This window comes from Actinia tenebrosa, unplaced genomic scaffold (assembly GCF_029948245.1).
Source record: "Actinia tenebrosa isolate PJP-AT-01 unplaced genomic scaffold, QUT_ActTen_1.0 PGA_scaffold10__47_contigs__length_13832649, whole genome shotgun sequence".
Taxonomy (NCBI): domain Eukaryota; kingdom Metazoa; phylum Cnidaria; class Anthozoa; order Actiniaria; family Actiniidae; genus Actinia; species Actinia tenebrosa.
In genome coordinates, this window is record NW_028292570.1 from 4,315,718 (window position 1) to 4,441,835 (window position 126,118).

Here is a 126,118-nt window from a genome sequence, read left to right on the forward strand (position 1 = left end):
ATTATACACCGTGAAAAGATGAAAAAACTTACTGACGTTTCGGACGCTAGTCCTTTACTCCGACGAAGGACTGGCGTCCGAAACGTCAGTAAGTTTTTTCATCTTTTCACGGTGTATAATTTACCTGTTCATCATTACTGTTTCATTAGAAACACCGACGCAGCTCACACTAGTTTTTAGCTAGTTATATCTTGTTAAAACAAGCCTATAGTAGGTTCTTGCTGATGAAACAAAACAAAAAATATTAAGAAACACTTTTAGAATTTGGATTATTTCGATCGCACGGCATTGACCTAGAACTAGACAATATTTAGAAAAGAACCATGTCTCTAAGCATGGAATCAAAGGCCCACTGTCAAAAAATGTACGCTCTTGCTGATGATTTCTTTTCGTCTTGGCATGGGTCGCGTCCAATGATCGTGAAAATTACCACAAGAGAGTTTTGAAAAAGATAAGCCTTGACGTCATACTGCTTTGAACAGTACGAAACCCTTGCAAAATACTCGTCTCACACGGAGTTTTCGATTCGATAAATCCACCGTCCCCCTTGCTCTCTGTCAGTATGGCTCTCCGCTTAAAGTCACCAACAAATCTTTTGTCAGATTTTCTTTGTGTAAACATTAGGTGATCTTGACAGCGATATTCATTTTCATCAATGCAGTCAGTAATCTGAGTGAGATAAAACTTCGTGGGAGCACAGTGGATCGTGCAGAGAATAGTACAGCGATGGCTGCGAAGAACGGCGGGACGCACTCTTAAGCCCAACAAAAACACGTGGTAAGGTTATTAATAATTTATACTTTAATATTGTGTTCGTGAGTTCGTAAGAGACTGTGTAGCCAAGCTAATAAACAAGCTGAGACGGAAACAGATCGTCATTCGGGTAAGTAATTGAAAATAGCGAGAATTGCGCCTTTTTTCTTTTCTTCTGCCCATTTCCAGAGTCAGAGAGCTCCGGAGCAAAATTGATTAGGCAATTTAGAAAATTGGTAGTGAAATTAGTGAGCTTTGTTGATTTTGCCGATCCTTTTATCCTCTTAAATATATAGCGTGAACAGCTGTAGTGTAGTAATGATATTTTGAGTATTTACGCTTATATTCTATGGACAAATGCAAAAGTATGGGCACGCAGGGAAAAAAGAGTAAATCAAAAAACGAACCAGGCAGAGTAGCTTAATTAAATAACATGCATAAGATAACTTACAAAACAAACTCATTTATTCATTCATCGACACGTTTACTTTCTTTCCTGTCATTCATCTTATTTTTCATTCACGAGGTATTTTCTTTTTTCCCATCCATACATTTAGCGAATCGATCAGAACTAATAGTCTTGCTTTAACAACAACAAGCATTACGTAAGGTGCTGTCAGATGACTGAGGTAAGCTGATTTGGAATGGCGTAAAGTGAGGTGAGGTGAGGTGAGGTGAGGTGAGGTGAGGTGAGGTGAGGTGAGGTGAGGTGAGGTGAGGTGAGGTGAGGTGAGGTGAGGTGAGGTGAGGTGAGGTGAGGTGAGGTGAGGTGAGGTGAGGTGAGGTGAGGTGAGGTGAGGAGGTGAGGTGAGGTGAGGGGAGGGGAGGGGAGGGGAGGGGAAGGGAGGGGAGGGGAGGTGAGGTTAAGAGGTGACGTTAAGTCAAGGTATTATAATGTGTAGTAACCTCATCTGGGATTGGATGAGTTGAGGTAATCTGGGTTGGGGTGGGGTGGGGTGGGGTGGGGTGGAATGAGTTAAGGTGAGACCAGATGGTGAGTCGAGGTGAGGCCAAGGAAGATTAGGTGGTGATTTGAAGTAAGGTTAGGTGCCAATTAAAGCAAACCAAGGCTGAATAAACATAGGAAAGCAAGCTAGCAAGAAAGATAAACGAATCAAAAAGAGAAAGAAGAAAGGAAGGAAGGAAGGAATTAAACAAAGAAAAAAGAGAATAACAAACAAACAAATAGAAAACAGTAGGTAAAAATTACGAAATCCTTATCAATATCAATCAAAAAGGTTAGATTAAGTGCTTTCTAATTTAGCAAAGGTTCCTACTGCGTCCATATGCATCTTTTATTCAAGCGATTCAAGATGTTTTGTACACCTGCTTGCTAAGTGTTATGTTATTTTCACCTCTCCTTTACGACCCGGTTCTAGATACTTATGAGAAGTGGTTTGTTTTCTATCACGAGAAAATAACAATTCCAGCTTTTTTTTCTGATCACAATAATGTGCGTGCTTCCGCGGTCAACCCATTTATCGCTTTTATTCCTTAGCCAATCATTTAAAGATCTTTAGCCAGTTTGAGGGAAAAAGGGAGCAAGTTTGCGAGAAGTCATTCTCGCTTTCCTGACTAGCTAATAAACTAAATATCTAATGATTAACAAATAAAACAGCTTTTTCCGTGCTCCGTTCAGTGATAAAGCACGCAGGAAGCGCCATAATCACTAAAGAAGTGTGAGAAGTACTGGCCTACTGCTCGTGCTTCTCCTTACACTTCTTTCGTGCTTACACCACTTTCTGTGTGCTTTATTACTGAACGGAGCACGGAAAAAGCTGTTGTATTTGTTTTATTATACAGTAATTAATTCTATTTCGGTATTGAATTTATTTATGCAAAAAGAAAGACGGTTGCAGGATCTAGCAACACTTCGCGCGCGCAAAAGGCGTCAGCACTGAGATCCGTTCACTAATAAAGCACAGTTTTTGACCAATCAGCGCGCGCGTACTATACTAACTATACAATAACTAATAACGCATGGAAAGATAATTTGGGTTGCCAAAGATAACACGCCATATTTTAATTTATAGTTTGGCAGGGTGTTGATGTTTCGAAAGCGCTTTGATACTTGATTAACCACTTGAGATAATCAATTGCACTTTAACGCATGATTAAGTTTACGTCTCGTCTTAACTAGTTAACTGTTATATTAATCGATATTGGTGTTGTGGAAAACAATAATTGAGTATGAATAATTGATATGAAAAAGTGTATGCAATTGATGAGAATTAAATTATTGGGAAGCAAGTACAAAATTAAACCTTAGCCAAGTAAGAAAAAAAAGAAAAACCTTAGTTGTCCATACGTCCTTCCTTCCTACTTTTCAACAGTCCTTCTGCTAGTAAGAAGATTTTGCTAGAGATAAAAAATGCGTTGTGTTCTGAATAAATTGATTATATTAGTACATATAGTAAAAAGTATAGATCAAAAAGTGCACGCAGGAAAACAATTCGTTTATCATAATATCACTCTTTTTTCTTTCTTCCTTCCACAACCTTCTGGAACTGTATAAATAAATGTTACGAAAGCAATGGGATACATTTTTATCTATATTGAATTATTCTACTTTCTTATGAAAGTTATGCAGTTATCAGTGAAACCGTTGGGGAGACATAAGAATAAGAGCATTCATCTTTTTTTATCAGGATCCGATTTCACAATTGTAGCTAGATAAACCTAAATATTAACAATTGGGAATGAAAACTCGCAGACTTTATATTTACTTACATAATTTTATAAATCCATGCGGTTCATTTTTGAAGTACTGAGGGACAAAAGGTAGTGGAGTGGAGTCTTGTCTTTTGTTATGAAGCAGATATTTTTGTCTTAGGTACTGGTGTATTAAAGCCGGTAAAAGTTGCTAGAACGTTAAAAAAAAAATTTGATTAAGGAGTAGCCGAACAAACAAACAAACAAACAAATAAAACTCAAATAAGATCATGCATGAAAACTGAATCTTTTTCTTTTTATACATCTAGTTAAAGGAATTTAAACGGCGTTAAAAAAAACCCAGATTAGTGGAAACCAAAATTCAAAAAAAGAACAGAAGCAACGCAAAACTGAAGCAAAAACCGGAAAGGAAGGTGAAAAAGGAAGCAAGGAAAGAATGAAATAGAAAATAAAGAAGGAAGGAAGCATGCAAGCAACGAAGGAAGCGAGGACAGGAAGAAAAAAGAAGGAAGGAATAGAAGGAGATAAACAAGCTTATGCCAAATTAACAAATTATACGAAGGAAGGAAGAAAGGAAGGAAGCAAGGAAGCAAGCAAGGAAGGAAGGAAGGAAGGAAGGAAGCAAGCAAGCAAGCAAGGAAGGAAGGAAGGAAGGAAGGAAGGAAGGAAGCAAGCAAGGAAGGAAGGAAGGAAGGAAGGAAGCAAGGAAGGAAGGAAGGTAGGAAGCAAGGAAGCAAGGAAGCAAGGAAAGAAGGAAGGAAGGAAGGAAGCAAGGAAGGAAACAAGGAAGGAAGGAAGGAAGCACGCAAGCAACGAAGGAAGCAAGGAAAGGAAGAAAAAACAAGGAAGGAAGCGAAGGAGATAAACAAACTTAACAAATAGAAAATAAGCAAGCAAGCAAGCAAGCAAGCAAGCATGCACAACGAAGAAAGCAAGGAAATAAAGAAGAAAGAAGAAAGGAAGCGAAGAAGATAAACAAACTACTTAAATCAAAATAACAAATTATACGAAGGAAGCAAGGAAGGAAGGAAGCAAGGAAGGAAGCATGCAAGCAACGAAGGAATCAAGGAAAGAAAGAAAAAAGAAGAAAGGAAGCGAAGAAGATAAACAAAGTTAAGTCAAAATAACAAATTAAGGTAATTAGGAAGCAAGGAAAGGAAGAAATAGAAAATAAGGAAGCAAGCATGCATGCAAGCAACGAAGGAATCAAGGAAAGAAAGAAAAAAGAAGAAAGGAAGCGAAGGAGATAAACAAACTTAAGTCAAATAACAAATTATACGAAGGAAGCAAGGAAAGAAAAGAAAAAAAAAAAAAAAAAAAAAAAAAAAAAAAAAAAAAAGGAGAAGAAGGACGGAAGCGAATAAGATAAGCAAACTTAAGCCAAAATAACAAATTAAGAGAAACAAAAAAGAAATCTTGTGATTTAGCGAACAAATAAGGAAGACCAGAAATGAGCGAAGAAGTGACATCACGAGACCTAAAAATCTTTTTAAGGACCAAATGAGAGATGAAGAGATGAAGAAGAAGCGATCGGCAAGTAGGGAAATATTTTAAGGCTACTCGTGACTATATATGCTTTATAAAACAATATGTTATGCTCAGAAAATCAATTCGTAAAGGAATAAATATTATGAAATTATTCTAGTCAAAAAAGTCAAACAAGAAAATGAAAATTCTACCGAATTCGGAATAAATACGAATTACGTTCAAGAAAAATCCTTGAATAAAGAAAAATAAAAGTAAACTTTGGTTGCCAGGTTTTCTTTTTGCATGGCTTTTGTCATTTATTGTGAATAACTCTCACTGATTAAATCTTCGCTTGCCTATGCAACATATGGCAAAGTTCTCACCAACGACTCATATTATGACTTCTCCTCACAATCCCAGAATGGGTTATTTATCTCGTAAAAAGTACAAGCACCGAGATATTAGGGGGTCATAAGGCTTTAAACAGTAAGGAAACAATAAACTTGGTTTTTCAAATGACTGTTTTTTCACACGAGTCAGAAAGGCGGATGTTGGAAGTGCGTTTTTGAAATGAGTGGCGGCCCAGTGTTTCTAGTTTCACACGTTGGTGTTTAAGAAACCGCAAGCAATAGGCCGTTAGGATTTATTATTCTGAGAAAAAGAAGTACCCGTGTTGAGATTTATTGTTTATTAAGCTATTTTTAACTCGGAAGAAAAAGGAATAAAGCATTGTTGCCAAGGGGCTTAGAAAGTAAAGTTGAAATGCAAATGGTCTGAAAATTGAGCTGCAAACTTCGAGAAGTCTATAATTCCAAAGTTTACACACCGAACCGTAGTTATCAAACCTAGCTTCTGTAAAAAAAAATCAAATGAGCAATCAGGGCAGAGGGTTTAAAAGCAAAAGGTAAACTTGTACTTCGTCATATGTATATATTATGAGTACGCATTAAATTTTTTTGTAATTTGTTTTTCGCTTTAAAAATCTTCTAGAAGTTTCCATTAGCAACTGTTAAAATTCTTTCGGCTTTCCTCTCTCCGCTCTTTTCATAAAATACTTTAAAAATTGCTTCTGTTTCCAAGAACTTTGTGAAAAAGGAAATAATATTTGGGATATTTTTTTGTTGAACCATGATTAATTCATTCGTTAGGTACTTTTTGCTTTGTTCTCTCGAAAAGGTAAAGTCGGTATAAACAAATCTTAATTTGTTAAAAAGTACACTGATTTACAAACAAGTGTTCGATATTGAGGTGAATCGGTGTGATCTCAGTATACTAAGGAATACATGAAATACTTGAAGCTTTTTATAACCAAGTTTTATCGGCACCCTGAAACAGCCTCTGTGCATGCTGATCGATGTCAGGACACGGCTACGCCATGATCGAATTGGAACCGTAGAACCCGGAGAAAAGGCCAGTCTCGTACATCAAACTAGGAAATAGTTTTCAAGTTTGATGCTGAGCGATACAAAAAATCAAAAGCAGATAAGTAAACTATAGAAAGTTGTATTCTTATTTTCTCATAAGACATCAGTGAAAAAAAGTAATTAAATGTTCCGGTCTATTTCGTACTAAATAAGATGATGGTTTCAAAAACCCATTCTATAAATGTCGTTTGCCTCTTTATTTTATCAAGAAGGTAATGCAATAAAAGTCTGAAATATTTTTCTAATCCGAGTTTCTATGATTCATCGGCACTTTTTTACTTTCTAGCATTTGTTTTTGAGGGATTACGAAATAGGAACTAGATTTATCAGTTATAGGAGATTGTTATAACCAAACATTGATAATATCGATATCCCAGCTGCAAAACAAGTCTGGGCTGATAAAAATCAGTGCAAGGCTGACTCTCCCGAAGAAGAAAATCCTCGAATCAATCGAATTCAACTCTGCTCTCATATCTTGAAAAGAAAGAAAAAAGCTGTATGCTTAAAAAAATCTGGACTCAAAAACACTTCACATGCTTTCAGCAAGGACAAGTTCTATCGTCTATTACACTTTTAAATATTGACGAAAACTTCTTTGGTACTAACGACTGGTACGAAAACCGGAGAATCCTTTGGACTCTGTGTTTGGTATATTTGTTTTCATCTATCTGGCATGATAAGGATTCCATTCTCTCGTTGCCACATCACTTCTCTTCTCCATCAACTGTTCTTTTTAGATTGTTTTATTCATCAACACGATTTAGTTTCCAAGCTTCGTTTTAAAAGTGCAGTTCTTTTACTAAAAAATCCTTTATTCTGCAAGTCATTGTTAAGCTATCCAGAAGGTTGTGCAATATTTTTAAAATATTTTCATCATTAAAAAGTCAAGTTTCCATTAATTTTTTTATTCGCTTATTCGCTGTATAGAGTCTGAAATTTCTAAGAAACGTTGCTTGTCTTTAACTGAAAATATTTCCTTTCTTTGTCAACTTTAATTTCCATTAAATTTATGTTATCATTCAAAGGTTATACTAAATGTACTTCCTATACGGACAATTATTTTACCAATATCTTTAGGTTGATTCACGAACCGACTATTTGCAAGTAAAAAAAAAAAACTGAAATTGTTAAATCATTTAATCCATATCTAATTTATCGTGCTAATTTTTTCCATCGTTAGGATTAAATAACAAGTGAGAAACTTATGCCAATAAACAGCACAAAATATATTCTTTTTTCTACATGAAATGCTAGAAAATGCCATTCAGTTCCAAAGATTTTCATGTCAAAGTTTTGTACACAAATATTACGAAATATATTTTTGTGTGGTTGATAGGGATGTACACGTTTTCGTTTGATTATCAAGTGCAGAAGCATATTACTTATATACTTGTGTTTTCCTTTTTGGAAGAATGCTAATTCAAAGAGTTTAATAAGTATTTGCTTAGATATTTCGCAGGGATACTAAAAAAATTTGTGTAACTTTAATGTGTTTTCGTTTTATTGTCAAATGCAGAAGCTTGCACTGGCCTTTGATTTAACTTCTCGTGCGAGTAAAAGTACGAGTGGTGTTAATGTTAATGTTAGCATATGATAGAAATAAGCTAATTATAAAATTAGACTTACAAGGTGTTTACCATGTCGCTATATTTGTCATTGATACAAATGATTTAATAAGTTAATCAGTAAAAAAATAAAGTCAACAAAAAGATAAATAAAATGTTTAAAAAACCGTATATCATGTGTTGTATTATCTATAAACGATCAATTCTCTAGATTTGCTTGCAAAACAAGAATCCTCTACTCACTCTTGCCAATATTTTGTGTAGGAGCATTTCATTTTCAAAAATGCATTACAGCTTAAAATAAATATGGGTGCTTCTCGACAGAATGTAGTTCATTTTGGGTTACTTACTTTAGTTCATTGGGATAAAATATATGTAATATTTTCTCTTGCCAGCATTTTGTATCGGTCGGTACTGATTGTGAAGGCAAATTTGTCAATATTACGCATATAATTCTCGTCGAAAACGGAAATACAATTGTGGGTTTTATAAGTTACAAAGAACTGCTTTGAATGTGAACAATCTCGTTTCTTTCCCTTGCCAAAGAAGTTGCAGTCATCTGGCTAGTATTTGGTGTAACTGGGACTATCTACTAATAATAAATGTATTCCCAAACAAACTGCGTTGTCGTTACATGATTTCTCCCCAAAAAATGAAGCTTTATGATTCAAAAAGTTAACATTGGGTTTTGTAATCGGTATATACCGTGGGACGAAGTCTGTTCAAAGTTTCATGGCTCCTTTCTGGAAAATAACATATTTTTCAGCTTACCCCAAAAATTCGTCCCTTACATTTGTGGTCAAAAACTGAATCTTTATAATTCAATAAGTTAACATTGGGGTTTATAATCTGTTTATACCGTGGGATGAAATCTGTTGAAAGCTTCCATTCATGTCCCCTTCCCATGAAAATTAAATATCTTTCATCCTTTTGCCCTTGTGAAACAGGAATATTATGCTAGGCATTTCGACTAATGCCGGTTTTTTGTAACACTATATAGTGAAAATCCTAATCCCTATGTACCTTTGACCAAATCCACAGGCTTAAGCGTGGGTTCAGGAAATGGCTTTGTGCTCTTTGTAATTAACAGCCCTGAATAAAGACTTCTAGTCTTATAGACTCTTTCCTTTCCTGTGATCCGGAAGATCCAGTTTAATAAACTCAGTCTTGGGGTGTGTTTATTAAGATAATATTCCGGAAAGGCAATCCTGCAATTTGGTATAACGTTGTTTCCTGAGTCTTAATACGTTTATTTTTTTATTAGTTGTTAAATTAGGTAAAGAAGCGAAAAACGATTCTAGAGATTAAAGTAGGTCATCATTGTGGGATTGACACGATAGGCTAGTCGAACGCCTCCGTGTACTTTATTGTCCTTTTTCTCTACACCACCTACACTCATTATGAGCCAATGACACCTAGACTACAGTACGAATACACTACTTCTAAAATTCATCATAACAAGATTTTCCTTCGGAGAGATCCAATACTGACTTATTTTTCGAATGAAATGTCGTCTTTTTTTTTCTTTCTTTTTTTAGTTTTCTTTTTTCTTTTTTTGGGGGGGGGGGGGGGGGGAATAAACGTGAACTTGACGCTTCAGGCTTGCATGATTACATGAAAAATCACGATAAATACCAGCTGGGACAAGAATGATAAACGCAATTCAGGAAACATAAATAAAAATGTGAAAATCGAGTTAAAGGAAACTCAGAATATCAGACAAATTGCAGAAAAGCAATACAAAAAGACAAAGTCATACATCAATTAGGATTCTCTCTATTTTACAAGAAAAATAAAACCCTTTGGAAATGGTTGATGGTAATTGAAGTTCTGACCTTTAGAGCCGGTTAGGGCGAACTATTGGCAGTACTAGTGGGACGTCCCGCCAAATCAGCGCGCGACGTGTAGTGTTTTAATATGGGCGGTTGGTATAAAGTAGACCAACGTAGGTAACAATGGCAATAAGGATGTACACATACGAACAACAATAACAAGAAGACTAACATTAACAACTACTATAAGAGTTCATTATCTGACCTTATAATGCTGGGCAGTGTTTAGACAAAGAGGACAGGACGGTTCTTTATCTGCTTGAATATTGGCGTGCCACGCAACTCGGTACTTGTGCTGCGCTGATTTTGTCCATCATTGTGCTTTGAAGTTCAGAATCATGACACAAACTGACAAAAATAGAATATAATATATAAAAAAGAAAGAAAAGAAAAAAAGATAAAAGAAAAGAAAAGAAAAGGAAAAAATCCAAGGGATTAATCCATTAATAAATTTCTTAAATAGGAACTGAATTAGGATGTTTATTTTTAAAGTTGGCCTGTGTTTTTTTCCCTTCAAAATACGAATTTTATGGACGACGAAGATTTACAAAAAGAACTACAACATCTTCAACGCCTGCTCTCCAACGAAAAGTCCAAAAGTCTCATGGTTAGAGGTTTTCCAACTCCTCCAGAAATACAAATAAAAACATTTAAAAAAATCAATAGTAAGGATTTTTTTGATCTTCAGATTAAATTTGCGGTCTGTTGGTCAAATACTATGGAAATATTTCTTGGATTCAAAGGACGTTCAATAGAGTGTCACGATTCAACTCTCTAGTTAGTTTTCGAGATTATGAGGCACGCAAATGTACTTTTTTGCACGGATGGGTTTTTGAGTTTAACCTCTAGTTAAATCTACACTCGAATATCTTTGTCCCAGTTGTCAAACGAAATTTCACCAAGTTCAGCAATTGCGAGGGCGAAGGTATTCTCCAAAAGAAACCGTTTCTCGAACTGATTTCCACAAAAAATTCTCAAGCATATCGAAATAAGAAAATGTTTACGACATTGTCAGTTGCTGGATAGTAGTTAAGTTGAAAATTTTATTCAAAAGTATGGGTCGTCAATATTTTTGTTACACTGTTTCAGGTCGGAGTTTTGGCCTCGTTGAATGCCTGTGCTTCAAAAGCCGAAGACAAACTGCTCGCTTGGTTCTTCAGGCTTCGACCGGTCTTGGCACGACAATTTGCTCAGTCTCCACGCCTGGTCTGTCCTTAATACATTTGAAAGGATATATTGTTTTTTAGTACTTTACCAAGTGGATTGATTTTATTTGTTTAGAAATGCGAGTGTTTCAGTTGATTGTGAGGACCGCCCCGATCATGTTCAACGCCGCCATTTAGTTCTGAAAACCTGTTGAGCTCAGTTGAGCCGCATTTCTCTGGCAAAATAAATCTGATGCTTGCTGCTATTTTCATTTCCTGTATTCTTTAAACTTAAACTCGCTACAAGTTATTCCCAAATATTTATTTTCATAATGCCTGACAATTTTGAGTGAGCAACATGCAACTTATCCCTTCACGCCTTCAAAAGTAAACAGGATTTCAAAGTAACTGAACAAGATTTGAGTGCAGAAATCTTAGTTCACTGAAAAACTTGGATTATGTATGAGGTTGGATTTTGCGCAGAATTTACTTCAAAGCACCATTTAGTCCGTTAAAAGCAAATGATATATATCTAGCTTAATTGCCTATGTAACTAAAGTGTTTTTGTTGTAGGTGGTTGATACATATAATATAGTGGATGGAATCAAAATGTTTTCGATCGAACGAAAACTTGTGACGATCGATGCTGCGCGATAGACGCATTCCGATCTTTATTGCCAACATATAAGCCAAAGACTAGCTTGAAAATGATATTACAAATTAAGAAACTGCTCAGACTTGAGTGCTGTACAATATCATTTAGTATATTTGCCAAATCTCGTCGTATCAGGAAAGCTAGGTGTCAATAATCATGTGCAAAAACAGAAAGATTGTCCATTATTTTTAAGATTGCGTCTGCTAAGTGTATGGAGCTAAGCTTTGCCTAGCCTGACCAAAAAAGACAAAAAAATTATATGAATAAAGCCCATTTATTAAACATCAAATACCACACCCAAGCTACATTGGTCGAACTAACTCTACTAAATAATTAAGAAGCTTGGGTCTTAATTAGGAACTCGCACGGTAATAGTTTAGTCTCGTACTATCAGATGGAGAACGACAGACATGAATAGACAAGTGACGAAGATGACTTTTCTGTCAAAATATATCGACGACAAGCATGGATAGATGACAATAAATACACATCAGTAAAAGTTTTATATTAATAAATTTTATTTGAATTAGTGAAGAGCCAATGATTTGAACATATGAACGTCGAGTAGTTCCGCGTTATCTCAGTTTTTAATGACTTCAGATAAAACTATATTAATTCTTTTATCGCACTAGATTTATCTATCTAATTTAATATCAGTTTGCTACGTAAAGCAGACCATGAAATGAAACCGATTTTTATAAACACCAAGAAACGAAACGAATTTCAGTTAAACGCATTCAAATGCTTGGACAATTGACAATCAGATTTTTTTTAAACCCAGAGTCTAGGCAATGCCAATTGCGTCCACAAGAATGTGGACCACTTATCAAATTTTACTAATGTCCCCGAGATATTTCCGTCGAAGCTGTTAAAGAAATACTTGTACTTTCTAAAGAGACCCTCTCCGAGGAGACAGTTCTCTTCAGGGGTTCTCAATCAAATCAATTTTCTTTACGCATGGCATTCTAAAATACGATTTCAAACAAGTCAAGCAAAACAAAGTAAACTCTGTGTCATAAAATTAGTTACCATATAGGTGTATCAATATTTACAAATACTTTGCAAGGGAAATCTTATTATCTAGGTGTCAAATAAACACCTTAGATAATTTAGGAAATCCTTTAGGTTGAGGTAGTATCTTACTGACCATTTTGACTGCCGTGTGGCTGTTGTGATTAAGAATTCGATGATGTGTTGGTTACATGTCTCTAGCTGGTTGTAAGCAGTGTGAGTTCTTGGTATGGGAGCTTCAAAGTCAGTTCTCGGCAAGACTACTTTTAGAACTGTAGTAGTTTTTTTTTTGTAGAACTGCTTATCATCAATGTCAATAAACCCTAACGAGCTTTTTAGATGTACATAACAATACTCTCAAAAATGTAGAACGACATTCGTGAAGAACGAACGTCAAGTACTCTAGGCTTAAAGCGAGTGTTCCAAACTTTAACCTATTTCTACATTCCGCATCACAATTCTTGAATTAATGGTAATTTAAGTCTTTAATTCAGTTGCAAGAGAACCAGATAGGGCTTCTCTCTCTAGTTTCATTTGTTCCTGTAGAATTCTGAGTACTGTTGGAGGAGTTTGCTCCAAGTTGAATATTAGACGGAGGAGAGGAAGGATTTTGGGAGTCATGATTTGAGTTGTTCGTCCCTGTCTCTGTTAGGAGAGGAGGTGATGGTGATAAGCCGTGTAGTTTCATGTGCTTACGTAGTGACGAAGGATGAGTATAGCTTTTATTACACCCTTGATATTTGCAGTAATAAGGCTTGTCAGATGTATGGACGTGCGAATGCTTTTTACGATCGCTTGAGTTTGCGAAGCGCCGATCACATCCAGGGTGTTCACAAATAAACGGTTTCTCTCCCGTGTGAGTTCGTTTGTGTATTTTCAAGTTTTCCGAGCGAGCAAATAGTTTTCCACAACCGGGAAAGGGGCAAGGGAATGGCTTTTCTCCTGTGTGGACTCGTATGTGGTTGACAAGTTTGTACTTGGCCTTGAAAGGATGACCATTCCGCGTGCAATTTCGCCAGTGACAGACATGTAATGGCGAATCGTTCTGGCTAATATGTTCGTCGTTTATATGTCGGACAATGTCGTGCATGATGCTGAACTGCTTGCCACATATCTTGCCTTTGCCATAGTTTTGTGGGTCGATCCATTCACAGTTCATAATCTTAGGACTTACAAATGATGAATACATGTTCTGGTGATGAGTTAGTTGACGGTGATTGTCGTAGACGAATGAGGATTGTGAGTAAAGATCCACTCTAGGGAATCCAATTTCGTTGGTAGTGCGAAAAGGGCCATAAGGTCTTTGTTGTGATTCGAGATCTGGTGGCACTGCCATTTGAGGATACATCCAGCTTCGTCCATGAGTTTTCATCTCTGGTTTGGGCTGATGCAAGGCGATTGGATTGAAATTGGTTGGACATTGTGGATAGCGAGAACCACCGTTAGAGATTGAGTCGTACATGCTATGCCCAAGTGGAATCCCTGACGGCGAGACAAGAGGGTATTCGTGGTTTGAAGATGAGCAAGACGTTCGAATTGGACTCGCATGCGACTGGAATGAGTACGGTGGCCCTTCGCTGCCTAACATTGACTTCGAGTTGTAAATAGTTTCCGGGAGGCGATGAGGTAGATGAAGACCTCTCGCAAGCATGCTTTGATTTGCTTCGGGAAAAGGACTTAAGGTGAACGACGGTTCCTTACTAGGATCAATAGCTAGCGCTCGTTCGATACCCTGATGTGACATCGTTCCTCCCTGGCTGTACATGGATATATTGTCCATGCTTGATGTTCTTTAAATCTCTAGTTCTCGGGGTCGTTGCGAGCGTCAAGTGACTATCTTCGACGTTCAACTCGCTTTATAACCGCGCTTCTATTCACAGACCTGCCCGCTTACAACGATCAAACGAATCGCCGGGGTTTGTCGCTGAATGGGATGCATCTGGGCTGTTCTCTCGAATCTCAGCTTGATACCACTAAACTCTATCTATTGGTTATTCTGCTATATGTTTTGGCAACAGGCTGTCCATGCGATCACTCAATAACTCAGGCTAGCTAATATATCACACATATGGCTCATGGCATCGAAAGCCATTTATCCCTAGACACCCGCGCTATGATGCTTATCCACCTGAGCCACAGCAAACACGTTTGCTTATCCATGACCTTGAAAATAGGGATACTTTACTTTGGAAATAATACTAAGAAATGATCGGTACTTGGAGTCTTTGTTCTTTTGCTGTTTTTTTTAACGGGAAATGTCATGGTGATCGAAGCTCTTGGATACTAGCATGTGGTGCATTATCCACATTGACACCTGATCTCAGGGGGCACTACGGCCTTTATTTGTAGACGCTGCATGGATCTGTAGAATACCAATAGAAGAGCTCACTCAATTATCTACTTACCTACGTTCATATACCATTTTGGTTGCTCAAATTGTAGCCTAATCAAGAGAAGGTCGGTGTTTCTGGCCACTTTTACCCCCTAATTTTTTTTCAATCCTTAAAACCTCAAAATTTCTTGTCTTCTTTTCCAAAAGTTGTATTAAGGAGAGTAAACAATATCATACTGATTCTCAGGCTTAATTACTCTATTTGATCGTGCCTTTTCAGCTTCTCACTGGTACTCCAAGGCGTCTACTTGCCAGGCCTGTATGGAAATAGCAAATTTGCCCTTTGTAAAGCGTGATGACAGCAACTTAATGTTCGTATTATGTCGACTCCGCCTCTTTTGAAGAAACTAATTTTCATTGGGGTCACGGAACGATACACGCTCCTTTAAATAGGATGGATCTACGCTCTGATAAGTTATAAAACAATTGCCCCTAAAAAGCATAGGACATAGATCAACCATCAACCAAATTTTTATGTAGGTCGCACTTAGAATCTAATTTTTTATAGGTAAACATCAAAGTTGTCGCACGGCTTCGGAAGCGAATTTCTAGGACAATAAAAGCTAATTATCCTTAACTACTATCTCTCGCTCTTGAAATACTTCACAAAACAGACATATCATTTATATCGTATGAAGTGCCTATAATTCGTTCATAATCATTTTCTTAATGGACACTTAAAAACTGATAGGTTTACCTAGCTTTTACTTCAAGTCTTTTATAAACAGACTTAATAAAATAAGTGTTGTCACTATAGTAACATATTTGATTACTATTGTTCTATTAATATTATTATGACTATTTGATCAAGAAATGACTTCTTTCAACACGTAATACTAATAAACTTTACTCTGAGGTAAATACTGAATAAAATGAATGAATAAACAGATATACCTTGATAAATCCAGAGGTTGTTTCAGGGTTTGATTGATCGGCGACTGAACACTGAGAAACGCAAGCACAAGCACAGGGATCAACGTTTTTCATCCTCGGCTTGGACCGGATTTCTTTTAGAGTTTGATTTGAGTCTTATGCTGGCGCTTGTGCTTATACTTATGCTTGCGTTGCTAGTGAAAATCAGGCTTTAGCCATGTCCTGACTCTTATTAATCCAGAAGTTGTTTATTGATAAAATTTAGAAGTATTTGTTATACATTTATTGGGATATTTCTACCTACCGCTACAAAGCCTGCTGCTGAAAAAGCAAGAATATAGAATGAACTTCAAGACGTTTATAAAATCAACACTGACATAACATTTTATTACTGCACGACAAAAAGACTTATTTACTCGAAATATTCGATGTCATAAAAGAACTGTGGCGCGGGTAGTATACAGATACGTTATGTCAACAAGGGCAAATATTGTGTTTGATATAGTCGTCGCAATCGCCAACATTGTGACTTGATAATCATCATCATCAATTCCCACCATTACCACCTTCTTCAAGCTATAAACATTTCGTCAGGTATCCGGTTCAAAAGTCGAATGTTTAGGAACTTTATAGTCATTACTCCGCGGTCTTCTTTGACTTATTTTGATTTCGGCACAAAAGGCTTGAAAAAGGCATCGAGTTTTCAGGCGTTGATCACTTAGAACAGCCCCCCATGTCAGGAAACGCTAACTCATTTGCGAACTGTGACAATTATTATGATCTTCTCTCGTGTTTTATTCTATCTTTTTGTTCCTTCAGTTTGGAATATCTGGCCAAGGGGACAGTGTAGTAATTATATTTATCGAGATAGAGCTAGCTAGAAAAAAATATTCCACTTGCAGCCTGAATCCAACTAATACTAAGTCTTTTTCCACTTTCGTTTCGCTCGAGAAACGAGCGACAGAATTTTACCCCTGGGTTCCCGAGGATGTTCCATTTTGATCCGTTTGGAATTTGAAAGGAATGCTGTAATGTTATCGAGCTAGAGCTAGGTAAATCACACATAAATAGTAGATGCATGTAATTTTATTCCTCTTCCAGCGTGACTGATTCAAAGACTTTCTCAGTATGCTCCCAGTAAAAGAATACTGGTGATGTTTAGATGAACAGGTACCTCTCTTGAGGTCAAGGATTACTTCAAGTGCCGCTTCACATTTCTTGTTTCTCAAGAGATCGACTAAATTCTCGAGTGATTTCCAACTAGCCTGGCATTAAAATGATACGTGGGATGAAAAATATGATGGGCGGACGTTTACGTTTCCTTAAGTATACAAAAACTACAAGCCTTTACAAGCTAGCGCCTGAAGATAAAGGCGTGTGAATTCAGTTTGAATTTATCTTTTTTCTTTTCATTGAGCGGGTTTTCTTATGTCCTATTCTATTTCAATGACAAGTTCATTTTGTCGAAATTAAGTTGGAGGATGCTAAAGTGGACCGCAAACTTCAATTTTATAATTCAATCCCTTGACGCTGGTCAGGACTTTTCCTGTATACAATTAATTTATTTTCCGACGTTGAACTAAAGACCTTTTTCCATAGAAATATCGGCAAAACGTATTTCGTGAGTTCATTCAACGAAACCAAAGCAATTTTGTGCGGATTCAAAGTGCACAAAGCGATGAAAGAACACGAACTTCGAGTTGGTCGCTACAGCACTACCTCATATGAATAAAACGCTAAACAAGTTTTATATCAACCGATTGTCCATACAAAAGGGTGAATAAACGCGCCTTTTGAAGAACCAAGACTGCGAATACTATAGTTAAGATATTTATGAGATGGGCATAAAAATATTTAACCATTTTAATTTTGAATGGTCATTTTGTAAGTGCTGCTCATTTAAATACGTCACATAAAAGGAAATCAAATTTCAAAATAGCGTTTTCTTAAGCCGAAAGGAATCGGCCTTTTTATCGCCAATGAAAAGCACCGAAGGTGACAAAAAGAAAAGCACCTTGGGATAAGCTGTTAGTGAATTTCTTCTCCTCTGTTCTCTTCTGTTCTCTTCTGTTCTGTTCTGTTCTCTTCTGTTCTGTTCTGTTCTCTTCTGTTCTCTTCTGTTCTCTTCTGTTCTCTTCTGTTCTCTTCTGTTCTCTTCTGTTCTCTTCTGTTCTCTTCTGTTCTCTTCTGTTCTCTTCTGTTCTCTTCTGTTCTTCTGTTCTTCTGTTCTCTTCTGTTCTGTTCTGTTCTGTTCTGTTCTGTTCTGTTCTGTTCTGTTCTGTTCTCTTCTCTTCTCTTCTGTTCTGTTCTGTTCTGTTCTGTTCTGTTCTGTTCTGTTCTGTTCTGTTCTGTTCTGTTCTGTTCTGTTCTGTTCTGTTCTGTTCTGTTCTGTTCTGTTCTGTTCTGTTCTGTTCTCTTCTCTTCTCTTCTCTTCTCTTCTCTTCTCTTCTCTTAGCTTTAAAAGGTACAGCTGCTGAACAGCATCGTTGCGTGTCAGAAAACAATATTGTCAGATACAAGAGTCTGTAGTGCAGGGCACTTTAGTGGTGAAACTGTTTAAATGAAAAGGAAACATTGTCGTGTAGTAGCAGTGTGAATGGCACTCAAAAGAGAAGCTTTGAAAATGCATCTGTGCATATGGAAATGTGGAAATGTGCATGGATAACCATGGATGAAAGAAAAAATCGTGTTTTTACAGAGTTTCTGTTTGAATGACGCCAGTACTTCCTAAAGGCCGTTGAAATTTCGAAATCTCACAAATGAATATGCTTAAAAAATTCTCGACTAAAAAACTTTTTTTTTGTTAATGAATTTTGGCATACAACTTTTAAATTAATTATTCACTTCACATGGCTCACTTTCACTAACAAGGTTACAAAAGCTTTGTTTAATTAATTTATAACCCATATATTTTTCTTGCATACCCGCATTTCATAATATTATCGTAATAATATGCAATTTACCATTGTGTGTGTTAGGACCACCGGGGAATAAATAAATAAATAAATAAATAAATAAATAAATAAATAAATAAATAAATAAATAAATAAATAAATAAATAAATAAATAAATAAATAAATAAATAAATAAATAAATAAATAAATAAATAAATAAATAAATAAATAAATAAATAAATAAATAAATAAATAAATAAATAAATAAATAAATAAATAAATAAATAAATAAATAAATAAATAAATAAATAAATAAATAAAATAAATAATAATAATAATAATGATGGTAATAATAAATATTGGAAGACACGCCCGAGAGCATGGTCCCTTGAGAGACAGCCAATTCAAAGTCTGGAAAAAGTGCAAAGACGGATTTGACTTCATTAATAAGATGTTGCTGATCAAACAACTCAAACATAGTTTGAATGTACAATCAGATTCCATACGTGCCAAACTGATTATGTTATTATATGTCTATTTTATATCTATTGTTATTATTTCTATATATATATTACTTTTCTAGTTCGTTTTTGACTTGATAATAACGTTGTGCAACGTCGAAACGTCGTCACATTAACATGTTTTTATCGTTCAATTTTATCATAAAATGTTTAAATAAGAAGTCACTTATTAATAATAAATAATAACTTTCAAAACTTTTCAGGTTTTCCAAATTGATGAAGTTGAAGCTTTTAGTTTAAAAACATCATTGAGATTTTAATATTATTTTTTCCGAGTTAAAATGTTTTATTCATCTAGCTATCGATATTTACTTTTCCCAATTTTTTGTCTGATTATGCATTATTATATATCTATTTTATATCTATTGTTATTTATTCTATATATATTTTACTTTTCTAGTTCATTTTTGACTTGATAATGACGTTGTGCAACGTCGAAACGTCGTCACATTTAGTTACCTTCGCCGTGAAAAAAAGGGAAAAGAAACTACTTATCAAGCTCAAACGGATACCAAGAAATGTTGAAATTCGAAATTTCAATCTTAACACCCTAAGGCCCCGTCCACACTATGCCGGATAAATTTGAATCCGAATTTTTATTCATTCGGTCAGGCTTACCATCCACACTAGTCACGGCGAATCCAGAACAATTCTTCACCGAAAACGATTTTTTTCGAATACGGTCTCCAGAGTGGAACAATTTGAAAACGCCTGCTAGCCGTATTAGTGTGGACGGAAAGCTTTTTTTTCGGTTTCGGTGTGAAAATTCGGATTCAAATTTATCCGGCATAGTGTGGACGGGGCCTAAATGATACCAAATCGCTGATTTTTACACCTATTATCTCTTAAAGACGAGCAAAACCGCTTAGCTGTTGATGATCTTATGATTATCTCAAAATCCGCAAAAGGGCTGAACAAACTTCAGTATTGTAAGTGTAAATATAACAGAATCAAAAGTTCGCTCATTTTTAATAACAATGGCAAAACCATGAATAAACTGTATATTCCATTTCATCGATGTTAAGCTGGAAAACGTAAATACAAACATCTTGGTCTCTATAAAAAAATGCGAGTCACGTGGAAATTTCAATCTAGCAAAACAAGAGATGAAGAAAAGCGCGTTAAGAGCTGGCTTCAAATCAAAGGAAAGAGATGGGAAATGAATTTATCAGAGACCCTAAAATAACTATAAAATTGTTTGGTTGTCTAGTCGGCCCAATCCTGCTTTACGGTAGCGAAGTCTGAGGCATAGACATAAACGAGGCGCTAAATAATGACCCCATTGAATCGGCCTATGTTAAGTTTTGTAAGACGCTTTTAGGAGTCAATAGAAAAGCAAGTTGCCTGTAGAAGCGAACTTGGCTGATTCCATCTAAGAGCAAGTGCTAAATTTCGAAGCTTTGACGATTCTGGTTAAAGCTCATCTGCCCACGAGAGAATAAACTGTCTCGTAAATCGTTCGAAGAAATTAAGAATAACGATCAGATAAGGCCTTTTTGAGCAAGAGGTTAAAAGCCCCCTTTTCTCTTTAAGCTCCGTTTACACTGGCGATTTTTGCGGCGATTTTTGATGCGATTTTTGTGGCAATTTTCGGAAATATGGGATCTTTTGTCTCAACCTTCAAAAGAGACATTCGTCTAGGAAATCTTGGTATCCCGAAAAAAACTTTACAAGTAAATTCTTTACCATTATTCATAATGGACAAAATCGGAAAAAAATCGCAGCAAAAACCGCTGCAAAAATCGCTAGTGTAAACGGGGCTTTCATGAGGCTTAGGAGAAGTATGGGAAAGACAACGTGATCCTGACATTAATCGTAAGTCAACTGAAAGCTTGTTGAAACAAAGAATAAGAGATGTAGAATTCCAGACTAGGTTGGGTAATGTACACAATGATTCAAAAAAGAAACCCCAGCACAAGAACAAATTAAGGACTTATCGCATATATATATATATATATATATATATATATACAATATATTTCTCCTAACACTTCTCACGTGTTCTGCCAATCCCCGCGTGCTGCACACCGCACGCGCGCGCGTTTTTTATTTCTTATATATATATTTTTGGGCAAAAAGCATGGACTATAGCGTTTGCTTGTGCTATGATGAAATGTAAGATTTCTGCTTAGAGTCAGGTCTTATCCATATGCTAAGGATCTTTGCTTTTTCATTTTATATACTAAATGCGCTATTGAAAATTCGGTAAGATATATTTTCGAAAGTCAAAAGGAATTTAAAGATATTACGGTTTACTTTCAAAGAGAAGCTATGGTTTTAAAGAAGTGCCCTGACTGTGGCCAAAATCTCGGGATTGCTTGCAAAACATGTTCTTGTGGACATGTATTTATTAGTAAGAAGCTACTGCAATCGACGGAACAAGAGAAAGAAGGAAATGATGATTAAGAGACAACTACAGGAGAATGCAAAGATGATCGAGTGGTTGTCGAACATGGCAGCCATGATGATGAGAACAACCAAGCGACTGACACCGACTACGAGGAGTTGATATCTTTCAGGGAGGCACAAATCACAATTAATGACAGATTAGATGTTACTTTAGCTGATGTTATTGCAGATCAAGACGATCTTAAGAAAGATTCCCGTTCTTTCTTTGACAAAATAATGGGTGAGATCACAAGCCTGAAAGTTGTGATGGATGATAAACTCGCAGAAGTGACCGAAAGTCTTGAAAGGAAGTTTGAAAAAATAGTAAAAGAGCAAGGCAAAAGAATCAACACTCTTGAGACTCAGGTAAAGATTCTGGAAACAAAAATAAAGGGGTTAGAAGAGAATAAAGAATCAGATTCATCGGAGTCTGAAGATGATGAAAGCGAGTCGGACTCTCAAGACTCAGTGATCAATGTCTCAACAATATCCACTCAAAACAGATTTGATCCTTTACAAAACCATCCACCAGAAAATGACTACAACCAACAAGAGAGAGAGAATACCTGTACTCCTACAGGAAATAACAAGCAACAGTCAGAAGCAGATGATGAGTCAAATATCCTTATTATGTCGGATTCTATGATGAAAGGAATAATTGAAAAAAAACTTTCAGTAAAAAATCACATCAAAAAAGAATATGTTCGAGGAGGCACTGCGGAGATGATAAATTTTATTGCCAATTTTGAAAGTGAACGACAATATAATCAAATAGTGGTGCACACCGGCACAAATGACATCTTCAAAAAATCGCTGGACGAAATAAATAAAAACATTGAAGAAATTGTACAGAAATGTAAATCAAGGTGGCCTAACGCTAAGATAATCCTCTCGGGGATCATCTTCCACAGATACAACAATACAAAGAATGATATAATCGACACAGTGAACAGCGCAACACAAAGGCTTTGCCAAAGCGAAGGAAATCATGCTGTACAATATATGAACAATGACCATATTGCTACATTAAAGGATGGATCGATAGACCAAGAAGTTTACTATGATAATCTACATCTAAACTCAGAAAAAGGGATGAGAAAATTAGCCGCAAATTTAAAGAAATATTTGAACTTAAATAGAAGAATAAAAGACGACAGAAAAGTGCCAAGAAGACAAATAAGAAACGAAAACTACCAGCGCTTCAAAGGACCATCATACTACCGCAATACAAGGAGCCAGTATGGCCAACATTGGCCCAAGTCAACTTTCTCTGAATATGGTAACAGATCAACTCATGAAGGACTCTGGAAGGCATTGCAGCCCTTAGCAAACTGGATAAGTACATTTAATTAATATATTTTATTTAGATTCTTTGAGTGATATATTTTCTCCCACTATATACATACATATATATAGCGGACTAGACATTACCGTTATATAATTATATAATATATATAGCAACTAAAGATAGTCAAATACAACAGTTTCTGTTATACATATGACCATCCCATTACGGTTGGGTTTTTGGAATATTCACGGGTACAAAAGTAGAGAATTTGGCAATAAATTAAAATTACAAGAAGTCAAAAATGACATTGACAAATATGATATATATGGGATAGCAGAAACTCACTCAGATCCTGAAAGTGATCTAGAAATGGCCTCATTTAAATGTTACACAAAATGTAGACCTAAGTCTAAATACAAAAAGCATGGAGGCATATCACTATATGTGAGATCTGAAATTACTAAAGGTGTTACACTAATTAACACAAATAACGACAATGTTATTTGGTGTAAATTAGATAAAAAATACTTCAACAACATCTACATAGGTACAATCTATTTTAGTCCAACATCTTATGAAAATTCAAAAGGAGAAGATTACTTATCGGATTTAGAAAATGATGTTGTTAGGCTATCCAGCAAAGGAGATATAATAATTCAAGGCGATTTTAATGCCAGAACTGGCAATTTACAAGAATTTATTATAGATGATGAAGATAGTCAAATTTTCTGTGAGTCTTTACCCGAGGATTATGTATCTGACATTTCAAACGTGAGACAATCTTCAGATAACAGTGTCACGGATTCTAGAGGTACATCTTTGATAGAATTCTGTACCGAAAATAACTTTAGAATACTAAATGGTCGAACAACTGGAGATAGCAGAGGAAAGCGAACCTGTTATCAATACAATGGCAGTAGCCTCGTTGATTATGTCATTGCCAGTCAAAATTTATTACAAGGCATTCGTTATTTTAAAGTACATGATCTTAAACCACACCTTTCAGACCACTGCCAACTATCATATAACATAAATATTAGGCGACCCAGAGATACCCAACCTGAAGCACATAACATAGATTGTATTTCAGGTACACACCAGAAATTAACCTCAAATGATCAAGCAACATCAAAAATTCCTCAATTACTTAAACAAGACTATGCTGCAAAGCTGGAGAATATTTTCTCAGAGGATATCATAGATGAAACAAATATAAATTCACGTGTGAAAAAATTTACCAATGTTATTCAGGAACTAAGTATTAAAGCAGGTTTTCGATATTCCAAAACTATTGAAGAATCAAGGAAGGTAAACCCTTGGTTTGACAAAGAATGTCAAACTGAAAAGAAATCTTTATTACGAATCGGTAGATCCATTTGTAACGATCCAAACAACCAAAACTTACGAAGAAATTTAAGAACAAGGAAAAAGAATTTTAGAAAAATATGCAGAAATAAAAAGCGTGCATATTACGAAGCGAAAATTAAAGAATTAGACTTTAAGGACCCCAAAAAAGTATGGAAGCAATTAAAAACAGCTTTTAATTTAAAAGGTGCAAAACTTCAATCGAAACGAAAAGAGGTAAAGATTGATCAATTTTACAATATGTTCAAGGAACAAAATTCAAATAAAAATGATTTGCTTACTGATTCAGTATCTGAAAATATAGACGAAGAGGATAACACTGATCTCAATTCTAACATAAGTCAAGATGAAATAGCCAATGCTATTTCTTCTTTAAAGAATAATAAGTCCCCAGGTAGAGATAATATATTAAATGAATTATTGAAAGCCGGAAAAGAACAGTTACTTAAACCACTAGAAAAACTGTTTAACGCAGTTCTTCACTCAGGCGTCTTTCCGAAGGAATGGAGGTATGGTCTCATTATACCAATATATAAAAAAGGTGACGCAGGTTTGGCAGAAAATTATAGAGGGATAACCCTCTTATCATCTCTTGGAAAACTTTTTACGCAGATACTTAATAAAAGATTGGTAGATTACCTTGAAACTAATAATATTCTTACAACTGAGCAGGCAGGTTTTAGAAAAAACCACAGTACAGTTGATAACATATTAGTCCTCAAATCAATGATCGATAAATATGTCAAAACCAGAAAAAAAGGAAGTAGATTACTGTTCTCGTGCTTCGTAGATTTCAAAAAAGCATTTGACTCCATTTCAAGAAAAATTCTATTCGAAAAAATAAGTAAAGTTGGGGTAAAAGGAAGTTTCTTCTCGGTCCTTGTTTCTATGTATACAAATGATGAATCAGCTGTGAAAGTAGAAGATAAAATAACGCATACCTTTAAATGCTACACTGGGGTAAAACAAGGTTGTATGTTATCCCCTACCTTATTTAACATATTTTTGCATGATCTACCAGAAGTATTTGACGACGAAGAGTCAGATCTTACTGAAGTTAATAACTCATTAGTTAAATGTCTTCTTTATGCAGACGATCTAGTTCTGCTATCAACAACGCAAAAAGGGCTTCAACACCAATTAAAGAAATTGAAACACTTCTGTAATATTTCGCAAACAGCTGTAAATCTTGATAAAACAAAAATTATCGTCTTCAATAATAATGGCAAACGGATGAATAAGTATAAATTCTACTTCAATAGCAAAAGACTTGAAAACGTGAAAACATATAAATATCTTGGTTTGTTATTCTCCTCTATAGGTACGTTTTCCATCGCTCAAGAAGAACTTAAGAAAATAGCTCTCAAAGCCTTGTTTAAGCTCCGTAAGGATATGGGCGATCACTTCAGAACAGATATAGATCTCACAATACGACTTTTCAATAGCTTAATCAAGCCAATCTTGTTATATGGTAGCGAGGTCTGGGGTGTGGAAACAAAGAAAAATTTAAATATAGATCCACTAGAAAAAGTGCAAATAAAATTTGGTAAAATGCTTTTAGGAGTAAGTAAAAAAGCGTCTAATAACGCATGCCGAGCAGAATTAGGGCTCTTCCCAATAAGAGTTTACGCAAAATTAAGGGCAATCAAATTTTGGATAAAATACATGAATCGTGCTGATACTGATAAATCAAAACTCTCAGATCAGACAATAGCTGATAGTTTCTTACAGAGTTCGAACAATTCGAGATGGACAGAGAAAATAAAATTAGCCCTTGATAAGTTAGGTCTAAGCTATTTATGGCAGCAAAATACAAGTGAAAGAATGACTGACTACCAATTAACTAAGCTGATGAAAAGCATTAGACAAAGAATTGAAGATCAAGAATTTCAAATTTGGCTTGCAGACATACATAACGATTCGGGAAGAAAAGATTCACAGAAAAATAAATTAAGAACATATAGAACATTTAAAATAGATTATAAGCGAGAGGAATACTTAAGAGAGGTAACTAATATTAAACACAGAATAAGTCTGACCAAACTAAGAATAAGTGATCATTGTTTACAAATTGAAATAGGTAGATATACAAGACCATATACCAAACCAGAAGAAAGAGTGTGTCAGATATGCCAAATTGAAGTAGAGAGTGAATTACACTTCCTACTAACATGCCCAAATTACTATAATGAAAGAAAATATCTTGTTGATAAGATTGAAAATATAACACAATTACGAATAGAAAATTGGTTAAAAAACGAAGAAAAATTTGCTTTTATTATAAATCCAAAGAAATCAATACAAAAAATAGTAGCAAAATATATATATGATTGTTTCAGCAAAAGAAATAACAGTATTTCAATGAATATCTAGTTAATGTAAAGAATAGAACCACCGTTATATTAAGATGTGCCTAAGTATTCCTCATCTGCACATATTACATTTTCTTCTTTTTCTAATAATTTGATATAACTTATGAAATATTGTAAATGTATTGTAAATTTATATTTGTGTGATTGTAATGTATTAATAGTTATTAGCATTAAGTCTTAAATATTTGTAACAGATATATAGACGCTAATAATGTAAATAAACTAAAAAAAAAAAAAAAAAATATATATATATATATATATATATATATTCCTATATATTCCTATTGCTATTACTAATATTACTATTCGTTTTGACGACAGTTTATCAGTCTTTATGAAGGCCTAAAAATTATTACAAAATAAATAATATTATTCTAATAACCAATTATTCAAGAAAAAATTCGATCACTTTAAAGAGCAAACAAGCAACTCTACTTACATAAGTTCGTAGCTCTTCAACTAAACAGGCGACCATAGGTAGCGCTCATCGTGCATGAAGGTGCGCACTGCCAAAGCTTGCGTCCTACATGAGATATACAGACAATATTAATGCTAGAAAATCATTTTTATTTCACTGTCGTGAGCTTTTCTTTATATTCAAAAGCAGTCAATCTTCGTTCATTTTTAACTAGAGAAAACACAGATGCTTTTCTTAATTGATTCGTGAATTGGTGAATGTTTTTATTCTTCCAGCTTTACGCTTTTAAGTTGTTTTTTTTAAAAAAAAACTTGATCAAGTGTGAGTAGCATTTTTTAATGTTAAATCGCTCGACATTAATTAGACAATAAAGTGCGGTTCTTTCGCGGAGCATAAAATAAAATAAAATAAAATAAAATAAAATAAAATAAAATAAAATAAAATAAAATAAAATAAAATAAAATAAAATAAAATAAAATAAAATAAAATAAAATAAAATAAAATAAAATAAAATAAAATAAAATAAAATAAAATAAAATAAAATAAAATAAAATAAAATAAAATAAAATAAAATAAAATAAAATAAAATAAAATAAAATAAAACAGTAAAACAAAATATATGAGATGAGATGAGATGAGATGAGATGAGATGAGATGAGATGAGATGAGATGAGATGAGATGAAAGAAAAGAAAAGAAATATAAATTTAGATATCTTACCAAGTGACTTAGGCACTAGCCTCTTCAGTCCTTTAACCACTTCTTTAATGAGGTTAAAAGGTAAAGGAGATAATCTGCAAACTGGTGGCTTTAACGATAACTTATTTAAAACAAAACCACTAAAGTTTGAAATTTTTTAATAAATGTAAGAGAAATAAGTGCTAAAAGTGTAAATTCAAACGAGCCTTTTTCCGTTGTCTTGTTGTTAACAATCAATTGATCGAAAGATAGTTTGTTTATTGAGCTAAAGTCAGTTGTATCTTATTTTTCAAACTTTCCTATCACTGCGAATTTCAAGTGCCCTTAAGTAGCAAGTCGGTGTGCGGACCGCAGGAGTCCCTTAACAGCGAGAGCGAAACCACTTAGAAGGTAGACAACTGACTCTCAGATCGTAGGAGGAGGCCAGAATTAAAACTAATTAATATATAAACTAATATTGGTTTTAGAGCGGGAGTTCTGGACTGCTTACGGGCATGTTGAAAAGTTAAAATCAAATACACCATTTTATCAACGATATAACGACAACATATATGGGAAAAAAACAACAAACAAACAAACAAAAAAAACAAAAAACAAAACAAAACAAAAAAAACAAAAAAATAAAATAAAATGAAATAAAATAAAATAAAATAAAATAAAATAAAATAAAATAAAATAAAATAAAATAAAATAAAATAAAATAAAATAAAATAAAATAAAATAAAATAAAATAAAATAATAAAAAACAAACAAATAAAAGCAAAATAAAAATAAAAATAAAGTTATGAATGCTCTGGAATATCATCCTCGAATATTTACCTTATTAAAAACTTACCAAAAGAGGAAAAAATATATTAATAGTGCTTTTTAGAAGCGGTTTCGGCCTTAACGATAATTTTGAATGAATGGAAGAGTATTAAGTGTGGTTCTCACAAGAAACGCAAGTAGACTGACGCGACTCCAAGTTATCATTATGAAAAGAATGGACGCCTTCACTAGGTCACAAGGTCCTACCTCCCTTTAAACGATCGTTGTGTAAAGATGAACATGATAATGATGATGGTGATGATGATGATGATGATAGTGATGATGATGATAAAGATAATGATGATAAACTTATACAAGTATGGAGATAAATAGAACGCGCACTGGCCAATGAATGCGCGTGTAATACAAACTGGTTATGATAAAAAAGTGTAAACAGCACATTTTGCATGACTGCATGTGCACTGTGATTGGTCAAGTATGTGCGTGTCTTGTTCGAATGCATGAGTAGTGTACTCGTGCACTGCGAGTGGCCAAGTCTGTGCCGTGTCTTGCTCGAATGCATCTCCTTGCGTCCGGCTACTTACTCGTAGATTGAATTGGATTTTAAGTTTTGTTTGGAGAGGTAAAAAACCGGAAGAAAACCTCCAATCACGAGAAAGACCTAAGAAGACACCAGGAATCGAACCCCAGATCCCAGAGGTAAGAAAAACCCTCCAATCACGAGAAAGACCTAACAAAAGACCAGGAATCGAACCCCAGATCCCAGAGGTAAGAAAAACCCTCCAATCACGAGAAAGACCTAACAAAAGACCAGGAATCGAACCCCAGATCCCAGAGGTAAGAAAAACCCTCCAATCACGAGAAAGCCTAAGAAGACACCAGGAATCGAGCCCCAGATCCCAGAGGTAAGAAAAACCCTCCAATCACGAGAAAGACCTAAGAAGACACCAGGAATCGAACCCCAGATCCCAGAGGTAAGAAAAACCCTCCAATCACGAGAAAGACCTAACAAAAGACCAGGAATCGAACCCCAGATCCCAGAGGTAAGAAAAACCCTCCAATCACGAGAAAGACCTAATAAGAGACCAGGAATCGAGCCCCAGATCCCCAGAAAAACCTAACATATGCCTCTTTTGATCCTCAAATCTCTCGCTCCTCGAATACAAGACCCCTTACGAATGAGAATAAGCCCAAGACTTTTAACTGGGATTTTAAGGTACTATAAGTAAAAAGTAGTTACGAAAGGTTTAAAAAAGTTTAAAAGTTTTCTTCAAGCTTTTAGTTTTATCTATTAAATTTTATTAAATTTTGTCCTCGAGGTAGTTGGAATTTTTACGATATTACTTTACATCTAAATAAAGTATAAATACTATACACTTACCAAATAGGACGTTTGCATATTGACGTCATTATACTCCTTCTACCATAATGCTTCCTGAATTTTCTTTCGTATTTAAATTTGTTTTCCCTTATGAGAAGTGTTATTAAAAGTGTGCAAGGGAGTCTGGTAGTAGATTATGTGGTCATCGACATCACCAACATCATCGTCATCATCATCATCACCAACATCATCATCAACATCATCATCACCAACATCATCGTCGTCGTCATTTTAGGAACCTTCTGTAAACCCCTGATTGTGATGATGGTATCCTCATTAAAAATGTGTGCGTACGTGCGTGCTCTCTCATAAAGCACGCGCTCCCAACCAATCAGAATGCAAGATTTTTAACATTTATTTTATAATTAATATCATTAGATATTCTTGGATATTGAAATGACTTATTTCATATCGCCTACATATCCGCTATTGTAAAAGATTTATATTTATTCATTATGGTTAAAGTTTTATATGTCATAAGAGACTAAAGTCGCCTTCGCTAAATATACTGGACGATACTATGCCTAGATATTTTTTATATCCAATGTTTTAAACGTGTTTTTAAATTATTGTTGTAAGAATAAAAAAAGTGGCAGGCTGCGATTACTGGTTTTGTAAATTAGATATATACTAGCCTACAACACTTTGATCAGTCCAACATGGATGATGTTCACTATCGGTAGTTTGTCACCATTCCAAAGGATTAATGCCGTGGCATATATTCTAAGTAACGGTCGCTTGAAGTAGTTTAAGCGATTGCTATCACATTTACAGGGGTAAAAGTGGTGGCCGTAATGGATGACCATGTTGGATGATCCTGTAACTATATCGGTAGTTTGTAACCATTCCCAAGGGTTAATGCAGTGGCATCTATTCTAACGGTCGCTTGTAGTAGTTTAAGCGGTTGAAATCACATTTGCAGGGGTAAAAGCGGTGGCCATGTTGGATGATCCTGTAACTATTTCGGTAGTTTGTAACCATTCCCAAGGGTCAATGCCGTGGCACCTATGTTAAGGCAGTTTAAACGTTTGCTATCACATTTACAGGGGTTAAAAGTGGTTGTCATGTTGATACATAAACTATATTTATGGGAAAACACGTGGTCCTCCCAACCAAATATCATACTTGTATCCTATATCATATCTGCCATGACTACTTTTTCATCATTATTGCTGCATCATATTAAAGCTGGGGCTAAATGCATACACAAGTACTTCACTAGCTGCATAAATTACTTGCATACACCAAGACCAGTTTCTTAAAACAGCTTTTTTCTCAGGCAGCCTAATCTCTTGTTCTGTTGCGTTGTAGTAATTGAATGTTAACGGTAATATTTCGTAGCATAGCTTGTAGTAAAGCTCGTTGTATCTGTGATGTTTTGCTGATTTTGAAGCCAGTTTGGTGCATTTTTATCAAAATAATAATAATAAAAATAATGAAATAGTATTTATATAGCGCATCCTGAGAGCCTCGATGCGCTTTACAGTAAGATAACTATTACCTGTAAAATAAAATTATATCTGTTATATATATAGATAAAAGATAAAAGATACAAAAAGCTATGAAGAAAAGTCGTTATTCATCTTAAAAGTACTAACTTTATATGCTACGAAATATTACCGTTAACATTCAAATACTACAACACCATAGAACAAGAGATTGGGCTGCCTGTGCTTTTTTCAGAGGAAGGATGGTAGGTATGGTAACCACAGGGATCCCTGCGCAAAGACACAAACGCTGTTGCGAAATAACATACATTTTCCTACAATTGTACTACCTACGTTTCATTCCTACTTCACTACTGTAATAACTCCATCAAACTCATGTTTTCGGGCAGGAATGTAGGCTGTCCTTGGGCAAGACCCTGCGCGGTCATTTGCGCTTGTGTTACTTGGCCTGGTGCCATCTGTGGCTGTGACTGGACCATTTGAGCTGACGTCATTTGTACCTGATGAGAAACGAGCGCGGTTGAGTGGAAAAGCAAAATAAAGAAAAAGGCTAAACTAAACCAACAAGCCAAACAAACAAGCAAACAAGCAGACAAATAAACACAAGCAAACAGACAAACAAGCAAACGAATAAACAAACAATGATAAGCAAACAAAAAATAAGCAAATAAACAAACAAACAATCAAACAAAAAGTATCGTATTTTATCGTTGTCATAAGAGATTTTTTGCGTACACCCAACACATGGTCCAATCCGCTAGTTTTAAATTCTGTTACTTAAAGGGCCACTTGGACGAAAATCGTTCCAAAATTAAAACTCTTTCATTCGAGCTGGAACTTTGCTGAAATAATCTTGAACACATTTAGAACCACTCACTGAAATATCTTTCTAATATTCGAAAGGGAAGGGCCAAAATTTTACGATTTATTTTCGTCCGCCATTAATTTCTTTGTGTCACGGCCAACGAGTCATTATGTACAGCAGTTTTACGCTGTGACGTCATTTACTCAACACCGTCATGTTAGCGTCGTTTTGACCATACATTTCTTGTTAAATCACCTGAAGTTTATTTGATGTTTTAAACGCGTTATCGTGAAAAGAATCTCTAAACAGACTTTTTTTAAACCTTTGATACCTCTTCAAATATAATGGAAACTCCTTTGGACGCTCGCTTTGTCAATCCTGAAGAGTTAGAACCATAAGTTATAATGTATGAAGATGAAGCCGAACTAGAAGAAGAAGAATTGCTTGGGAAGAGGTTTTCATAAAAATTCCTTACGTTCATTTCATTATTTGTATTTGCTACATACTGTCCATGATATAAAGATCTTAAATTTGAAGTTTCAATGTAATCTAATAGTGATTGATGTTATGAATTCTGCGTTGTGATATAAAGATTTGTGACAATATACTTAGATCTATGTGCCGAATAATTTAAAATGTGAGCTCGTAATTCTCCTAGCTGGTTTACTACAGGACGGTTATTATTTGCTTCAAAATGTTTATTATGCATTGAATAGGTACAAACATACGATTATCTAATATTATCTTTGTAAAAGAACATGTCAAAGGTTTCTTATTTATTACTCGCGCGACAGCGGCGTCTGTCACTCAGCTCGTAGATTTTTCTTTCATTGTGTCGGATGTCTCGCGGACCCAAATTGTGGGGTTGCTCTTTGCCCTTGTATGTAAATATACCTTGAAAAGTTGTTATCCTTAAAATGATTCGAATAAATCCCGAATATCTCAGTCACTTCGCGCGATGGAACCGCTAGAATCTCGTCCATGCGTCCTACTTTGTTGTGATTCTTGGCGTGCCGAGATGTATTGAAATTTTCGAATTATGATCGACAGTATTATTGAAAGTAAAAAATTTCAGCGCCTAGACATTGTTTGGTCATATAGTAGTTAGGAAACCGAATGAAACATTATATATTTTCTGAATAAACCAAATAAACCGAGTTTTACGAACATTGCACATACATTACCCACCAATGTTTTGGTTTGGGTTGAGTAAATGACGTCATAAGTACTCGTGCCAGTCTTCTTGAGCCGAATTCTGTGAGTCAAAGAAATTAATGGCGGACGAAAATAAATCGTAAAATTTTGGCCCTTTCCTTTCGAATATTAGAAAGATATTCCAGTGGGTGGTTCTTAATGTATTCAAGATTATTTCAGCAAAGTTCCAGCTCGAATGAAAGAGTTTTAATTTTGGAACGATTTTCGTCCAAGTGGCCCTTTAAAGTGACTGCCTACTTTTGGAAATTGATTTAAGCTTTTTTTTAAACTTCGATTTTCCGAATTGAAATTTAATGCTGATCCCAAATCTGGAAAGAAAAATAGGGTGTCCCGAGCTCGTTTTCGAGATAATCAGCATTTAATGGAAGCCTACGCACGAGCTTTTGGAGTAAAAATTGTGCCCCCGGAAGGGATTAGAAAAAAATTAAGATTAATAAGATAATAGTTATGCACGAACGATGGCTAGTCAATCCTTCTACAATAATACATGGATATTTTCGACAAAAAGACAGAGAGATACATTGATTTGTCATATTTTGTAGTTTCGGTGCTCTTAAAAAATCTCATAAAGTCGAACAAAAATCCCTAAAAAAATCTATTTTTTCACGTGTTCCTGATTTAAACTTTTTCTAAAATGTTGATATAACCTTGATTTTTAGGAGTTTTTTCGAATGAGCTATCAAAAAATATAGAGTCCCGTGCAAAATGTGAGGGTTTTGCCCTGTTGAAGCTCAAAACGCGTATTCTTCTTCAATAAAATCTTGTAGATTTTTCAGCGGTTTTTGAGCGCGCGCTCATCGTGGGCTCAAATCGAACGTTCAAAAGTAGGCAGCCACCTTAAGGTAGCAATAATTTCATGTAAAATATTCATGTGCTCCATTGAAGGTCCTTGTGGATTCTTTACTTTATCTTTGGTATTTGTGGACATTTTGATACTGAAATGAGGCTAACCCTGGGTAAATGAGCCCTATCGAGTAACAGTGGTATTTTGCGAATTCAAAACAGACCTGCTTTTTTTCTCTCTCCCTTTTTAACCACGAATAAGCGCATTAGATCATATATTTTAATGAATTTTTGCGCCATATAAGTAATCAATATTAATGAATTATTAATACAAGAAACTGCCTGAATCATTAATACTTCATTTTACAGTTGTTGTTGCCGCTCATAATAAAAAGTATAGTTTTGGTTAGCCTACGTTTCATCCGGCCTTTTTTTTCGAAGAAGTCCACGGTATTTACGAAGAACATTCCGGATGTGACGCAGGCTAAGTTTTGGTGTGCGCGGAAACTCCAGCCTTGATTTGAATGTGTGTAAATACAGTAGCTCTTATTAACCGAGTGCGAGGTCCGTACCGTAAGTTATGGACCGCAAATTGATCAATCATAGCGCATGAAATTACATTACCATATAACAAAAATGAGTATTCTCGCTGTCACAGTTACCTGAGGTATTTGTCCAACTTGCGCCAGTTGCTGCTGAGACTGACGCTGTTGTTGCAGTTGTAAAAGCTGTCGTTGTCGTAACTGCCACTGCTGTTGTGTCATGGTGGGTTGCTGGCCTGTGCTCTGCGCCGATGTCTGGTTCTGAACATGTTGTAAAAGGTGGCGAAGCTGTGAAGGAACCTGTGCAGCAGCCGCCTGTGTTGGTTGGGTGAGCTGTTGCTGATTAGGGACTTGGAACTGCTGCTGTTGCTGTTGCTGTTGCTGCTGTTGTTGTTGTTGTGCCTGTTGTTGAGCTTGTTGTTGCTGTTGAGCTTGCGCTTGTTGTTGGGCTTGTTGTTGGGCTTGTTGCAGTTGCTGGGGAAAAAGAGGTGAAACAAATTTAACCTTCAATGATTAGTTTAGTTTAGTTTAATGAATACGTCACAAAATTAAAGAAATAATAATACTAAGACAAATACAAATAATAATTCAGAAAGAAAAGATACGGAGTGTGACAGGGGAAAGAAACAGAAGTTACGTACGTCTCAATTTCAATCTAGCCCCCTATAGATAATACATACATTAAAAATAATAATTAAAAATATCATAAATATATACACCTGATTGCAAGAAAGCCATCATGGTCATAAAACTTCCCCAGGCCCCTTTACTAAGGATGAATCGATATGAATAGACGACTTGCACTAAGAGGTCACGTGATCAAATCGGCCATTGTGGCTGGCATTCTACAGGGTTTTAGCTATGCGAGAACGTAAAAAAAGATGGCGGATTCGGGTAGTTTTTTTGGTGACAAAAGGTAAGTTAGCGCACTAAATAACTATAAAAATCCCCTTTTCTTGCAAGAAATATACTCTTAGTACATATCTAAAGTAGATTTTTGCTATTAACTCGCCAAAAAGAGAAAAAATATGGTATTGTTTGCGCTACGATGTGAAGACCTACGAAGTGTTTAGTCTTGTTTTGCCGACTTCATGACCTCAAAATAACGACTTCTTGTCGGAACTTTTCAAGTATATTTCAACTTCATTCTTGAAAACTGCATTTTTCTTGCAAGAAATATACTTTTAATAGATATTCTAAGTAGAATTTTGCTATTCATTCGCCAGGAAGAGGAAAAATATTGTATGTTTTGAGGTCATGAAGCCAGCAAAACGATACTAAAACACTTCGTAGATCTTCACATCCTATTGCAAAAATACCATATTTTTTCTCTTCTAGGCTAGTTAATAGCAAAAATCTACTTTAGATATCTACTAAGAATATATTTCTTGCAAGAAAAGGGGATTTTTATAGTTATTTAGTGCGCTAATTTACCTTTTGTCACCAAAAAAACTACCCGAATCCGCCATCTTTTTGTACATTCTGGCATAGCTAAAATCCTGTAGAATGCCAGCCACAATGGCCGATTTGATCACGTGACCTCTTAGTGCAAGTCGTCTATTGCACAGCAAAGCAAAGTCAATAGAAACACTAGCACTTTGCTAGTTGCTAGTGCCAATTTCGAGCCCTCTGAGGGTACTAAGGCAAATATTATCTGTAGCGTTACGAGCGATTAAAATGTGCGAAAAAACATGGAAAATGAAGTTGAGAAGGCCTTGGTTGGCATTTTCGTGCAAGATCTTTAGCTCCATTACTAATATACAGTAAGCTATTCTCCTACGCAGCCGCTATATCGACCCCTTGCCAATGTCGTACCCAGAGCCTGCGTTTCTTCTGGCCTAAAGCGAAGAACAAGGGTTCTGGCATAATCCATTTTTCGGCGCATGCGCAGTTTTCAGGAAGTGAAGTATAATCAATGAAAATCATGCATTAAAACAGAGTTCTGTGTTTACTTCCGATCAAACTAAAAATAGAAATCGGGAATATATTTTTTTATTTTTGGCAAGTCTTTTAACGTTTGCGCGCTCATCCGAAAGTCCAAGAAATCCTGGTCTCAAAAAATGGAGTTATGCTAGAGCCCTCGTTCTTCGCCGCAGGCCATAAGAAACGCAAGCTCTGGGTACGAGATTGACCCCTTACATGTGACGTCAAAGCTGCTCAGTTTGGAGGAGAAAAAAAAAAGAATTTTAATCTCCTGAGGATTGAAAACCTGTTATGTCCTCCAAAATGAGCATTCCGAAGTACTACAAGGGCCTATTAGTTTCGTCAAGCAACGCTCACTCTCCTTAGTAGCGGACTACTTAGAGGAGTGAGTCAGATTTGTGTGACGACGGGAATAGTAGCTGTGTATGAGACGAAATATAAACATGATGTTTCAAATGAAATGAATGTCCATTATGTATACATGAGTTCTTAGGAATGAAGACTTTCGCAAAGTCATCCACCCCATGTGATGCTGACTCGCTGCGCTTGGCAAATTCTCGCTTCGCTGAAATAAAATACTAATATAATAATGGGGTTCTTATATAGCGCATTTTCATGTCTCAATGCGCTTTACATTGCAATGGAGGACTTAACGGGCTGCATATGCTAATGCGAAGACAAGAAAGGTCGACTTGGGGAAAGTCTATCAGAAATGTAAAGGAAAGGTATGGCTCGTTTTCTGGCTTTTATGCCTAGGGTCTAGGGGGGGAGGGGGGGGGGGGGGGAATATATATATATATATATATATAACATATATAATCTCAATCTAGTGCGTTTACCACTCCTGGGTTGACAATTGATAAGGCAGCCGGTAGATCGAATGAGAATTTAGAAGTTGATTTTTGAGGAGGGAGAGAAAACCGGACAACCCGGAGGAAAACCCTCGAAGCACAGGAGAGAACCAACAAACAACTCTACTCAAATACGACACCCAGACCGCCACCCGTGCTTCCCGAAAAGCACAAAACAAACTTTGAGACAAATAAACAAAAGAAATAGATGAACCTTTACCTGTAGTTTTTGTCTGGCAAATAAATAGTTCTGTTGTTGTTGTTGCTGCTGCTGCTGTTGTTGTTGTTGTTGATAAGCGGCCTGTAAACGCTGGGAATAAATTATAATAATAATTTTTAAAAAACCAGATGTAATTAATATTGGAAATTTTTATCTTTGATATTCTTATACCTAGATTGACGTTGGACCATACAGATTGGGTTACCATTTTTGTTGCCAAGCTTTCTTTTTAACTTTAATTTTTTCGAATACTCCAAAATACTTTTTTTTGTGATAAAAGGTAAGTAAGCACTAAAAAACGATAAAATTCCTATTATGAAACTCAAATTGACTCATCAACCTTTAAAATTAATTTTATATTTTCCTTAGCTTTCGACCGACACGGTCATCCTCAGAGGAACTAAAATACGTTACAATATTGTAACGTATTTTAGTTCCTCTGAGGATGACCGTGTCGGTCGAAAGCTAAGGAAAATATAAAATTATTTTTGAAGCTTGATGACTCAATTTAAGTTTCATAATATGAATCCAACCTACAAAAACCTTTACGACTTAGATAAAATTCCTATTTTTCTCGCAAAAAAAATATTCATAGTAGATATCTAAAGTAGATTTTTGCTATTAACTAGCCAACGTTCATCGCTAAAAAAACTACCCGAATCCGCCATCTTTTTTTACATTCTCACATAGCTAAAATCCTATAGAATGTCAGCCACAATGGCGGATTTGATCACGTGTCCTCTTAGTGCAAGTCACCGAATAAGGGAATAATATATAAGGGAATACTTTCTTTACTCACAATGTTTTGTTCTTGATCAAGAGGCATCGTTGGTAATGTCGTTGTCATGGTTCCGCCAACAGTTCCAGTGGTAAATGCCATGCTTGTTTGAGTGCTAGGAGTAATGCCGTCCATTGATTGAGCTTGAGAAGGTACAGCTGTTTGCAGCATGGTGCTCACCCCTGATGACATGAGAGACTGTTCGTCTACCTGTGTGTTAGGTAGGCTGACTTGGGTTGGCTGAAGTCCTGGGTTGGATTGGCCAAACTGTTAAAATCGGATTTAAAAAAACATATCATTATACAATTAAGTGTGGCTGATTTTTGTATGGGGCCTGTGTTCTGTTGGTCAGAACTTAGCTCATAGGGGTAAGAGTGGACAGATCTATAGTTAGACCATCAACCCAAAGTAGCTCGCTCGCTCGTTCTTTCTTTCATTCTTTCTTTCTTCCTTCCTCCCTTCTATAGGACATCCGTCCGTCCGTTTATCTGTCCGTCCGTCCATCCGACCGACCGACCTTCCTTCCTTTTCTTTCTTGCTATACTTTTCCCCTCGATTGAACTATTAATCGTATTTCAAGTTATCATTAATTCTTAACCTGTTGCAATGCGTTTGGAAATTGCTGTGACTGTTGCTGCTGCTGGTGCTGCAATTGTTGCTGTCGAAGTTGCATCATTTGCTGCCGTTGAAGCTGAAACTATTCAAATGATAAAAAGAATTGGAATAAAGCACCATAGAAATATTATGATAACGAGTAAGGAACAAGGTCAAAACTTTATCATATAACATGCACTTTGCAACATCTTCTTGTTAGTCTCCAGAATAAAAAAAACGCATGCAGTTTTTCCCTACTGTAGCAAACACCCCTCCCCCTCCCCAAAACCTGCGATGTGATATTTGGATATGAAAATGGTGAATAGCTATTTTATCCCTTATAGCACTAGAAAGAGCAGCATACCAAAGAATATACAATTGCTTTCCTAAATATCAATTCTACCTTTTTAATCTGGTCTTGTCGATACTTCTGCAGTACAGTCTGAAATATACAGGAAAAAAATGAGAGTTGAAATCACGTGAAATGTTTGTACAAATTACACCTAATTACAAGAACATTGTCAAATGAAAATAGCAACAAACAAAAGTAAATAAATAAAACAAAATAAAATAAACAAGTACTGTAGATACAGCAGATATGATCTTGAAATAAATACGAAATTCATTGAACAGTCAGTTTGCAGTGATAGAGACATGTGAATAATTGTCCAAGGTGTTTTCCTATTCCTAGCGACAAAAGCACTAACCAGTTATTTTTTGACAACCCAAATATTTTAGAATCAAGACAACATTAAAGAGTTTTAACCTTAAAGGTTTATTACCCTGGACAGGTTTTGATGTTTCTCACACAACCTTTACAGCGCAAAGAGCAAAAGTACAGGGGTGGATCCAGGATTTTGTTTAGGGAGGGGTGCTGCGCACAAAGTTAACCCAGGGAAGGGTGCACCCCTTAGAATCAAAGGGAAAAAACAGTAAAGGTTATCTTCGAAGTAGGGGCACAAAGTCGAACCAGGGAGGGGTACGCACCCCCTGCACCCCTCCCTGGATCCGCCCCTGAAGTATGAACGTATTTAATGTCTTCGCATACCTCTATGCACTAACTTTCGTATGTTAAGCCAACACATTTTGATGTGAAGCTGCTGGTTTTACCAAAACAGGCTTGTAAAAGCTCGTTTGGTAGCCAAAAGCCTGTGCGTAGAAGTATGTGAGTATGTTAAATGTGTAAGTTTAGAACTCTATAATGTTGTGCTAATTCTAAAATTGCTATCTTCTCTGCTGTTACATCAACCCAAATATGTATGGGCTAACTAACAGAGAAAGACTGTGATTGGGTATGTTTGTATGGAGAAACGGACCACTAAAGGATTACATACCCTTATTCCATTGACAAAATTTCCCTAAGGGGAAAAAAGAGGAAAAATATCAATGAATAACAAAAAAACTAAGCAAATAAATAAATAAACTTAACCAACAAATGAACAAAAGAAAGCGGTACCAAAATAAAATTAAATGGATGAATAAATGAATTGAAATTAAAAATAAATAAGTAAATAAACTTTTTTTTTTCGATCGCGATAATTGCTCATTATTACGACCATCAGGTGGTCTTACCTGATCATGAGGAATGAGCCCTACAAAGGCTTTCTTCTTTGGACTGTAGATTAGGAGGAGGACCTTGATATCACATCCAGGAACCGGTGTAAAATGCACACATCCAGCCTGTTGTTCAGAGACTGGGTTAGTAAATCTTTACTGCAAGGTCTAAACTACGTCCAAAATAGGGACCTGTTTTTTGTTTTTTGTTTTATTTAGGTGGTGGGCATTTGTTCGACTGGTCGAACTCTACCTAGCCTGTGTACAGCTACTTACCACCCCCCCCCCCCCCCCGGGCCCCCCAAAGGAAAAAAAAAAACAGGGAGGGAGCTCTCTCCCCATTTTTCCCATGATGGAGGGGTGGGAAGGGGCTGTAAACAGGCTAGGTAGAGTTGAACCAGTTAAACCAGTTATAAATGGATATATGATGGTTATGAAGAAACAATTCCTCAGGAAGCCTGAAAAATAACGAATTCGCACTTACGAATTTCACACCATTAAGAGCCATTACTCGATAAAGAGCCCTGAGGGACTCAGGATCTGTAGCAGGAAAATGAAATGCCACTGTCTTACAGTTTTGAAGGAGATGGCCTAAAGTTGACTGGAAGAAAGAATGAACGAAAGAAAATATAAGTACAATAATGTACGTACAGCACAAAGTTGGGGATTTTGGTTTAAAAGAAGTTGCACTACCCAAGGGTCTTTCATCATGAATATTCTTGTGGCCCTGCTTATTTTAAGGAATTTCATGTAGCAACTCATTAGCAACTAAGATGGAATAAGAATCATGGATGGATCGAAGGGTTGGTAGATCGGTGGGTGGATGACGAACAGCTGGATGGATAGGTTGGTGAGTGGGTGGATGGATGGATGGAGTGAAGGATATGGATGGAGGGATGGATATGGATGAATGGATGAATAGATGAAAGGATGGATGATGGATGGATGGGTGAGAGGATGGATGGATGGGTAAGAGGATGGATGGGTAAGAGGATGGATGGGTAAGAGGATGGATGGATGGGTGAGAGGATGGATGGGTGAGAGGATGGATGGGTGAGAGGATGGATGGATGGATGGGTGAGAGGATGGATGGATGGGTAAGAGGATGGATGGGTAAGAGGATGGATGAAAGGATGGATGGATGACAGGATGGATGGGTGAAAGGATGGATGGATGGGTGAGAGGATAGATGGATGGGTGAGAGGATGGATGGATGGGCGAGAGGATGGATGGATGGGTGAGAGGATGGATGGATGGGTGAGAGGATGGATGGATGGGTGAGAGGATAGATGGATGGGTGAGAGGATGGATGGATGGGTGAGAGGATGGATGGATGGATGGATGGGTGAAAGGATGGATGGATGGGTGAGAGGATGGATGGATGGATGGATGGGTGAAAGGATGGATGGATGGGTGAGAGGATGGATGGATGGGTGAGAGGATGGATGGATGGGTGAGAGGATGGATGGATGGGTGAGAGGATGGATGGATGGGTGAGAGGATAGATGGATGGGTAAGAGGATGGGAGTGTGGGTGGTTTGAGACATACCAGTAATTGCTGTGGAATCAGTTGCATGATTAGTTTCGCTGGCCACTTATCAGTCTTCCTGAAGGTGAAACAGAAGGCTTACATCAACTAAAGAATTTTATACCTTAACCCCTGGGATTTCCAGTCATCACATTCCGATACAAGCAATTATTTAATCAAGTTTTACAAATAAACAATACTTCAAATGTGTAAGTCATTGCCTATTTCCTTACAATGCGTATCCAGGTGCAACAGATATGTGACAAGCAAGAGAGCGAGTAATCCTTTGTTGCTGCTGATTAGGGTCGGTTTTCACCTGGGGAAAAAAAAAAGAGGTAGACAAAAGTAATTGATAAACGAAAGAAAAAGGCACTAAGTGAAAGAAAAATCAAGGAAGAACCACAGAGATCGCATAGAGGGGGGTCGACAGCCACCCCAACATTATATTGAATAAACATCCACTAATATCCCATTCACTCCAAGACTTAAACATGTTTTAAAGTGGTTTAACTAAACAGGTTTGGAAAAGTATCTATGAACACTGCACAATATTTGGTGAAATAATGCATGTACACTGTAAACTATCCTTTGTCTTGCTCTGACAATATTTTAGAAAGTTTCATGATATTGTAAGTTTCTAGTTTCTCTTTTTTTTTTCCTATGAAAACATAGTTTAACTAAACACATTTAGGTGTGAATGGTTTCTAAAGTCTTCTCCTCACTTATTTCCATCTTTAGAAGCCCCCCCCCTTTCACACACGCACACACACTTTAGGGTGCTTCTTATTCCTTGTAGGGACAAACCAGGTAAAAAGTAAATGGGTGGGTTAGTTATTGAACAATTGTATCTTACTGTTTCAATCCACTCCAATGTTCCCTTCCATTCCTGAACCAAGACACAAGCAAGGTCAAAATGTAAACAACTCATTTCATTAATAAAATGGTTAGTTGTTATTTGAACCATGGTAACTTACTGTTTCACTCCATTCCAATGTTCCAGTCCATGCCAGTGCCCTTGTTATATTCCCTTGATGCATTTGCTCTGGTGCATGTATTCCAGGCCTGTTCCCAACTACATGAAAAGATAAACAATTAAAACTCATTTTAGGATAAGTTATATATTTTACAACAACCACTCCCCATATGGGGCTCTTCCGTGAGGTTCCCTCCACACGCAATACCACTACATTCTATATTTTACAACATACAACGCTCAACTCACATGTTGCTCGTTATGGGGGGAAGAAACCGGAGACCCCGGAGAAAACCCTCGTGGCAAGGGAGAGAACGATACATCAAACAAACTCAACTCACATACAATCCAGTCTGAGCCAGGGCTTGAACCTGGACCACAGTGGTGAGAGGTGGGCGGTAAACCACTACGCCACCCATGCCACCTAAGTTGGTAATAAATCCAAGGATAGGTCCAGGGTCAAGGGGAGGGGGGTTGGGGGTTGGGTGTCTAGCCACACCTTATGGAGTCTTTATTAAGGGTCAAGGATATTATTTTACTGTATTCACTAAGGTTCTGGGTCATTCCCTAGTCATTCCCTATAGACTTTTAAGTAAAGATGGATTCTTTGTTTGAAGTGTATCCATTTTCACACATTTTCTTATGCACAACTGTTAAACTAAGAATCGATACTCTTTGGAATGACACGAGGTATGAAACGGGAAATCATTATGACCAAGATATGCTGGAAATTAATTTTTCCGAATTTAATTCCAAGGGCTTTCGCCCGGAATAACCTCATTCCCAAGCACTATAACTTATCTATATTTCTATATCTTCATGTATTTCATTAGTGCCATGCGGTCCACATATTCTCATCTTTGCATCATAATTACCGCTACCTACCATCTATTTCACCCCGGCCTGCTCTCAGTCTGACCTCTAGCTCAGCTGGTAGAGCATCGATAGTACAATTCCGAAGGTCGTGGGTTCGATTCCCAGGGAGGTCGGAAATTAATTTTTCCGAATTTAATTCCAAGGGCTTTCGCCCGGAATAACCTTGTTCCCAAGCACTATAACTTATCTATATTTCTATATCTTCATGTATTTCATTAGTGCCATGCGGTCCACATATTCTCATCTATGCCCAAGATAGAAAGGTCTATTTAGATTATGATTAATCAAAGCAAAAATTGCCATGGATATCCATGTGTGGGAGTATATAAATTAGAGGAATCTAAGCTCTTTTTGGGACTAATTATAGGCTGATCTTTATTTACGTTTATTCCTCATTAGCATAAAAAACATTTCAAGCTACATGACTTACAAAGAAATGTATGGTCGTGTGGCACAACATACATTTCTTTGTAATTTATTCTGTTTTCAAAAAAAAATGTACTCCCAAAATTTTAAACATATTACTCTCAAATTTTCAGTAGTTACTAAATAAGACATTCTCTTTCAATTTCTGGAGTCGGTTTGCTTGTAGCTTGAAAAATGTTTTTTGCTAATGAGAAAAAAACGTACATAAATATTGGCCTATAGAGTTTCTATTAATAGTACTTACTACTGTTTTGAAATTTGTTGACGGCTTCATTTTGTGTGACAACTCCTGAATTCTGAAAATCAAAATGTTTGAAACCCACTGTGATCAGGCAGTGCGGCCTTTATGGACAAAGTTGGTCCACAATATTTTTCAATAATGAAAAGGGAACAAAGAACTTAAAGTGTATATCAAGGAAAAAAATTTATTTTCAAAAAAATCACTTATATGTGAACAGTGCAGTATTATGGTTGCAGTATTTGATTGTATGTGGCCTTCTCTTCTCAGAGATATATACATTTGAAATATCAATGTGCAAATGATCGAGATGACATAAATTCAATACATTTTGCAGCGTAATTTACGACAAGTGTTCTAAAGAGAAATAACCTAAAAGTGTACAAAGCCATATATTTCAATTATAAGGATGATTTGCAAATGGGAAAAAAAGCAGTACTTGCCACGACAGCATTTTTGTATAATAAATTAGTCTTGAATTTACGTCATCTCATTTGCATATTGATATTATTTAAATGTAAATATCTCCTAAAAAAAGATGTTACATACAAAGATACTGCAACCATACTACTACACTATTCACATATTAAAAATGCCTTGATATACACTTTCAAAAGTTTAAAATACAAGAAATGTAAGAATTTCCACTGACAGTTGTTCAAGGAAGAAAAGAAGATCATTCCGTAGCTCAGTCATTTTTAAGTCATTTAAAAAAAATGTCAAACCTGAGGTGTTGCAGTTGGTACAGCAGGCGTCATTGCGATAGTAGAAGGCATTGTAGGGACGTTCGCAATAAAATTGGGAGGAAAATTTGGCATCTGCTTATTGATGACCATGGGTTGGCTGACTGGAACAGGAACCTTAGAAACATAGGGGTTGTCCTGTGCCGACCCTGCCTGAGGTGATTTTTGAGCCCTTGATTGGGCCTTTGTTTTACGTGTAGTTGGCTCTGCAGCAGAACCATCTGGAAGGAGAAAAAAAAAAAGTTCCTATTTATATCCAACATTTTTTATATTTAATAATAATAATAATTAATAATAATAATTAATAACTTAATGTACTTGTATCACGCATATTACATGTTCATATGCTCATACGCGCACTTACAATACTAAAATCTTATAAATACTGTATGCTATAGTAAAGAAAACGATAAATAAAAATTAATCGATAAAAGCAAAAAAAAATTATTCAATAAAACCAATGAAACTATAATACTATATTATACATATAAATACAAATTTTCAATGAAGTCTATTTAAAAAGCTATTAGTTAAAAAGGTACTATGTCTTAACTGCCATCTTAAACTTGTTCAATGACTTGTTCAACTTGTTCATTTGCCATGATAATGCTTTGCCTTTAAATATATCGCCATGATAATGCTTTACCAATCAATATCTTGCCATGATAATGCTTTGCCTTTAAATATATCTTGCCATGATAATGCTTTGCCTTTAAATATATCGCCATGATAATGCTTTGCTTTTCAATATCTTGCCATGATAATGCTTTGCTTTTCAATATCTTGCCATGATAATGCTTTGCTTTTCAATATCTTGCCATGATAATACTTTACCAATCAATATCTCACCTGTTGCTGTGCGTCTTGGGCTTCCCATCTGTCCAGCAGGGCTGTTAACTGCTGCAGGAGACCCTTTATTACCCAACCCTGTCTGTTTGGGTGGTGTTGTGTCTGATTCCTTTTTAACAGCTGACTGACCAACTCCTGCTGCACCTAACAACCAATTTATTTATGTTTTTAGTTTAAAAAGTTTCACAGTAAATCACCATACTTTACAGAGCAATAAACCTCTGGATCTGTGGGGGATAGGGATGTTTTTAGTAAAGGCACAAGGGCGGATCCAGCCAAAATTTTAGGGGGGGCTAATTGAGTTTAGGAGGGCTAATTGTGAGTTTCTTCCGTCAACACAACGGAAAACAATAAAAAAAAGCATCTACTTCTTCAGTTTTGTTTTGCTTTTTTTCCTGCTGAAGGGGGATTGAGCCCCCCTTTGCCCCCTCTTGGACCCGCCCTTGAGGCATTTTAAGTAAATCACCATACTTATGTATAACAAAGCAATAGACCTGTGGGGGATAGGGATAGGGGAAGGAGGTTGAGGGGTTGGGGATAGTGATGGGGCAAGGGTTTATTTGGAGGGGGAGGGGGGTGAGTTCTCCCAGACCTTGAAAACCTTTCAAATTACCCTGTTCAACTTTTCAAGTTAGTTGGGGCTCCCTGTGATATCCCTTTATTCCTAAGTTGAGATGATCCTCATTATCAATCATAACATATCTTACAATTAACCCCATATTTACCTTTAGCTTGAGGAGATGTTTTGGTAACAGCACCAGCTGTTCCTGGCAACACCAGACCTCTAAGGCATACCATGTGATGTGGATCTTTAGAGAAGTCTTTGGCCATTGCACCTCTACTGTCATCACGCATTGACTAGCAACATGAAAAAAATAAGCACTCAATGATTGCATGTGGCTACGGCAAATTATGTTTGCATGTATGAAATTGAACTGGTCTGGAGGGATATAGATTTGTTTTCCTGAGAGTCTCCACGTTTCCTGAGAGGAAGCCAAGCTTTGTTATATAGCAATCGAGAAATATTGATAATTCATTTTATGAAATAAGAACTTTATTGAATTAGCAAGCATTTTAAATGCATGAGAACTGATCTTACGAATACAACTCACATACGATCTATCTCGTTTCCAAAAAGCAATTTTAGCCACTTTTTCTAATATTTTTTCTCAATGAAAGTCTGTATTTCTTCTGTAGGAACACTGAAAATTTGTTTTTTTGCTTTGAGCTCCATTTGTACTAAAATAATTCCAGCATAATACCTATCTACTCCTGCGATGTTGTTTGTGAGTTGCGCAAAATATCATGCAACCAGCTTTTTTCACATTCTGATCACTTGCACTGGTTTATTTTCACCATTCAATTCACATGTATTACATGTAGGCTTCCTGTGGTGTTATGGACTTCCTTACGGACTTCCTTACACAACTCAATGACATACATGGCTTCGCCTCTACAAGGCAGTAGCCACAAAAAATCTTAGGTAAAATCATCTTAACTGTGAAGCATTTAATTACTTTTACTGTAGTGTATACCCACCACTTCAAAGACCTTCTGCAGAGCTGGAAGTTTCCTAGGTGATATGATTGACAGGTTGATGTTGTCCTGGAAACAGCATATGAAATATTATATTAAATCCTTGAAACTTTACCACATAAGGGGCTAATTTAAATATTCTCAAAGTCAGTTCCTTCTATGTAATTATTGTCTCGTTCTCTTGTAATGATGTCAACGAGGGTTTTCTCAGGGTTCTCCCGTTTCTTCCGTCAGTAAAAATATAACAATATGTGAGTTGAGTGTTGTTTGTTGTAGATATAGAAAGTAGTGAAAGTGTGTGCGGATAGAAATGTCACAGAAGAACCAGGGCCTCACGTACTGGGAGTGCTTGTTTTACAGTATAACATAAGTTCATACATGAGTTTATAAAAACCAGGAACCCAGAAAAAAAATCTTAATTTAGAGACAAACTTTAGGTGATAAAATTAATAATGAAGAATGTATTATTATTGTTTCAACATATCAACAACCTTTATATAGTAATCATAGATGAAATATGATAACTGAGCTTTCAGACTCAATACCATCATCAGGGTACAGCTATACAATGTAAAATTGAACGACTTCAACTGTTTATAACGTGTACAAATAAACGAGGGCACGCAAACTAGCAACTACAACAAAAAAATAGTGCAAGGAAAATATAGGGAGAAAAAATTGTAGCCAAGAATGAATAAATAAAAGAATGTATTCTTGCTTACCTTTGCCATGAATTCAGCTAGTTGTTCTACAGTCTTGTTTTGATAATTCAAACATTCTCTTGTTGGTTGTGGATATGGAGGGGAATTGCTAACAACAATGCAACTTCTTTTGACATTGGAACTGGAAAAAATTAATAATTAGGATTGATTATATATTAATCTTCAAAAAATATATTTAAGTAAGATAATACAGTAATTCTGCATTTATTCTAGCAAGTAACATTTAATAATGTGCTTTTCTAAGGGCACTTTCCATTAAGCTCAACCGATTGGTACAAGTGGCCAGTTCTCAAATGGTATGCATCAGTTCTTAGAACTGGACCAACAGGTCCAGAACCAGTTATAAGAGCTGACATATACCATTTGTGAACTAGCCACTTAGTATAGATAGACCAAGGGGTTCAGCATGGAATAAGGAAATTCCTAAGAAGTTTTCTCAGAATCATGATCTCTCCTTTAATTTGTTTCCAATTTTTTTTCTGGAAATTTTTACAGATTTCTTCCTGCATATGCAAAGCAACAGTGTTATGTAGTTTGGGCTACCTGTGGTGGTCACGTGATTGCGGTGTGTGACCACATGGCGGGGAGCAACGTATGTAAAACGTTTTAGTTATAATAAAATAAGTTGGATAACACCACGATTACTGTTGAACCCTTAAACATAACATTGGCGACGAGGAGCGGAGTAATCGATTGGTAGAAATGAACGATAAAGCGACGGCAAGTGCCGAAAATCAACCTGGAATAAGCAGTCTTGGCCCAGCAATGGCGAGTTGTTTTGGAAGAATGAACGAGTTCAATCCCGACAACGAAGATTGGTTGACGTATGTGGAGCGGTTGGAAATGTTTTTCATAGTCAATAATGTCCCAGAGGGCAAAAAAGTCGCAAGTTTAGTTACCTTAATGGGAGGTAAGATGTATTCGTTGTTAAAGAATTTAACAGCCCCAACCAAGCCAACCGAGAAGTCCTATAAAGAAATAGTGGAAATCATGGCGAGACACTTGACGCCCAAACCCATTGTCACTGCTGAGAGGTATAAGTTTCACAAGTATGAGCAAGAGGAAGGCCAGTCTGTAAGAGATTTTCTAGCTAAGATTCAGAAACTAGCAGAAACTTGTGCTTTTGGAGCGTTTCGTGACGAAGCCCTGCGAGACAAGTTAGTTTGTGGTCTGAGAGACAGGTCCATCAAAAGGAAATTGCTGGGCGAAGAAGAGTTACCTCTCAAGAAAGCCATAGAAATTGCTGTGGGAATGGAATTGGCAAATAAAGAAATGAATCAATTTCGCACTGAATCATCCCCAGTAAATTATATCCAAAGGGAAGAGTGTTTTAGATGTGGAAGAAGTAACCATTCCCCAGAGAAATGCGTTTTCAAAGATGCAGAATGTCATGCCTGCAAAAGAAAGGGGCACATTAAGCCAAAATGCCCTGAAAAAGGCAAGAAGGGAACAAGAGTCAAAACACAAGATCTGAGGAAGCCAGTGGAGTTGAAAAAGAAGAAGAAAAAAAATTCTAGGATCAAGTTGGTTGGCCACCAAGAACAAAGTAGTGAGTCTAGTGAGTCTGAAAGTGGTGATAGTGACCAATATAATCCCGATGAACGGCCCATGTGGAACCTCAGTCTAGATAAAACCAGAAAACCTGATGCAATTATGGTCCCAATTACTATCAATGACACTCCCTGCGAGCTAGAATTAGACACGGGAGCTGCAGCCACTGTAATACCAGAGAAGATGTGGAAAGATCAGTTCGGAGCAAAACCACTACAGAGATCAGCTGTTATTTTAAAAAGCTACTCAGGTCATATCATACCAGTAGTAGGGGAGACCCTAGTTCATGTCAAGTATTCTGGTCAAGAAGCTGATTTGCCAGTAATCATTACTAGAGGTAAGGGAACAGCATTAATGGGGAGAGACTGGCTGGCAAAAGTGAGATTAAACTGGGAAGAGATAAGTAATATCTATCGAGTCAATTGTCCAAAGCCTACATTAGCTGATTTAAAGAAACAGTACCCAACCTTGTTTGATGGGAAACTGGGCACCATCAAAGGAGTTACTGCCAAACTCCAATTGAAAGAAAAGGCAACACCTCAATATTTCAAGCCACGCCCCGTACCCTATGCTCTCAAGGATAAGGCGGCTGAAGAGCTAAGTCGGTTAGAAAAAGAGGGAGTTCTGAAGAAAGTTGAAAGTTCTGACTGGGCTACACCAATAGTACCAGTATTGAAACCTGATGGTTCAGTCAGAATTTGTGGAGACTTTAAGGTAACATTAAACCCATACCTGGATGTACCTGAATACCCAATGCCTACCCCTGAAGAACTGTTTACTAAGTTGAATGGGGGTGAGCTTTTCACCAAGCTAGACCTCAGTAATGCCTATCAGCAGGTTCTTTTACATGAAGAATCACAGCCCTATGTGACAATCACTACTCACTTAGGACTGTACCGATACACAAGGCTTCCTTTTGGCGTAGCAGCGGCACCGGCATTATTTCAACAGATCACGGATAAGCTACTAGATGGTTTGAGTCACACTGGAGGGATCCTAGATGACTTGATAGTCACAGGAGAGAACACTCCCCAGCATACAAAAAATTTGCATGCAGCTCTGAAAAGAATGGAATCACGTGGAGTGAAACTGAAGACATCCAAGTGTAGTATCATGCAGCCCAAGATCGAGTATTTTGCTTTCGTAGTTGACAGAGAGGGAATCCACCCCTCGCCAGAAAAGGTACGAGCGGTGCAGAGGGTGCCAGAACCTAAGAACAAAACTGAACTGCAATCTTTTTTAGGATTAGTTAATTATTACAGAAAGTTTATTCCTAACATGTCCTCGCTGTCAGCCCCACTCAACCAGCTGTTGGCTAAGGATGTTCCCTGGGTTTGGAGTGAGGAATGCCTGCAAGCTTTTCAAGCCTTAAAGGACACGTTAACGTCATCCAAAGTGTTAGTCCATTACAACCCAGCACTGGAAGTACAATTAGCAGCAGATGCCTCTCCTTTTGGCCTAGGGGCGGTGATTTCTCATGTCAGTCAAGAAGGTGTGGAACGTCCAATTGCTTACGCCTCTAGAGCATTAACATCAGCAGAAAGGAACTATTCAGTGATAGAGAAGGAAGCCTTGGCCATAATCTTTGGCATAAGGAAGTTCCAACAGTTCTTGTATGGGCGTAGGTTCACACTTGTGACCGACCACCAACCCCTCACATTATTGTTCGGTCCAAAAAAGGGAATCCCAGCTATTGCAGCATCAAGATTACAGCGATGGGCGATACAACTGTCAGCCTATCAATATGATATCAAGTATAGGTCCTCCAAGAAGAATGCAAACGCCGATGCATTGTCAAGGCTGCCAGAAACAGAGTCAACCGAACTGGATTTCGAATTCGATGAAGCTGGAGCAGTCAACAAAGTACAGATTGAAAGAGTACCAATTGATGTCAACCTCCTACGCACAGAAACAGCTAGGGATCCTCTACTATCCCGAGTCCTGTATTGGACATTGCATGGATGGCCAGAGAAACATGAAGTGCCAGACAATCTGAAAAGTTATTTCACCAAGATAGAGGAGCTCAGTGTAGAAGATGGATGCCTGTTGCGCGGGACACGGGTGGTGATACCAGCAAAATGCAGAGATCGGGTGTTAGCTGAATTACACTTGAACCACCCAGGAATTGTACGCATGAAAGCTTTGGCCCGGATACATGTTTGGTGGCCAGGCCTAGAAACAGACATTGAACAGCTAGTTCGAAGTTGTGAGCAGTGTCAAAGCTCAAATAGTAGGGCACCAACTACCGCAGATAATCCCTGGATATGGCCCCATAAACCCTGGCAGCGACTTCACATTGATTATTGTGGTCCATTTCTTGGGGAGTCCTTCCTGATTGTGATTGATGCTAAAAGTAAATGGTTAGAGGTCCTACGTATGTCTAGCACTACTGCTGAAGCAACCATTGCTGCAATGCGTATGGTGTTTGCAACACATGGTTTACCTGAAGAACTAGTTTCAGACAACGGTCCACAGTTTATTGCTCAAGAATTCGAGGAGTTTCTGAAATGTAACAAGATCAAACACATCTTAAGTGCCCCATACCATCCCGCCTCTAATGGGGAAGCGGAAAGAGCGGTTCGAACTTTTAAACAAGCAATGAAAACTGTTAGAAAGGAGCCAGGAACACTAAATCAGAAGATAGCCTCTTTTCTTTTGAGTTACCGAACCACACCCCACACGGCTACTGGATATACCCCAGCTGAACTGCTAATGGGTAGGCGTATACGCACTAGACTAGATGTGCTACACCCTGACATGGCAAAGAAGGTTGCAAGGCCACAAAAAGGGCTTTGCAGTACAACACCAAAAAGACATTTTAGTGTTGGAGATCCAGTTTTAGTTCAAGATTACCGATCTAATACTAAGGAATCCTGGAGTCAAGGCGTTGTTCTGACCAAGCTAGGCCCAGTAACCTATCAAGTCCAAGTGGGAGAGTTCATTTGGAAACGCCACATTGACCAACTTAAAGAATTTACAGAAAATGTGTGGCCACCCAGGAGAGAAGAGTTCCCGGAGACGTTGGGAAACTCTTTGTCACCTGTACCTCAAAGGGATGTCAACCCATCTGTACCACAGGGGTATGTAAACTCACCAACACAACAGCTGCCAGTACCCCAAAGAGATAGAGCTCTGCCAATCCCACCTATACCAGTCCAACCTGAAGCGAAAGGGCAGACCCTCCAAGAAACCCCCTCAGAGGTGATATCAACAAGAGATGCAGCAGGGAAACCAAGTCCTAAACCACCTTCATCAGGTCGACGTTACCCACTACGAGCGAGGAAACCACCTCAGCGTTTGATCACAGAGTCATAGGAACATTTGACATTATGATTTAATTTGTTTATATTATTGGAACAGTTGTTGATTGTTTAGAACATTGACTTTCATAAGGAAGGAAGGAGTGTTATGTAGTTTGGGCTACCTGTGGTGGTCACGTGATTGCGGTGTGTGACCACATGGCGGGGAGCAACGTATGTAAAACGTTTTAGTTATAATAAAATAAGTTGGATAACACCACAATTACTGTTGAACCCTTAAACATAACAAACAGGTTTATCAGACTAATAATCTATGAGTTCAGATGGGATCCCTGTGGTACGGCACATGTATGATACTGCCAAACAACTAAAAATTAACTCACAATTTGAGTGATTTTGGATTGCCAGTAGTCTGAGAAGGCCCCCCAAAAAATTAAAATTGACAAATGAAATAATAAATAATAATAATAATAAGTTGTGCGTGTGTGTTTATTTATTTTATTTTCTTATCATTTATTTATTTTTTTCCTGTGGTATGGGTTGTGTAGCGGCAGCCACAGGCGCCAAGCCAATTTCACAGCCTACCACAGTTTGTGGTTTTTCTTTTTGTTTAAAGCACCTAGAGCAGATTTGGATAGGCGCTATAAAAATATTTATTATTATTATTATTATTATGATGATGATGATGATGAATATGAATGCTATTATCTTGGTCCTTACTATTTTATATTGAAACCAATATTTTGAGAGAGAATACACCAAATTGGAATATGGCAACCAATTTGAATTTAAACATTGTTATTGACAGACTTGCCTTGGGTTCATGTGGAAAATTATGTAATTCAAGCATATCGACAGGTATGAAAGGCTAGTCTATTAAAAACAATAGATATAGTTATTTCAATAATTGATTGCCATTAACTTTGATTCAATGTATCATCACTGGATAAATTGAATTCAGGTAAGCTAGCTTGCTCCTGAGTGAACAGCCCAGAGATTCCAAGTTTTATGATTATACAATAAAATGCAGTCAGAAAGAAACTAAATATTGAAATTAATACAGCCAAATTAAATGTAAATGTCAAGAGAACGAGTACCAGAGAAAGTGGAAAAATTTAGGATAAGCTCTAGAAAGTAGTTAAAATGATGGAGGTCCATATTAGACAGCATACATGCATTGTACCTTTGTCTGTGATTCTTCATGTCATCAAAGGCCTAACACAAATGCAATATTACAATGTTAGAAATAAATAGTCAAAAGCACTAGTCTGTATATCTCAAAGCACTACTTCTCAAAGCACTGTACATACAGCTGTACAGTACATGTACTTCTCAGACATTTCAGCTTGTTGTGAAAGTTGTTTTTTCCTTGTCGTCAATCAATAATAATCAGTCAGTACCTTTTAAATTTGTGATAGGTGGCAGCACTTGAAAACTAGCAACTACTGAGTTTGCATAAATATTTAGAAATGATCGCAGTAAGATAACCAATGCTCATAACTCCGATTGCTTTTAAAGATGGATTCATCTACAGTAATATAGCACTATACTGTGGTTGATAAATATAAATTTGCACTGGCCGGCAATAAGTTGTGCTATCAAACAAAATGGAACAATATAATACCTGTAAAGCAAAACCTAAACCTTCAGCAAGTAAGCTGCCCTCTTGTCCTCCACCTCCGCTGAACCTAAAACAGCAAAAACATGCAGACATGAACGGCAGGACTAAAGATGATTTTAATGGCTATAGTCAACTGCAGACAAAGTCACACCAAAATAGACAATTTCTGAGATGCTTTGGTGACAACCAAGTTCAATAATTGTTTTATGTATCATTTATATCATTCTGTTTTCTTTCATGATTTGGTTGTCTTTGCTATCTATCAAACATACCAAGTCACAGGAAGCGAGCCATGTTGATAAACAAGGGCGGATCCAGCCAAAATTTTAGGGGGGGGCTAATTGAGTTTAGGGGGGGCTAATTGAGTTTCTTCCGTCAACACAACAGAAAACAATATAAAAAAGCATTGTTTTTTTCTGCTGAAGGGGGGGCTTCAGCCCCCCTTTGCCCCCCTGGATCTGCTATTGATAAATGAAACATTACTGCATTATGAGCACACTATTATACAGTAAGCAGCAAAATGGTTTTGCACCATAATACACATGAGCAGATTATTATTTGTATGCAGTTGTTTGCAGTTATCTCTGCCAATCAAAACGACAGAAAAAATATTTGAATGATAAATGAAATAATAATTTACACCACAGGTAGAAGAATGTATTCAGCACTTTCCATACAATCTGTTCATAGGTCAAACACATTTAAAGCATTTAACGCATTAAGAGGCTACAAGATTCAAATATGAATATTTCTTCCTAACTACCTTGTAGCCTCAACTGAATGCTTTGTATTTGACCAGTGAACCAATGTACATTGTATGGAACATGGTGATACATGACACATACCTTATGTCATCAATTGACTTTACAAAGTCATGAACATTTCTGGTATATTTTACAAGTTGTACAGCATCTTCAAAGTGAGAACCCTTGGTGCCATAGATTATGAGACAATACTGATTCTGTCCGTACTGGTAAAGAGAGACAATAAATTATCCACACAATATTTAAATTTTAGAGTTTCTGATGGGATTTGGACCCACAACCTTTCATATTGTCCACTCATTTACAGTATGACTACATGTATTTAGCAGTTTAGCCACGGTTTGGGGCTCTGATGGGCCAGCTCGGACAGAGTGCAAGGGTTTCTATATGCAATGCACATATATATTTCTATATGTTTGAAAATTCATTGTAAAGCATTATAGAGTGTAATATATAACGCTATAGAAATTCATTGAATAATTATCATCATTATTATTATTATTATTATCATTATTATATACTGTAACCGGAGCCAGTTACACCAGTGAAACAAGATTAGACAAGCAAACCAATTAATATGCAAAATGAAAATGGTCATGAAAACAATGCATTCAAACTTGGGGTGGTGGAGCAGAAACGTAGACTGCATGGAAATAATATTTTTGACCCTGATGTTTAACGTGTAAACAACTAGATAGCCATCGTCACTTTCTCTTGGGAATAAAAAGATATGTCAAAAGGCTATTGTTTTCTGCTGCTTTTTGATTGGCTCCACTACTCAAATTTGGAGCACATTGTTTTTATTACATGATTTTATTCTCAATGTATAAGTGGCCCTGGTTATAGTAGTCCCACTGTAATATATTTTCAAAAGAACACTCGATGGATCGATCTTGTCAACTAGTCAAATACCATAAGCCTAGCTAGCTGTCTTTATTTCCTATGTCGCACAATTTATTTCATTTATAATTTTTCCCTACCATCAGTTATGATTTCTTTTCTGTGCATAATTGACCTTTGGTGCTTTTCAAGCCCTGGTGCACAACGTTTATAACCTTATTGCTGCTACATGTGTTTATTATATTATAAACTAACCTCATCACCAAAAAAACAGGAGCTTTCTTGCAAGGGACCACCATTCAAAATCCTAACACCAGTGAGCAACAAAAATTTTATTAAAGATGATATAATAGAGTGCAAACAATATAACCGTGACACATTAGTAATACTAAATAGCACAATTTCATGCAAATTCCATTGTTCTCTATTTTTTAATTAGCACTATTGTTGCCGAGCGTAGAGTAGCTGGTACAGCTATTACTTTGTGTATGCTAGTTATACATAGCTTTCAAGTGGTACATATGCCATGGAATATCCCATGCGCTACTTGTATAATTTAATGTGTAGATTCAATGCACAGAACATGATGGGAAGGAAGAGTGAATTACTAACAAATATACAACAGCTTTCCCGCATTCTGATTGGCTGTATTTAGTAAAAACCTATCAAATTATGCACTCTAAATGCGTGGCTGAGCTACTAGGTCTATCAGTGATAGACCACTAGTAGCGAAAAGTTTCAGTTTCTGAAAACTAAAACAATATGAAAGATAAATTATTTCAACCTAATTTCAAAATTGTTGGCATCCAGTTAATAAGACCAACAAGTAGGTTTACTCTAAATCAATTAGGCCTCTCGCCCTCATGGTCGCTACAAGTCAATAGCCCAATCAGCCTTCAGCCTAATGGGTCTAATTGTTTAATATACTAACAAAAACCTCTAGCAAAATATATGTATACATTTATTGTAGTTTAATAGGTCTAGAAATTTGGTAGCAATTATTTTTCAGAAATTTCCAATCTACAAATTTCCCATCTGATTTAATAGATGACTTCCTCAAGTGATATTCTTTATTGAAGCCTCAATAGACTTTGAAACAACAGTCATAATTTAAACTAGTGAATTCTCACTTTCTTAATATTATTGTCTTATACGCATTATGTGTATTTTAGCCTTTCAAAACTAGTTTCGTTAGCCAAACTGAAGAGGTTGTATCAACGAAACTAGTTTTTTAAAGGCTAGAATACGCATAATGCGTATAAGACAGTAAGTTTACTTGTCTGTGGTTAATCTGTGTCAAGTAATACTGAAAAAATTGTTTTAATCTGAATATAATGACAAGTCTCAATTTTTTAAAATAACTTACTTATCTAAGTTTTTTTCGCGCGTAAACCACAGTATCAATATAAGTATTCAAAAAATTATGCGTTTTCGACTGAAAATTCCAAACAATATATGTGTGTTCAATCTATGAAAACGAGAATATTCGAGATTCTGATCCCCCTTTCTTTTACAGAAAATTATTTTACTTAAATTCAATCTTATTTATTCCCAATTCTAAGAATCCTACGACATTTTTCTTAATATCTCAGCTTTATTGTTGTACGAGTTCAGCTTATCGTTTACCCTAAAGCCTTATTATATCGCTACAAATAGAACAAATAAACGTCTGATAAGTAAACTTCAACATAATGAAACTATACCTTCAACGTTATGCTCTAAAAAGACAACAAAAAACCGAAACAAATAAGAAATACGAGCAGAATTTAGACTGAATTTCGAGCAGAAAACGTAAACGAATTTCAACAAACGAAGCCTTCAAAATAAAAACAGGCTTTGTTTTACTTCGGAAGATAACTGTGAAATAAACTATATAAATGTTGTACTTACTCTATGACTGGGTCAAGATAGTCTTTACGGAGGATTTCGAAGTAAGGAAGGAGGTTGGCGGTCCCTTCGACTAAAATAACAACTTCATTTTCGATAGAGAACCCGCCATTTGATTCACCGACCACCATTTTTGACTCTGTTCTCGTCGACGAGTGATCTTAAAGGAAGTTTTTAGCCTTCGCCCATTATAAGGGCTGAATAATTCGGGAATTGCCCAATTGCACCAAAAATAGAAACCGTAGTCAGCAATAACTCTCTCCGCTCTCAATAAAAAGCGGAAGATTAAATAATGTGTGACCCACGGGAGAGGAGTGGGGATGAATTGTCTGGTAATTTGCATAAATGGCAGACATGCGTAAAAATGCCTGACTCGTCCCAAGCCTTCTGAAATGTTTCATAAACACTCGATTTTTTTCAAATTTTTTTCCCCTATTTTTAAATCCAGTGTTGTTAAATCGAAACATATTGTTCTTATAAAATAAATACAGCTAAAATATTAACCACAAATTTAACATAAATTATTCAAAAAAAATGCTGACACATGGGAATCACGTGACTTCCTGCTTGGGCTAAGGGGAACTTGCTGTAAAATTATTTGATTTAATTTTTTTTCCTTTTTTTTTTCTTTTTCTTTTTCTTTTCCTTTTTTTCTTTTTTTCTTTTTTCTTTTTTTTTTTCTTTTCTTTTCTTTTTTTTTTTTTTTCTTTTTTTTTTCTTTTCTTTTCTTTTCTTCTTTTTTTGATATCAGAGAGAGGAAGACATTAAAATCAAGCTTCTAATACATATTGTTGTCAGCTTGCTGGAAAAAAAAATTTTTCCCGCCATCGGCTAAGGTCACGTTCGATACTTTTTTCGTGCTCCATACCGAATCACCATGCATTGAACTACGAAATTTAAGGATTGATATATATAAGTTTTAAGCCATAGCCATTTCGCGGCTGAGGAAAAAATTGGGTCTAGTTGGCAATGCAGTGCCAATAAAAAGCTATGGGAAGAACCTGACAGGAAATAGCTTCACTTAGCAGGTTACCCAATGGTTATTCACTTGGCTACAATGCACTCTTATTTTTTCTTTTTCTTCTAAAGAGCCTACTCTCTATATTACCGCAATCACTGTCTGCATGGGTTACGACAAGTCCCCTCTCAGGCTTAACTCAACTTCTACTTTAACGCGCTTTTCATTTTCCCGAAATGTATAACAAAACTGATATTGTCGTTCGCGGGATCCCTATGGATTTAAACGTTGTGAAGGCCAGGTCTAAGCAAAATCAAGATGGTGGAAAATTTCAAGTTTACTTCTCTATAATTACTGGAAGTTTTGATATTTATTATCGACATGTTAAGGCTTTAAATGGAGGAAAAATTATTAAAAAGTAATCTGTGCTCACTTCCCAATAAGGTAAGCTTATCAAATATATGCATTGGTGGAGTTGTAAATTAACAGGATAGAGGACGGAGTTGAGTCTTGCAGTAAGCTTGTCCTCTTGTTGGCGTTTTTTAAAAGTATCTTATATTATAGCCTGAAGAAAAATGCAAAGAGAAAAATGATAAGGTTTGAAGCTTTATTCCTTGACTTTCTTTGCTTAATAAACTTCCTTGGATTGCTTGAACGCGATTGGGAACTCAGTTTAAACAAATAAAGATAAGCACTCTACTTCTAACTAAAATGAAGCAACTAGTTTTCTGTCGTATGAGACAATCATTGAATTTTATTCAACAGCAGAAATTTATGCTTAAGCTAGAGCCCTGGTTCATATCCGTCGTTTTATTGCTTGATACAATATCTCTGGTTACCTGAACTAAGTTTAAATACCTCTATTCCATGGTGGCCCATGCGTAAGGGACATACAGCAAGTTAGACGCGTTGCTGCAAATGAGAAACAAGTTGCTGCAAATTAGAAACGAGTTGCTTCATCACATTAAATGAATTACTGCTTTTGTAGACAAGAAGAAGAATAGAATGGAGTTGGCATGCATGTTTGACGAGTTGCTACATTGTTAAACCATAAGCGCGCGCAGTTTGCCGATTGAGACTGAGTGTCGACTGTGTTCTAGAGGAGCTTGGTTTAATCCTCGACACAATTTCTCGATTAAAACGAGGTCTATTACATATAATCGATTTATATATAAAGTATTCTATCTTTGTAAATAAACTTTAAGTGACTGTCCTCTGCTTAACATGTTTGTCTTTCCTCGACACAGAACTACGAAGCAAGGACTGTTTTTGTGGCACTTAAAATATAGGCGCTCATACAGCGCATTTGGCTATACTGCATTACAATAGAATTGAGTAAAATCAGATACTAGAGTTACAATCCTTTGCATTGAAAGAATTAACATATCAAACAATGTGTTAAGAAATGGTTGGCAGTTTTGAAGAGCCAAGTCCTTAACTTTTGAGAAGCCTAAAATGCGCGAAAAACCTCGAAATTTCGTTTATTTAGTCAGTTAAATAACTTCAAAGACGTTTTTTCATTTAAAAAGTATCCACTATAGGGATGTAAAAAGATAGTCTTTTATCTTCATTCCGTCTTTGAAAAAAATCCATGTCAAAATCACCTTGACTATAAAAATGGTCGTATTAATAAAATAATGGGGTACTTCTATAGCGCATTTCAAATATCTCATTGCGCTTTACATTTACAACCAGTGGAGGACTTTACGGGCTGCGTATTTAACGGGACAATGCATGTAAAAACACTAGAAAAACAAAAATATTTAATTCCACATCGAATCAGCGCGTATAAGCATTGCGATTAGTGAAATGTTTCGTAATGAGTCAGCAGCGCATTACATTGGTCACCACTAACTACATTAAAATTAATTTTAAAACACTGTAAATTAAAACCTACTGCTTTGGTCAAAATATAGTCATTGGCAATTCTACTCATAAAATTTGTCACCTAAGATCGGAATTTTAGCCTTTTAAGCCATTTCAAAGTATACTAATTTCTTTTTTATAGTAATTTTTTCCACAAACCGTAGAAAAACGGCCGCAATAAGATTTTAGCTCCTAAATTATTTAAAACGATAATTGCGCGAGACCAATTTTGGTTTTCTGAAAAGTCAACAGAAAAGTATTAAAAATTTACCGTTTTCAAATTATTTATGCCAATGAGTTAACTCGCTGTACGCAGACTACGATTATAAACACCGTTAAAATACGTCGAGAAAGATGAGAGTTTACTTGGTATCTTTAACCAAAGTCTTTGCTTTGTTTTTGTGGTATGCCTTAGTCGCACGGACCAAAGGTAGGGATTTGTTTTGCTTGAAAGTATGCTAAAATCTCAAGGAGAGAGAGAGGCAAAATTCCATTAAGATAGTTTTTGTTAAAGTGAATTATGCTAACTGCTAAACAAAATACGAACGACTGAGGTTGTTCCTAGCAACTGATTTTTCAAAAAGGAAAATGAAAAGAAAAAAAGAAAAGAAAAGAAAAAAAAAAGAAAAAAAGAGAAAAAAAAGAAAGAAAGAAAGAAAAAAAGAATAAAGAAAAAGAAAAAGAAAGAAAGAAAACGGAGAAAATCAAATCTCATGGGATTCTATCCCGCAGTTCTCGCATTCATTCGCTACCATTTTTGGCGCACTTCCTTTCAACTTCAAAATCGCAAATACACAAGAATTAAAGTTAACTTTTTCAGAAATTCAAATTTACAGTTCAATCATTCTTTAGAATTCAAATTTTACGATTCAAAAAACGAAATGGATGCAAGGATAGCAGGAAAATACAAGAGAAATACCATAAATGAATTCAATCGAGAAAACTGAATTTTTTCCAATATATCTAATAATTACATTTAAACGCGATTTGTGGACGAGAATCGTACGATTTTTCGGTAGACCTGAATTGACTGACGATTCACCAGCAATTCATAGTAGGCGCAGTGTAGTTGACGCCATGAAAGTGTTTCCGTAACTTGGAATAATTTTTTAAAATAATTTTGGAGATTAACAAAAATATAGAAAATAAACACTGTACAAGCGATAAAATTCAGTAAGAATGAAAAGTTTTAAATTCAGTTTAACAATGAAATGTTTTAAGAGGAATGAAAACGCACGGGAAATCACAGTATATACCTATTTGGTCTGTTAGTCAGCAGTGAAACGACATGTTTGGATCAAAGAAACTTGTTCTATTTCTTAAAATATACCTATGTCGAATATAGTTGTCATCACCAAAGGTGATAGTCGATAGGCAATAGGCGAAAAGCAATAGGAGATAGGTCATTCCAAGATCCAAGAATAGATGGAATGACTTGTGTTTCTGCTTCTTATTCTCGTCAGGAACATGGACCTTAATGTTGAGACTGATTCAATGTTCTTTGTATTCAACGAAACCATTTCCATGTAGAATGACCTATTCCATATCGCCTTTGGCGACGACAACCTTTTTGAAACTGGTGTACATAAGTTTGTATCTGGGGATAGAATTCAGATAAAAGAAAATCGCTAAAAAAGACAAAAGTGACCAAACACGTGACAATTAAAAAGTAATTAAGGCAATTTCCATTTTGGACTTAAAAAACCTTGCGTCTGCATTCCTAAAAGCATAGTTAAGGCACTGGCAACCTTAATTTCAACCTTAATTAAGTCCAAGACTCGAACCCGAAACATACTCGTTCCCAGTCGCTTCTCTTGTCTTGTTGATCTCACCGCGCTGTGGTTGATGGGAAGGATTTAGTGACACCGCGCGAAAAAAAAAAAAAAAAAGCGTGGAAAAAATGTAAAAAAAGTGAAAAAAGTTGTAGGCCGGGTACGAGTCTGAACCCGAAACTCCAGAGGTGAGAGTTAATACCGCTACGCCACTTTGCATCTTGGTCTACCAATTATTGATTATTAATATTTTACACGCAGCCAAAGGATGCAAGATCGTGAATTTTCTTCCCGTTAAAGCTGACAGCTATCTTGCCAACCACGTGATCGAGACCTTCGCCTGTAAAACAAAGTCCACGTGTCAAGTGAAGTGCTACGTCAGCGATTCCTGTATGTCGTACAACTATCACGAGCAAAATGCCGTTTGCGACATCAATGATTCTGATCAAATTAAACACCCTAATGACCTTATAAGGAAGACTGGTAATATTCATGTTAGCACAAAGGTAAGTAAATACAGGGAACCCACTTAAGATTAAAGTAATAAGGGATCGGTCATTATTTGTCACCTAGGGTGGGGAGGGGCAAATTTTTATGTGACATCATATAAAGATTAACTGATCTCCCTTTTTTATAATCCTCTCTCGCTAGTGGCTTGCTCTTTTAGTGTTTCATTCCCTCTACTATTTCCATCTTCCTTCCTTCCTTCCTTCCTTCCTTCCTTCCTTCCTTCCTTCTTTCTTTCTTTCTTCCTTTCATTCTTTTTGGTTCTTCAAACAGAACGCATGTCAGAGCAAGCCGTGTCCTGACAACGGTACTTGTCAAGCAATCTTCATCGGAGAAGGATCAGGATTCAACTGCTTGTGCCCAAGTGGCTTTACTGGACCAAGTTGTAACGAAGAAGGTTAATAATAATGTTATTATTATTATGGTGCCATTTCATCCTTTCTCCTGTGTCCTAGATAACTTAGCCATTACAAAAACAAAACCACTCTGGACTGATCAACAACATCTGAGCCGATTAAAGTCAGAACACGACGACTATAACTCACAGATCAAACCCTGAAAGAACCCGCTCTCGGCTGATCTAATTAATTCAGGGCACGACTAACTCACAGATTGAACCTTGAAATTGAACCTCTGGGCTGATCTAAGTCAGGGCACGGCTAACCCACAGATCAAATCCCGAAATAGCCTCCGGAGAATCCGGAATGAAAAATCTTCGAAACAATGAACTTTTTGGATTGAATAAAAACAATAAGACAGACACACAGACACACAGACACACAGACACACAGACACACAGACACACAGACACACAGACACACAGACACACAGACACACAGACACAACAGACACACAGACACACAGACACACAGACACACAGACACACAGACACACAGACACACAGACACACAGACACACAGACACACAGACACACAGACACACAGACACACAGACACACAGACACACAGACACACAGACACACAGACACACAGACACACAGACACACAGACACACAGACACACAGACACACAGACACACAGACACACAGACACACAGACACACAGACACACAGACAACACACAGACACACAGACACACAGACACACAGACACACAGACACACAGACACACAGACACACAGACACACAGACACACAGACACACAGACACACAGACACACAGACACACAGACACACAGACACACACAGAGAGAGAGAGAGAGAGAGAGATGTCTTTTATTTAATCTCGGGAAATTTCATCAATGTACAAATTGGTTTTCATGAAAACCGAGTTCATAGGTAATATATATAAAAAATTAATAATAACGTTAAGAATATATAGACAGATTTATGAAATACATTCTCATCTACCCCCCAAAAATATTATAGTAATTAAAGTGTTAAGGACCAACAGACGAAAGATTCCTCTTAAAATATTTTAAATTATTGGACAGTCTGACACTTTGGGGTAACGAGTTCCACACTTTTGCACCGTCATAAGAGAGAGCTCTTTTTAAAAACTCAGTGCTGGGTTTCGGTAACTTTAAGCACTTCTCTCTACCACGAAAATCGTAGGTATTTTCTTGAAAATAAAAGAGTTCCCTTACAGATTTTGGTGCAAGTGCATTTAAAGTCTTAAACATCATTATTGCTTTATGCTCCTTTCTTCTTCTTTGTAAGCTTTTCCAGCCTAAAGAAGTTAAAATATCACTAGATCTGACATCGTAGCTGCTTTTTGTTATTATTCTTGCAGCTCTATTTTGCATTTTTTGCAATCTTTCAGCAGACGTTACTGGTAAATTATCCCATACCACGTCACAATAGTCAAACCAAGATAAAACGAGAGCCTCATATATGGTAATAGCTGTCTCCAAGGGGATGTAATCGCGGACTCGTCTTATGCCACTCAATCCAGAGGATATTTTTTTACAAATGTAATCAATATGAGCAACCCAAGACACCCGTTCGTCAATCACAACACCCAGAGTTTTTGCTGTAGAGACTCTAGTAATTGGTTTGCTATTTAAATATATGTGTGGTTCGGAGGTAATTTTTTTCAATTTATCGTCAGAAGCAATAAACATGTGCTCTGTTTTAGCTGAATTTAAGCTAAGTTTGTTAGCTTTCAACCAGTTATGAATATTGGAAATATCAGCGTTCACCTCGTCAAATAGAGTCTTTTGTGATGTGCCACAAGTGGTGAGACTTGTGTCATCAGCATACATTCTAGCATTTGAAAATTTGACACTATTTGGCAGATCGTTTATGTAAATAATAAATAATAATGGCCCAAGGATTGAGCCTTGAGGGATGCCGCAATCGAGTGTTCTAGAGCTAGATAAGGTATGGTTTATGTAGCATCTCTGACTACGATCTGTGAGGTAAGATTTGAACCACTTTATCGACTCTTCTGCAATCCCATAATAGTATAATTTGTGGAGAAGTATGGAGTGATTTACTGTGTCAAAAGCTTTTTTAAAATCTAGGAAAGTGACACAGTTCAATTTACCTTCATCCATATTGGTAAGCCACTCCGTTGTGGCTTCTAGGAGTGCAGTAGTAGTCGAATGAAGCGGTCTAAATCCCGACTGCTTTTGAGAAAGTAAATTATTTGAGTTTAGATACTCATATAACTGGTTAAAAACTATTCTCTCGAAAATCTTAGCAATAGTAGGTAAGACCGAAATGGGACGGTAATTATTCAAATCATCTTTGTCATTAGCTTTATGAATTGGCGTAACTTTCGCAAGTTTCAAGCCGTTAGGAAAAATCCCTTTATCAACTGATTGATTGAATAGCTTCACTAGTGATTGACTTATTACTGGTGAAGCAATCTTGATGAAATGAGATGGTATACCGTCAAGACCTGTCGCTTTTTTAACGTCAATAGAATTAATGATTTTCATAAGTTCATCAACTGATGTGTGTCGTAAGGTGAATGTTGAGCCAATTCTAATTAGATAATCATTATAAGCAGTCGGTCCATCGGGAATTAAACAAGCTAATTTAGTCCCAATTTCAGAAAAATGACAATTGAATACCTCAGCTATTTCCTTCGAGTCACACATCGATGTATCACCTGTTTTGATAGATGTTACATAAGAGCCAGATTTAGTCCTTCGTGAGAGGACTTCATTAATAGCTTTCCAGACCTCCTTTGAGTTTTTTGAATTTTGTGCAAAATGATTTTCATAATATGACTTCTTGGCTCTTTTTATCTCGTTGTTGACGCGATTTCTAATAGACTTATAATCACTCCAGTCGTCCCTCGAATTCGTTTGAGTAGCTTTTTGTTTCATTTTATCTCTATCGTACATAGCTTTCCTCAAATCAGTTGTCATCCAGGGAGACTTCTTGTTTCTTATTCGTTTTGTTTTGATCGGAGCGTGCGAGTCAAGAACAGAGAGAAATAACTCTTTCCATCTGTCCCACATGTCATCCGGGCTTTCCTTATTATCCAAACAATCCCAAGGGAGTGTTGCTAAATCCATAAGAAACTTGTCGGAGTCAAAGTTTTTAGCCGATCTAAATGAGATCTTACAGTGATTGTTGTTTGTCGGAATTGCTATTTTCCGTATTGTATAAACCAGACTATGGTCACTGATACCAATGTGAACCACTCCACTTCGGACTACCCTATCTGGGCTATTCGTTAAGATCACATCAATGAGGGTTTTACTTTTTTCAGTGACTCTAGTTGGTTCTGTGATTAACTGCGTAAGTTGAAACAATTCAGCAGTCGTATTCAAATAGCGGGTTTGCTGATTAATATTAGTAGATAATAAATCACAGTTTAAATCCCCTAGGATATAAATTTCCTTAAACTCAGAATCTATTTTTGTTAACACATTTTCAAATATATTGAAAAATGAGCGTGTATCATAGTTAGGAGGCCTATAACAGGCTAAAACGGCAAAAGACTTGCTATTTGGCTTCATGATTTCAAAACACAGGGACTCTACTTTATCATCAGTTAAGTCACTACGGTTTTTCCCATTTACGCCCTTTTTCAAGTATAAACAAACTCCCCCTCCATTGCGGTTTCTATCAGACCTATGGATGTCATAGCCTTCGATGCTCACCATTGAACTTGGGATTGATGGATCGAGCCTTGACTCATTTATGCAAAGAAGATCAAAATTTTGCTGAATGACCCATGATCTCAGTTCATCTATATGAGCTACAAGACTAGTTATATTTAAAGAGGCCATTTTAAAACCTCTAACATTAGGAATAGAATGAGGTCTATTATCACCGTCAGACTTATCAATATTAGTATTTGAGACAATACTAGAGGAATGAATAGAGGAATCTGTTTCGTCTAGTGGTTCCTTACCTTTTAATCATGCTTTAGATTTAAGATATTTATTGAAATCTTGCGCAAGGATTCCTATTCCTGCACGATTTAAATGCAGTCCTTTGGTGTTAAGTCCTTTCTCTGTTACATTATGAGAAATATAGTCCCATTCCCGTTCGTTGCAGAAGGCTCTAAGCGATTTGTTCACATCCTTTCTTGCTGTTTCAAGGAGACTCGAGTCTTGGCGAATGATTAATTCAGATATCGCTATTTCACAAGACGGCAGCTGTTTTTCCACAGATTCGCAGATTCCAACTATCCTCTCTGCAATGGCCTTAGATTCATCAGACTTAAGATTATTTGTACCAATATGTACAATAAGATTATTAGGTTTCCTTCTGATTATTGGCTTTATATAGTCCTCCATATCCTCCACTGTGGCCCCTGGGAAGGGTTTTATATTAACTCTGTTTGTCTTGCTTGACATTTTCCAACCTTCGAGCTTCGATATTATAGAATCTCCAATTATAACTGTACTAGTTTTGTTTCTGTCCTGAAGCGAATGGTCCTGGTTATTAGTAGGTAGCTTGTTCTCAGCTTTGTTCTTTGGTGTTGTCTTTTGTTGCTTGGCCTTTTTTTGTTTCCTTTGTACCTTTTTCCAGTTACAATGAGATTCATTCATTGTGTCACTCATACTACTCTCCGGGGTCGTAAGATCAACTACAGTAGCTTGTTTAGTTTCCGTATGATCATTGTTCTTGCATTGATCATTGTTCTTACATTGATCGTTTTCTTTCGTAACTAGCCTCAACGCTGTTAGTAAGCTGGCTTTTTCGTCTTGTAATTTGCATACTTGCTGTTTTTGAATTTTAATTTCCTCCTGAAGATTACAGATAATTTTACGAGAATCATCGTTTTCCTTCTTCATTTGTTGGATATCAAAGTTCTCTCCGTTTTGGAAAGTGTCTTTCAATAAACTTATTTCTTTACGCAAGTCAGTCAGTAAACCGAATAATAATGAGGCAATTTCAGAATCAGTCGGTTGTGAAGGCTCAACTCTTTTTTCTGCAGGACCATCATTCTTGCTTGGAAGAAGTTCATGAAACTTATTCCTAAGGCATTCTTGATTTGGCCCAAAGATTTTCAGTCTAAGTGATGATGTGTAGAATCTTACGGAGCATTCCTTGTCATCGGTACTCACTTTATACGTTATTGCGTTGTGAGCTTTGTCTTCTTTAAAGACGCCATTACTGCCTTCTTGGACATCGAACATAAAATCCACCAAAGATTTAAGTTTTTGTTGCGTACCACGCCAAGTGAAATCGTTATCCTTTTCATCATAACTTAAATACTCAATAAGATTTGCCATTTGGAGACAAAGATTCGATAAAAGCTTTATAAAATGTTGAAGATTACGGAGCGGTTACGAACACGTCTGCATAGACTGAACAGACAGACAGACAGCCAAGACACACAGACACACAGACACACAGACACACAGACACACAGACACACAGACACACAGACACACAGACACACAGACACACAGACACACAGACACACAGACACACAGACACACAGACACACAGACACACAGACACACAGACACACAGACACACAGACACACAGACACACAGACACACAGACACACAGACACACAGACACACAGACACACAGACACACAGACACACAGACACACAGACACAGACACACAGACACACAGACACACAGACACACAGACACACAGACACACAGACACACAGACACACAGACACACAGACACACAGACACACAGACAGACAGACAGACGGACAGACAGACGGACAGACAAACGGACAGACAGAAAGAAAGTAAGACAGACAGTATCTGAATTTCTTAATATCTGTTTGTTCTGTTTACAGTGATACTAGTAGCAACAGCGTGCGAGGGTGGTGTCTTGAGCATGTCGTGCCCAAATGGGAACCTTCTTCGTATTAAATGGGCCCTTTATGGTCGCTCTTCCAAAGACGTCTGCCTTCATCGTCTTATGAAAGTGCCCTGTGGAGACGAAGCCAGTTCGCTAATCAAGGTGAAAGAGCTGTGTGAAGGGAAGCAGTCCTGTTCTTTTACTGTTGGTTTTGGCACCTTTGGCATTGACCCATGCCCGGGCTTCTACAAGTACACTGAAGTAAAATATGCATGCCAATCATTGTAAACTATCATAAGAACTTTCTTAGGGATGAGGTTACAGCAATGCTTGTGGGTGCATTTTACTGGTTTATCTACACAGTTATTGGGCGATATTTTTGATTGATAATATAGTCTATAAAATCTTTTTTTTTTAATCTGAACAAATCCTATCTAGTCAATCAGACTTAGACTCTCCCGCTGACTGAAGAAATGATTTTTGGATTCCTGAACCAAGCTTTTCTATGGTTAAAAATACACTTTTCCACATATAGATTGTTTCGTTTACGAAAATACTTTGGAACAAAGGAACACAATAGAATAATAGGATTCTTTTATCTCGACCTTAAGCACGCTTTTTGAATAAATAAGTATAAGTATATATGTAGGGAAACGCCTTAATGTAAATTCATTCAGTCAAGTAACACCGGCTACCGGGTAAGTTATACCGTTGCTAGATTTGTCGCTTTTTTCTTTATACAGTAACGTTTTGTATCACAATTATATCTAGATTTCGAACAAGTAAAAGTAAAAGAAGATATTGTTAGATGATTAAATGATTAAAGCTCTGAAACCACGTAGCCGTCAAGTAAATTCGTTTATCTTAAAACATAGAAAACGTTTAGAAATTGGCTGGGAACAAGCAATATATGTAATCCTTTTTGTGAATTTATGAGATGTTTGCTCTCAGAAATCAGATAGAGTTAAATTTGAAGAGGTTGTTATTAAGTTTACATTTTCATTCTGAGTGCTGATGCTATGATAAAAGGAGAAAAGGAGAAGAGCAAGAAGAAAAAGAAGCCAAAAAGAATGAGAACAAGAACAAGATGATGATGATGATGATGATGATGTTGATAATGAGATAGACGGATTACGATGATGGTTCGAGAGTAGAGTGTCGGTTTTATCCCATGTTATGAGAGTAAGGTGTCTGTGTTATCCCATGGTACAAGAGTAGGGCGTCTGTGTTATTCCATGGTACAAAAGTAAGGTGTACCTGTATTATCCCATGGTACAAGAGTAGGGTGTCTGTGTTATTCCATGGTACAAGAGTAGGGTGTCTGTGTTATCCCATGGTACAAGAGTAGGGTGTCAGTTAATATCCAATGGTACAAGAGTAAGGTGTACCTGTGTTATCCCATGGTTCAAGAGTAGGGTGTCTGTGTTATCCCATGGTACAAGAGTAGGGTGTCTGTGTTATCCAATTGTACTAGAGTAGGGTGTATGTGTTATCCCATGGTACAACAGTATGGTGTCTGTGTTATCCCATGGTACAAGAGTAGGGTGTCAGTGTTATTCCATGGTACAAGAGTAGGGTGTCTGTGTTATTCCATGATACAAGAGTAGGGTGTCTGTGTTATCCCATGGTACAAGAGTAGGGTGTCTGTGTTATCCAATGGTACAAGAGTAGGGTGTCTGTGTTATCCCATGATACAAGAGTAGGGTGTCTGTGTTATCCCATGAAACAAGAGTAGGGTGTCTGTGTTATTCCATGGTACAAGATTAGGGTGTCTGTGTTATTCCATGATACAAGAGTAGGGTGTCAGTGTTATCCCATGATACAAGAGTAGGGTGTCTGTGTTATCCCATGATACAAGAGTAGGGTGTCTGTGTTATCCCATGATACAAGAGTAGGGTGTCTGTGTTATCCCATGGTACAAGAGTAGAGTGTCTGTGTTATTCCATGATACAAGAGTAGGGTGTCTGTGTTATCCCATGGTACAAGAGTAGGGTGTCTGTGTTATCGCATGGCCATGGAACATCGCTAGAGACAATATACTAAGTCATGTGTTTTAATGTGTGCTTTTATTTCAATTAAGTTTTATTTTTAAATTAAGAGAACCTTCGAAATGTTGGCATTGGAAAAAAGTATTTCTGCTATTTTCTCACCCCATTTTCCCGGTAAAGAACGTACTGAGTTTTGTATATTTGTGGCAGTCAAAGACAATAATATGTAGGTGCATATAGACACACAGGTGTGTTTTTTTCATTATGGTAGGTGACGAATTAAGAGCTGAGTTTTGTATATTTGTGATAGCCAAAGAGTATAATATGTAGATGCATATAGACACACAGTTACATAAATGTGTGTCATCATGGGTAGTGTTGAATCTAGTTTATAAATATTATAGTTTAAGAGAGCCATGTGATTATACAGCTATTTTAAAAAGGGATTGTGAAGATTTGGTTACATGATGTATGTTTTATGGCCAAGCTTGAAATTTGATGCGGATTTATTTTACATGTAAATATTCTCAACACAGCAAATATGCGGGAAAGAGTAGCAGAGTTTTTAAAGTTTGGGAGAATTCCAAATTATTGTGACCGTTCGCTGACTGGATTTACAATCGCCCATAGTGCATGCGCATTTGGGGCTTGGTATTCAACATGCAATATCCAACAATGATGCAACAAAACCTTCACCAAACTTTTTTGAAATAGCAATATATTTGATATATAGCAAGCAATTAAATAAAGTATGCGTAATGTTAGATAGATGAGGCAGTAAGCCGTGTGGGATGGGCTCGGAAATCAAATAAGAACATGCGTAATAGGTAAATTACGAGCCTTAGTTGAAACGACTGAAGAAGAGTGTCATACATTGTGAAAGGCTTGTATGGCACTGATAGATGTGTTTATCGTCACAGTGAATAAACGATCTAAGTGAACGCTTGAAAGACTTGAAAAAATGATTTCAAGCTTCAACGGGAATCGAACCCATGACCTCCGCGATGCCGGTGCGATGCTCTACCAACTGAGCTATGAAGCCAATCCTGTTGGCGAGCGGTCATTTATGTTGGGTTGGCACTCTTCTTTAGTCGTTTCATCTAAGACCCGTAATTTACCTATTACGCGTGAGCGTAATGTTATTTTTTGGTCTCTACTTGATTCGCCCATAACAAAACGATCAAGAGACTGGCTCCGAGATTGAAAAACTAATCTAGTTAAGCTTGGGAGCGAGCCTACGTAGGCAAAAATATACGATGCATTCCACCTAATACAATATGTAGAACGGCAATAGAATGCAATATCATTACATCAAATAAGTGCTATGTGGGCTCTCCCATGCAATTAAGGCGGTTCCAAGGAAAATTAGAGTGAAGACATTAAACCAGTGAAACAAAATTTAATAGTAAAGATGTAATAGTCAAATAGACACAAAAGAAAACAAGGGAATTAGCGACTACTAAAGTGTATCAGTCTAACATCTATTTCACTGGTTAAATGACTTCACTCTACGCCAATCAGTATGAAAGAACAACATACAACAAGGACCAAGTTTATGATGTTGTTGGACGGCGTCGAAAACAAACTCGGATGTAAACCAAATCTAATGTCAAGTTCATTCAAGAGCTGCCTTGAATGTACACAAATTTAATGAGAAGTTCATTCAAGAACTGCCACGTTCAAAGGTAATAAGTTTTTTTCCATTTTATTCTAGATCTAGAGATTCGAAAAGCAGGAATATGAACATGATATATAGCTTAACAAGTTTTAGAAATCAATCGCACACTACTCGCTGAAAGTCGTGAGTTTTCAAAATATTCTTTCTTTCTTTGTATTTTTTTTAAAGGTCTTAAGATTACATTTTGTCAATATTTTGTAAATGCCTTTTAGTTAAAAACATTCACATAGTATCTCAATTTTCGGTTAAATATTTTTGAAGACAATTCATTCTGATCTCTAGTTGAATCCACGCATTTTTGATTTATTTCGACCATAGTCCTAAACAGTACTGTATACAGTTTTCTAACTTATAATATTTGTGATTGGTGTCAATTATTGGCTGTCATTACATCGTCAAACAATCAATGAAATACATTGTAAGGCACTGTTATCACGTGATCTTGACAACGTTGACCCCCCCGAAACGGGATATGGTTGTGCCTAACTACATTACTTACAGTGTAGTGGAGGCGGTTCAATTAAATAGTAGGCGCTTGCTTCAATAGAGTTTTTAAGCCTAGTTTCGCTGGTAACCGATTATGAAGGATATATGTAATCAAGACAAGCAGGAGAAAGAAAATGCATCTCTAGTGAGAATCAACCATCTTTAGTTCTTATTTAAGTTCACATGCGCTGCCGAATTCAGCATCGAATGTTCAAAAGTAAGCACGAAGCGGCGGATTGAAAGAAGCAATTACAAGGGATGCGTGGGATATTCTATGTGCTACGAGAAGTAAAGCATTCTACGGCTTATATATGTTTTATATTCCGGTCACCAATAGCAAACTGTCCAAAATGTATGGGGAAAAGTTTGATATTGCAAAGCAAATTTCATATTTCATCCTTTCCGAATCAAATATTATACCAAAAACAAGAATAGTGATGTTCGACTGAGATTAATGATACTAATTTTCTTATCCCTAGCTGTGACAGCAGTGTTGATCGATCGAGTGTTATAATCAGCGCACAGATATTTGCCAAGTGTCATTCACATCGGGTGGCACTGCATTACTAGTGTCATCCGGAACTTCATTGTCGCAGGAATAATAATCTTCAAATTCGAAACCGTGTTTTCGACTTGTGTGACAAACCATATTAGCCATTCTATATGGACCCATACAGCACGATGTTCCCCACTCATCGTTCGAAGTATCACCCCATTCACTGCATTTTTTGCTAAGAATCGACGTGTCATCAGGCAGTCTATCGAACGAACCACAAGCAGCAGGGCGTACTGAAGCTACACCTGGTTCTGTAAAGAAGCTTATTACAGCTTGTCCAGCGTTGTTCTTCTTCGTCATTATGCTCACTACTCGACCCACGGATTTCTTGTGACAATAGAAATGAATCTGGTGGAATCCCATCTTGTCCTTGATATCCAACATGGCGGCTCCCGAAGCCTTAACTTTTACATCTGTTCTGTTGTATTCTTTGATGACCTCATAGGTGGATGACTTGAGAACAGGCAATGCAGTGTTGCTTGGCTGGACTAACTTCGAGACCACAGTCCATCCACCTGAAAAAATATTTTAAAAACAATGAATATGCATGTATAATAAACCTATATATGTTATATGCCGTACTTATTTCTCAGTTTTCAACGTTTAAGGTGACTTCATACATGACCATTTTAGCAAACAGTAATCACAATTTAACATAATTTAACATTGGTTCAACATAAGGGATGGTTCAGTTGTTAATACTATGAGGTGGAGCGGGGAGGGGCTGGTGGGAATTGGGGGGAGGGGCACGTAAAAAATATGACGTTGAAAAGGGGGCCACCTCAAATATAATTAGGCTAAGTTGAAAATTTATTCAAAAAACTTTACTCACAATTCACAATTCACATTCCCGTAAAACGTGAACAGTCCTTTATGTTGAACCGATGTTAAATCCTGTAAAACATGAAGGGTCCCTAAAGGATCCCCCCCTAATGGTCCGTCCCTTCCGAGTGGAATTAAGATGCTTTGTCCATTTCAAGCGAGGGAAAATTCTCTCTGATTTGTTGAGAAGGAATTTCATTTCACTCAGCTCGTGCTAACTTTGATTGACGGCAGCCGAAACTAGAAACGCGTGAAGCCCTCGAGGTCGGGTAATTTTGAAAATGGGTGTAAAATGATTCTCAAAAATTCTAAACCAGAATAGAATATGAAGACAATAAAGCTAACTTTTATGATAAAAAAAATATTTTTGCTCCTTTTAGTTGCAATTTACTCTGAACCACTACTATTTTACGATCATAGCCTGTTATCCCTTGTCTCTAAAACACCCAACTTTGAACTCACCCCCATCTGTTGTCATGTCACAGTAAGCTTGTATTGGGCTCCCTGTGTTGGCTGGGTCTAACCAGTACTCGCCTGTCCCAGCTGAAGCGCCGCTGTTCAATACATCTAGACAAGACTTGGCAGGTTTGTCTTTTGTTCCTTTCTTTAATACTAAAAATCAAAAAAATAGCACTTAGAATAAAAATTAAAATATAGGGGCTACCTGTAGATCTCCCGAATGACAGTGTCAACGTACCGGGCCAACTCACAGATCAACTCACAGATCGAATCCTGAAACAACCTCTGGGCTGATCTGCTAAGTCATGGCATGGCTAACTCACAGATCGAACCCTGAAACAACCTCTGGGCTGATCTGCTAAGTCATGGCATGGCTAACTCACAGATCGAACCCTGAAACAACCTCTAGGCTGATCTAAGTCAGGGCATGGCTAACTCACAGATCGAACCCTGAAACAACCTCTAGGCTGATCTAAGTCAGGGCATGGCTAACTGTACCCAGAGTTTAGAAGCGAACGCGCTATCACACTATCTTGTCATATCTTACTTATTCTTCCAGAAGGGTTGATGGAATAGATACTGTTATGTCTTTCTATAAAATATCGTGGTGTAGACTCCTTGGTCTGTGTGTTCAGATCACATGTACTGGTTGACATGAGAAAGTTTAGGCTCATACAAGTCATGTCTGCTTCACAGGCCAGCAGACATGTCGCGTAGCTTGCGGTGCTGAAGGACTTGTAAGCGGAATTTTTCAACGCGTAGCCGTTGGAGTTTTCTTCTGGATAATAATCGCTCGAGAAGAAGTGCTGCTGGGAACTGATTTGCACCTCCATGACTATGACAGTAACGAGGAGTACAAAAGCCACAATCTGTGAAGAAAATTAAATCCGCGGATCACAAAACTGTGCTATGAAATTAAAACCCAACCACGTCCTACTTCTATTGCTTGAATTTCGATGGAAAACCTAAATTTAATCTTGATTTAAAGTTTGGGGGGGAGGGGGGGGGGAGGGGGGAGGGGGGAGGGGGGGGGGGGAGGCATCGATATATACTGGAGAGAGCGGGGCTGAATTCAAAACGCGGGACAGGTTTTACATTAATTTTTCTTTCGGCTCCAAGTGACGATGGCGAGACAAAACTATGCGAATGCATTAACAGTGATCATACTTTTGCGAGTCTTGCTTTAATTCCATGATATTCAACATCTCCGTTTTTATTCCCAGAAACTTTGCTTCAAAACAATAAAAATAGGGCGTGGTTGGTTTTTAAAGCAGCAAAAAATGGTGCACTTTAAGGAAAGACAACATGTTCTTGGAGCGTGCACTGGGTTGCCTATTTATCCTTTTTATGCACACTTAAATCGTTTTTTAACATCCAAACCAGTGACGTGGAATGAGACTTGATAAGTAAAATGATTCATGCAAAACTATACAGATGCGGTGGCGGAGAAACAGCATTGTGTTACTGACGTGACTACTCTCCATCTTCAATAACGGACAAGTATTATGACCCTGTAAGACAAACCCTATATCTGACGAGATCAATATATTCATTTCAGGAACTGTGCCTGGCCAAATAAGCGACATAAATTCGTTTAGAAATGTGTTGAAATGGTTATTTGTTTTTCGCTTTCTGACGTTCTCGATCTCTCCATTATCGATTATATTCTTGAAAGAAAGTGTTTTTTTTAAGTATCCAAACCAGTGAAGTGAAATGAAACTCGGCTAATAAAAGGATTCAAAACTTAGCGAAAAGTATTTTACGGCCAAAGTTACCAGAGTTGATAAAAAAAGAAAGAAAGAAAGAAAGAAAAGAAAAGAAAACACACCTAACTGAGACAGAAAAGTGGAATTAATTTTGAAGTTTATGAGCTGGCCTTCAACAAGTCAAATGAAGCGCGTTTCGAATAACTTTAATGTTTATCTTACCACAAACATATTTTTTAGTTTTCCTCTGTGAAAAAAAAAAAAGAAAAAAAAGAAAAAAAAGCTTTTCTCTTGACTTAAATACTACAGAAATTGCCAGAGATTTTAAAACTTAAGGTTTTATCTGGTTAATTATTAAAGTCAGTGAGGAAAGTTCGATTCCTCAAGCATATGGATGTATGACATTAATAATGGATGCAGGTCAAAACGGAAGATCTTAAATGGCATTTATATCTATGACAATGAAAGCGTTTAACAAATTAAATTCTTAACCTTTTAGTTGGAACTTATAACACTGATTTAAGAAATCTTGTGGTACTTTTTTTCTTTTGAAAACAGATTTAGAATTAAAATTTATTTTTGGCAACGCAGAATGTTTTGAGAGATCGAGAAGGAATTTTCTCAAAGAAACTTGTAATATCCGTAAAACAAACAAAAATTAAGAGAAAAAAATAGAAAAAAGGAAAGAAAGAGAAAGCTCCAGAACTTAGTTAAAGTATGATCACATTATAATTAAGATTATAATTGAAGCATTTTACTGGCTTTAGTTAATAAAACTAGCTTTGTGTTGCGTAGTTAAGTATTACGGTGGAATAATGGGATATGCAACTATTAGACTTGGTACCGAACGCGTCTATTTTTCCAAATTTAATACTGAAAATACGCTAAAGAAAGGAAGGAAGGAAGGAACGATGGAAGGAAGGAAGGAACGATAGAAGGAAGGAAGGAAGGAAGGAAGGAAGGAAGGAAGGAAGGAAGGAAGGAACGATGGAAGGAAGGAAAAAAGAAAGAAAGAAAGAAAGAAAGAAAAACATGGAGAAGACAAAAACAGCATATGTACAAACTTACATCGTTTAGAGAAGGCTTCAATTCCATCGTTCGTTCTAACAGCGTGCTTTGAAAACTTGTCACAAATCGTAGAATCGCTGTCTTCGTTAAATCCGAAATAGCACAGAATGTTAGTTCTCAGACATGATAACCAGCACTTTCTTAAAGTATGACGATGACATTTACTGGCACATTATTAATGAAGGAAGCATTTCATTGGCTTACATTGTTAGTAAAGAAGATTAGCGTTGTGATGCCTTGTTGAGTACACTGTTGGATTAATACGATATGTCACAAATAAAATTACTGTAGAACAATAAGTCTACATTTTTTTTCCAATTGAATGAAAAATCGCGCTAATTAGCCTGCTTTCAAGACAGAAACTAAAAACGTCTGGTAAAGAGTATAGTTTATTCGGCCTAAGATAGCTACGTTTTTACTGTACTAGCGTCTTCTTACTTATGATTAAAATATATATATATATATTGTGTAAGAAACGTTTAAGCAACTAAATTAAAGTTTAAAAAATCAGTCAGAGGAGGTTTAGAATAAGCTATAAATATCATAATAACTTCAAGTAAAGCACCACCGAATTCTTTCCTCTACAGGGGTCATAAAGACGCAAAAACATGCATATGGAATGAGAAAATTCATCAATCAGGAAAGATTCAAAATCAGCTGTAGTAAATACTCTCTCAAACACACTCTCTTGGAGGGATAAAAATAAAAACGATAGATTTCAAAAACTTTGGAACTCTCAAGAAAAATATAAATATAAAATAGCTCTAAACATGGAATGACAATGTGAGCTGATAAAGGGAAAAAAAACATACCTAAGATAGAAAAGTGGATTCAGTTTTAAAGTTTATAAGCTCTTCGATAAGTCAAATGAAGCGCACTGCGAAAATAACTTGAATCTTACCACAAAAATTCTTTTTCTCTGTGACAAAAAAAAGCTTTTTTCCTGACTTAAATACAACAGAAATTGCCGGATATTTTAAAAATTTAGGAGCGGGATAAAACAATTTTAAATCGTCTGTGTTATCCCATGGTACAGGAGTAGGGTGTCTGTGCTATCCCATGGTACAAGAGTAGGGTATCTGTTTTATCCAATGGTACAGGAGTAGGGTGTCTGTGTTATCCCATGGTACAAGAGTAGGGTCTCTGTGTTATCCCATGGTACAAGAGTAGGGTGTCTGTGTTATCCCATGGTGAGAGTAGGGTGTTTGTGTTATCCCATGGTGAGAGTAGGGTGTCTGTGTTATCCCATGGTACAAGAGTAGGGTGTCTGTGTTATCCAATGGTACAAGAGTAGGGTGTCTGTGTTATCCCATGGTACAAGAGTAGGGTGTCAGTTAATATCCCATGGTACAAGAGTAGGGTGTCTGTGTTATCCCATGGTACAAGAGTAGGGTGTCTGTGTTATCGCATGGTATAAGAGTAGAGTGTCTGTGTTATCCCATGGTCCAAAGTAGGGTGTCTGTGTTATCCCATGGTACAAGAGTAGGGTGTCTGTGTTATCCCATGGTACAAGAGTAGGGTGTCTGTGTTATCCCATGGTACAAGAGTAGGGTGTCTGTGTTATCCCATGGTACAAGAGTAGGGTGTCAGTTAATATCCCATGGTACAAGTTTAGTGTGTCTGTGTTATCCCGTGGTACAAGAGTAGAGTGTCTGTGTTATCCCATGGTACAAGTTTAGTGTGTCTGTGTTATCCCATGGTACAAGAGTAGGGTATCTGTGTTATCCCATGCTACAAGAGTAGGGTGTCTGTGTTATCCCATGGTACAAGAGTAGGGTGTCTGTGTTATCCCATGGTACAAGAGTAGGGTGTCAGTTAATATCCCATGGAACATCGCTTGAAATAACGTACTAGGTTAAGTGGTTTAAATTGTGCGTTTATTTTAACTACGTTTTTTTTTTAAATCAAGTTTGACTTTCCACATATTGCTTAAGTAGACTTTGAATTAGAATTGTTCTTGTATCCTTCTTAATTAACTGTCTACAATCCTACCTTATTCGAAGTAGTTTTTAACAATAGAATTAATAATTTTCTTAGTTTCTTTAATTTCCTTATTGCCCTTTCTCCTTGTAATTTTAGCGACCCTGAAAAGTGGGGCCTCGAAATAGCTCATTGGTCATATATAGCCGAGAGCCTTCAAATGTTGGAATTGAAAAAACAACAGCATCTTAAAAATCCCCCCCCCCGGTTTAAAATCCCTAGCTCCAACAGCAGTGCTTTTTTTGGATTCAGAAAATACCCCTTTTCCCCAGTTGATTGCAGACTCATCAGTGTCTAAATATTCACATAAACCAACTGAGTAAAGTAAAGAATGCACAACTTCAAAAATGCAAACATTTTGAAATTCCACGGACCTTGACTGGAACACTGGAACACAGTGGAACACAAACTGGAACACTACGACATTCGTCTGCGTAAAATTGAGCCTAAGGTAGCCTGCGTGCAACACGACATTAGCTGACTTTTCTCCCGTATATTCGAATATTTTAAATGTGTTAGTACATGTGTTCCACTCAATTTCCGTGGCTTTGAATGTAGATAGAAAAAGTGTAAAAAAAACCCTTCACCATTTTTTCCCCCAAATAGCAATATATGATAAATTTTATATATAACTTGCAGTTAATAGATGGGCATAATGGTTTTTAGTTTCAAGAAACCATGTTCACAAACAAAACGAGCAAGTGATTGAATCCGAGTTTGAAAACCTGATCTACTAAGAGACCTTTTTTTGAATGAGTCGATGGTGTTCCTTGATCACCGTTCATTTACTCAGGGCTAGACTCATTTCAGCTTCAAAAATATTCACAAATTCCAACGGAAAAATAAAGAATACACAACCTCAACGATACAAAAGCTTCGAAATTCTGCGGAACATGACTGAAACTAGCACGAAATTGATACGAAATCGAAGCTAACCCTGAACTGGAGTACCAAGGCCCCGTCCACACTATGCCGGAGAAATTTGAGTCCGCAACAAAAAAAACGTTTTCCGTCCATACATGAAAACGGAGAAAATGTTTCGCGTCCACACTAGTCCGATCCGAGGCAGCAAAACGCTGTATTGCACATCTGAGCATGCGCATCGAAGCTGAATTTGAGCCCGCGGTGAATTTTAAGCCTTTCCGCCATGTTCCCATGACAATCATAACGTCATCGTATTCGAAAAGTTCCGGTTACGAAATGTTCTCCGTCCACACTAATACGGCTAGCCGGCGTTTTCAAATTGTTCCACTCTGTATAGACCATATTCGAAAAGTTCCATTTTCGGCGAAGAATTGTTCCGGATTCGCCCGTACTAGTGTGGACGGAAGGCCTAACCGGATAAATAAAATTGCAGATTCAAATTTGTCCGGCGTAGTGTGGACGGGGCCTAAGATTCCTCAAAAAAATTCATAATGTTTGACAGTGTAGGAAACAAACTCGGATGTAAATAAATTTAAGTCAAGTTCATTCAAGAACTGCCACGTTCAGAGAAAATAATTTGAAGTCTATTGCCACTTTATTCTAAAGATTCGAAAAGCATGAAACCGATAGTTTAACAAGTTTTAGGTAGAATTCATTCGAAATTTTTTTGAGAAAAAAACAACATGCACACGCGCTGATTGAAACTCGCGTGTTTTCAAAACACTATTTTTAGAGCTTGATTAATTAAGGGTCTTAAGATTGCACCAAGAGAAGATGAACTAAGAGAAGGAATCCCCGTGCCCCATCATGTGCACATTTTGATGCTATTTTTAGAATCATTGATGCTATTTTTAACTCGTTACCATGCCCGCGTGATAATCATGCTTCCTTTAATGCCTCGTTTTAGGACACGAAAAGCGACAAAAACACAGGCTTTTGTTTACTGCAAGACTAGAAGCCGCCTACCCTCAAAAAATCAACCAATCAAGTTCTTCGCTCAAAATATCTCCAAGCTAAAAATAGCATCAAACTGTGCAGATGATGGTTACAAGGCTACATAGGTAGGATTCCTTCTCTTAGTTCATATTCTCTTGATTGCACTTTGTAAATGTTTTATAAATGCATTTTCGTTAAAAACATTCAGTATAGTAGTTCAATTTTCGGCCAAATATTTTTTGGAGACAATTCATTTATATTTCTCGTTGAATCTACGTATATATCACCGGGTATTTTCTTATGTGGGATAGAAAAGTTATACAATGCTTTCCCGCTGCACGCCATGAAATATCCCACTAGTCAGTTGTATTTTTTGGTACACACTCGTTTACAATACTAGAAATTACAAGGGATGCGCGCGTGGGATATATCAATGGTATACCACGAAAACCATTGTATAACTTATATACCGGTCACCAATATAGTAAATATCCAAAATGTATGGGCACAGGTAGCCCAAGCTTGGTTTCTGTGGTGTCTTGTTATAAAGAAATGTATGGGGATTCATCAAAAATTTCAATAAAATCATCTAAACGTGAAATAAAGCCTCGAAATTTTACCCGATCATTGAGAAATAGCACTTCTTTCTCTCTGCCTGGTTATTTTTTAAATTTAGCCCGTTTTAAGGACCCATACATTTCCTTATAACAGGATACCACAGAAACCAAGCTTGGGCTACCTGTGGTATGGGGGTAAATTTGATATTGCAAAGCACATTTCATGTTTCATCTTTTCCGAATCAAAAACTATACCAAAAACAATAATAGTGATATTTGACTGAGATTTAAAATGATATATTAGTGACAGTAGTGTTGATCGATCGAGTGTTATAATCAGCGCACAGATATTCGCCACGTGTCATTCACATCGGGTGGCACTGCATTACTAGAGCCATCCGGAACTTTATTGTCGCACGAATAATAAACGACAAATTCGAAACCGTGTGATCGACTTGTGTGACAAGCCATAGCAGGTAGTCTCATGGAACCCATACAGCATGATGCTCCCCACTCATTGGCCGGAGTATCACCCCATTCACTGCATTTTCCGCTAAGGATTGACGTGTCGTCAGGCAGTATATCAAACGAACCACAAGCAGCAGGGCGTACTGAGGCTACATCTGGGTTGGTAAAGAAACTTACTACAGCTTGGCCAGCTGTGTTGTTTCTGGTCATGATGCTCACTACTCTACCGACAGATACCTTGCGACAATAGAAATGAATCTGGTTGAATCCCATCTTGTTCTTGATATCCAACATGGCGGTTCCCATAGGCATGACGTTCACGTCTGTTCTGTTGTATTCTTTAATGACCTCATAGGTTGATGGCTGGTGCAAAGGCAATTTAGTGTTGCTTGGCTGAACTAACTTCGTGACCACAGTCCATCCACCTGAAAAAATATATGTATAAACAGGGTTCGTGCTATATTCTCGTTACAAAATTCAAGGACTTTTTAAGTACCTTTCAAGCACAAAAATTCGATTTTCAAGGACAAAGGTTTTTAGATTAGAACGTGGTTTTAAACATTGATTCAATTCAAGTGCAGCTAATTCAGCCGGTGCCACTAGCTTAGATAAAAAACGAGCATGACATGCAAGCAACCAGTAAACAAGCAACCAGAAACTCTTCAATCAATTTTAATCGTTATTTATTTCAAAAGGTAAGTTAGAAATAAATTTAAGTTTGCATTAAATTCAAGGAGTATTCCAGGAGTTTTGGCGTTTCCCCCTATTTTCAAGGGCTTTTCAAGCGCCCTTAAAAAAGTGTTTTCAATAGACCTTATTCGTAGTGTGACAATGTTTTCCCAATTCAGCGTGACAAACCTAGCTGGGGGAATGAAGAGCTATCGTTTTGAAACTCGTCGGGATATCATCGTTATACCTTTCGTATCCTTTGGGATACTCATGAATTTTTCGAAGACTAAAAACAAAAGAAAATAAATCCCTTGGAGGTTCGTCACGCTGAATTGGGAAAACATTGTCACACCACGAATAAGGTCTATTCAAGGACTTTTCAAGGATTTCAAGGAGTAGCAAGAACCCTGTATAAATAAATTAGTATTTATCGGGTGCGGAATTAATCTGTTTATGCTTTATGTTTTCATTTCAACGTCTTTTTAAGAAATATTTTTTAACAACAGAATTTAACAATGGTTCAACACAAAGAAAGAAAAAAGAGGGTCATCATTGAGTCCCGAGTTCATTTTTTCAATATTATTATCTTGACAAGTTAATTCATTCCCGAAAAATGGCGGTTTCACATAGAACAATCATTCATAGCTTGAAAGACTAAAAATGCTATGAACTTAATGATTTTCTTAGAACAAATACTTTAATTTTAGGAGACACTATGACATATTAAATTCTCAAAAACATTTTATTCCAACCGGTGGGCTCAGTTGGTTGAGCATCGGACTTTCGTGCGTGATGTCAGGGTCTTAAAATAGAAGATAGTGCTGCCTTTGTAATTACATCTGCAAATGGTTAGACTTTCAAGCCCGCGCTTTCAAGTGGCTCGGATGACCACTTTAAATGGCGGTCCCGTCTCTCCACTCTCCATCATTACTAACCAATATCGGAGGGATGTAAAAGAACCACTGAGGACGTAAAGAAACCCTGGCAGTGGCCACCCTGGCAGTGGCCACCCTGGCAGTGACCACCCTCAGTGCCTACACTTCATACTAACCATCTCATTTTTTGTAAGTTGCATAAAAGGCAATCAGATATTCACACTCAATGTAAAGCGCCTTTGATAAAATCTACATAGAAAGGGCGCTATATAATAAATCACAAATACATCTATATCATTATGTTATCATTATCATGTTTCGAGAGTATCTACTTTCTTTCTCAAAAAGTAAAATAAACTAAAACAAATGTTTTAAACAAAATGTATATGAGACTTTAGATTCTGTAGCTTTTGAGACCAAGCGTTTTGTTCAAAGAACCGCTGTGCTACCATGACAAACTTTATTCACACAGCAACGAATCGAACTAGTCGTACGGTTTGTTCAAGGAAATATAACTTTTGAAAATTTTTCTTCCTAAATATAATCTAGAAATAGAGTGTTTTAACGCAGTCCCTAGTGATTTAACTGACAATAGAGATAACAGCCATAATGTTGCACCTAACCAAAGAAAGACGCGAATCATGCCAAGTTATTGTCCAAGGTACACCCGATATGGCGTCTGTGACATCATGTGAAAACGCTCTATATTCGAAAACAAAAACATTCTAAAGCTTTCAATTTTTTAACTTACAACTACTTCTATGCACGCAAGTAGCCAATTCTCACTAAGAAATTGCTATTTTATAATCATAGTTTGTTATACCTTATCTCTAAAACACCCAACTTTGAACTCACCCCCATTTGTTGTCATGTCACAGTAAGCTTGTATTGGGCTCCCTGTGCTGGCTGGGTCTAACCAGTACTCGCCTGTCCCAGCTGAAGCGCCGCTGTTCAATACATCTAGACAAGACTTGGCAGGCTTGCCTTTTGTTCCTTTCCTTAATACTAAAAATGAAGAAGGAGAAGGAGAAGGAGAAGGAGAAGGAGAAGGAGAAGGAGAAGGAGAAGGAGAATATGCCACCTGTCTGTGGAATTCAACTCGACAACAGTGTCAAGAGGCTTTTTTTTTAACGAACCCTAAAACAACATTTGGGCTCGTGATCTAAGTCAGGGCATGGCTAACTCATGATCACAGATCTAACCCTGAAACAACTTCTGGGCTGATCTTAGTCAGGGCATGGCTGACTCACAGATTGAGCCCTGAAACAACCCTCTGGGCTGATCTAAGTCAAGGCATGGCTAACTCACAGATTGAGCCCTGAAACAACCTCTGGGCTGATCTAAGTCAGGGCATGGCTAACTCCGGCACAGATCGAACCCTGAAACAACCTCTGGGCAGATCTATAAGTCAGGGCATGGCTAACTCACAGCTGAAATCCTTCAGGAAACAACCTCTGGGCTGATCATACTCAAGGCATGGCTAATTCACATATCACTGACCCTGAAACAACCTCAGGGCATGGCTATAAGCTGCAATAGCCTTGAAATGAAATTGTAACTGTACTCGGCAGAGGTGGGAAGTTAACGCGCTATCACTATCGTGTCATTAATATCTTACTTGTTCTTCCAGAAGGGTTGATAGAATAGATGCTGTTATGTCTCTGTATAAAATATCCTGGTGTAGATTCCTTGGTCTGTGTGTTCAGATCACATGTACTGGTTGACATGAGAAAGTTTAGGCTCATACAAGTCATGTCTGTTTCACAGGCCAGCAGACATGTAGCGAAGCTTGCGGTGCTGAAGGACTTGTAAACGGAATTTATCAGCGCGTAGCCGTCGGAGTTTTCTATTGGATAATAATCGCTCGAGAAGAAGTGCTGCTGGGAACTGATATGGAACTCCATTACCATAACAGTAATGAGAAGTATAAGAGCCACAATCTGTGGAAGAAATTAAATGGTCACAAAACTGGTATTAAACTGTTATAGGGACTTTAAGATTTGCAAAATCTGCGACGAAAGTGTAAATAACTTCACTTCGGTGTTTCGCTACTTTGAAGGCTGTGTTTCCTAAGGACGAGTTGACTTACTGATAATGTTTTCAGTGGAAACTCCAATGAACACAGAATACCAAAGAGAACTAAATTATTTACCGTCGAAGATTTTTCAAATCTTAAAAAAGTCCCAATTTATCTAATTTAAAACTGAGTCACCGCGATGTAAAATTTAACGAGCTCGAGAATTGAAAAAAACAAAAACAAAACAATCTGACAAGAAATCGTCTCACGAAACTGATATTCATCTATAATTTGAAACTACTGAATCACCGTGGAAAATTGAACGAGAATTACGAGAAACCAAATCTGTGAAGAAAGTAAATCATCCCAAAATTGGTAATCATCAAAAGTTTCTGTAATTATCTAATTTGAACTTGACAATTACGTTGTACAAAAGAAATGTAATCTTAAACCGATCCTATTTAATTTAGATCGAGAAAGAAAAGAGATAGAGAAAAGAAAAAAAGAAAAAAGAAAGAAGAGTGAAAAATGAAGGATGAAAAAAAGAATGAAACTTCGAGTTATTGTAACCACCACCCCCTCCTCCCCAAAAAAGGAGAAAAAGATTTTAAAATGGCATACAAACACAGCGAATAGTATATACACCAACTTACATTACTCAAGGAAAATTTCAATTCCATCGTTCGTTCTGAAATCGGGTTTTGTAAGTGCCAGATTATAGCAGAAACGCCTCAGCTTTGTTGATTCCAGAGTTGGTCAGAATGTTTGTTCTCAAACATAAGTTCCCGAACTTTGTTAAAGGATGATCACTTAATAATTAACATTCTGAATGACAATTTAATTGGCTTAGCAAACAATAGCGTAGGGTTGTCAAGTATTCCGGTGAAATAATAGGATATGGCACAATAAGACTTCGTAGGATACAGTCTATTTTTTCCCCCATGGATTAAAAATTCAGCTAATGAAGCTAGGTCTAGTTCATTTCTACGGTAACTAATAAGTTTTTACTGTACTATTTTCAGTTTATTTTTCATGGTATCCATAATAAATACAGCCAACTCCCGCATTGCGGACACCCTAAGGTAGATGAATATTACGGATAGGAGCAAAATCCCGGGCGAAAAATTTGAAAAAATAATCGTAATTTCAAAGCTCTCGCTGCTACGTATTCTCACCATTACGGTGGATTTCACTGACACCTTGTGCAGTCCCAAGAAGTAATTTTAATTGTACAACTATTAATTAGTCCTTTCCTTTCCTTTCCTTTCCTTTCCTTTCCTTTCCTTTCCTTTCCTATAATTTAGTCAGCTTCCGGATTCTATAGGGGTTTTACCAAATTTAATTAACCAGAGGTTGAACTTTTTTTTTTTTCTCCTGAAAACCTTATTGACGAAAGTATTTTACGCGTTTATAAAATATTCGTTTGTAATTGGTTCCGATCATACCCTTTACGACAGACTGTTTGCTAAATTTTTCTGGAACTTTCTTTTCGGATTTTAACTTTTCTTACAAACTTAATAAACTACGTACTATTTTTTTTAAAGAATTAGGCCCCCAGCGCGTTCCAAATTAATTGCAAATATGACGACGTCTGTATAACAAAAGTTTATCAGTCTCCGTTTCTTTCTCTCTCTTTTTTTTTTTTTTTTTTTTTGTTTTTGTTTCTTTCTCTGTTTCTTTTTGTTTGTTTCAGTTGTTCGTTTGTTTGTTTGTTTGTTTCTCTTTTTCTATCAGTCTCTTTATTTCTTTCTTTCTTTCGGCTAGACAGTCAAAGATTTAGATGAAACTAGATGCAATAGATGTAAAATTAAGCAAAGTTTCGCCATAAACTAGTTTATTTTCTTATTTTCATGTCGCGAATTCGTTGAAAAAAATTATTCCACTAGTCTTCATTCAGGTCTTAATAAAATAGATTATTTTTTGAAGCAAATCCTCAAGAATTGTGGCCGATTCATTCGACTTGTGTTCGATGTCGGATTAGCCAAGCTTCGTTCAAACATGACTGGCTGATTTAAATTTCTTCAAGACTTTATTGGAATTATCTATACATTTTTTATTTTTTTTTCGCTATATGTTATATTTCGTTTCCCAATGAATTTATTCTTGATTATTCTTAATCAGATTATTCTTTTTGATCGAAGAATTTTTTTTGTTTTTGTTTTGAGTAAATCCGACTGCGTTCGGCATGCACTTCAAGAATTATCTTTCTTGTCCTTATAAGTCTTTGTTCAGTTCGTTCTCATCAAATAAAAAATTAAATATTTTCATTTATTACAGTATTCTGTGAACTTAAAAGAGACGAAGGCTATTCGCCGAGTCTCTTTTAAGTTTACAGATTTTAAGAATACTACATACAGTCAATTCAAAAAATGTTGTCGTCGACCAACTCAAGCCTACGCGACTGGACCGAAAGGAACTCTGGGTAGTAATCATTGAAGTCGAGTTGACTCCATAATTTTATCTGACTAGTTATGCCTGGTTTACAGCACGAACCTTCGTAGGCGAGCGGGAAGTGTGTTGAAGGAGACGTTTTTTTAATGCTTTCATATTTTCGAAATTGTGAACTGAATCATAACTACTTTGTTTTTCTTTCCCTAAACCCAAAGACATGCATTTGATGGATTGTTTCTCGCCATTATTATCTTATTACTAGCGGGAACAATCAACCAGAACAAATATTTTTTAAATATTTGTTCTGAATTGATTGTTCCCACTTCAGTGATTTTTACCCATATCCCTTTCGGTCCAGTCGCGTAGGCTTGAGCCGGTCGACGACAACGTTTTTTGAATTGACTGTACGTAGGGCCTATATGTCACGAGCGTGTTCGCAGAGAAAAGACGAAATTCAGGATATACAATATACAAACATTTTATCATCAAAACTTTCGCTATTGATGGGTTGCAAGCGTTCCCAAGAGAGTTAAAAGACAAAAACATGGGGGCCATTGTGGTACCGTTAGCAATGATGCTAATGAGAATTAATCTTTTGTTAAATGGTACCAACATGGCCGAGATGACGTAACGTGCAAACGAAGAATTGTGATTTTACGTCCGCTAGACCGGTGAATATTGTCTCATTATCACTTCACAGCGCTCAGAACTCTATATTTCGATATTGATTTTACGTCATTATCACTTCACAGCGCTCAGAACTCTATATTTTGATATTGATTTTACGTCGTTATCACTTCACAGCGCTCAGAACTCTATCAAGTCTAAAAACAAATTTATTATCAATATCTATATATAGAGGATATTACACGCTGTCGCGAAGATATGAAGTTTATCTTCGAGTGGTGAAGTATTTTTCAACGCGAGAAGATAAACTTCATATCTTCAAGCCAACAAATCTAAAAAGAAAAACTAAGCAAGTTAATCAAAACAGGTTCCGGAAAACATCGCAAGTGATGTCCTCGATATCCTCACTAGTAAAGACAGGAAAATATGTTATTCAGGTCCCGGATGTACTTTGTACGAAAAATACGAGTGGTGTATTTCCCAGTAAAGCCCCATTTACACTGGCGATTTTTGCTGCGATTTTTGCTGCGATTTTTGTGGCAATTTTCGGGAATATGATATCTTTTGTCTCATCCTTCAAAAGAGACATTCGTCTAGGAAAATCTTGGTATCCTGAAATAAACTTTACAAGTAAATTCTTTACCATTATTTATTATGGACAAAATCGTAAAAAAAATGCAGCAAAAATTGCCGCAAAAACGCTAGTGTAAACGGGGCTTAAAACACTCATGTTTATATGATAAATAGAGGATATTTCGTTTTTTCGCTTCCTTTCTATCCCTCGCTTTAGAATAATAATAAACGAATTATGGGATGCAGCCTTAAAGTTGGCAGAAATGTAGGCAATTTTGCGTTCTATTCAAACATGAACATTTTAAAAATGAATTGCATGCAAAATTTAAGATTTGGGCGTAGCCACACATTATTTTTTTGGTACTCGTCACTTTTAAAAGAACCGACTATCTTTCGTGACTGTTTATCTTACCAAACTTCCTCTTGCAATTCAATATGTATTCATGAACACCCAATTAAGAGAGGATGTCAGCAAAAATCGAACATACGCCGGCAACAGTCGAAAAATCGAATTTGCTCATATTTTAGTATTAGGAAGACCTTGATGCGATATAAACCGTGGTATACTTCATTTGCCAAAATATCGCTTTATTTCCGAGAAAAACGAGGAAAACCAATTTGTGCATAATTGACCCTCTGAGAGAGCCAAAATATCATCCAACTTCGAGTGCCTCGCGTGCCTTTGCAAAAATGTGTATGGACTTGATTGTTGAAAAACTTTTTTTAACATTGTCTTGGCTTTAAATCTGGGAAATGTTATTATTTTCCAATAAATTTATGTTGGCGAAAAATTTTTTATTACCAAGTTACTTTGACACGTCATCAAATATAAAGAACTTTCAAAAAATATTTAAACCATGTGCTATATAAAATAAAAGGTCGATATTTAGAAATTGAGAAGTTAAAACAATGTTCTAATCGTGAGTAAAGTGATTGTTTTGGGTATTTTGATCTGCGACGAGTAATAAGGGTTTAAAGTTGGAGAAAATTGCTCTACTTTACGAATACGTTTAATGGTGACTGTTCTAAAAATCGTTTATCAGCCAGCGATATACGGATTTTACTTTCATATTTTATTTTTTTAAAGCGTAATGATTGATAATGACTGTATATTAATATCCTTTATGGTCCAATAAAGCCTACTTCTAAAGAAGCTAGAACGTATAAGGATATTTTCAGGAGAATTCGTCTTTGTCAATACGAACGTGACATGTAAAGGTGTGACGCGGTAGCATCAAAGGCCACACCCACTTCTTTTAGAATGCCGCGCGTTCACGAACTTTGGGTAACGCAACGCTGTTGTTGTTAGTAAAAGCACTTGACTCTGAAAAAATGCTCCTTTATTGTGGATAATTTTAATTTTATTAATCCATCTTTTCAAACTATGTAGTTTTATAGTATTTCAAGCTAGTAGTTTGCATTTTTTTAAATATTTTGCTCTTTAAGGAAATATTTTAAATTTATTTGATCGTACCAAACGGCCGCTTTTTCTTCGAAATTTCTCCAATTTTAAATCTCCATTACTCGTCGCAGAACAAAATACCCAAAACAATCACTTTACTCACGATTAGAACATTGTTTTAACTTCTCAAATTCTAAATATCGACCTTTTATTTTATATAGCACATGGTTTAAATATTTTTTGAAAGTTCTTTATATTTGATGACTTATCAAAGTAACTTGGTAATAAAAAATTTTTCGCCAACATAGATTTATTGGAAAATAATAAAATTTCACAGATTTAAAGCCAAGACAATGTTAAAAAAAGTTTTTCAATACTCAAGTCCATACATATTTTTGTCAAGGCACGCGAGGCACTCGAAGTTGGATGATATTTTGGCTCTCTCAGAGGGTCAATTATGCACAAATTGGTTTTCCTCGTTTTTCTCGGAAATAAAGCCATATTTCTAAAAACGAAGCATACCACGATTTGTTTTGGCTATATGTCTACCTTATACTTGAATATAAGCGAAATCGATTTTTTGACTGTTGCCAGAAAATTTCGATTTTGTTTGATTTTTGCTGACATCTACTCTTAAACCTCGTCAGAAGTGTTTGCATAAACTACTGCGTGACCACTGAGCTAGACAGAATATTTAGCTCACAGCGTCTATAGCAACTATACAGAAAATAACACAACTCACTAACACTCGTTTGTATCCAGTTGTTGGTGCAAGAAAAATCGGTAAAGCTGTTCCATACATCGGTTGCAAGCGAACACCTGTGGTAGAACCGTACGATGTCGCTTCTGGAAAAACATTATGGAGAATGGATGTTGTCGAGTTGGTATGATAATATCCCCGGTCCAAACCGCTTGCTCGAGGTATCGACTTCAAACGATGAAGAAACGGTATACCAACTAGTGCTCAACTGGGTGCAAAGGTTGCTGACTCCAGGACTAGATCCTTCGCGACTACAGGGAATAATAGAGTCACTGGTCAACTCTCACTGGCAGTCGGCTAAAAGAATGGGTTGTCTGGGAGTACAGTTCACCTACATCAATGGATTCTACCATCGCTTTATTTGGAGAGTGGCTTAACTCGACCCTGATCAGCTTTTCTCTGTTTGGACTTTAACTTACCCGCCGAAAATTCCCGCGAAATCAAAGACACTCGGCGAAATTTACTAAAGGTGATTTTATATTCCTGATTGCCGGACAGTACAGACTTGTATAATTATATTTCATGTGTTGTTCAGTTCATTTTTTTTAGATATTTTTACTTACATGCAACATTGTAACAATTAATAATTATTTAGTAAAACGTCAGAAACTGATATCTAAAATTTCGAAATATTCGTAGCTTACAGTAACGTTTGTTAAATTGAAAATGATTTTGATTTATAAATCTCAACGAGAACTGATGTAAAAATTCTTTGTATTTGATATTCATATCGCTTTTCATAAGCAGATCCGGTCAAATCATGAGACTTTCATTTTCTAGATAAAACTAAATACTTACGAATATCAGTTTCGTTTGATCTTCTAGAAGTTATTGCAAAATTCATCACACAGATTTGAAATTTGAAAAATCTCTCTGGGACTTTTTTGGGTTAATCTGGAAGCTTATGCCAGAGATTTCTTTCGCGTATCGGTTGCAACACTTCGTTTTTCAAACTTCAAATTGATTTACATTCACCAGGTAAGGTGGATAATTTAAGTTGGTCCTCCGTAGCACATCATCTCATACTAGCTGTCGCATGACAAAGAAAAAACTTGAAGTTTGAAAACCTTAGAATCGTAAGGAATTTTGAGGGTTTTTTATTTCTACGACGGCGTCTCTGTTAAAATTTACAGTCGTTTATGTATAAAGCACGTTGCTATAATTGTGGTTACTAAGGAATGCACTCATCTTTCTTAAAGATAGCGTTGGTTGCTGTTTGATGTTGATCTTTCTTTGTCTTATCATTAAACTAATTAACCCAGCAAGCTATACTCATGTTGTTATTTTCCAAGTATAAAACATAAAATGGTCATACCATCAAAATATGAAAAGTAGATTGGTTTAGCAAATTAGAAAATGAAGGTTGTCATGTAAAAAAAAAAAAAGCAAATGAAAATATAAATTTAGGAATAAGTAGCAATGTAACCTTCATTCTTGCAGTTTATAATCTTTTTCCAATACTCAGCCGTAAAAAAAGGAAGATTTTCTGAGCAATCTGCAATGCAAGGTCGTACGAATTTTTTAAAATTTTTATTCAAAAATATTGGATAATTAATTCCTATTTGGAGTTTTATTCTTTGTTTTTTTTTTTTTTTTTTTTTTTTTTTTTTTTGGGAAACAAATAAAATAGATGACTGAAAGATGCTAAGAACTGCTAGGGATCCGGCGATGTAGACTATATCTCTTTCATAATCACTGCTGCCTTTTAAGAGTTATAAAACCAATACTACAAGCACTCGTGCAAGTCAAAACAAGTGTGTGTGTGTGAGATTAGCTACACTTGCTCACTCGTCACTGACCAGCGTATAAACGAAGCATATTACGAAGTGTTTGTAATTAATTCTCTGGCTTTCAGTATGAGATACGGCAATGAAACACAATAAAATATAAATATTTCCCGTTGCTGTTCGTTTTTTGTTCCTCCCTACCCATATTATCTATATTTCTATCTTTCCGTTTCTTTCATTTTTTTTCCTGTTGATGGAAAGTCACGATCAGCTGTGTGGTTAATCGTAGCATATTTAGATTAACAGATGGAATCAGCGGCTTGGTAAATATTCCCTGATATACACTTCGCCTTCGGCAAGCAATTGTTAGATGTAAATGATGCGAGGAAGCGATGACAATCTGTGGTTTTACCACTTGGTGTGTGGATTCAAGTCTGTGGTTAAACGCATGATAATAATATCGTGCATTGTTCTTGGATAAATACACTGGAAGTTGAGCAGTAAACACTGTAGGTCGCATTCAAATAGGGAAACTGGTTATAGAGAGAAACTACTGCTATTGGCTGTCACATGTCGAATAAAGGGGTGAAAATTGGTGAGCAGTAAACATCGTACCCTGGTCCCAGAGGCTCGACGATTTTTCTCGCAGCTCGCTCGCCATTTCACGGCTCAAAATACGTGGCCGGGAGAAAAATCGTCGTGCCTCTGGGACCAGGGTATAAACATCGTAGGTCGCACTAAAATATTGAAAATTTATAGAAAAAAAGAAGAAAAAAAAATCGACAACTATTATTTACTGTCACGGATCGAATGGATAAGAGTTAAAAGTTGGTGGGACTAGGTTTACATAAAACCTTTCCTCTGATCTCGTAACCATGGCAACTGTATGTTAAATGTTTCCAAATCACTTGGATGATTAGTACCGTAAATTTCATTCGCATACCGGTCAGTGGCGTAGGACGTAGCGAGAGGGTGGGGGTACAGGGGCCAGTGAAATCCCAAAAATGTTTGGAAATTAGAACGAAGGCATTTAACCCGTGAAATAAAAAATACTAGTCAACGTGTAATAGTCAAATAGACACAAAAGAAAACAATGGAATTAGGGTCTACTAATGTGTATTAGTCTAATATCTATTGCACGGGTTTAATGACTTCACTCTAATAGCCGAAATATACAACAAAAAGTAAAATACTCGATGATAAATCGGAAAAGAAGGCCACAAGTTCATCAGTTTTACCCTCATGAAATAAAGTTGGTTATTATTATCAAAACAAAAAACTTTAAATGTTTGAATTTCCTTATAAAGATTGAATAAAAATGTTTGTTGCTTTTTCTTAACTTTTTTATTCTCAGTGCTCCCCATCCCCTCCCCTCCTCCAATTCCTGGGACCTCTCTATGCCCCTTATACTGGTATAAATAATAAATTATGCATCAACATAATCATTATTATTTATTTAAAAAATAATAATAATTACAACCATAATGAAAGCAAAATATACAAGAAATACCTAGGTAGATATGGAAAGGTAAGTGATAGTGCTAAACCTAAGAAACCCAACAATGTTTAAACCATTGCTTTTAGAATATTCTGGTGTGAAGGGAATACCAAGAAGTTGTATGTTAAAGGGATGATAGGGAGGCACAAACAGGAATTTTGCTAACTTTGAAATGCATTATACTTGCTCAATTTCTTTTGCGGCATAATACAATGCATTCAACAATTAGTATATGTAATAGGACTCCATGCTGTCCAATAAGAAATAATTGGACGACGAAAATTCCAAGGACTGACAAAATTGGATGAGGCCGTAGGCCAAGTCCAATTTGGCAGTCAGAGGAATTTTTTGAGTCTAATTATTTCTTGATTGGGGAGCATGAAATCCCATTACCTATTAATTACATAGCTGCCTAATTAATCCCATATCGACAAGACCTGTCCAATTAAGAAAATAATTGGACAGTTACCTATATGGGATGAATGAAAAGCTGTACAATTAAAATGATTAACGTATTGAAGTGGGGTTATGAGTTACAACAATAGGTACTAAGGTTTAATAGCAGGGATATAAGAGCATAGTTTTAGTGCGCTTGCACGTATATTTGTCAAACTTCAGGGTTACAGTATATTTATCATTTGCTATTGGCTAGCTATTGATGGGCTGCAAGCATTCCCAAGGGAATTAAGAGACAAAAACATAGCGGCTATTGTGGTGCCATTAACAATGGATGCTAATGAGAAATCTTTCGTTAAATGGTACCAACATGGCCGTGATGACGTTAACATGCAATCAAAGAAATAAGTGTAATGACCCCCTGCCTAATAGCTCCCCTGACCATTCAATCCTGCACAATATGTACACCTATATTCTTAATGTCATTCAAAGCCATTCTCAGTGTCGACACACAACGCTCATTCCCCACTAAAATTGGGAGTGGGTGTTGCGTGACAACACTAAGAACGGCAGCAGGGAAGCCGACTCCTATTATATATATTCTGTACCAATTTAGATCCTTTTACTTTAAATCTACATTATTTTTATTGGATATATTTATTTACATTTCAGCAATGTGTTATTCTTTCTACAAGGATATGACCCCATTGAACTGCACAACTGGTGACCTATTATCATCTTTTATCAAATATATAAAAAAATTTGGAATGATAAGGTTGAGGATGATAATGTAAATTATCAAGATGTGAAGGCTGTGTTATAATGTGCTGAAGCCTTATTACATGTATTTAACATTAAAATTGTCAGTGATTTTTCATTCTGATGAAGGCTACAGTATCACTAGTTATAGCCGAAAAGTCATGTTTTTTATCAAATCTATGATTTGATTTCCGAAATCCTACATTCCATACTGTATTATGGCAAAACGCGAAAGCCTCAAAGATACCAATGTTATATTGTATACTTAAAATTAGGGTTTATTTCCCTTCTGCGAAAATAGTGCGCCATGTTTCAATGGACTATGAATGTGACCTCGAATAAAATTGACACCATGGATAAGCAAATGAATGCAAAAAAACCTATTAAGTGCACAGATTATTAAAAATACACATTATGAACAAGTTCAAATGCCATTGAGGATTGGTTAATATATATTCTCCGCAAATCAGAGCCAGGCTAGATAGTGAGTATACTGTATGGCATTGCGGTTATCAAGACCTTGGCTTTTCTCTTCAGCTGTCTTTGGCAGATACTGTAACCAGCTTCAGGCTTGATAAGTTGATGATATCTTACTCAATGTCTTTCAGTTATTGTGTAAGGGGCCCTCATCTTATGAACTATTGAATCCCCTTCCTCCCTCAACCCCTCCCCCCTAAGGTTACCTGTCACATATTATGTTCCTTTTTGAAATTCTCTAAGTCATGGTCAGACAGACCACTAATCTTCAGTAGTTCTCTAAGCCCCTTGTTTTCCATTTCCAGAGCTGCTAACCTCTCTTCTTCAGCTTGTACAGCAGTGTCATCTATGGATATTGCTTTGGACATTACTGCTGCCATCTCACTAATCTGTTCTGCTTTTGCTTGTAATTCCTAAAATCAGAAATAACCAGAGTCAAAAAATCTTCAATTTTTCTTGTCAAACTTACAACTTTTTGTTGTTCAAACTCAAGACAGAAGTTCATGATAAAAATGCAGAAATGCCAGAATGAATTGGATTTTTTGAGTTGACTCTTTGTGGAGGAAGAAAAACAAGAAAACCTGAAAAAAATCAAAATCCTCAAAGCACAGGAAAGGTCTAACAAACTCTGTGAATTACTGTACATATGACACTGAGCCCAGGAATCAAACCTGAATCACAATAGTGAGAAGTGGCATATTACATGTAGCAACACACCACACATGTAGCAATGCGTAGTCAGGTACTTTGTAGGTTTGGGGAGGGGGAAAGAGGAGGAAGGGGAGGAGAATTTGGGAGGAGGGATTGCCCCAAAACGCTGTTACATGTATGAAGGCTAGAGCTATGCTTCTCATTTAACATTAACTGTGAAATTTCTGAGGCATTGCACACAACAGAGTTTTAAAAAATGATACATAAGATTGAAATGATGTGTTGTTCTCTCCTATGCTACAAGGGTTTTCTCTGCGTTCTCCGGTTTCCTCCCTCCGTAAAAATCAACATGTGAGTTGAGCGTTGTGTGCATAGAATATTGAATTTAGTGGTAGAGTGAGTGAGTGAAAAGTGTCCCCAATTAGTGGGAGAGGGCTAGAACCACTAGACACTTTACTAAAAATGACTTATTTTATTTATTTTAAGCAAACCTTGTAGTTATTTAATGCCATAGAGCAATCTGACTCAATCTCTTTGGTTTTCACTAGATTCAGAACCTGGAAAGAAAGTTTGAACAATCAATCCTTTGCTACAAAAAATAAATGATTCATAATATATATATCACCTTTTTATACATGCATATAACATACGCTCGTACTGGTATGAGTGGGTACCATACTATTTATAATCAAAAGTGCTTAATTGGTTATGAATCAAGAGGTCTTCAGATAACTGCCTGTAAGCTGCTGGTCATGATGACCAGCCAAATTAGTTTGAGCTTAGCAATACCTTGTTTCTGGCTTAACGTTACAGGTCAAAATGATTGGCAAGGCGATGAAAGATTTAACTTAGTAACAAGTTGCAATTCTGGGCAGACATTCTTTAAGTGAGAAGTATGTACATATTTAATGTGGTTTTAAACACTGAGGGTGGTCACTTCCAAGGTTTCTTTAAATCATCAGTTGGTAGTCCTTTTGGCATTGGTTAGAAATGTCATGAAGGATACGTTGGGGAGGAGAGATCAGCTAGGGACTGGCAGTCTGGGGAGGCTAGTTGAGCACCAGTACTAAAGAGTTTTTGGGCACTCACCCCTTTTTTTAGGGTTCTGTATGGTGCTTCAAATCCCCACACTCACATTTTCCACTTCATTCCACCAACACTGTGGAGTGCGGAGAAACAGGGCTGCCATTGAAAGTGGTTTTCTCAGACACTTAAAAGTCTAAGCATTAATTTTGTAGATGTCAATCAAAAGTAAAGTTCTCACCTGGTTTCTATATTTAGCCATTATTAATTCCAAGGCAGACTGATATTCAGCAAGAGAGGTCTGGAGTTCGATGTTTTCCTGCTGTAATTCACGTATCCTTGCATTTTCTTCCTGACTTCCAAGAATGAGTGTGCTTCGAGGCCTGTGATTGGCTACTTCATTTAATTCTGTTACTTCTTCTCTTAACTAGACAATTATGAAGAAGGAAAAACATTACTGCTACATTAAAAATTAACTCATGTTGATTTTTACTGAGAGAGAAAAACCTTGCAGCATAGGAGAGAAAATCAATCAATCAAACTAAACTCGCATATGGGTAGCATGGGTGGCATTCGCTGCTAAAGCGTTGTCTTTCAGCCGCTGTGAGTCCAAAGAGTCGGGTCACTGGTTCGAGTCCTGCGGTCGCCACATGTGAATTGAGTTTGTTTGATGTGTTGTTCTCTCCTATGCTACAAGGGTTTTCTCCGGGTTCTCCGGTTTCCTCCCTACATAAAAATCAACATGTGAGTTTAGCATTAAGCTTTGAGTGCATATTAGGAGGCAGCATGGTTGAGTGGTCATAGCGTTGGTCTCGCAATCCGGCGGCACTGGGTTCGAGTCACGCTGAGGCCACTACCTGAGACTGTATTTGACCTGATCTCTGATTAGTTCAAACTCAGTTTCTTGAGCATGCTTGTAAATAGCCAACTGGTTTGCCTCCTTGCCAGTTGGGATTCTTAAAAACACATGTTTCTTTAACAGTAATGATAAAAAGGTAAATTATACACCGTGAAAAGACAAAAAAACTTACTGATGTTTCAGACGATAGTCCTTTGCTGGACTAGTCACACTAGTTTTTAGTTAGTTATCTCTTCTTATGTTTCCTTGATTATTTCTTCATTTCTTTATTTTGTGTCACCAATTAGTGTATTACTATCATACTAAATTATACTGACACTTTAATAAAGTTCATTATTTTTATTATTACACATTAAATTTGCAGAAGTGCTATAACAACTAGACACTTAAAAATACAGTAAGTCCAGCTTAAATTTTTTTCAAAAATGAGAAAAATCCACAACTTGTCTGGACCTATCGATCTAAACCTAAACCCTGACTCATGCTTTGGAGATCTAGAATAAAATGGGGAAAGCCATTGAGGGAAAAAGGAATTCCTGTGTTTATATGTAGAACGATCGACACATTTTTGGGGATGTATCAGCACTGTTTGTCGACAGACAAAGAAGATATGCTGTAAACCAGTTTTCTTTTGGTCTTATAATATATAAATTCAAAGGGTCAAATTTAAAAGCTACAATTTTGATTGAAAATTATAAGACCTCGTTGCTTTTGATAGCACTTAACCCTTGAGAGAGAATAAATTCCAATAAAGAAGCCAAATATATGAAGAGGGAGCATTATTTTTAATCTTAAACAGTGAAAAAGTTGTTGTGCTGAAGCTTACTTGCTTGAATGCCTCCATTTTCATGTTTAAAGTATTGGCATCTTTAATAAGACTATCAGCAATGGTTTCTTGGTCTCTTAGATTCTTCACCAGCCGCTTAGCATCTAGTAATAACTGTTCCATGTCGTACCTACGTGTTTCGTACTTATTAAGATGAGTCTCTGTTGATATGAATTAAGCGAAGAAAAACTTGTGTTTCAATCCGCCATTTTGCCGTGTCAAAATACTTTACTTCAGGTAGCTGCTGACCAATAGCACCAAGTAATTCAGTACTACTGTATTTATAATAAAAATACTACCTGTTTATTTACAGGTGTCAGGATGGCCGAGCGGTCTAAGGCGCTGCGTTCAGGTCGCAGTCTACATCTGTAGGCGTGGGTTCGAATCCCACTTCTGACATACTTTTTTTAATTTCTCCTTCTTTATTTATTTATTCTTTTATTTTGTAAATTCCTCGACTTCAACTCAAAGTTTTTTAAATTCTAGAGAACTTAATTTTCATGTTAGGTTCAAATTTATTAAAAATATTTTTTAATGTTTTTTTTAAGAAAAGTGGAGAGGGGTACTTCACGACTAATCAAAGATTGCCTTGATCTAGAAAGTTTTTATTTCGATCTAGGAACATCTAATACTTAGCTCATAAAGCCTCATGCCAAAGAACTGCCAAAGGCATTGCTGGTGACTTCAAATATTGGTTTCCCTGTGGTGGTTTTGGCGAGAAAATACGCGAGCGTCATCTATAATTTCTGCAGTCTGCAGTAGCCATTGATGGATCGGGTTGTGGTTTTTTGTGGCGTGATTTCGAGAGTTTTCTCTACTACTTTTGAATGAAAATCGCCGTGAAAAAGCTTTAAGTGAAGTAGGTCTTATCTAAAAGTGTTTATCAGTAGCAAAAGCTTCCGTAAATTTTATTTTCATCAACTTTGTGGGGCTTGTATTCGTGTTCAAGGAGGTAAGTTTAAGGCTTGATTAGCAGTCTTTTTAAAACGGCGAGAACATTTGTTGAATTGATTTTTAAAAACACTCCTCTCTAACGCTATTAATATATATATGGTTAGAGGTCATTTTTAATATTATTTGAATAGGTTCTTATCAGTTTAGTTTGCGTTGCCTCTTGTTTTCATTCGCTCACTCGTTCGCTTCGCTCATGTTCACTCGCACAGATAACATCTCAAAGCTCGAAGTTGTTTCCAGTGGCGGATCTAGGGGGGGGGGGATTGGGGGTTGCAAACCCCCCTATGAGAGCCATCGTGATATTTCATTTATTATCTTTGGTTTTTTTTTTCATGACAAAAAGAACGGCATCGCGAGTTTTATTAAAACAGGGGTGCCGAACACATTTCGCTGGGGTTTTTTTTCTATACGCCGTGTGTAGGACCTTGAAACAACCATGCTCGCCTGCTGCAAATAATTGTCTCCCTAACCCTTTGGTCTGCTATATCTCTCCACCACCTCAATCAATGCTACAACCCCACCCTTGAAAAAATCCTGGATCCGCCCCTGATTTCCTTATTTCCACGAGGCCATGTAATATCGTCTACATATGTGTTTAATATTTCAGGTTAATTTATTCAATCATTTTTGCAGTGCTGCTTGGACTGATAAATATCTATAAAACTATTAGTACTTTTACAAGCATAAAAATCCTTTTCATGCGCTCCTAAAAGCACTGAATTTAGTCTCTGCGGCCATCTTGAATTATGCCGGATGCCGAGGCGGCAAAAATTAGAAAATTCTTATAAATTATTACAGAGGGAGGGGTTCCTCTTTATAAAATAATCGAAAGTCTTAGTGTTTCACATCCGAGTTGTTCCAGCAACTACCAGCAAATTCAATTGCTTTTTAGATGTGCTTCTTATTGAAAAGCAAAAAGTCATATAAAAAGACTCCCTAACAGCTATCTATATATTTTCCAGTAGTTATCCCTTCGGCATCCCATATAAAACGTCTTAATTCAAAATGGCCGCCGTAGCGTAATGGCCACGGTTAAAAGGCGTGTATTGCTGGTGACTCCACGTATGACTTTATCTGATTAAATCCATCTAAAATACAATACTTTTATCTCCTTTTCTACATAACGTTACTAAAATGTCTGAAGTGAATTTGTACAAGTGAGAGAGTTGGTTGAATTTGTGTTGATAAATAATGAGTTATAAAATTAACAAGCAAATCAACCATTTTCGAATTCGTGAGATGCTGCCGTCTTCTTGGATTTTTACATGCAGACTCATTTGCATTAAAATATTCACAATTTCCAACAGTAAAGTAAAGCAGCGCAACTTCAACGATGCAAGAGACTTTGAAATTCCACAACTTCATCACTGGATGAAACACATGAGTATTTTAAACAAAATTGAAGCTAACCCCGAGCAACAGAAAATTCGAAACTAGAGCCATTTGCTAGTATGTCATAGGTTATCTCAATGGAAAGTATTTAGAGCACTTGATTCTGTGATAAAAATCATGCAGATTAATTTATAATTTTGTATATGCCGATGTTCATAGACTTAATAAGTGGTTTTGGAATTCTTTTAAGTATCTCTTACTAATCTAATTTCCCCCCTAATCTTTGAATTCATCTGTGAACAAAAAGGTAAAATGCACAAAAAAATAGTTCCTTTATGAGCAAATCTCAAAACAGACCCTTTTTAGCTTGGCCGTAATTTTACCTATTTGAGACAACGTGTCATTGCCTATTCTTGACGAGCGTTTAAAACATATGAATGTGAAACAAACAAGTTCCTTTTCAAGAGAATGATACTTTTTCAGTTCTGACATGGGAAAATGATGTTCCCCAAATTTAACACTTCGATTGCTTGTGTTGATTAGAAAAAAAAATATTGTTCTTAGATTCTAGATCCATGATGGAAAAGGCTAGCTATCTAAAGAATGAAGAAAAATTTCCCTCATTTGTCTATTGAAAATTTCTTTAAATTCAGTGAGCCTCGTGCTCTGACATGCCTTCTTTCTTTCTTTCATTCTCTTACTTTTGTTATTCCAATTGTTCACAATAGGAAGGACAAGATGTCAAGAATTCTATAGTCTACTTTACTATAATCTTCTAAAATGTTCTAAAAACTAATCTATACTAATAATACGTTTGTTTGATTTGGGCAAGTCTTTCAGATGTTCGTCGTGTTTGATGGATTATACCTTGTCCTCTGCGTCGCCATACATTGCCTATAAGAGAAAAATGGCTTATAAGTACTAGAAAGATGAAATTAATAACCTCAAATATTTGAATTACTATATTTATTTTCTTATTCGTCGTTAATGAATTCATCTGTCTATCTATTTCTTTTTATCCACCCATTCCTTGTTTGCTTGCATGCTTCCTTTATTCCTTTTTTACTTCCTTGCTTCATTCATTGGGCCTTCCTTCCTTACCCCTCCCTTTATTCCCTAATTTTTATACTCTCTTTTTTATTTTATTCTCCCTTTCTCCCTTTCTTATTTATTTATTCTTTTTTTTTTTTTTTTTTTTTTTTTTTTTTGTCTTTTTCCCCCCATGCATGATTGTTTAGTTGTTGTTTTTTTTAAACATCTTTCCTTTCTTTTTATTTCATTCTTTCCTTTCTTAGTATCCTCCTTCATTCATTTATCCATCCCTCCCTCCCCCCCTCCCTCCCTCCCCCCCTCCCTCCCTCCCCCCCTCCCTCCCTCCCTCCCTCCCTCCATCCATCCATCCAGTTAAAGAGAACATTGAAAGACATACCGGGTTTGATGCTCCCATGTTACAACCACGGTCGACCATTTCTTTGGCTGGCTCTGTCTTTTTCTTGTACATTACCTATGGAGAATAACATCAAATAATATTAATATGGAATACAGAAAATATAAAAATTGGAATAGAATGGAAATGTATATTGCGTATGCAGTTGAACCTCTATAAAAAGGGCACCGAAGGGTCAGGAAAAAGTGTCCTTAATATAGCGATCGGGTCTATGAAACATATTGATGTATAATGATTTTACCGGGACATAAATATATGTAATAGAGGTGTCTGTCATAAAGAAATGCCCGTAATATAGAGATGCGCGTAATATAGAGGTGTCTGTAATATAGAGGTGTCCGTAATATAGAGATGCGCGTAATATAGAGGTGTCTGTAATATAGAGGTGTCCGTAATATAGAGATGTCCGTAACATTGAGATGTCCGTAATATAGAGATGTCCGTAATATAGAGGTATCCGTAATATAGAGGTGTCCGTAATATAGAGATGTCCGTAGTATAGAGGTATCCGTAATATAGAGGTGTCCGTAATGTAGAGGTGTCCGTAATATAGAGATGTCCGTAATATAGAGGTGTCCGTAATATAGAGGTGTCCGTAATATAGAGATGTCCGTAGTATAGAGGTGCCCGTGATATAGAGGTGTCCGTAATATAGAGGTGTCCGTAATATATGTGTCCGAAATATAGAAGTATCCGTATATAAGAGATTCCACTGAATGTAATTCCCAAAGAAAATATCAGATAAGCACGCAGAGACATGGTACCCATGCTGATTTAGTTAACACATTGAGTCTAGGAGGCGTCTAGTTATGAAACTAAAAAAATGACAACTCACCAAGAAGACGACAAAGACGATGACGCAAATAAGAATCAATACAAAGATAACGATAAGAGCAATCTGCCATCCTTCCAAACCGTCATCGTCATCTTCCGGGGCTGGAGGTGGAGGTGGAGGACGTGTGGGGACCTCAGAGTTGACGTTTACACTATAAAGATTCAATCCCTTTAAGGTGCCTGTGGAATTGGCTTCCAAAAGAGCGTTGGTTACTAGAAGAAAATAGAGACAATTGATAAATTATTGGTTGGTTTATTATGGCCATTCGAAAAACCCGAAAACGTAGGGAACGAAACCCAACACTGTCCCGAGACAGCGCCTAGTACACAGAAATGACTAGAATCAGGGTTCGTGCTACTATGAAATCGATCTGGTCGGAAAAGATTGAAAATCTGAAAGTCAACCATGTGCAACTCCTTGAAATTTCATTTTTGGGTCCTTGTATACTCCTTGAATAGTCCTTGAATTTTAAGTGGTTACCTCAGCACGAACCCTGTAGAATTCTCCAATAAAAGGCAAGATCAAAACAAACGTACAAAAAAGGGAACCGGAAATACCCTTCCACGTTCAGAGACCCGTTGAAATGCTCATTACAGGGTGTCCATTTTTATTACGAAAATACGATATTTAGCATACTTGCCTTATGCAGACAGTACAGATAATTAAAAACAAATTTTACTTTATAGGTGCATGATGGGTACCGGGTAGTCCCAACTCTTTTCCCTAAATTTGGTGCATAAACCTCATACTTCACGTTTCTAACCTATTCCTAGTAGGTCATTGGGAAGTTGATATATATGTTTACTTACTGATATTATTGTAGGAAGTATTTGGTGGAATGCTGGCGATTTCTTGGTCAACGGTTACAATCATCACTGCTATTATACTTCCATTGATAAACTCCTTCACCCGACACTCTTTTACAGATCCATTCTTGAACTTTGCTGTAATGACTGGACAAATGGCATCTTCACATTCTTTGGCTTTACTTTTGAATCCCTAAATGAAAACGTAATTAACATTACTTTATAATCATTAAAACAAAACATTCATGTCTCATTTTCTTGAGTATGATTTCTTTATCTCTTGGCGACCCTCTAAGAATAACTATTAAAAACGAATGGTAGCTTGCGTAATAATTCCTGGGATCGATTCCAGTGTCTGTGCTACTAGGTGTCCTCTGTGTGCGGGTATAACTTTGTTTGTGAGTCTTAGTTTGCAGATTTAGCAAAGCGGTTCGCATATGAATAAGAACAATGACAAGAATAAAAACATTTGCTTACATCTGAATTATTGTTTTTAAGATCTTGAGTAAAAATGCCAAAAAGTCGTGCGGAAATTGTTGCTTTAGCGTAAGGAAGTTTTGCTTTGGTTGTTGGCATTTCTCCAGTTGGACTTTGTGTAGTGGAATTTGAACCTGCGGATAAAAGCGAATACTAGGTCAAGAACCGTCATAAAATAAAGGCGGTGTTACGACTCAAGGTAATGCTCCTTACAAAAGAAATTGCATAGTTGCTGCAATGGTTGCAAGAGGTAAGGAATCGAGTTAATGACTTAGGCAACAATTTTTAGACATTGGCTAATGTCAGTCAGTACTACTGGTCTTGTCTCGCATTCTTTATTTCATGACAGCAGTACTACTTTTTCTCCGTTGGTAGTTGACGTTATTCATTGTCGTTTAGCTACTCTTATAAATAATCTTTTCAGTTCCTAAATAATCCATACTATTGTTTTGAAATTAAATTCATGAAATAATTTTCTCATTCTCTCATACCTCCAGGGGTCTGGGTACTTCCACTGGAAGATGAAGAGGTTGTAGTTGGCTGAATTGCTCCTAAAGAATAAGAGAGATATATATGAGAATTATTGCCGAAGATAATTAAAATAATGCTTATTAAGTAACCTGAGGATTTAAGTTGATTCCATAATTGTGATTCACCATATGCATGCTTTTAAACCAACCTGCTGAAGTTGCAGCTGTTGTTCCACCGTCTCCTCCAGTTGTAGTAGCTGTGGTGCTACCACCTGAAACCGCTGTGGTAGATGCGGTGCTGCTTCCTGACCCAGCCGTGGTAGAAGTAGTGCTACCGCCTGCTCCTGCCGTGGTAGATGCGGTGCTATCGACTGACCCAGCCGTGTTAGATGCGGTGCTACCGGCAGCTCCTGTCGTAGTAGATGCGGTGGTAGTGCCTGACCCAGCAGTGTTAGATGCGGTGCTACCGCCTGACCCAGTTGTGGTAGAAGTGGTTCCATTACTTGCTCCAGTTGTGGTAGAAGTGGTTCCATTACTTGCTCCAGCTGTGGTAGAAGTGGTTCCATTGCTTGCTCCAGCTGTGGTAGGTGTGGCTCCACCACCCGGGGTAGAAGTAGTAGAAGATGTAGTGGTCGTCGGTGTTCCACTTCCTGCGGTCGTTGTAGTTGCCTGTGCACCTGCAGTAGCTGTAGGTGTCGGAGAAGGGCTTGGTGTGAGAGAGTACGATATAGATGGACTGCATGCTGTGGTGTTTCCTGTCATGTTCGCGGAGCTTCCATTCACGGTGCTATTATCATTACAGATAGGAGCTGATGAATTGGATGTTGTGGTATTGGTGGCTCTCACTGCGGGAAAAAGTATTAAAAAACACTGTTATTTCTTGTAAGGTTTGTAGGGTTTGTTACTCTTCGTTAATTCGTTACCAAATCAATACAAAAGCTTTATCTCAAAAAATTGGATTTTCTTTTGGAAACATTGGAAGGCCTATATTTTGAGCGCCAGAAGTGTCGGTGGACATCCGAGCATACTACTAAGATAATGACTTAAGGTGCGATTACACGGAACAAATTTCTCTTCAACTTGTCTCGCAACAGCGTTGCGACACAAGTTGCAAGAGTGTCTACACGGTGCAACGGATACCCAATCGTTGCCGAAAGTAGGAACGAATTCTACTTTTCGCAACGATTTGCTGTAGGTAACACGCTGAAATACTCAACGCAATTACCCCTTGTAATCGCGCCTTTAAAATACAACTTTTTGATGAAAAGAAGAAGAAAAATCTAAGACGACGAAAATGACGAAGATGGAGGAGAACTAGGAGACTTCGACAAAAATGATGAAGTAGAGCTCGATATATAGCTGATAAACGAATGCAAGAAGACAAAATTGAAAAATAATTTCGGATACTCGATCGACATTAAAATTGAAATTGTATGTATAATATGTCTAATAATGTATTTGGAAATATTAGTTTAGCTTTTGAACCGGACTCTCTCTCTTTTTATTCTGATCCCTTCAATGAATCGTACATAAATAATTTGCACGCCACGAAGTTTTAAATATGGTTGCTATCCTATACCTCATATTTTTACTAAGGCTTTTCTCAAAAATTCATCGAACACGGCTGAATAATAATAATGGGACAAGTAAATTTTGTTGCGTTTCTTGCGATTTTTTCAGCATAAGATTGCAGGTCATGTACCCAAGGAAGATATGAATTTTACAAAAAATTAATCGACAAGAAATTCGTTAGACCGCTAATTGAAAACTCTAAAAAACTTTTTTTAAATTTTGAATAATCAACATTGTATTTCAAGATTTTAGTCATTGTGTTTTTTAAGTTCAGTCATCGTTTTTCAAGATTTTAGTCTTTGCTTTCCAAGATTTTTGTAGAGAAAAATTGAAAAAAAAAAAAAAAAAATGGAGTGAGAAAAGATAGAATTATTACCATTACTGCAACAGAAAAATTGGAAATTAGGCGTTTAGTTTTACATCACCTTGGTAGAATTTTTTTTTTTTCTTACGCGATAAAAATTTATGAATAGAAAACTTTTTTCCGTTTCTTGTTGGGAATAACTTATATTTATAACCTTAAGTACCACACAAAAATTTTATTTCTTGTGTGTGCGTGTGTCTCTCATTTTCTTATTCCTTTTAACTCGTTTTCCGCAAAAACTATACTTTAATTCTAAATCTGTTTTAACAAAGATAGGGAAGTAACACCTTTGAATTAAAGAATTTAATGAATAACACTTTTATCTTTGAACGTATGTAGGTCATTTTTAAGCTGGATTTTTGTTCTGACCTGAATTCATGTTGAATGCAGTTCATAGGCCTGCAATGAATCATGATTCAAAACTTTCGATCTCCTTGGAGATTTTCGTTTCGGCAAAAAATACCGGCTTGGGCGACCACTACGATCAATAATTAACTAGATAAATGCTAAAGTTTTAAATTCTCTGGGGATTTCAGTATTATTTTACTCAAGAAAAAGAGCTTCATTCCAGAGAGAAAATCATGTAAAAACTATGTTTGTGGATTGATAATAATTATCAATATTTTCGCAACGCTCAGTCTTGATTTGACTTTCGAAGAGTTCACAAACTTTAAAATTAAAACCCCTTTTCTTTTTTAACTTTGGTTTTTTTTCTTTATCAACTCAGATTCTCATTCCATGTTTACAGCTATTTTATATTTCTTTCTTCTTGAGATTCCCAAAGGTTTTGAAGCTTTTCGTCTTTCCTTCCCTAGCTGCAGCGGAAATCATTCGATGATGCTTTAAAGTTATTAGCTATTTATGACATTATAGCTTATTATGAATATTTTTTGACTGATAATTTTTTAAGTCTTTCGTTTGTTTAAGTAATTTTTTAACAAAAATAAAAAATATAAAAATTGTGGACTGAAAGTGTGGTGAGTTTTAAAACTGCGAAGAATCAATCGTTAACTCCCTTAACTTTTAAAGACTATAAATAAAAATAAAACTTTTTACCTTCTAATTTGTAAAAATTGATGAACTTTATATCTTCTTTTGTAAATTTTATTTTAAAAAATATTCATGATTTAGTTGTCCTAAGTAAATCGTTTTTGGCTAAGGAAAAACTTGAAAATATGTGGTGCAGTTTTAAATACGCGAAGAATTAATCAAAACTTCGTAACTTAAAAAAACTAAATAAAAGTAAAAATAGATTAATACCGAAACTTCTCTCTTACCTTCTAAATCGTAAATATTAATAAACTTTTTATCTTCTCTTGTAAATTTTGTTTTTAAAAAAATCATTTAGTTTTCTTAAGTAAACCGTCTTTGACTAAGGGAAAACATCCAGTTGAAGAAAAGTTCAACTCGAAAAAATGTTATGCAGTTTTAAATAAGCGAAGAATTAATCAAAGCTTTGTAAATTAAAAAAATAAGAAATAAAAGTAAAAATAAATTAATAAATGTTTTTACCTTCTATCAGCAGAAAACAAAATACCAGTGCGCAGACCGAGATGAAAACTTGACTCATTTTGCCGTTTAAGATGAAACGTCTCCAAGAAAATAAACTTTGTTAAAAGTTGTTTGGGAGTTCTAACGGTTGTACAAACTTGAGAGGCTAATGAATCATATCGTAGTAGTGATGTCTTTAAGGTAAGACTTGAAGGCACTGAACGATAGTTGGAGCCAATCAGCTCTCACTATCCTTTAATTGAAAAGACGTCAACTACCTGGATTCTTTTACGTCAGTTTAGTTATTCATCAAGTTGCGAGAAACATCGTCATTTTTGACTTTGATCAAAGTGACTTCCTAACGTTTTTCTAAAATTTATAACTTAAAAATCTTACAATTTTGAGCAAACCACGAATTTCAGTTAAATCTTTCACGATAGTCTCACTTCGGGCCTCCACCCTTTTCATAAACTTTCAGAAACTTTCATAATTATTAGGTTTTCTATTTTGGCGCGTGTGTATTTGGTCTCCATGGTTGCATTTCTCTGTTAATATGATGGAATGTTCTAGGTTCAGTCCACTAGCTTCATATGGATCTCAACTTTGACGAATTTAGCTCGTTTACGTAGATATAGAAAATTTCCCGTGATACAAGAAAGGTTGCTACTTAAGTGTTTTTATTATGACGCAATAGTTTCTTCGTCTGACGATCCTATTTTCTTCTCCTCCTGTTCTAGATCCCGACAAATCCTAACGTATTCTACGGCAACCTTAATCTATTTTATCTAATTCCACAAAGATTCCTAGATCTCTCGGCCTCCCTTGGGCTTGTAATTGAACCTGTAGATATCACATTCTGTCACAACATTTCTCAAGAAAAATCCCAAAATATATATGTTAGGAGAATTGCATTTATGACAATATCAGCGATTTCCTGATAATATACGCATACTTCCACTTCTAACTTCGGACTTAAAATCAGCTTCATATAAATAAAACCCTCCCATTTCTAGACTAGTATAGCTTCATTTCACCAATATGTACGAAAGCATCTTTATTATTCAGACAATAGATCACAAAGCTGAATTCATATAGCCTGAGACTCTGCTACTGTAATGCACGATGCCAGTTTTGCTCAGAAACGTATGTGCAACAGCCTTGTGGAACACAGGTTTTGAGGGATGATACGTGGTAAAGCTTTCAGACTAACTTAAATTTCCACAAGTTTCAGCTGAACGATCAGAAAGGAACTGTACTTCAATTTTTTAGCGAAATCTTCCTGTCAAGGGTGTTAATATGGTTAGAATATGTTTTTATTTTAAACACAAATGACAGGTGCAGTAGTTAGCCCCAAACTTTTAAGCCTTGAATTTCTCAAGAGTGAATTTGTCTTACTAAAGGTGTGATTCACTGGAGCAATTTTCTCTACAACTTGTCTTGCAACAGCGTTGCGACACACATTGCAAGAGTGTTTACACGCTGCAACAGAGACGCAATCGTTGCCAAAAATAGAAACGAATTCTACTTTTGGCACTTATTGCTGCAACTTGTCTCATTTTGCAACATTTTTTTTCGAAATATGCTGTAGGTTATAACACACTGCATGCAATGCTCCAGGCAATTTGTGTCGAACGCCGTTGCGAGAAACAAGTTGCAGTCGTGCCTTAAATTACCAACTGACTTCAAGCGAGAAAATCAGGTTTGATCTGTTTGTATGTCAATGAAATTTCTGAGATTGGAAATGCAAGGAAATTCGTCTTTTATGTGCAAATTGTCTCCAAAGTATATTTGAGTTAACTTCTTTCTTTTGGCTCATTTGGGAAAACATTTTCTTTGTAAAAGCGAGTTTTATGACTTTATTACTTTATTTTGCTTTCCTTTTAAAGATTAAATTCGTTTCTCAAAAACAATATTTCAGACTAAATATTTGCATATTGGAATCATATTTTCACTGTTGGATTGAACTTTTTGAAATTTGCCTCATGGGGAAAAATGATTTTGTAACTTTATTTCTTTACTTTCCTTATCTTTCAAGAAGATAAAATTCATTTCTCATGGAAAATAACTCAGATGGAACATTCACTGTTGGATTAAAATTTTGGGGGTCGATCGGATCTAAATACAAACATGTCAATCCAAAGTTTAGGAGAATAGGGCGAGGATAATTACGCTAAAAGCTTGGAGTACCTGTTGTGAACCCCAATATCGGTATGTCGCTCGTTATTTCAATCATTTTCGTCTATTAAAAAAGGGAGAGATGCAGTGCCACTACCAGACAGAACAGACAAAAAAAATTTATTTTTCTTTTTTATTGGTTGAAACTAAAGTCATATCATTTTACATAGTTCTACTTAACGAATCTATAAAACATTCAATTAGGCTTTACAAAAGAAAGTCTCTATTCCTCGTTAATAATTTCTAAGCCTAGAAGCCCATTCAATATGAATAACTACTATAATCCACTAAGGCAAGGAGCCGTATCATTTTCAAAGCGCTGTAATTTCCAAGTCTCTCCACTTTACCACTACACAAAAACTTCACTCAATAATAATAATCTTTAAGCTGATCGAATGTAATTCATTATTTATACTGCCTGTTTTAAATAAAAACGATTTTCCCTGTTGACTCATGACTTCGTTAAAGCGGTTAGCTTTCCCTCTCGCACTCAGTATTTGAAACTCTTATTTGCCGTAAAAATATAAAAATAGCCGGTGAATAATGAATAAGGAAATTCACGGCCCTCGTTCCGTGATCAAATTGGAATTTAGGAGTGGATTTTTACTGAGGGAGAACCGGAGAACTCAAAGAAAAACCATTGAAGCATGACGCACATGCAGAGAAGGCTTACTGTGCGCAAGGAGACACTAACCGGGACCACTTAAAAAAAGTTAACCAATCACGATACGAGTGTGAAAACGAAGGAATCAAACTTAAGTCAAATTTGAACCAATCAGGATCAAGCAATAAAGATAGATATCTGAGAAAATAACTTAGTTGTTAAGAATAGTAATGAATTTATGGAATTAACAAGAATGAAAGATTTTGGTACTGATTTTGCTCTCTAAACGTTGTTCAAACGGACATCCCGGTTAGAGTATCCGCATAGTAAGACATGAAGTCGTTTATTCATCGGATATCCACGAGCATCGTTTAACAATGCAGAACTTATAGCACTAAGGTTACAGCTAATAGAAGGGGTTTCCGTATGTGTTAGAAAGGAAAGGAAAAGTTTCATTCCATGTTATGATTGAATAAACTCTGCACTGAAAAACAGTAGTCATTGAAGCACTGACCACCATTTGATGTCAACCAGAAAAAATCCTATTGAAAACTTGCGATTCAGCTGATGAACATTCCGCACGAGACAGGAAATGACAAGTGTAGCGAAAGCCAACAATATTGTAGAATTCCCCGGCTATTCTTTTCCTGTTCTGTTAGAAATTTTCACTGCTCTCATTATATGCAAGGAAACAAAGTCAGTTGTCTACCAATTTGAAAAGTTATCTCGTCTTTTAAGATTCTTATATTGGCCAACAATATAGTAGAATTCCCTGTTCTTTTCCTGTTCTGTTTGAAATTTTCACTGCTCTCATTATATGCAAGGAAACGAAGTCAGTTGTCCACCAATTTGAAAAGTTATCTCGTATTTTAAGATTCTTATATTGGCCAACAATATTGTAGAATTCCCCGGCTATTCTTTTCCTGTTCCGTTAGAAATTTTCACTGCTCTCATTATATGTAAGGAACTCATAGTCAGTTGTCTACCCATTTGAAAAGTTATCTCGTCTTTTAAGATTCTTATATTGGCTTTGCTAAAGCCTATTACCAATAACCTACTAACGCCTCAAGATACTAAGATTTCACACTGAACACTATATGACTCATTCTGTTTTATAGTGTATACCAAAATAGCAGTTTTTGAAGTAACACAATGAACTTTACCAAAAGCTTAAGATGGTTTCATTTGCTAATTTATTTCTCCAAACTTCCTATAAATTAAGGCAAATCACGAAATCAAACTATTTACCCCCATTTGCTAACTACGCATTTTAAACTGCACGAAACAGATATATAGTGGCCTTGATGTTTTCTTTCTCTCTTTCATTCTCTTTTTATTTGAGATCAAACTATAAATAAAACACGTGCACAAAAACTTAAAAATAAATCATCATAGAAGCGTCCTACAGTCCCAGGATCAAATGCACCAAGGATTCTGTTCAACATTTCAATAGACATATTGTTCGAGTTTATGAATACTCCTTTATTATTTAATTTCAGACTCAGGGGTATACGCGATTTTAGCTTCAAACAGCCGGCAGGCTTCAGAATATTTACATATACTACTTATTATAAATGCAAAAGGACCCTTCTGTTTGGTAAATCGATCACCTTCACAGGTGACGTAGATATCATATTAATTAGGGGCTGAATAAATATTATTAATATTATCAGCAATACAAATAATAAATTGAAAAACACTTGATGTTAAAGACACAAAATGTAGGCTAATTGAGAACTCGTTTACGATTATTTATTATATTGCTTACTATTAATCACGTGGCCGACTTTTTTGAGTTGACTGGGGGGCAAACAAGCGGTTGACTGGGGGGCAACTAGCGGATGCTAAGTCAAAACATATCAAAATAAGTCCTCAAACTATTGTATTTGACTATTTTCACAACATCAAACCAAAAAACAAGAGATCAAAACAACCTCCAGGATTCTACAAGCCATCAAAAAATAGCTATTGCCGGAAGTGACGTCTATTGATAGCAACCTATAGACAGTATTTTACTGGGAGATACGCCATTGTATTTTTCACACGAACTACATCCGGGATATCAGATGACATCTTTTCCATACTCTGACTATCGATAACGGCCTTTCCAATGCTTTCCAGTGTTTTCCAAAAAAATTTGTTTGTGAATGTGCCTATATAATAAAAATAAATTCACACGTTGGCTTGAGGATATGAAGTTTAATTATCTTCTCGTGTTGAAAAATGGTCGCGCCACCTTGTAATACCCTCTACATATTTTTTAAATCTTTTACCTGTTTTTCACTGGAGCGTTCTTTCTTTCTGCTGACATATTACCGCATACTTACTTTCGTCAGACAGTCATGGTAATTATGTAATTCGCCTATTTTCGTTTCGTAGTGTCTAGCAAATAATGCCTGAAGTCTAGGAACATTTGCGTCAATGAATCCATGTGCGATCTTTTGCGCAAAGGCGCCACAGGGAACCCACTCTCGATACAACTGACATTCTTTGTCACCTTCAATTATTGCTAGAAATAGTACTGTATTATAGAAACAAATTCTTGTACATCTGGAATAATCTAAAATAGCTTTGTCATGTCTGATCTGTGAAAAAAAATAAGGTCAAGTGTGGTGATTCAGTCTGGTCTACTTGGACTGTTAAAAATGTTTTACATCAATAGTCAACTATCAATAGACGTCACTACCGGTAATATCTGTGTTTTGACTACGAGGAAATTAACATTTAGAAGCTTGGCGGATCTTGAAGGTTGTATGTGTACCTTAATTGATTTCTGGTTTCAGACCGTAAAAATAGTGAGTAGTGAGATATGATACTTACGTACTTATTTTGGCATGTTTTGACTTGCATAATAATTGCCCCTCAGTCAACTCCAATAGTCACGTGATTGATAGTAAGGAATTATATATGGCTAAAATGAGAAGGTTTTTTTAAGTTACCAACTGAAGAGACCTGTATTTATTTCCTCTATGCCAGTTGAAAAAATCACAATAGTTATGCGCACTTTCTCGAAATGTGATTGGTTTAGAATAGGGCGGAAGTCACAATCAGTCCATGTGCATGCACTTTCTCGAAATGTGATTGGTTTAGAATAGGGCTTTATAAGTCACAATGTCCATGTACATGCACTTTCTCGAACTATGATTGGTCAGTCGATGTGCATGCACCAAGAGAAAATGAACTAAGAAAAGGAATCCCCGTTCCCCATCATGTGCACAGTTTGATGCTATTTTTAGAATCATTGATGCTATTTTTAACTCGTTACCATACCCGCGCAAAAATCATGCTTTCCTTTAATGCCTCATTTTAGGACGCGAAATGCGACATATTTCGCTACGTCCACGACAAAAACACAGGTTTTTGTTTACTGCAAGACTGGAAGCCGCCTACCCTCAAGAAATCAACCAGTCAGGTTCTTCACTCAAAATATCTCCAAGCTAAAAATAGCATCAAACTGTGCACATGATGGTTACAAGGATATATAGGTAGGATTCCTTCTCTTAGTTCATATTCTCTTGCATGCACTTTCTCGAAATGTGATTGGTTTAGAATAGGGCGGAAGTCACAATGTTCATGTGCGTGCACTTTCTCGAAATGTGATTGGTTTAGAATAGGGCGGAAGTCACAATGCTCAAGTGCATGCACTTTCTCGAAATGTGATTGGTTTGGAATAGGGCGGAACTCACGATGTTCTCGAACATTTTGATTGGTTTAGAGCCAAAGCAAAACTCACCATGAACGAAACATCCATTCTAAAATCAATTCCACTACAAAATTCCGCTGTACCATTGTGAAACATCAACGAAAGGAAGTGAGACAGAAATAGTAACGAGGTGATACAATTGGACGTCGGAGAATTCCGGTAAAACAACTAAAGTAATGAAAATGAATAAGTTAGTTTCCGTTGAAAGGGAATTAATGTCTCACCAAACTGTCCCTGTCACGAAAATAACATGATTAGTATATGTAATAGGAGTCCATGGTGTCCAATTAAGAAATAATTGGACGAGGGAAATTCCGAGGACTGATAAAATTGGATGAGGCAGAAGCCAAGTCCAAATTGGCAGTCGGGGGAATTTTTCGAGTCTAATTATTTCTTGATTGGGGAGCATGAAATCCCATTACCTATTAATTATATAGCTGCCTAATTAATCCCATATCAACAAGACCTGTCCAATTAAGAAAATAATTGGACAGTTACCTATATATGGGATTAATGAGAAGCTGTATAATTAATCTATTAACAAACCAACATTACAAAATGTCTTTATTTATCGGAAAAGAAAGTTTATTATCAAAATAAGTAATGAACTTAAATTTGAATTTAAAATATTGGTCTCATTGATAATAGTAAAATTGCAAAGTTCCGTAACAGTTACGCAATCTTTACAACATTGTGCAGTTTTACTATATTATCGTATGACAAGTTCCATAGTAAACTTCTTTCAGTTTTCCGATAAATTATTAAATAGCTCTTAATCATCACGGATATAGGAGTATTATTGAGATAAAAAAAGTTTAAAGAATTGCTATGGTTTGATAACAAAATATGTGGACCTTTGAATGGTAATTGTGACTTATTGTTTGTGAGTATACCTCGAGTTCATTTCCTTGGAGTTGAAATTAAAATTTTGGTGATATAAATCAATTTCAATTAATGCATTGCTAAAGTGATGGATTATTTATTGATTTATTTCAAGGTGTGCTTTAACGTGTTTTGAATGTGCAATTTTTTATTTTTTGGAAGCGATCAATAGCGCAGCGCACTGATTCTAAAAATAGCTTAAAGATTCGGACAAACATTGCATTCTGTTTAACCGTTACGAGGATTATGCGAACCGATCTTATTATTTTTACTTAAAGTTACAATAATAACCCATGTAAACTAAAATCAACTGCGATCGGCTGTGAAAATTGTCTGCTGAAAGTAAACTTGTAAGTTTGTTTGTCTGAATTTCGCCTTTGTCTTCGTTTTTATGACGTCACGGTTGCGCTGCGCTATTCTACTCACGTTCTTAAGTTAACAGATCAAACACGAAAAACTGTTTTTTGATCTGTTTTATAAAATAACAAATACGCCAAAAAACGGGGGGAAAAATATTGTATTATTCTGATGTATTTATAAAAATGACGATAGCGTGTTTTGATACCCTTGTCAAACATGGTTTTCGACCAATCGTAGCGCGCGTACTATCCCAATTATTTTTTAAAAACTTCTCTTCTCTTCTTCTCTCGAGCTCTTCTCCCTGCCTCCTCTCCTCTCCTCTCCTCTCCTCTCCTCTCCTCTCTTCATCTACTATTGCAATTTATCAGTGTCAAATATTGACTACCTCATCTTGGACACATGCCCCTAAAACATGTCAAAACATGACAAATCCTAACGTATTCTACGGCAACCTTAATCTATTTTATCTAATTCCACAAAGATTCCTAGATCTCTCGGCCTCCCTTGGGCTTGTAATTGAACCTGTAGATATCACATTCTGTCACAACATTTCTCAAGAAAAATCCCAAAATATATATGTTAGGAGAATTGCATTTATGACAATATCAGCGATTTCCTGATAATATACGCATACTTCCACTTCTAACTTCGGACTTAAAATCAGCTTCATATAAATAAAACCCTCCCATTTCTAGACTAGTATAGCTTCATTTCACCAATATGTACGAAAGCATCTTTATTATTCAGACAATAGATCACAAAGCTGAATTCATATAGCCTGAGACTCTGCTACTGTAATGCACGATGCCAGTTTTGCTCAGAAACGTATGTGCAACAGCCTTGTGGAACACAGGTTTTGAGGGATGATACGTGGTAAAGCTTTCAGACTAACTTAAATTTCCACAAGTTTCAGCTGAACGATCAGAAAGGAACTGTACTTCAATTTTTTAGCGAAATCTTCCTGTCAAGGGTGTTAATATGGTTAGAATATGTTTTTATTTTAAACACAAATGACAGGTGCAGTAGTTAGCCCCAAACTTTTAAGCCTTGAATTTCTCAAGAGTGAATTTGTCTTACTAAAGGTGTGATTCACTGGAGCAATTTTCTCTACAACTTGTCTTGCAACAGCGTTGCGACACACATTGCAAGAGTGTTTACACGCTGCAACAGAGACGCAATCGTTGCCAAAAATAGAAACGAATTCTACTTTTGGCACTTATTGCTGCAACTTGTCTCATTTTGCAACATTTTTTTTTCGAAATATGCTGTAGGTTATAACACACTGCATGCAATGCTCCAGGCAATTTGTGTCGAACGCCGTTGCGAGAAACAAGTTGCAGTCGTGCCTTAAATTACCAACTGACTTCAAGCGAGAAAATCAGGTTTGATCTGTTTGTATGTCAATGAAATTTCTGAGATTGGAAATGCAAGGAAATTCGTCTTTTATGTGCAAATTGTCTCCAAAGTATATTTGAGTTAACTTCTTTCTTTTGGCTCATTTGGGAAAACATTTTCTTTGTAAAAGCGAGTTTTATGACTTTATTACTTTATTTTGCTTTCCTTTTAAAGATTAAATTCGTTTCTCAAAAACAATATTTCAGACTAAATATTTGCATATTGGAATCATATTTTCACTGTTGGATTGAACTTTTTGAAATTTGCCTCATGGGGAAAAATGATTTTGTAACTTTATTTCTTTACTTTCCTTATCTTTCAAGAAGATAAAATTCATTTCTCATGGAAAATAACTCAGATGGAACATTCACTGTTGGATTAAAATTTTGGGGGTCGATCGGATCTAAATACAAACATGTCAATCCAAAGTTTAGGAGAATAGGGCGAGGATAATTACGCTAAAAGCTTGGAGTACCTGTTGTGAACCCCAATATCGGTATGTCGCTCGTTATTTCAATCATTTTCGTCTATTAAAAAAGGGAGAGATGCAGTGCCACTACCAGACAGAACAGACAAAAAAAAATTATTTTTCTTTTTTATTGGTTGAAACTAAAGTCATATCATTTTACATAGTTCTACTTAACGAATCTATAAAACATTCAATTAGGCTTTACAAAAGAAAGTCTCTATTCCTCGTTAATAATTTCTAAGCCTAGAAGCCCATTCAATATGAATAACTACTATAATCCACTAAGGCAAGGAGCCGTATCATTTTCAAAGCGCTGTAATTTCCAAGTCTCTCCACTTTACCACTACACAAAAACTTCACTCAATAATAATAATCTTTAAGCTGATCGAATGTAATTCATTATTTATACTGCCTGTTTTAAATAAAAACGATTTTCCCTGTTGACTCATGACTTCGTTAAAGCGGTTAGCTTTCCCTCTCGCACTCAGTATTTGAAACTCTTATTTGCCGTAAAAATATAAAAATAGCCGGTGAATAATGAATAAGGAAATTCACGGCCCTCGTTCCGTGATCAAATTGGAATTTAGGAGTGGATTTTTACTGAGGGAGAACCGGAGAACTCAAAGAAAAACCATTGAAGCATGACGCACATGCAGAGAAGGCTTACTGTGCGCAAGGAGACACTAACCGGGACCACTTAAAAAAAGTTAACCAATCACGATACGAGTGTGAAAACGAAGGAATCAAACTTAAGTCAAATTTGAACCAATCAGGATCAAGCAATAAAGATAGATATCTGAGAAAATAACTTAGTTGTTAAGAATAGTAATGAATTTATGGAATTAACAAGAATGAAAGATTTTGGTACTGATTTTGCTCTCTAAACGTTGTTCAAACGGACATCCCGGTTAGAGTATCCGCATAGTAAGACATGAAGTCGTTTATTCATCGGATATCCACGAGCATCGTTAACAATGCAGAACTTATAGCACTAAGGTTACAGCTAATAGAAGGGGTTTCCGTATGTGTTAGAAAGGAAAGGAAAAGTTTCATTCCATGTTATGATTGAATAAACTCTGCACTGAAAAACAGTAGTCATTGAAGCACTGACCACCATTTGATGTCAACCAGAAAAAATCCTATTGAAAACTTGCGATTCAGCTGATGAACATTCCGCACGAGACAGGAAATGACAAGTGTAGCGAAAGCCAACAATATTGTAGAATTCCCCGGCTATTCTTTTCCTGTTCTGTTAGAAATTTTCACTGCTCTCATTATATGCAAGGAAACAAAGTCAGTTGTCTACCAATTTGAAAAGTTATCTCGTCTTTTAAGATTCTTATATTGGCCAACAATATAGTAGAATTCCCTGTTCTTTTCCTGTTCTGTTTGAAATTTTCACTGCTCTCATTATATGCAAGGAAACGAAGTCAGTTGTCCACCAATTTGAAAAGTTATCTCGTCTTTTAAGATTCTTATATTGGCCAACAATATTGTAGAATTCCCCGGCTATTCTTTTCCTGTTCCGTTAGAAATTTTCACTGCTCTCATTATATGTAAGGAACTCATAGTCAGTTGTCTACCCATTTGAAAAGTTATCTCGTCTTTTAAGATTCTTATATTGGCTTTGCTAAAGCCTATTACCAATAACCTACTAACGCCTCAAGATACTAAGATTTCACACTGAACACTATATGACTCATTCTGTTTTATAGTGTATACCAAAATAGCAGTTTTTGAAGTAACACAATGAACTTTACCAAAAGCTTAAGATGGTTTCATTTGCTAATTTATTTCTCCAAACTTCCTATAAATTAAGGCAAATCACGAAATCAAACTATTTACCCCCATTTGCTAACTACGCATTTTAAACTGCACGAAACAGATATATAGTGGCCTTGATGTTTTCTTTCTCTCTTTCATTCTCTTTTTATTTGAGATCAAACTATAAATAAAACACGTGCACAAAAACTTAAAAATAAATCATCATAGAAGCGTCCTACAGTCCCAGGATCAAATGCACCAAGGATTCTGTTCAACATTTCAATAGACATATTGTTCGAGTTTATGAATACTCCTTTATTATTTAATTTCAGACTCAGGGGTATACGCGATTTTAGCTTCAAACAGCCGGCAGGCTTCAGAATATTTACATATACTACTTATTATAAATGCAAAAGGACCCTTCTGTTTGGTAAATCGATCACCTTCACAGGTGACGTAGATATCATATTAATTAGGGGCTGAATAAATATTATTAATATTATCAGCAATACAAATAATAAATTGAAAAACACTTGATGTTAAAGACACAAAATGTAGGCTAATTGAGAACTCGTTTACGATTATTTATTATATTGCTTACTATTAATCACGTGGCCGACTTTTTTGAGTTGACTGGGGGGCAAACAAGCGGTTGACTGGGGGGCAACTAGCGGATGCTAAGTCAAAACATATCAAAATAAGTCCTCAAACTATTGTATTTGACTATTTTCACAACATCAAACCAAAAAACAAGAGATCAAAACAACCTCCAGGATTCTACAAGCCATCAAAAAATAGCTATTGCCGGAAGTGACGTCTATTGATAGCAACCTATAGACAGTATTTTACTGGGAGATACGCCATTGTATTTTTCACACGAACTACATCCGGGATATCAGATGACATCTTTTCCATACTCTGACTATCGATAACGGCCTTTCCAATGCTTTCCAGTGTTTTCCAAAAAAATTTGTTTGTGAATGTGCCTATATAATAAAAATAAATTCACACGTTGGCTTGAGGATATGAAGTTTAATTATCTTCTCGTGTTGAAAAATGGTCGCGCCACCTTGTAATACCCTCTACATATTTTTTAAATCTTTTACCTGTTTTTCACTGGAGCGTTCTTTCTTTCTGCTGACATATTACCGCATACTTACTTTCGTCAGACAGTCATGGTAATTATGTAATTCGCCTATTTTCGTTTCGTAGTGTCTAGCAAATAATGCCTGAAGTCTAGGAACATTTGCGTCAATGAATCCATGTGCGATCTTTTGCGCAAAGGCGCCACAGGGAACCCACTCTCGATACAACTGACATTCTTTGTCACCTTCAATTATTGCTAGAAATAGTACTGTATTATAGAAACAAATTCTTGTACATCTGGAATAATCTAAAATAGCTTTGTCATGTCTGATCTGTGAAAAAAAATAAGGTCAAGTGTGGTGATTCAGTCTGGTCTACTTGGACTGTTAAAAATGTTTTACATCAATAGTCAACTATCAATAGACGTCACTACCGGTAATATCTGTGTTTTGACTACGAGGAAATTAACATTTAGAAGCTTGGCGGATCTTGAAGGTTGTATGTGTACCTTAATTGATTTCTGGTTTCAGACCGTAAAAATAGTGAGTAGTGAGATATGATACTTACGTACTTATTTTGGCATGTTTTGACTTGCATAATAATTGCCCCTCAGTCAACTCCAATAGTCACGTGATTGATAGTAAGGAATTATATATGGCTAAAATGAGAAGGTTTTTTTAAGTTACCAACTGAAGAGACCTGTATTTATTTCCTCTATGCCAGTTGAAAAAATCACAATAGTTATGCGCACTTTCTCGAAATGTGATTGGTTTAGAATAGGGCGGAAGTCACAATCAGTCCATGTGCATGCACTTTCTCGAAATGTGATTGGTTTAGAATAGGGCTTTATAAGTCACAATGTCCATGTACATGCACTTTCTCGAACTATGATTGGTCAGTCGATGTGCATGCACCAAGAGAAAATGAACTAAGAAAAGGAATCCCCGTTCCCCATCATGTGCACAGTTTGATGCTATTTTTAGAATCATTGATGCTATTTTTAACTCGTTACCATACCCGCGCAAAAATCATGCTTTCCTTTAATGCCTCATTTTAGGACGCGAAATGCGACATATTTCGCTACGTCCACGACAAAAACACAGGTTTTTGTTTACTGCAAGACTGGAAGCCGCCTACCCTCAAGAAATCAACCAGTCAGGTTCTTCACTCAAAATATCTCCAAGCTAAAAATAGCATCAAACTGTGCACATGATGGTTACAAGGATATATAGGTAGGATTCCTTCTCTTAGTTCATATTCTCTTGCATGCACTTTCTCGAAATGTGATTGGTTTAGAATAGGGCGGAAGTCACAATGTTCATGTGCGTGCACTTTCTCGAAATGTGATTGGTTTAGAATAGGGCGGAAGTCACAATGCTCAAGTGCATGCACTTTCTCGAAATGTGATTGGTTTGGAATAGGGCGGAACTCACGATGTTCTCGAACATTTTGATTGGTTTAGAGCCAAAGCAAAACTCACCATGAACGAAACATCCATTCTAAAATCAATTCCACTACAAAATTCCGCTGTACCATTGTGAAACATCAACGAAAGGAAGTGAGACAGAAATAGTAACGAGGTGATACAATTGGACGTCGGAGAATTCCGGTAAAACAACTAAAGTAATGAAAATGAATAAGTTAGTTTCCGTTGAAAGGGAATTAATGTCTCACCAAACTGTCCCTGTCACGAAAATAACATGATTAGTATATGTAATAGGAGTCCATGGTGTCCAATTAAGAAATAATTGGACGAGGGAAATTCCGAGGACTGATAAAATTGGATGAGGCAGAAGCCAAGTCCAAATTGGCAGTCGGGGGAATTTTTCGAGTCTAATTATTTCTTGATTGGGGAGCATGAAATCCCATTACCTATTAATTATATAGCTGCCTAATTAATCCCATATCAACAAGACCTGTCCAATTAAGAAAATAATTGGACAGTTACCTATATATGGGATTAATGAGAAGCTGTATAATTAATCTATTAACAAACCAACATTACAAAATGTCTTTATTTATCGGAAAAGAAAGTTTATTATCAAAATAAGTAATGAACTTAAATTTGAATTTAAAATATTGGTCTCATTGATAATAGTAAAATTGCAAAGTTCCGTAACAGTTACGCAATCTTTACAACATTGTGCAGTTTTACTATATTATCGTATGACAAGTTCCATAGTAAACTTCTTTCAGTTTTCCGATAAATTATTAAATAGCTCTTAATCATCACGGATATAGGAGTATTATTGAGATAAAAAAAGTTTAAAGAATTGCTATGGTTTGATAACAAAATATGTGGACCTTTGAATGGTAATTGTGACTTATTGTTTGTGAGTATACCTCGAGTTCATTTCCTTGGAGTTGAAATTAAAATTTTGGTGATATAAATCAATTTCAATTAATGCATTGCTAAAGTGATGGATTATTTATTGATTTATTTCAAGGTGTGCTTTAACGTGTTTTGAATGTGCAATTTTTTATTTTTTGGAAGCGATCAATAGCGCAGCGCACTGATTCTAAAAATAGCTTAAAGATTCGGACAAACATTGCATTCTGTTTAACCGTTACGAGGATTATGCGAACCGATCTTATTATTTTTACTTAAAGTTACAATAATAACCCATGTAAACTAAAATCAACTGCGATCGGCTGTGAAAATTGTCTGCTGAAAGTAAACTTGTAAGTTTGTTTGTCTGAATTTCGCCTTTGTCTTCGTTTTTATGACGTCACGGTTGCGCTGCGCTATTCTACTCACGTTCTTAAGTTAACAGATCAAACACGAAAAACTGTTTTTTGATCTGTTTTATAAAATAACAAATACGCCAAAAAACGGGGGGAAAAATATTGTATTATTCTGATGTATTTATAAAAATGACGATAGCGTGTTTTGATACCCTTGTCAAACATGGTTTTCGACCAATCGTAGCGCGCGTACTATCCCAATTATTTTTTAAAAACTTCTCTTCTCTTCTTCTCTCGAGCTCTTCTCCCTGCCTCCTCTCCTCTCCTCTCCTCTCCTCTCCTCTCCTCTCTTCATCTACTATTGCAATTTATCAGTG

At 36.4% G+C, this 126,118-nt stretch overlaps 8 protein-coding genes, 2 long non-coding RNA genes and 2 other non-coding genes across 13 annotated transcripts; 5 read left to right on the plus strand and 7 right to left on the minus strand.

Annotated features, from left to right (window-relative positions):
- The first annotated feature begins 10,405 nt into the window (after positions 1–10,405).
- LOC116301571 (uncharacterized) lies at positions 10,406–11,687 on the plus strand. The gene is made up of 2 exons (XR_004197755.2): positions 10,406–10,639; positions 10,804–11,687. It is a non-coding gene; the product is annotated as an uncharacterized LOC116301571 (long non-coding RNA).
- Positions 11,688–12,008: 321 nt separating this feature from the next.
- On the minus strand, positions 12,009–14,804 carry LOC116301569 (transcription activator GLI2.S-like). The gene has a single exon (XM_031710647.2). It carries the CDS (start codon positions 14,303–14,305, stop codon positions 13,016–13,018), a length of 1,290 nt encoding a protein of 429 aa, XP_031566507.1. The 5' UTR covers positions 14,306–14,804; the 3' UTR covers positions 12,009–13,015.
- An 8,287-nt stretch (positions 14,805–23,091) lies between these two features.
- LOC148912812 (uncharacterized) lies at positions 23,092–26,619 on the plus strand. The gene has a single exon (XM_089026305.1). It carries the CDS (start codon positions 23,092–23,094, stop codon positions 26,617–26,619), a length of 3,528 nt encoding a protein of 1,175 aa, XP_088882431.1.
- A 3,159-nt stretch (positions 26,620–29,778) lies between these two features.
- LOC116306600 (mediator of RNA polymerase II transcription subunit 25) lies at positions 29,779–58,720 on the minus strand. Of its 2 annotated transcripts, XM_089026562.1 has the most exons (24): positions 58,414–58,720; positions 56,779–56,830; positions 55,765–55,889; positions 54,923–54,986; positions 54,482–54,513; positions 48,488–48,608; positions 47,769–47,834; positions 46,955–47,087; positions 46,230–46,373; positions 45,363–45,601; positions 44,644–44,695; positions 43,099–43,196; positions 42,978–43,010; positions 42,358–42,440; positions 42,146–42,203; positions 41,081–41,197; positions 40,615–40,722; positions 40,377–40,400; positions 39,446–39,484; positions 39,047–39,145; positions 38,470–38,715; positions 37,671–37,760; positions 34,797–35,150; positions 29,779–31,831 (listed from the first exon to the last, which is right to left on the minus strand). In XM_089026562.1, exons 1-24 carry the CDS (start codon positions 58,539–58,541, stop codon positions 31,682–31,684), a joined length of 2,655 nt encoding a protein of 884 aa, XP_088882688.1. In that variant the 5' UTR covers positions 58,542–58,720; the 3' UTR covers positions 29,779–31,681. The 2 variants fall into 2 exon arrangements, with proteins under 2 accessions (XP_088882688.1, XP_088882689.1); XM_089026563.1 differs by lacking the exon at positions 42,978–43,010 and having other exon boundaries at positions 58,414–58,719.
- A 2,849-nt stretch (positions 58,721–61,569) lies between these two features.
- On the plus strand, positions 61,570–70,542 carry LOC116306593 (uncharacterized). The gene is made up of 4 exons (XM_031716680.2): positions 61,570–61,664; positions 63,268–63,512; positions 63,787–63,910; positions 69,708–70,542. The coding sequence occupies exons 1-4, from the start codon at positions 61,589–61,591 to the stop codon at positions 69,998–70,000; spliced, it is 738 nt and encodes a 245-aa protein (XP_031572540.2). The 5' UTR covers positions 61,570–61,588; the 3' UTR covers positions 70,001–70,542.
- A 1,219-nt stretch (positions 70,543–71,761) lies between these two features.
- LOC116306571 (uncharacterized) lies at positions 71,762–78,616 on the minus strand. The gene is made up of 4 exons (XM_031716645.2): positions 78,476–78,616; positions 76,249–76,570; positions 75,705–75,854; positions 71,762–74,935 (listed from the first exon to the last, which is right to left on the minus strand). The coding sequence occupies exons 1-4, from the start codon at positions 78,500–78,502 to the stop codon at positions 74,379–74,381; spliced, it is 1,056 nt and encodes a 351-aa protein (XP_031572505.1). The 5' UTR covers positions 78,503–78,616; the 3' UTR covers positions 71,762–74,378.
- Positions 72,670–72,742, minus strand: Trnaa-ggc (transfer RNA alanine (anticodon GGC)). Its single transcript has one exon. It is a non-coding gene; the product is annotated as a tRNA-Ala (tRNA).
- A 1,719-nt stretch (positions 78,617–80,335) lies between the features above and the next one.
- Positions 80,336–87,651, minus strand: LOC116306591 (uncharacterized). Its single transcript, XM_031716678.2, has 4 exons — positions 87,555–87,651; positions 86,503–86,824; positions 85,740–85,889; positions 80,336–83,765 (listed from the first exon to the last, which is right to left on the minus strand). Exons 1-4 carry the CDS (start codon positions 87,579–87,581, stop codon positions 83,209–83,211), a joined length of 1,056 nt encoding a protein of 351 aa, XP_031572538.1. The 5' UTR covers positions 87,582–87,651; the 3' UTR covers positions 80,336–83,208.
- An 8,165-nt stretch (positions 87,652–95,816) lies between these two features.
- On the minus strand, positions 95,817–101,088 carry LOC116306592 (FGFR1 oncogene partner 2 homolog). The gene is made up of 4 exons (XM_031716679.2): positions 100,871–101,088; positions 99,427–99,612; positions 98,654–98,719; positions 95,817–97,924 (listed from the first exon to the last, which is right to left on the minus strand). The coding sequence occupies exons 1-4, from the start codon at positions 100,991–100,993 to the stop codon at positions 97,721–97,723; spliced, it is 579 nt and encodes a 192-aa protein (XP_031572539.2). The 5' UTR covers positions 100,994–101,088; the 3' UTR covers positions 95,817–97,720.
- Positions 101,089–101,185: 97 nt separating this feature from the next.
- Trnal-cag (transfer RNA leucine (anticodon CAG)) lies at positions 101,186–101,269 on the plus strand. Its single transcript has one exon. It is a non-coding gene; the product is annotated as a tRNA-Leu (tRNA).
- Positions 101,270–101,631: 362 nt separating this feature from the next.
- LOC116306583 (uncharacterized) lies at positions 101,632–110,748 on the plus strand. The gene is made up of 2 exons (XR_004198302.1): positions 101,632–101,822; positions 110,650–110,748. It is a non-coding gene; the product is annotated as an uncharacterized LOC116306583 (long non-coding RNA).
- Positions 102,402–110,776, minus strand: LOC116306582 (uncharacterized). Its single transcript, XM_031716658.2, has 8 exons — positions 110,640–110,776; positions 107,401–108,036; positions 107,213–107,272; positions 106,722–106,855; positions 106,248–106,437; positions 105,439–105,650; positions 104,586–104,660; positions 102,402–104,050 (listed from the first exon to the last, which is right to left on the minus strand). The coding sequence occupies exons 1-8, from the start codon at positions 110,695–110,697 to the stop codon at positions 104,018–104,020; spliced, it is 1,398 nt and encodes a 465-aa protein (XP_031572518.2). The 5' UTR covers positions 110,698–110,776; the 3' UTR covers positions 102,402–104,017.
- Positions 110,777–126,118: the final 15,342 nt, after the last annotated feature.

Coding starts and splice junctions, on each gene's coding strand:
- LOC116301569 (XM_031710647.2), bottom strand. CDS start 14,305: ATGGACAATATATCCATGTACAGCCAGGGAGGAACGATGTCACATCAG.
- LOC148912812 (XM_089026305.1), top strand. CDS start 23,092: ATGACCATCCCATTACGGTTGGGTTTTTGGAATATTCACGGGTACAAA.
- LOC116306600 (XM_089026562.1), bottom strand. CDS start 58,541: ATGGTGGTCGGTGAATCAAATGGCGGGTTCTCTATCGAAAATGAAGTT. Junction 54,987..55,764: donor AAGTCAATTGATGACATAAG/GTATGTGTCATG, acceptor TTGCTGTTTTAG/GTTCAGCGGAGGTGGAGGAC. Junction 43,011..43,098: donor CATTGGAATGGAGTGAAACA/GTAAGTTACCAT, acceptor GTCTTGGTTCAG/GAATGGAAGGGAACATTGGA.
- LOC116306593 (XM_031716680.2), top strand. CDS start 61,589: ATGAGAGTTTACTTGGTATCTTTAACCAAAGTCTTTGCTTTGTTTTTG. Junction 61,665..63,267: donor CTTAGTCGCACGGACCAAAG/GTAGGGATTTGT, acceptor TTTTACACGCAG/CCAAAGGATGCAAGATCGTG. Junction 63,911..69,707: donor ACCAAGTTGTAACGAAGAAG/GTTAATAATAAT, acceptor TTCTGTTTACAG/TGATACTAGTAGCAACAGCG.
- LOC116306571 (XM_031716645.2), bottom strand. CDS start 78,502: ATGGAATTGAAGCCTTCTCTAAACGAT. Junction 75,855..76,248: donor CAACCCTTCTGGAAGAATAA/GTAAGATATGAC, acceptor TTTGATTTTTAG/TATTAAAGAAAGGAACAAAA. Junction 74,936..75,704: donor TGACATGACAACAGATGGGG/GTGAGTTCAAAG, acceptor ATATTTTTTCAG/GTGGATGGACTGTGGTCTCG.
- LOC116306591 (XM_031716678.2), bottom strand. CDS start 87,581: ATGGAATTGAAATTTTCCTTGAGTAAT. Junction 86,825..87,554: donor TGAAATTTTCCTTGAGTAAT/GTAAGTTGGTGT, acceptor TTTCTTCCACAG/ATTGTGGCTCTTATACTTCT. Junction 83,766..85,739: donor TGACATGACAACAAATGGGG/GTGAGTTCAAAG, acceptor ATATTTTTTCAG/GTGGATGGACTGTGGTCACG.
- LOC116306592 (XM_031716679.2), bottom strand. CDS start 100,993: ATGGAACAGTTATTACTAGATGCTAAGCGGCTGGTGAAGAATCTAAGA. Junction 98,720..99,426: donor TGGCTAAATATAGAAACCAG/GTGAGAACTTTA, acceptor CTTTCTTTCCAG/GTTCTGAATCTAGTGAAAAC. Junction 97,925..98,653: donor TGGCATTAAATAACTACAAG/GTTTGCTTAAAA, acceptor TTCTGATTTTAG/GAATTACAAGCAAAAGCAGA.
- LOC116306582 (XM_031716658.2), bottom strand. CDS start 110,697: ATGAGTCAAGTTTTCATCTCGGTCTGCGCACTGGTATTTTGTTTTCTG. Junction 106,438..106,721: donor TTAAAAACAATAATTCAGAT/GTAAGCAAATGT, acceptor GTTTTCATTTAG/GGATTCAAAAGTAAAGCCAA. Junction 105,651..106,247: donor TACTTCCTACAATAATATCA/GTAAGTAAACAT, acceptor ATTTTCTTCTAG/TAACCAACGCTCTTTTGGAA.